General features: G+C 41.2%; 2 protein-coding genes across 3 annotated transcripts; both read right to left on the bottom strand.

The window, feature by feature from the left end:
- Nucleotides 1-627: 627 nt before the first annotated feature.
- Daw1 (dynein assembly factor with WD repeats 1) lies at nucleotides 628-66,874 on the bottom strand. Its single transcript, XM_047546275.1, has 13 exons — nucleotides 66,781-66,874; nucleotides 49,646-49,718; nucleotides 45,883-46,027; nucleotides 44,415-44,473; nucleotides 42,781-42,903; nucleotides 38,909-39,008; nucleotides 18,085-18,192; nucleotides 15,839-15,945; nucleotides 14,632-14,734; nucleotides 13,760-13,874; nucleotides 5,832-5,908; nucleotides 3,394-3,556; nucleotides 628-1,023 (listed from the first exon to the last, which is right to left on the bottom strand). Exons 1-13 carry the CDS (start codon nucleotides 66,860-66,862, stop codon nucleotides 989-991), a joined length of 1,290 nt encoding a protein of 429 aa, XP_047402231.1. The 5' UTR covers nucleotides 66,863-66,874; the 3' UTR covers nucleotides 628-988.
- Nucleotides 66,875-108,585: 41,711 nt separating this feature from the next.
- Ccl20 (C-C motif chemokine ligand 20) lies at nucleotides 108,586-111,840 on the bottom strand. Of its 2 annotated transcripts, none has more exons than XM_047546464.1 (4): nucleotides 111,713-111,840; nucleotides 110,477-110,591; nucleotides 109,690-109,767; nucleotides 108,586-109,027 (listed from the first exon to the last, which is right to left on the bottom strand). In XM_047546464.1, the coding sequence occupies exons 1-4, from the start codon at nucleotides 111,789-111,791 to the stop codon at nucleotides 109,006-109,008; spliced, it is 294 nt and encodes a 97-aa protein (XP_047402420.1). In that variant the 5' UTR covers nucleotides 111,792-111,840; the 3' UTR covers nucleotides 108,586-109,005. The 2 variants fall into 2 exon arrangements, with proteins under 2 accessions (XP_047402420.1, XP_047402422.1); XM_047546466.1 differs by having other exon boundaries at nucleotides 110,477-110,588; nucleotides 111,713-111,839.
- Between the last annotated feature and the right edge of the window lie 10,056 nt (nucleotides 111,841-121,896).

The following is a 121,896-nucleotide window of genomic DNA, read 5'->3' as shown; positions in this document are numbered from 1 at the left end:
CAGTCCCAAAATGTAAATGCCTCAAGAATTTGGAGAGAGACCACCAGGGATGAGCAATCCTGAGAGACAGTAACTAGATGGTGGCAACCCACGCTCCCAGGAGGAAGACCCCAGGTGCAGCCAAACCACAGGCACCCGGACATTAAACCTCCAGGTCCTGGCCAGTGTCCCCAGACAGGGGGGGATATGCCCCAAGATGGTGGTGGCAGCAAACCCACTGGCACCCCAATCCCCCCAGGCGCTGGCTGGCATCTCAAGATGGATGCTGCGGTGTGCAGCCAGGAGCTCCCTGGGAGCGTACCTCTGGGCAGTGGTGTGGGCAGTAGTGGCAAGGGTCAGAGGCAGCAGGCAGGGGATCAGCACTGATGACTGATGCTGTAGTCACCGGTGGCCTTGATAGCAGGTGGGGTCAGTGGCAGTTCAATTGTTGTCCTAGCGGGTTTTTTAATTCAATACTTCATCTATTCTGTTTAACATTCCTTAGAGAGAAACCCACCTACATTTTTCAGCCTTCATCAATTGAGAAAATCTCTGCTATTAAATAAGAACTATTTTGATTATCCTCAGATCACCCTTAAAACATATAATAGATATGCAATTCATAAGGAATTTTCTCCAAAAACTTTATTCAGCAGAAATTATAACAATGGCCTTCAAGGTGGAATCCAGGCAATACATTGCAAACCAGTCTGGTTTCATTTATCAGCATCATGATGCTATTGAAAAATAAATTGCAACTGAAATCACTTAGAAGCACCAAACCCTAAGCTGCTCCTGCCATTCCCACCAAATAACATCAAGAAATGACAAGATGCCATCAGTTTTAATGGTTATATATGCAAAGATGAGGACAGAGTGCATGAAGAGCGGACTTGCAGATGAAGGGAAAGTACTTGAAATATCAAAAGCGCTTGCTCTTCCTCGGGACGCCTCAGCCAGGTCTCGACCACAGCTGCTGGTAGGTCTGCTCACCTGCGAACCTCTCCATTCAACGCCATATCCGGCAGGTATTGTCCTTGCTACCTGAGAAAGCAAAATCCACAAAACAAAATTTTTTCTTTCTTATTCACTTCACTCTTTTTACCGACTTGACATTTTCTGGGTCACTGCTACTTAGCAATATGCTACCTGTGCTAGACGCTCAGCATCTAGCTGCAGAGACTCCGAGCAGCCCAGGCATGTTTGAAATAAAGGTTTTTCTTGTGTTTTGTTTTTCCCCGTGAGACCAATCACACATCCTGGTCCTGCCACAACCAGGTTCACACGCCACAGTCGACCCGAGTATCTCCAGGTGGGTGACAAGGTGGGGAAGCTGTCACAACGTCAGCAGGCTTCCTCACCAGCAGGAGTGCCAGGGTTCTCTCTTCCCCAGGGACCAGGCACAAGCCATCATGTGGGAAGGGTGAGGGCCGCGGGAACTGGGGAAGCCCGGGGAGACCACGCAGCCCACAGGAGACCCCAGGCGTTTGCAGCTGGAAGAACACACTGGCCGCTTTTCTGCCAACCTGTGCGTCTAAGCCAGCCTCAGGCAGCCCACTGAAAAGCACACGCAGTTAATCACAGGAGGGTCCACCCAGAAAATAGGGCAGACCAATTCAATCAGGAGGCTGTTCTGCTGGAGGAAACACAGGCGCCACCCCAATCTAACAAACCTGTCATCCAGGGGCCAGTGTTTAGCACTTGACGCTTGGGATACAATACAAAATACAATAATGATACCTTTACAGAGCTCAGGATTTCGGCGCCCGCACTTAAACAAGGCACAGACAACTAACATTCTTTTTCACCGTCTCCAGGGTCTTCTGCGGAACTGACTGAGCCAGCCTCTCTCATGAAACTCCGGACTCGGGGGCTGGGTCCCTGCGAGCCTGCCAGCCACCCTCCTCCTCAGGACTGGGGCTACTCGGGGCATCCTGCCACCTCCTGGGACCTTCCCTGTGGGAAGGGATCTGGCACTGGGTTCACAAGACAGCATGTGGCCAGCCGGGTAGTGTCATGGCTTCCACAGGCGAGCAGGAAGCTCTTGCCTGAGACAATCAAGAAGGCCTTGAGGTGGAATGAGTGGGTGAGAGCCTTGACCTAATAAGTGAATTCAGCCCAGACAGAGAAGAACTGAGTGCTGACGTAGGCAGGAAGGGTGTGGCTGGAGTGGGGCTCCCTAGGGCCATGGCTTTGCGGTGTACAGTTTGTCTTTGTTGAGCACAGTTCCCTCTCTCTCTCTCTCCCTCTCTCTCTCCCACTCTCTCTCTCCCTCTCTCTCTCTCTGCTTCCTGGTGCCACGTTCCAAGCTCTTTCCGCCACCGCACATTCCCACCATGCTCTGCTCACCTTGTGCCCCGAGGAATGGAGCTGGCTGTCTGGACTGAGACCTCTGAAACCGTGAGGCCCAAAATAAACTTTTCCTCCTCTAACTGTTCTTGTCAGGCCTTTGGTCACAACAGTGAAAAGGCTGACTAAAACAACTGGAAAATCATAAGCCCTCAGAAAGCAACCTGTGGTTTCAGAACTCATCCACAGTTAGGTGGAGATGGAATGTATCTTGAAGGACAAGGAGACGTCATTCTCAGCACCCCTGAAATCACATGACTAAAAGGTTGTCTAATATATCCACTCATGCGTAAAGCCAAGTTTGACTGTGGGCCATTTGACTTCTTAGATGAGTTTGGCCACTTAGACGTTTACCTGACAGAATGAAAATCACCGAGAACTGGGCAGATCAGGGCTGGGCCCCTTGGGGCATCCCCACCCAACTCCCTGCCAAGGCCTCGCTTACAGGCACCACACGAAGTGCCCCCCACCTTGACATCATCAGCTTGGCCTTGTCATGTGACTTTCCTTTCCAAAATCTGAATCAATCTATTCAAATCTAACTCTTATAAAATGCTCCCGATATGGCGAATTCACAATAAATGGCCAATGATTGGTTAGGGACACGCTCAGTGTATGCTCTTTTCCACAAATATCAGCATTTTAGCAGGGGAAACCTGCAGACAACACTACTTAGGTAAAAAAATTGATCTCTGGTGGGCTTTGAATCCACTGTGGACTCTGGGCTTGGCTTGTTTGGGTGACTAAGGCTCAATGACACCAATTGGGTATCAGCCACTGCACCCAGGGACAACCGGGAAATGTGGTCACAGACCACAGACTCCCAACCTGCTCCCTTGTCTAGAGGAATTCAGAAAGCCTTGGAGTTGGTGGCACAGCTCATGCCTGTGCATCCCGATACAACTAAGATTAAACAACGGAACAACGGGAACTGATGACGTGCCAAGGTGAGCTGGGACCTGGGAGAGGGTGGCAGTCAGAGGTGCGCTCCTTGCAGCGTTTAGCGGGAGAACGCTAACAGACCCTTCAGAAGGAGGACCAGGTCTGTGGCTGCTGCTCTCACACCTGTGATGACGATGTTGCCTTTATAGTTGAAAGCACATGAGAAGATTTCATCAGTGTGTCCCTCGAGGACCTGCAGGCACTGGCCGGTCTGCGCGTCCCAGATTCGAGCTGTTTTGTCAGAGCTGCCAGTCAGGAGACGGTTCCCTTGCGGGTTGAAAGAAATCTGCAAAGAGAAAGAAAAAAGGAAAAACGATCACAGGTCTGTGTAACAGTTCCCAAGAGGTCTTCGTCAGCAAAAGGGGGGCGTGCCTACACCCCTGTCACCTCACCAGCCCGGTATTTATCCTTAAACAAAACAGTGTCTTTGCGACAGGAGAAAACATGGAACATGAAACCTGAAGTTTAATTGCCTGCACCCTCACGATTCTAAGGCTAAGGACGAAAACACCCTAATAATTAGAGTACTGCCACCCAGATTCTTCCCAGAGCCTTGCGACCCCTCCCCACGCAAACAAAGAGGCAGGGCCCTGCTGGGGAAGGAAATGCACGCAAGCCCACGTCACCTCTGCAACACAATTTTCGGTCATCAAAAGCGTACCAATCCCCCGTCCAGTCTGTGCCCCAAGGGAAGTGGTGTCCAGGTCCTCAAGAAAGGGCTTCCTCCTCTATTGCTGCCCAGATTCCAGCACTTTCCCTAGTGTTTGAGTGCCTCCCACTGCCGGGCACTGTCAGAGGAGCTGCTGGTCCCTAGTTCTTTGGCTGCCACGCTCACACGCCTCTCTAACCAGGACTGCAGGCGTGAAGAGGGCAGGGCCCTGTCTCTGGTCACTGTCACCAGTGCCTGCACAATGCCCAGCACAGCAGAACCCCTCAGAAAGGGCTGATGACTGCACAGGTGGGTGAAGACCTTAGCTTTGGCTCCCACAGAAACGTCACTACCTGAGGGCCACTCCATAAGTGACCATTCACTTAACCTGCATGATATTCACAGTACTGAGTCTGAGAATCCTTTATATTTACACATCCATGAACACAGATGTGCCCTTGCTGTGGGGAAACGCCAGACACTCAGGAACAGGCCAGGGCTCCCTGCTCATCCTGCCTGCCATGCCCCACCGTCCCTGCCACCCCTACATCTCCCAGCCCAGGAAGAGGGTGTGGGCTGTGTTGCCAAGGAGACCAGCACTGACCAGTCAAAGGACAACAGCCACCAGCAGCAGGTGCAGAGGCAGGGGCAGGGGCAGCTCTGGGGTCTGGAACAGAACCTGCCGAAGCCTGAAACCATCTCGCTGATCCTTTCTGAGTAAGGAGCAGATATGGCCTCGGGCACAAGACCCAGGATTCAGGCTGAGCTGGGAGGTGAGAGCCACCAAGTCCCTGTCTGCTCTACAATGTTCCAGGACACAGGTAAGCCTGAGAGCACTAGCCGTGTGGCTCTGCCCCATGAGGAAGCTGCTGGAAGGGTTTATACAAGATCCCGAGATACAGCTCTGGAATGTCAGAGTGGATAATTTTGTACTTGAAGTGTTAACTATTTTCAGGAAATACTTCCTCAGTTGCATCTTATTCACACAACACTTGATACTTCATGCACAGCATGGTTTTTGCATGACATATGTTCACTAGAACCAGAAAATACTCTTCATAATCCCCTTAAAATGCTGTATTAAATATTTTCAGTTCACTGACTCTTTTGCTAATGGTTGAAGAGAATGTTATTTTGTATTTTTTTTAAATGTTTCATAAATAATTTACTTTGCTGAGTTTGAGGGAAGGATACTTAAAAATAACATCTTTTGGTAACTGATTATAAGAAAAAATGATATAATGAAACCAACTTTGGTGCCTCTGTCCCAACAGACTTAGTCTTTTTAAAGTTTTGGAGACACTGGGTTTTATGTGTCACTACTGGGTGGTTTCACCCTCAATAGAATAAAAAGTGGTTGCAAATATTTCAAAAGGAAAATTCATTCAAATCTTAAATTCCTACAAAGGCAGTCATGTATGGATAAAGTCTGTCTGGTCTAATTCATTTTTAACTCCTTGGTGTCCAGAGCTCAGAAGGGAAGCCCACTTCTCGTAATGAGCATATTCAGAAAAGATGGCAGGCAAATGGGATTTTATTTTTTGAGTGGTGCACATTTTGCAAGAGGTTTTATCAGTTGATTCAAATGGATGTGCATCTTAAATAATGGTCAAATGCAGGTAAATCGAGTGCCCTTTCTCTAATGGATTTCAATTAGCTCGAGCAGCCATACCTGACACCACGTTGAACTTCACGGAGACTCGGTAACATATGGTCCTGTTCATTTTAACTGTGTTCTCTCTGGATTGACCCACTGGATGTCAGGAACCTTTCTTCCCCATTTATTTCATACTAATACATGTATTAAGCATTTTAAGAGGTAAATAATTAGATATTAGAAATCAAAGGATTACCCTTATATTTATAAAACGTGCTGTTCACGTTTTGAAAGTAAACAAACGAAGTAACAAACCTTGGAAATTTCGCCCTCATGGCCTTCCAATTTGGTGATGCATTTTCTTGTGGCTGCGCTGTAAACTCTGGCGGTTCCTTTAGGAGAGGGGTGAGACATACATCAATTCACCTGAAATGCAAACTTTGGACCGAAGACTTTAAATTACCCAAGTATCCACCCTGTGACTTATAAGCTCCGTGCTGGGTTCTGGCCTGTAGCAGAGACAGCCACTTACCCTCTGGGTGCAAGCTGGTCACACACAGAACAGGGTGAAAGGAGTCCTTCCCTGTCCCTGACCTGACTGAAGAGATCACGGGTCCATGGCAGAAGCAGCAGTGAGGGACAGGAATGCAGAAGGAAAAATCTTTTAGGAAAAATCTTTTAAAGGCAAAAAAGGGAAATCGAAAGGTCCGAGTCTCACTTGGAGAGTGCACAGGCCTCCCTGCGCAGTGGGCCCTGTACTCAGTGAGCAGAGAAAAGGCTTCGGGGCCTTGGCACAGAAAGGGCTGGGGGACGTTTGGTCTCCGCTGTGCCCTCGGTTCTAGGAGGTGCCACCACATCACAGAGACTGAATAAAGGATGTGAGACGGATGGACGGATTGATCGAAGCGGCATGTAAATTTCCTCAGCATGAGGGAATGGGAGCGTTATCTAAGCATAGAAGGAGAAGACATGGATAGTGAAGTTGTTCTCAGGAGAAAAGTTAAACTGAACCTGGCCAGATGCTTCCAGCATTACATAAAGGTAAAATACAGAAGGGCAGGGAACTTAAGTCACTTACTGTGCATTCAGAGAAAACTAAGATGCCTCGATAAATATCTTTATTTACCTTTCCAACAATGCTAGCCTCAAAGGAAGCAGACAAAATGATAAAAATTGCTACTTTAGAATTTATATGATGGGAAACATAAAATTGCTACATGAATATTTTGAAATCTGAAAGAAAAAGGGCCAACTTGCTGACAACAGAAGGGAGTATCTGCATAGACCAATGCTTTATAAATTTTACAAAAGCATTTTCAAACTTCAAAGACACATGAATAATATGGCTCTAAACTTTCTAGCTAAAAAAGAGGAATAGAATAAGGATGATAAAATCAGACACAAGATTAAGAGGAGGAAGAAAAAGGGGATGTATATAAAGAAACAGAGGTAGCTATACAGGTAATTACCTCTGTTGAGTGAGAACCAGCTTTTAAGAGGGGAATTAGGAGAAAGGCCAGAGACAGATAAAAATGATTGGATAAACACTGAGACTTCTTAGGAAGCACAGGATAAGAAAAGGTTTACAAAAATCTCCAAAGCGGGAAGGGGGATATTTTTTGAAGTACTGAACAAGGAAAGAACAGGATGACTACTGGGGAAATAGATGTCAGAGAAAACAGCTGGAAGCAGGGAAGTCGTGCTTCACCCCAGCCATCTCTCAGCACGGAGAGCTGCCACTGCGCCTCCTCTCCACAATGCCCCAACACTCTGTGCAGGGAGATAAAGTACTTCATCTGATCATTCGATGAAATCAAGCAAAGTTGCAACAACATTGCAGGCAGTAGTTACAGAGATGAAGCCCACATAGGGTAGCATCAGACATAGGTATCAAGGAAAAGATGCAGCTATATAGCATCACAGGCAGTAATAAGAAGATGTCTGTCATCAAAGTGATAATTCTACATATAACATCATACGGTTATTAAGGCTATTGTTCAGATATTGTTGATATTCAGAGATTATGTAAAGAATATAACAAAACCATTTAGCATCACACAGGATTATCAAGGAAAAGACACAGCCATGATATTGCATCCCACATAGGGTTCAAGAGGATGGTTTAGACATCTTCAGCATCAAACACGATCATCAAGAATTGACCCATACTCTCTAAAAACTGGAACAAGGCAGGGATTATCTCTTTCACACTTCTATTCAACATTGTCCTTGAAATACTAGCCAGAGCAATTAGACAGACTAAAGAAAGTAAAGGGATACAAATAGGAAAAGAAGAACTCAAGCTATCACTATTTGCCAACAACATGATTCTATATTTAGAGGATCCAAAACACTCCACTAGAAAACTTCTAGAACTAATAAGTGAATTCAGCAAAGTAGCAGGATATAAAATCCACACACCTAAATCTAATGCAATTCTAATCATAAGTGATAAATCCTCTGAAAGAGAAATTAGGAAAACCACTCCATTCACAATAGCCTCAAAAAATAAATAAATAAATAAAATACTTGGGAATCAATCTAACAAAAGAGGTGAACAAGCACAAGGCCCTGAGTTCAATCCCTAGTACCGCAAAAAAAAAAAAAAAAAAAAAGGTGAAAGACCTCTACAATGAAAACTACAGAATGCTAAAGAAAGAAACTGAAGAAAACCTTAAAAGATGGAAAGATCTCCCATGTTCTTGGATAAGCAGAATTAATATTGTCAAAATGGCCATACTACCAAAGGCACTATACAGATTCAATGCAATTCCAATTAAAATTCCAATGACATTCCTCATAGAAATAGAGAAAGCAATCATAAAATTCACCTGGAAGAACAAGAGACCTTGAATAGCCAAAACAATCCTGGACAGAAAGAGTGAAGCAGGTGGTATCACAACTATACCACAGAGCAATAGTAACAAAAACTGCATGATATCGGCATCAAAATAAAGAGGCAAATCAATGGTACAAAATAGAAGACAAAGAGACAAACCCACATAAATACAGTTACCTCATACTACACAAAGGAGCCAAAAACATACAATGGAGAAAAAGTAGCATGCTCAAAAAATGGTGCTGGGAAAACTGGAAATCCATATGCAGTAAAATGAAATTAAACCTCTATCTCTCACCCTGCACAAAACTCAACTCAAAATAGATCAAGGACCTAGAAATTAGACCAGAGACCCTGCACCAAACAGAAGAAAAAGTAGGCCCAAATCTTTATCATATAGGCTTAGGACAAGACTTCCTTAACAAGACTCCCAAAGCTCAAGAAGTCAAAGTAAGAATCAATAAATGGGATGGATTGAAACTAAAGAGCTTTTTCTCAGCAAAAGATACAACCAATAATGTGAAAAGAAAGTCTACAGAGTGGGAGAAAATCTTTTCCACACACACTTCAGTAGAGCACTAATCTCCAAAATTTATAAAGAAATTATAAAACTTTACACCAAAAATACAAAGAACCCAATCAATAAATGGACCTAGGAACTGGACAGACAATTCACAGAAGAAAATATGCAGATTATTAAAAAATTATGAAAAAGCATTCAACATCTCTAGTAATTAGAGAATGCAAATTAAAACAACTCGACGATTTCATCTAACTCCAATTAGAATGGCTATTATCAAGAATACAAGCAATAATAAGTGTTGGCATGGATGTGGGGAAAAAGACACACTCATACATTGCTGGTGGAGTTGCAAATTGGTGTAACCACTCTGGAAAGCAGTATGGAGATTCCTCAGTAAACTTGGAATGGACCCACCTTCTGACCCAGTTATCCCACTCCTCAGTTTATACTCAAAGGGCTTAAAATAAGCATATTACAGTAACACAGCCACATCAATGTTTATAGAAGCTCAATTCACAATAGCTAGATTGTGGAACCAACTGAGATGCCCTTCAACAGATGAATAGATAAAGAAACTCTGGTATATATGCCCAACAGAATATTATTCAGTCATAAAGAAGAGTAAAATTATGGCATTTGCAGATAAATGGATGGAAATGGAGAATATCATGCTAAGTAAAATAAGCCAATCCCCAAAAAACAAAGGCCAAATGTTTTCCCTGATAAGTGGATGATGATACATAATGGGGGCGGAGAGGTAGGGGTTGAGAGAAGAATGGAGGAACTTTAGATTATGCAGAGGGAAATGAGGTGGGGACTGGGTGGGGTATGAAAGATAGTGGAATGAGACAGGCATCATTTCCCTATGTATATGTATGATTACATGAATGGTGTGAATCTACATTGTGCACAACCATAGAAAGGAAAGTTGTACCCCATTTGTGTACAATAAATCAAAATGCAGTCTATAAAAATTTTTAAAAATCATAAAAAAGACCCATCAATACCCATAGATTCGGTATTGGTGCTTTATCAAAGCTCTCCTGTGATTCCAGTGGACAGTCAGTACTAAGAAACACTGAACTTGAACCAAATGCCAACAGAACTAAGTGCATAATTTAAAACCAGAAACACTAACCAGTTTCATTTTATGTTCCAATGATTTTAAAAAACAACAAAAACTACTTGCCAGGCATTATGCTTGTCATGCCAAAGATGTAAAAATTGAGTAAGACAATTTCAACCCTCAAGCAACTCACAATCAATTAGATAAAATAGACAATGGCCAAAAAATTCAGAACAATTATTTGATGGCAACTCTTCAAAGCAAGGAAAGTTCCCAAAGCAAACAAATATTGAAATAACCATACAGGCTGAATGAGATTGTATTGGGTGAAGAAGAAAGAGAAAGATATGTTAGACAGAATAAAAAGCATAACTAAAATGTATGAACAGGAAAAACAACATGAAGTGTTTCAAGACTACAAAGAAGTAAAGGAGTTTAAACAGAAGATATATGCTAAGGATGAAGCCAGACGGATTGAAAGAGCCAAGAAATTGTGATGTTTTCTTATAGAATAGAGAGACCCGAGGGTCATTTTAAGAAAAAGAATAAAATAACTGTATCTGAAAAAAAAAAAGGAATTGACCCATAAAATAGCACCTGTTATGGTTACTAAAAATTTTGAAGAGCATGATAGCATCATACGTCATATTTGAGGTGATAACCAAACACAGGGTAGCATCACATGTCATCGTCAAAGAAGACAGCCTATAATAGAGCAGTACTTGAGAGTGTCATGACATCACAAAGCCACTGCTACCAAGCTTATGAGACAAACATACTGTGGCTTCGTGCCCAATGATCCTGGCGAGGGCCCAGAATGCTGGCTAATGCTCAGAACAGCACCAAGACGAGAAGCCAGATTCCAGGGTCCCACAAGATAGTCGAGATGGTGAGGACACAGTAGGGCACCACTCAAGGTTATCAGATAAGCGAGGCATGGGCTTTAGAGATGCCACCAAAACAATGTGACATCATAAAGACCTCCAAGGGGAAGATACAGACTGATTTCTAATTTTCTTTGAATATCAGGAAAATCATGTGGATGTTATATAGCATTGTTAGAGCTGCCAGAAGTGAAGCAAAGCAGACATTAGTGTAGTGTTTACATGTGTGTGTGTGTTACTCTATGAATACAGAGATATAGATACATAGAGGTGCCACATACAGTGATCACAAGGTAACCTACATGGTGGCATCAAGTGCAGCTATCAAGGGGTCGACACAGAGGTCGTATAGAGTCTCACAGGGCTAAAAGAGAGGCATGGCATAGCACAATACATGGGTCCAAAAAAGATGATGCACGCTCTTCAGATAAGTCCACAACACATCAGGGGAGAATCACAGACTGAGACGAGGCAGGCACACGGCATCAGCATGGTCGTCAGAAAGAGGGCGCACGCTTGGTGTGGTGGCACACAAGGAAGTGGCACAGACGTGATGGAGCTTCATCTGCAGTCACCATGGTGATGATACTGATGTTGTATGGCAAATGACAATCGAGAAACCACAGAGATGCAGTGCGGCTTCAACACCCCGCTGTGAAGACACCGTGCAGATGGCACAGCGTCACACGTGTGTTCGGACGGTGCACAACAGCGCAGCACTTTAACTGGCTGTCGAGGAGAGGATGCGCTGTGTAGTGTCATATGCAGCTGCTACGATGTGGCAGAGACCATGTAGTAGTAGTGTTACGCTGAACTCTGGTCAACTTGCCTGGGCTGGGGTTCCCAGCTAGTGGATAAAGCATTATTTTGAAGTGTGTTTGTGAGGGCATTACTGAGTAAAGACCCACCCTCACCACTGCGGGTGGGTGTCACCAACCTAGGGCCCCAGCAGAACAAAAAGGCAGAGGAAAGGTGAATTCATTCTCCCTTCTCAAACTGAGATCTCCATCTTCTCTGACTTGGTTATCAGAGCCCCTGGTTCCCAGGTCTCTGGACTCTGAAATATGTTTTCCAGATAGCCCTAATGTAAGCATCATACATGGTTGTCTGAGAAATGATGCAATACTCAATAGCATCATAAGTTGAGGCCAATGATAGAAATAATTTATCATCATGCAAGATTATCAAGTCCTCAACACTGTGACATCACACATGCTTGCAGTAGAGATGAAGTAGAAATATTGTAGCATCATACACAGGTTTCCAGGGATGGACTCACATGGTATAGAATCATACCTGGTTACAAAGAGCAGGATAAATATGTGGTATAGTACCACATGTGATTATAAGGGGAAGTGTAAATTAAAACAGTACAGTCAGGTATATAGACAGAGAATTATATGTGGTCATCAACGGGCTAACACAAACTTGGTGTTTAGATTCATACACGGTCATCGAGTGGATAATAGAGTCATGGTGCAGCACCATCTGTGGTCTTTGGAAAGATTATAAATTGCATGTGGCTCTCAGTGAGATAATGGAGACACAGGATAACATCATATGTGTTTTTTGAGGTGATGATGCATGTGTAGTGAGTTACCACAGGTGGCACAGCCACCAACAAGATGATGCAGGCAGTGTTGTGTCCGTGTGACCATCGGGCAAATGATACACACAGAAGGTAGTACCTGACTTGATGATCAGAAGATGGCATAGACACAGTAAAGTATGATGTATTGTCATCAAATAAATAGCATAGACATTGTAGTCATCGATGACGTGGACATGACCTAGCAGCACACACAGCTTTAAAAGAGATGAAGACATAGAGTTGTGATTTAGATGTGAAGTGTCCCCAAAGACTCATGTGTTGAAAGCTTGTTCCCCAATGAAGCAATGATCAGAAATGATTAGATACCAAGGGCTCTGACCTCAGCAGTGGTTTAAGCCATGGATGGATAACAATCTGGTGGCATTGTGGGAAAGTAGTGGAGACTTTAGGTGGGGCCTACACAGAGGAAGCAGATCATGGGGATCTCCCTGGAAGGGTACTGCTTGTCCCTGGTGTATTCCATGCTCACTCTCACTCTCTATCTCCTTCCTGGTTATCATGTTTTCATGTACAGAGCAGCTTCCCTCCATCACACTCTTCCACCATGATGTTCTGCCTCACCTCAGGCCCAGAGCAATGGAGCCAGCTGACCATGCACTGAAACTGTGAGCCAAAATAAAGCCTTCCTCCTTAAATTGTTTATGTCAAGCATTTTGGTCACAGTGATGAAAATCTGACTAATACACATAAGGTAGCATGACATGACTTTCAAGGGAATGATACAAACACAGTGTACAACAATATATGATCACACAATGTAATGTTACATGCGGTCAACAGGGAGATGATATAGTGTAATATCCCTTGTGGACTTCATGAAATTGAGGTACACCTCGTATAACAACATATCCATGGTTATCAGTAAGATGGTACATACATGGTACAGAATTAGTGAGTGGTAACCAAAAGACAAGTATGGAATAGCATCACATGTCTTTATCACAAAGACTTGTCCGACAGAGTGGAGGAGAACACGTAGTTATAAAGAAACAGAGAAGACTTGTTACAATACTATCCATGGTGGTCACATGGATGAGGCAACTCCATGCAGCATCATGTATGGTCACTAGGGAGGGGAATCCAGAATACAGCATCAAATGTACTTATTATGGAGATGACGCAGACTTACACATGTCTATGTGGTTATCCAGAATATGACATGGACACACTGGTGACACACATGGTCATTGTGGACATAAGGCATACATAGTTTTATCATAGCCAATCCTCAGGTGGATGATCCGTGGTGTACAATCATGCATGTATATCAAGCAAAGCGAAAATTCCTCCATAAATTAAACATATAACAGATTACGCACCATCAGCTGAGGCGGTTGCAATAAGCTTTCCAGTGTAATCAAAGCAGCTGTCTAGAATCTCATCATCATGGCCTGTTAAGGTTGCCACGCATTTTCCATTGGTGGCATCCCACAACTGCAATTAAAAAAATAATAATTTCTTATATAAAGTGTGATGATGGCAAGGATCTTCATGACATGCTACGGGTGGTTAAATAACTAAGCCAAATCAGTTATTTTTTGTATAATTCTCACTTGTTCAATTAATTTTACCTTACTTCATGACCAGACACCATGGCCAACCATCTGTCAAGACATACTTTGATCAGAGAGAGGACCAAAGTCAGGCATTTAGAATTTGCCACAAATTAGGAAAAGAGAAAAATTCTTCAAGTGTATACTTTAGAGACGGGAGTGGAAGGGTCCTTCTTTTACAGGAAGGACATCAGAAGCAAAGGGGCTTGATCCCAAACTACAATACCAGAAAATGAAAAGTACATGATAAGATTATAACACATTTGGTAATCAAATGGTAATTCCAGAGGATAAGCCATCAGCAACCATGTTTTTAAGTTGGCAGAAACTTAAGAGGCAGGGATATACTTAACTGAGGTTCCTAGAAGGCCAAGCTGATCAAAGTGTAATAAATGAACAGCAGGACATGAGAAAAAAATAATCTGTCTTCTGACAAATCTTTTAAAACATTAGAAGCAACCAAAAATGTCTTACCACCTCATAATTCCTTCTAGTTTGGGAAATCTGAAACTTGAAATAAATGCTTACCAATTACTATTCATGAAATAAATCTTGATTTTATGTCGCCTCTGAACTATGTTGCTATGATGAATGTCTAACTTGGCATACAGACAGAATACACAGCATCTCGAGCTCACCATGCAGGTCTTATCCATGGAGCCGGTCAGTACCAGTGAGCAATCCCAGCTGAATAGGGCACTGCTTATCTCAGCACAGTGGCCGATGAGGGTGAACACCTTCCTGCCAACAGGAAAACACCAAATCTGCTGAAAGATGTGCACACAGGTAATGAAGCCAAGCTCATCTGTGTGAAACCAGCTAAATTTCAGTTTTTCCACAATAACATCACTTAGGACAGAGCAAAATTGTTCTACTATAGTTCAAAAGGATGCTATTAATTACATATCAACAAAAATGTATTTAAAATTTAACCATCAAAGATAACATTACTGTGTCTGTTATTTCACTTAATATAAATGTCCTGCAGTTCATTTCACTTTACTGACTGAATCAGAATATACTGTGATCAGAATACGCTGTATATGTACACTGAAATGTCACACTGTACCCTATAAATCTGTACAGTTAAAATATATTTTTAAAAAATATAACATAAGACAACATTTCAGAAAGGAATGGGTAACAACTCGTGAAGGCAGGTGAAACTCTAGACGTGTCCTTACACCAGTGAGCAGACTCCTGCTTGTTCAGAAACTGCACATCAGAAAGCAGACAGGCTGCTCTCCTCTCATTTCTCCTTGAGCACCTCATGGGCAGTACCTCTGATAATGAGCCCCTCTATCAAAATGCAGGCCAGTCCAACCATGGAGTATTCCAACACAAGTATGCTGATTGAGTTAACTTCTTAGCAACTAGGAAGGAAGTTGAAGTTCTTGGACTAAATTAAATTTGGGAAATTGACTATAAGTTTTCTTTATTCATGATATTCATACCTACCATAAAAACAAGTCATTGAAATTTGATTATACAGTACATGGCATAAACAGTAGCTATGTACCAGGCTATTGCTAACATTCTCCTTTTCTGCAGCTGTTTGACATTATTTGCTCAGAACTCTGAGGAAGCACTTATTTTGTGGATAAGGAATATCATTAGATAATAAATTAATTTATGCTTTTAATGTGTAGAATCCAAAGCATGGTTATTCAGTACAAAGATAAAGTCAATAAAAAATATAAGGCTGCCTTAACCCCCTGACCCAGGTTAAAAAATTATTTTTTTCTTATTGGCATATATTATTTATGCAGAACAGTGGGTTTCATTATGGCCTATTCTTATATGCATAAAAACACAACTTGATCAAGTTTGCTCCCCAAGAAGTACCTCCCAGTAGAAGCATCCCACACTGCAACTGTGTGGTCAAAGGACCCAGTGATGATTCTGTTTCCAGACGTGTCGAATGCCAAGGAAATGATTTCTGCCAAGTGCCCCTAGAAAAACACCAGATATTGTCATGCATATCTGTGGCTAAGAAAAATACCACAAGTGCACAACATCATACGCTAAAGAGAAGTGCCAGAGAAGGCAGAGCCACCGAGAGAGGAAGGACGCCAGTGGTTGGCAGGGCTGACCAGCTGCAGTGGCTACCGTGGGTACAGGTCTCCTTCCGGGAAGATAGAAATGCCCTAAAAGCTGGTTTCCATGCAGTTAAAGAGTTCCGTGAGATTGTTAAAAATCACTGCCTTACGTGTTAATTCAACAAAAGTGTTGAAGGAAGGAAGGGAGGAAGAAAGGAAGGAAGGGAGGGAGGGAGAAAGGGAGAGGGAGGGAGGTGTGGGGTGGAATTAGAGAGCTCCTTTCACATTATCTTGGAAATGCCAAGAGGAACAGCGTCTGATCTAATCTAACAACAGATTATGGGCAAATGAAAACAGAGTATAAAATAAATTGAACCTTAAAGAAATAAAGTCTTAAGCATTTACAAGAAATAGACTAATAAACACCTGGCCTTTGGCCTGGTTTTACCCTGGTTACTGTGTCCTGCTAATGTGTTATGGTTTGGATCCCGAATGTTCCCCCAAAATGCTCATGTGTTGAAGGCACGGCCCCGTGTGGCCAGCTTCAGAGGTGGGGCTTTCAAGAAAACCACTGGTCCTGAGGGCGGTAACCTCGTCAGTGGATTAATCCATTTGAATGGATTGGTAGGTGGTAAGTGCAGGCCAGAGGGGTATGGCTGGAGTCAGTCAGTCACCCGGGGGGTGTGGTGTGGCCCCGGGGACTCTTTCTGTCCCTGTCCCCTTCTTCTCCCTCTGCTTCCCAGCTGCCGTGAGCTGAGCTGCCTCCTCTGCCATGCCCCAGACCTTGAAGTTTCTGGGGTGCAGCTGGCCGGACACGGACTGAGCCCTACACACCCAGCCAGAACGAACCTTTCCCCTCTAAGTCGTTCTTGTCAGGCATTGTGGTCACAGTGATAGAAAGGCTGCCTGGCCCACGGGGACTCCAGCACAGGAGGCAGTGGGAAGAAGCCCCTCCCTGGAACCGACCCTGCACCTCTGACGAGAGGCCCCTGCTGGAAGCACGCCCGGGCTGTCCTAATTATTTCAGTAAATTAACGCAATTACATTTTCAAATAACAAAGAATTGCAAAAGTTCCTTTTCAAACTGAGGAACTTCTGGTTGATTTCAAATGACAAAAGTGAAGTGTGGCTTCATGTCCGAATTCTGCGCACACGAGCGTGCCCTCTGGCAGCGGGCAGGCGTGAGTGCAGGACTGGTCCTGCCACACGCCCTGGGCGGCGACGGGAGAAGGGGTCACTTCCGTCGAGCTGCTGGTGTTCACAGGGCTGTTCCAGCCACCTTGTCCTGAAAGAAGAGGAAGCAGGGGCCCTCGAAACAGGGCGTCCCAGATCGGAAAGCACACAGGTCGGCGACCCTGGCGCTCAGGGCTGAGGGAGAAAAGCCCCTGGCTTTGCTCTTAAACGGTGACTTCTTTTCTCTTGTCTCAGTCCATCTATTAACTTTCTTAGGGAAAGACTAGTGCTTTTTAAATTAATTTATAGTTTTGAAAGGATAAGAAAGTTGGATTTTCCATCTAGCTGTTCCCACCGATCCCGGCATGAATCTGCCCATTTTATTGTGGCCTCCAGGGTCAGGGTGGGCCGCAGGGGAGGGCAGCAGGTCCGGGACGGTGCTGGTGGGTGGTGGTGACCGGGGAGGAGAGCAAGCCCGCCAGCACCACTCTGTGGGCGCTGCCTTGGCCCTTCTGCCCCTGGGTCCCCCACCTGGTCCCTGGACTCTAGCAGGGGAGTGTGAACGTGAGGAGCCCCGTAGGGGACTTCTGCACAGATCTCCAGGGCTGCCTCTTCCACACAGGGCCGGCCCCAGCCGGAGAGACTCCATGGGTTCGAAACTATGGATTGTGTTTTTCGGAATAAAGTTCATCAAAATACAAGCCCATCTGCCTTTCCCAGCACATCACCAGGTCTGCTGGAACAGTCGGCAAGCCAACTGCAACGCTCCCTCCCACAGTCTGAGAGCTAAACTCTGAGAGGATCTTCTAAGAGCGTCCATCGCAACACAGACACGTGAAAAATGAGGACAGAGCAGGCGCCCGGCCGTCAGCGCCATACCGTCAGCGTGCACACTTCCTCTCCGTTCTCGATGTTCCACAGCTTGGCCGTCGTGTCCATGCTTCCAGTAGCCACCAGCGTGCTTTGAGGGTTAAACGATAAGCACACCTATATCACACGGAGGAGAAGGACACAGGGTCACACTGACTTCTCTGCGGTCTTGCAATGACCTTGGCAGATTCAGCTTAAGGCTCTGCATGAGCCCATAGCAAAACGGCAGGCCCCACTGCGCCAGGCAGAACCAGCAGCAGCCCCCAGTCCCTCCGCTCAGGTTCAGAAAGGCACAGGCCCTTCTGCCACTCTCTGACCCCAGAAGGATAAGAACAAAAGCAAACCCACCTCCCTCGACTTCCAAGCTGTCTGTCAGTCGCTGTGATGACGCCCCTCACCAAAGGACTGTGACCCAGGCTCACACTGCCCAGGCCACGCCCTTGGTGGCCTTGGTGTGGGCAGTACACCCAGTACCCCGGCTCCTCTTCGGTTCCTGCTCCTGCGGCTGCACCCTGCACCTTGACCTCACCTTCTCTAGAGCATCCACCACCCACTCTCCAGTCAGTGACCTCCATTTCCCAGAACTTCCACGTTCCCTCTCACCTTCCCCTCCCTGCTCTCCACAGACTCCTCACCTTCCGTGAGACCCCTGCCTCTCCCCCATTCTGTCCTCCCTCTTCACCTGGCGCCCGGAAGCAGCGCTCCAACCAGCAGCCTCCCACTTCTCCCTTCCTACCTTCTTTCAAACGCACCCACCCTCCAACCGCCTCTGAACACTGACTTCTGTCAAGCCAGGGTTTCAGCTGGTCTCCACCCTTCCTGCCTCACCACTCACCCAGTCGCCTGAGAACGGCGTGGATCTCTGGTGTGGCTTGCTCAGACCTCTGCCCCAGGGCCTCAGCACAGCTGCCCGCTCTGTAAACTGGCCTCTGGCCCCACCTTCTGTCCCCACCCGTCCCCCAGTCCCACCCTGACTTTCCCTTTACAGTCCACCTGGGCCCTGGCTGCTTCCCTGAGCAATCTCTCCTATGGCGGGGGCTTCCTCACTCCACCCTGACTTTCCTTCCCTTCACCCAGTGTAGAACCCCCTGCCCTGAACTCCGAGGGGAGATCCCATCAGCTCTCCTTCCCTCGTGCCAAGGTCCTTCCCAGGCGCCTGTCAATGTGCTTTCCCACCTGACAGCCCATTCTCCCGTGATTCTAGGTGCCCAGTTAAGTCACCTTTCTCCCTTTACAACCGAGTTCCTTGGAGAAATAATTTACCACCACTTTGTGCTCATCTTGGACTCACTCTTCAACTGTCCTGAAACTGCTCTGCTGGTCCAATCTAAGGGCTTGGTTGGTCATCCCGCCTAACGTCCCTGATGCCTGTGGTGTTGACTCCTTTGTTTTAGATAATTTTACAGCTTTAAGAGCTCTCTGCTTTTCTCCTTTTTCTTCTCGTTTTGATTTGCTCTTTATTTGTTGTTGTTGGGACAGGGGTTGTATCAGTTAAAGGTTTGTCTTTTTTATGTTTCGGGATTCCGTCAGTCTTTTCTCTGTGTGACCCTTCCTCTGGGCATTTTCATTGGCACAGTGGTTTCTACTGCTGCCTGGACACCAGGGCTCTTCCCCAGACCTCATTGCCCAGTTTCAGTCCCAAAGAGCCAACGGCCAAGTGGATGCCTGTCTGGGTATCACAAAGGCGGCTTGGATCAATCGAAGATCCCAGATCCTGTGAATGCAAACCTCCTCCTCCTCATTACAGAGCTGGTGAACAGCACTACCAGTCACGCATGCTCCCAGTCAGGGAATCAGCCAGGATCCCCCTTTTCACTCGTGCAACACGGTGGTTCTCCCTCCCCTCCCTTCAGTCTCTCCCATCCTCCTCCTCTGCCTGAGGACAAGCCTTCATCGCCTATCATTTGGCAGCAGCAAGGTCCCCACTGGCCTGTAGTCGGAGCTCACCTACCTCCACCTTTCCTTACCACCACCACAAACACAGTCTTCCCGGAGAGCCACGCTGAGATACCTCCTCCCAGCTGCAGAGCCTCAGCAGTGCGGCATGACCGCCAAGATAAAGCCAAATGTCTCTGCAGGGCACGGGCCCTCCAAAAATCAAGATGGCCTCTGCCTGCCGCTCCCACTTCAACTGCCCCTGCCTTGTGGTCTGGCTTCGACTAGGCTACTGGTGTGCTAGGGCCCTGGTGTTCTTCATCCTGGCAAGGGGCATCCCTGGGGGTCCTTACCTGGCACCTCAGCTCCCGCAGGGGTGGCACGCCCACAGTGGCGTCCTGCCGCGTGCCCTCACGGGGAAGGCCAGCTGTACACCTCTGGGCACTGGCCAGCGTGGCTCCCTGCCTGCAATGCTCCTGCCATCTCTCCAAGTCTTCCCCGAGCTCCTGCCCCGGCTAAGGGTACGGATACCTGACAGTCCCCACCCCAGGCCACTCTGTCATCTTGACACATCTCTGCACCTACTCACTGATGCCTCTGCTCCTTCTACTCAACTGCAAAATCTCCAGGGACAATAACTGCATCCGTTTCTGGGAGGTGACACAAGTCGGAGGCCAGGGTTTCACACTTAGTTAATAGTGGAAAACTATGAGAAATTGTAACTGTCAGCCTAAGACCGATATGAAAGAAGATCTTCCCGAAATTCCAAGGAGGTGTGGAGACGTGGCGGCTCTCCATAAAAAGGATTATGTCGGCACTGAGTTGCTTCTGGACCTTGGTGCCCGTGCTGTGGCTCCCCAGCACGTTTGAAGGCTGGTGCTGACATTTTGAGTTGTCCCTGAGGGCGTGGCCACCATTTTTGGGTGGAGCAGCTCCCTTCCTGAGACACCTACAGGAGACTGGAGGCCCTTTGACAGGTACCACGCTCACATCCAGGTACTAAGGACTGGGAGGTTTGAGTGGTGGATGACTGTGAACCACAGATTTTTTTTAACTTTTTTTTTTTTTTTTATTTCTTCTTTTTTTTTCTCTCTCTGTTTTCCTTTTATTTACCTGTTCCCTTGGAGTCTCTTTCTCCCTTTCTCATGCTAAAGACCAGTTTCTTTTGACCCTACTCTCACTCTTCCCTTGATCAGCTACCTCTATTTACTCACTTCTTATCCCATTAACAGTTACATCCTACACCCCTCCCCATCCCCTTCATCCACCACTAGAAGTTGTAGAGCTCATGATAAGCCCATTGGCTATACTGTAGGTAGTAATCGAACTCATCCTATCTGTTGCAATACTGTTAAAGTCTTTATAGGGGTATCTGGGGTGGGGCTGCATATAGTTTGTATAGGGTGCTGCTGATACTGATCTTCCCCTCAGGAGGGGGAGAGGTTTTGGAAACCTGCAGGGTCACAATAAGCCTGCAGCGGGGAGGCTGCAGTACCTCAGATCTTCACTGCTAGAGGGCAAGATACAGAAACAATATGAAAAAACAGGGCAAGAAAGTGTCCCTTACAAACCAAGATACTATTTTGATAGAATCCAATGACAACAAGGCAGTAGAAATGACAGGAAATTATGTAGAATCTACATAATTAAAATGATTCATGAAGAAAAACATGAGATAAGAGAGTACATGAAGGCAATGCATGATCACTCCAATAAACAGTTAAAAGAGCAAATGTAGGAAGCAAAACAGCACTTCAATAGAGAGATAGAGATTCTGAAAAAAAAAAAACAAATACTTGAAATTAAAGAAACAATAAACCAAATTAAAAACTCAATAGAAAGCATCACCAACAGAATAGATCTCATGGAAGAAAGAATCTCAGACAATGAAGGCAAAATATTTAATCTTGAAAATAAAGTTGACCAAACCGAGAAGACGGTAAGAAATCATGAACAGAACCTCCAAGAATTATGGGATATTATGCAAAGACCAAATTTAAGAATTATTGGAATTGAGGAAAGCACAGAGATACAAACCAAAGGAATGAACAACCTGTTCAATGAAATAATATCAGAAAATTTCCCAAACCTGAAAAATGAAATGGAAAATCAAATACAAGAGGCTTACAGAAAACCAAACGCACAAAAACCAAGGCACATTGTAATGAAAATATCTTACATACAAAATAAAGATAGGATTTTAAAGGTTGTGAAAGAAAAGCATCAGTTTACATAAAGGGGAAATCAATATGGATATCAGCAGATTTTTTAAGCCCAGACCCTAAAAGCTAGAAGGGACTGGAACAATATATTTCAAGCTCTGAAAGAAGATGGATATTAACCAAGAATCGTATACCCAGCAAAACTAACTTTCAGATTTGATGATGAAATAAAATCTTTCCACAATAAACAAAAGTTAAAAGAAATTACAAATAAAAAGCCTACACTAAAGAACATTCTCAGAAGAATATTTCATGTGAAGGAAGCAAAAAACAATACAAGTCAGCAAAGGGAGGAACTACCCTAAAGGAAAAGTCAATCAAAGGAGGAACCAAGTTAAATTAAAAACCAAAACTAAGCCAAAATGACTCATATCACAATAATAACCCTGAATGTTAATGGCCTAAACTCATTAATCAAAAGACTAAATTGACAGATTGGATTAAAAAGAAAGACCCAACAATATGCTGCCTTCAAGAGACTCATCTCATGGAAAAATACATCCACACACTAAAGATGAAAAAATAGGGAAAAACATACCATGCAAATGGACTCAGTAAAAAAGTAGGGGTCTCCATCCTCATAAAAGATAAAGTGGACTTCAAACCTAAGTTAGTCAGAAGGGATAAAGAAGGATATTTCATACTGCTTCAGGGAACCATAAACCAGTCAGACATGACAATTTTAAATATTTATGCCCCAAACAATGGAGCATCTATGTACATCAAACAAACCCTTCTCAATTTTAAGAATCAAATAGACCAAAACACAATAATAGTGGGTGACTTTAACACACTGCTCTTACCACTGGATAGATCCTCCAAACAAAAAATGAACAAATAAATTATAGAATTAAATAATACAATCAATGATAAAGACTTAACAGCTATATATAGAGTATTTCATCCATCATTGGGGGAATACACTTTCTTCTCAGCAGCTCATGAATCCTTCTCCAAGATAGACCATATGCTATGCCACAAAGAAATCATTAGTAAATACAAAAAAGTAGAGATACTACCTTGTATTCTATTAGAACATAATGGAATGCAATTAGAAATCAATGATAAAATAAAATACAAAAACTACTCCTACACATGGAGACTACATAATATGCTATTGAATGATGCAATGATAACAGAAGACATCAGGGAGGAAATAAAAAAATTCTTAGAAGTAAACAAGAACAATGACACAACATATCAAAATCTCTGGGACACTCTGAAAGTAGTACTAAGAGGAAAGTTCATTGCATTGAGCTCATACATTAAAAAAATAAAAATTCAACAACTAAATGACCTAATATTACATCTCAAAGCCCTAGAAAAAGGACAGATCAACACCAAAAGTAGTAGAAGATAGGAAATAATTAAAATCAGAGCTGAAATCAAGGAAATTAAAAAGAGAAATAGGGTTTTCAAGATGGCGGACAAGAGGGCGGCTGCATTTCACGTTGCTCTAGGACGCAGGATTCAAAAGAAGACATAGTGAGGGACTTGGGACCAACTCAAAGCTGCCGGGTGAGTCTCTCCCATTGGGGAGGCGTCCCAGATGGGGCGGTAGCCCCGGAACGCAGGGAACTTTGTGAAGTAGAGTTGCTCGGCCAGACGCCCCTCCCCACCCTGGAGCGGTAAACACGGACAACTGGGATCATCGTAGAGGAGGCGGCTCAGCACAGCGCTTGAACTTGGAGCGACCACTGGGGCTCCGGGCAACTGCCTGAGGAGGAGATGCGTGGCGAGCTGTTTGGACTCAGAACGATTGCTTCTGAACACCGGGGTGCTGCCCGGAGAAAGAGGAGGAGCGCAGCGGGTCGCTTGGTCTAGGAGTGAGTGCATCAGAGCCACAGGCGGTTGCCAGAGGAGGAGCTGCGTGGGGAGCTGCTTGAACTCAAAACGACCGCTTCTGAACACCGGGGGGTTGCCCGGAGGAAGAGGAGAAGTGGGGTGGGTCACTTGGTCTAGGAGTGACTGCATCAGAGGTACAGGGGGTTGCCAGAGGAGGAGGCGAGTGGTGAGTTGATTGGACTCAAAGCGACCACACCTGAACACCAGTGGCCTGCCTGGAGGAGGAGCACGGTGGGTCACTTGGTCTCGGAGCCACCGCTCCTGAACACCCAGGGGGCTACCCCGAGGAGGAGGAGGAAAAGGGCAGGTCACTTGGACTCGGAGTGACTGCCTAGGGCTACGGGCAGTTGGCGGGAGGAGGAGACACGAAGTGAGTTGTTTGGACTCCTAGTGACTGCGTCGGAAACCGGGTGGCTGTCCGGAGGAGGAGGTGTGTGGCGGGTCTCTGGGTCTCAGAGCTATTGTACGGGGCTCCAGGTGGTGGCTCAGAGGAGGGGCCGCATAGCCAGGCGATTAGGTGCAGAGCAGGGTCCCAGGACCTAGGCGGCTTCTTGCTGGAAGAGCCACAGAGAGACACGCCTAGGGGCAGAGCGAAGGTTCCAGGCCTGCGGGCATATTCTCTGAGGAGGGGCAACCTAAGGAGACTCGCCTGCAAAGGGTGAGGCTCCCAGGCCCAGGAGGTAGGTCCGAACCCTGGGAACGTTGCAGAGGAAGACATCACAGCCCAGGCGGTAGTTGTAGATTGAGGGGAACCTCTAGGAGGGGAACTGGCCAGCGAGACCTCCCCACGGATGAGTCTTCCTTGCCGGGTGAGGTTTTCCCACAGGGACGGTAAAACCAGAGACACAGGCACAAACAGGCCTTGCCTCAGCCTGCAGCCTAGTTCCCCTTTGGATGACCACTAGTCAACAAGTGGAGGCATCTCTGCCCACTATCAGGAAATATACCCCACCTGAGGGTCACCACCCCTAGAGAGGCAGCTTCTTCGTGGAGCTCCGCATTATCAACTTCCTCCAAGACTTCAGGCTACTGAAGGATAAGAGGGGATATACTAGCAATCTTCAGGGACATTATAGGTCGATAGAGGAAATCTGCAATATCTTAATGACTCACTGATTCCTGAACAATATGAGAAAACAAGGGAAGAAAATGCCCCAAACAAATCTAGATGTTACATCAATAAAATCCAACGACAGCATGGCAGAAGAAATGACAGAAAGGGAGTTCAGAATGTACATAATTAAAATGATTAGGGAAGCAAATGATGAGATGACAGAGCAAATTCAGGCATTGAATGATCGCACCAATTGACAGTTAACAGAGCAAATACAGGAAGCAAAAGATCATTTCAATAAAGAGTTAGAGATATTGAAAAAAAAACCAAACAGAAATCCTTGAAATGAAGGAAACAATAAACCAAATTAAGAACTCCATAGAAAGCATAACCAATAGGATAGAACAGCTGGAAGACAGAACTTCAGATATTGAAGACAAAATATTTAACCTTGAAAACAAAGTTGAACAAACAGAGAAGATGGTAAGAAATCATGAACAGAATCTCCAAGAACTCTGGGATATCATGAAAAGGCCAAATTTGAGAATTATTGGGATTGAGGAAGGCTCAGAGAAACAAACCAAAGGAATGAACAATCTATTCAATGAAATAATATCAGAAAATTTCCCAAATCTGAAGAATGAAATGGAAAATCAAGTTCAAGAGGCTTATAGGACGCCAAATACACAAAATTACAACAGACCCACACCAAGGCACATTATAATGAAAATACCTAACATACAAATAAAGACAGAATTTTAAAGGCTGTGAGAGAAAAGAACCAAATTACATTCAGGGGGAAACCAATACGGATATCAGCAGATTTTTCAATCCAGACCCTAAAAGCTAGAAGGGCCTGGAACAACATTTTTCAAGCTCTGAAAGAAATTGGATGCCAACCAAGAATCTTACACCCAGCAAAACTTACCTTCAAATTTGATGATGAAATAAAATCATTCCATGATAAACAAAAGCTAAAAGAATTTACAAAAAGAAAGCCAGCAGTACAGAACATTCTCAGCAAAATATTCCATGAGGAAGAGATAAAAAACAAAGAAGCAAATCAGCAAAGGGAGGAATTATCCTAAAGGAACTGTCAAATAAAGGAGGAACCAAGTTGTGTCAAAAAATAAATAAATAAATAAATAAATAAAATTTTAAATATGAACCAAATGACCAGAAATACAAATCATATCTCAATAATAACCCTGAATGTTAATGGCCTGAATTCATCAATCAAAAGACATAGACTGGCAGATTGGATTAAAAAGAAAGATCCAACAATATGTTGCCTGCAAGAGACTCACCTCATAGAAAGAGATACCCATAAACTAAAGGTGAAAGGATGGGGAAAAACATACCATGCACATGGACTCAGCAAAAAAGCTGGAGTATCCATCCTCATTTCAGATAATGTGGACTTCAAGCCAATGTTAGTCAGAAGGGATAAAGAAGGACATTTCATACTGCTTAAGGGAAGCATAAAGCAGCAAGATATAACAATTATAAACATCTATGCCCCAAACAGTGGCTCATCCATGTATGTCAAACAAATCCTTCTCAATTTTAGAAACCAAATAGACCGTAACACAATAATACTAGGTGATTTTAACATGCCTCTCTCACCACTGGACAGATCTTCCAAACAAAAATTGAACAAAGAAACCATAGATCTCAATAACACAATCAATAATTTAGACTTAACAGACATTTATAGAATATACCATCCAACCAAGAGCAAATACACTTTCTTCTCAGCAGCACATGGATCCTTCTCTAAAATAGACCATATATTATGCCACAAAGTTAATGTCAGCAAATACAAGAAGATAGAGACACTACCTTGTATTCCATCAGATCATAATGGATTGAAGTTAGAAATAAATGAAAGAGTAAAAAACAGAAACTACTCCAACACCTGGAGATTAAACAATATGCTATTATATGAGGAATGGATAACAGAAGATATTAGGAAGGAAATTTAAAAATTCTTAGAGGTAAATGAGAACAATGAAACATCATATCAAAATCTCTCGGACACTATGAAAGCAGTACTCAGAGGAAAATTTATTTCATGGAGCGTATTTAATAAAAGAAGTAACACTCAACAAATAAACGACCTAACACTACAGCTCAAAGCCCTAGAAAAAGAAGAACAGACCAACACCAAAAGTAGTAGAAGACAGGAAATAGTTAAACTCAGAGTTGAAATCAACGAAATTGAAACAAAAGAAACAATACAAAAAATTGACAAAATAAATAGTTGGTTCTTCGAAAAAATAAACAAAATTGATAAACCTTTAGCCACACTAACAAAGAGAAGACGAGAGAAAACCCAAATCACTAAAATTCGGAATGAACAAGGAAATATCACAACAGACAGGACTGAAATACAAAACATAATTAGAAGCTATTTTGAAAATCTATACTCCAACAAAATAGAAAATTTCGAAGACATCAACAGGTTTCTAGAGACATATGAATTGCCTAAACTGAACGAGGAGGACATACACAATTTAAATAGACCAATTTCAAGTAATGAAATATGAGAAGTCATCAAAAGCCTACCAACAAAGAAAAGTCCAGGACCAGATGGGTTCTCAGCCGAGTTCTACAAAACCTTTAAAGAAGAGCTCATTCCAATACATCTCAAAGTATTGCATAAAATAGAAGAGGAGGGAACCCTCCCAAACTCATTCTATGAAGCCAATATTACCCTGATACCTAAACCAGACAGAGAAACATCGAGGAAAGAAAATTTCAGACCAATATCCTTAATGGACATCGATGCAAAAATTCTAAACAAAATTTTAGCAAATCGCATACAAAAACATATTAAAAAGATAGTGCACCATGATCAAGTGGGTTTCATCCCAGGGATGCAAGGTTGGTTCAACATCAGGAAATCAATAAATGTAATTCACCATATCAATACACTTAAAGTCAAGAATCACATGATTATTTCAATAGATGCAGAGAAAGCATTTGATAAAATACAGCACCCCTTCATGCTCAAAACACTAGAAAAAATTGGGGTAGTGGGAACATTCCTTAACATTGTAAAGGCCATCTATGGTAAGCCCATGGCTAATATCATTCTAAATGGTGAAAAACTGAAAGCCTTCCCCCTAAAAACTGGAACAAGGCAGGGATGCCCTCTTTCACCACTTCTTTTCAATATCGTCCTTGATACTCTAGCCAGAGCAATTAGACAGACCAAAGAAATTAAAGGGATACAAATAGGAAAAGAAGAACTCAAACTATCCCTATTTGCTGATGATATGATTGTGTACTTAGAGAAACCAGGAAATTCCACCAGAAAACTTTTAGATCTCATTAGTGAATTCAGTAAAGTAGTGGGATATAAGATCAATGCACATAAATCTAAGGCATTTTTATACGTAAGCGATGAATCTTCAGAAAGAGAAATTAGGAAAACTACCCCATTCACAATAGCTTCGAAAAAAATAAAATACTTGGACTCAATCTCACAAAAGAGGTGAAAGACCTGTACAGTGAGAACTACAGAACACTAAAGAAAGAAATTAAAGAAAGCCTCAGAAGATGGAAAGATCTCCCATGTTCTTGGATAGGCAGAATTAATATTGTCAAAATGGCCATACTACCAAAAGTGCTATACAGATTCAATGCAATTCCAATTAAAATCCCAATGATGTACCTTATAGAAATAGAGCAAGCAATTATGAAATTCATCTGGAAGAATAAAAAACCCAGAATAGCTAAAGCAATCCTTGGCAGAAAGAGTGAAGCAGGGGGTATCGCAATACCAGATCTTCAACTCTACTACAAAGGAATAGTAACAAAAACGGCATGGTATTGGTACTAAAATAGAAAGGTGGATCAATGGTACAGAATAGAGGAAATGGATACAAACCCAAATAAATACAATTTTCTCATACTAGACAAAGGGGCCAAAAATATGCAATGGAGAAAAGATAGCCTCTGCAACAAATGGTGCTGGGAGAATTGGAAATCCATATGCAACAGAATGAAACTAAACCCATATCTCTCACCATGCACAAAACTAAACTCAAAATGGATTAAGGATCTCGGAATCAGACCAGAGACCTTGCGTCTTATAGAAGAAAAAGTAGGTCCAGAGCTTCAACATGTTGGCTTAGGACCAGACTTCCTCAACAGGACTCCCATAGCACAAGAAATAAAAGCAAGAATTAATAACTGGGATAGATTCAAACTAAAAAGCTTTCTCTCAGCAAAGGAAACTATCAGCAATGCGAAGAAAGAGCCTACAGAGTGGGAGAAAATCTTTGCCACTCATACTTCAGATAGAGCACTAATCTCCAGAATCTATAAAGAACTCAAAAAACTCTACACCAAGAATGCAAATAATCCAATCGACAAATGGGCTAAGGAAATGAATAGACACTTCACAGAAGAAGATATACAAGCAATCAACAAACATATGGAAAAATGTTCAACATCTCTAGTAATAAGAGAAATGCAAATCAAAACCACCCTAAGATTCCATCTCATCCCAATTAGAATGGCGATTATCAAGAATATAAGCAACAACAGGTGTTGGCGAGGATGTGGGGAGAAAGGTACACTCACACATTGCTGGTGGGGCTGCAAATTAGTGCAGCCACACTGGAAAGCAGTGTGGAGACTCCTTAGAAAACTTGGAATGGAACCACCATTTGACCCAGCTATCCCACTCCTTGGCCTATACCCAAAGGACTTAAAATCAGCATATTACAGAGATACAGCCACATCAATGTTCATAGCTGCTCAGTTCACAATAGCCAGATTGTGGAACCAACCTAGATGTCCTTCAACTGATGAATGGATAAAGAAACTGTGGTATATATATACAATGGAATATTACTCAGCCATAAAGAAGGATAAAATTATGGCATTTGCAGGCAAATGGATGAAACTGGAGAATATCATGCTAAGTGAGATAAGCCAATCTCAAAAAACCAAAAGACGAATGATATCGCTAATAAGTGGATGATGACACATAATGGGGGGTGGGAGGGGTTAGGGTTAGGGTTAGGAATAGGGTTAGGGAGGGGAGCAAGAATGGAGGGGGGAAGGACTGAATGGAGGGAAGGGAGGGGTGGGAGGGGTGGGGGGAAGGGAAAAAATAACAGAATGAGTCAAACAACATTACCCTATGTAAATTTATGATTACACAAATGGTATGCCTTTACACCATGTACAAACAGAGAAACAACATGTATCCCATTTGTTTACAATAAAAAAAAAATTTAAAAAAAAGATAAATAATTCACAAAATTGACAGAACAAAAAGATGGTTCTTCGAAAAAGTAAACAAAATTGATAAACCCTTAGACACACTAATGAAGTAAAGGAGAGAGAAAACTCAAATTATTAGAATGAATAAGGAAAGATGAAAAAGGAAAGATCATGACAGACACCATTGAAATACATAACATAATTAGAAGTTACTTTGAAAATCTATACTCCAACAAAATAGAAAATATCGAAGACATCAACAAATTTCTAGAGACACATGATCCTCCCAAACTGAATCAGAAGGACATACACAATTTGAACAGATTAATTTCAAGCACCAAAATAGAAGAAGCCATCAAAAGTCTACCAACCAAGAAAAGCCCAGGACCAGACGGATTCTCAGCTGAGTTCTACAAGACCTTTGAAGAAGAACTGATACCAATATTCCTCAAAGTATTCCAGGAAATAGAAAATAAAGAAACCCTTCCAAATTCATTCTATGAAGCTAGTATCACTCTGATACAAAAACCAGACAAAGACACATCAAGGAAAGAAAACTTTAGACCAATATCCCTAATGAACACAGATGCAAAAATCCATGACAAAATTCTGGCAAACTGCATACAAAAACATATTAAAAAGATAGTGCACCATGATCAAGTGGGGTTTATCTCAGGGATGCAAGGTTGGTTCAACAACCGGTAATCAATAAACATAATTCATCACACCAACAGACTTAAAGTTAAGAATCATATTATTATTTCAATAAATGCTGAGAAAGCGACGGATAAAATACAGTACCTGTTCATGCTTAAAACACTAGAAAAAATAGGGATACTAGGAACATACCTCAAAATGGTAAAGGCTATCTATGCTAAGTCCACAACCAATATCATTCTAAATGGAGAAAAACTGAAAGCATTCCCTCTAAAAACTAAACGAGACAGAGATGCCCTCTTTTACCACTTCTATTCAACATCATCCTCTAAACACTAACCAGAGCAAGTAGACAGACTAAAGAAAGTAAAGGGATACGAATAGGAAAAGAAGAACTCAAGCTATCACTATTTGCCAATGACATGATTCTATATTTAGAGGATCCAAAAAATTCCACTAGAAAACTTACAGAACTAATAAATGAATTCAGCAAAGTACCAGGATATAAAATCACCACACATAAATCTAATGCATTTCTATTCATAAGTGATGAATCCTCTGAAAGAGAAATTAGAAAAACCACACCATTCACAATAGTCTCAAAAAAAAAAAAAAAAAACTTGGGAATCAATCTAATAAAAGAGGTGAAAGATCTCTACAATGAAAACTACAGAACACTAAAGAAAGAAATTAACAAAAAACATAGAAGAGGGGAGATCCAAGATGGCAGACTAGAGGGAGGCTGCGTTCCTTGTCGCTCTGTAACTCCGGTTTCGAGCAGAGGATATCTGTTTCTTAGTGAGGCAATTTTGCTGCTTATCGATCCCCTGCTGTTTACCCCATTTGTCTGCTGTGATCACCTGCAGTCTGCCAGCATATCGACGCCTTTTTTGAGTACAGATTCTCACTGTCAGGCGCCTATCACCCGCCATTTGCCTGCCTCTCACCTGTCCATTGCCTGCCTTACACCAATCCATCACCCAACGCACGAGGTTACCTACTGATGGTCCAACAACAGTCAGCAAACTGATCGCCGACCACCAGGCAAGCGCCAGCTGCTTGCTTTTGCCTGGAAGTTCACTGACAGTACATTCAGGTTTGATTACACATGGTTGCCGCCATTTTGAGACAATAGCCAGGCCCCGGATGACCCCTGGTCGGACTGACTGAGCCCCGTTTCCAGAATCCCTCAGCTCGACCGATCACTCCCTGCCTCTGGGGCCCTCAAATTGACTAACTGCTCCCTGCCACCAAAACCCCCAGAACAACTGACTGCACCCTAACACCAATCCCCTCAGACCAAATGATTGCACCCGATCTCCAGGATCCCACAACCACATCAAACACACCCGACCTCCAGGAACCCTGCCTGACCAACCACATCCCGCCTCCAGGACCTCCGGCTGACCACATCCACACCCTGAGATGCAGCTCCCCATTTGCCAACAAATTTTGAAGCCAGAGTGGCCACCTTGGATAATCCTGGAAGCCATTGCAACAATCTTTAGGTGAGGCAAATCCCATCCTGAGATGCCTGCTGGAGGCTTGAAGCTCATTGTCAGGTACCTCTCATTCATCAAGCTACTGAAAACAGGAAGGTTTCATTACTATATGACTGTTGTACTGTTGATTTTCTTTTTTCTCCTTATTGAAAAAATTTAAGTTTTTATTTCTTTACTTTTCTTGCTCTCTTTTCCTTTTGTTTACCTTGTTCCCTCAGAGTATCTTTCTCCCTGTTTTGCATGCTAACATCCAATTTCTTTGGATTACACTCTCACCCTTTCTATTATCTAGAACTTCTGTATATTCTTTTCTTATCCCATTAACAGCCACATTCTACATCCCTCTGCATCCTCTTTGTCCTCCATTTGAAACTACAGACCTTATTGCAAATCTGTTATACTGAAGATAATATTTGAACTCATTCTGTTCAAATTTTGTAATTGTCCTCATAGGGGCTATTAGGTCTAGGATTGCATAGTGTCTGAATTGGGCACTGCTAATATTGATCTCCCCTTAAAGAAAGGGTTTTGGAAATCTATAGGGCCACTATAAGCCTCTAGGGGGAAATCTACAATATTCCAGATCTGCACTGCTAGAGGGGAAGATACATGAACAACATGAAAAAACAAGGGAAGAAAATGATCCAAACAAATCGAGATTCTGCATTAATAGAATCCAATGACAGTATGTTAGAAGAAATGTCAGAAAAGGACTTCAGATTATACATGATTAAATGATTTGCGAAGCAAAGGATAAGAGAGCAAATGCAGGCAATGAATGATAATACCAATAAGCTGACAGAGAAACTGCAGGAAGCAAAAGATCATTTCAACAAAGAGATAGAGATTCTCAAAAAAAAAAAAAACCCAATGGAAATCCTTGAAATGAGGGAAACAATAAACCAAATAAAAAACCCAATGGAAAGCATCATCAAAAGACTAGACCACTTGGAAGACAGAACATCAGACAATAAAGACAAAATATTTAATCTTGAAAATAAAGTTGCCCAAACAGAGAAGATGGTAAGAAATCATGAACAGAATCTCCAAGAACTATGGGACATCATGAAAAGACCAAATTTAAGAATTATTGGGATTGAGGAAGGCACAGAGATACAAACCAAAGGAATGAACAACCTATACGATGAAATTATTTCAGAAAATTTCCCAAACTTGAAGAATGAAATGGAATATCAAATACAAGAGGCTTACAGAACACCAAATGTACAAAATCACAACAGATCCACACCAAGGTGCATTATAATGAAAATGCCTAACATTCAAAATAAAGATAGGATTTTGAAGGCCGTGAGAGAAAAGCATTAGATTACATATAGGGGGAGACCAATACAGATAGCAGTCGACTTCTCAACCCAGATTCTAAAAGCTAGAAGGACCTGGAACAACATATTTCAAGCTCTGAAAGAACGTGATTGCCAACCAAAAATCCTATACCCAGCAAAATTAACCTTCAGATTTGAAGATGAAATAAAATCCTTCCATGATAAACAAAAGTTAAAAGAATTTACAAATGGAAAGCCTGCGCTACGGAATGTTCTCAACAAAATATTCCATGAGGAGGAAATGAAAAAAAAAAAAAATGGAGGTCAGCAAAGGGAGGAACTACCTGAGAGAAAAACCACTCAAAGGAGAAAACAAGCCAACTTAAAAACCAAAAATAAGCCAAATGACTGGGAATACAAATCATATCTCAACAATAACCCTGAACATTAATGGCCTAAGCTCATCAATCAAGACATAGACTGGCAGAATGGATTAAAAAGAAAGACCCAAAGATATGCTGCCTGCAAGAGACTCATCTCATAGAAAAAGACATCCACAGACTAAAAGTGAAAGGATGGGAAAAAACCTACCACGCACATGGACTCAGTAAAAAAGCAGGGGTTTCCATCCTTATATCAGATAAAGTGGACTTTAAGCCAAAGTTAGTCAGAAGGGATAAAGAAGGACATTTTGTACTGCTTAAGGGAACCTAAATCAGGAAGACATAATGACAGTAAATATCTATGCCCCAAACAATGGTGCATCCCTGTACATCAAACAAATCCTTCTCAATTTCAGGAATCACATAGACCACAACACAAAAATTCTGGGGGACTTTAACACACCGCTGTCACCACTAGATAGATCTTCCAAACAAAAACCAAACAAAGAAACCACAGAACTCAGTAACACAATCAATAACCTAGACTTAATAGACATATATAGAATATTCCATCCATCAATGAGAAGATTCACTTTCTTCTCAGCAGCACATGGAACCTTCTTGAAATAGACCATATGTTATGCCACAAAGCAGCTCTTAGGAAATGCAAAAAAATAGAGATACAGCATTGTGTTCTATCAGATCATAATGGACTGAGAGTAGAAATCAAAGACAAAATAAAAAACAGAAATTACTCCAACACCTGGAGACTAAATAATATGCTATTGAATGAAACATGGATAACAGAAAACATCAGGGAGGAGATAAAAAAATTCTTAGAGGTAAATGAGAATGATGATACAACATATCAAAATTTCTGGGACACTATGAAAGCAGTACTAAGAGAAAAATTCATTGCATGGAGCGCATTCCAGAAAAGAATGAAAAGTCAACAACTAAATGACCTAACATTATAGCTCAAAGACCTAGAAAAAGAAGAACAGAATAACAGCAAAAGTAGTAGAAGACAGGAAATAATTAAAAACAGAGCTGAAATCAATGAAATTGAAACAAAAGAAACTATTCAAAAAATTGACAAAACACAAAGTTGGTTCTTTGAGAAAGTAAACAAAATAGACAAACCCTTAGCCACACTAACAAAGAGAAGGAGAGAGAAAACTCAAATTACTAAAATTCATGATGAAAAAGGAAATATCACAACAGACACCACTGAGATACATAATATAATGAGAAGAACTTTAAAAATCTGTATTCCAACAAAATAGAAACTACCTAAGACATTGACAAATTTCTAGAGACATATGCTCCTCCCAAACTGAAACAGGAGGACATAACAATTTAAACAGATCAATATCAAGCAATGAAATAGAAGAAGCCAAGAAAAGCCCAGGACCAGATGGATTCTCAGCCGAGTTCTATAAGAGCTTCAAAGAAGAACTCATTCCAATACTTCTCAAAGTATTCCAGGAAATAGAAAAGGACAGTACCCTACCAAACTCATTCTATGAAGCTAATATCACCCTCAAACCCAAACCAGGCAAAGACACATCAAGGAAAGAAAATTTTAGACCAATATCCTTGATGAATATACATGCAAAGATCCTTAACAAAATATTGGCAAACCGTATCCAAAAACATATTAAGAAAATCATGCACCACGATCAAGTAGGGATCATCCCTGGAATGCAAGGATGGTTTCACATCCATAAATCAATAAATGTAATCCATCATGTCAATAGACTTAAGGGTAAGAATCATATGGTTATATCGATTGATGCAGAAAAAACATTTGACAAAATACAACACCCCTTCATGCTCAAAACACTAGAAAAAATAGGGATAGTAGGAACATACCTGAACATTGTAAAGGGTATTTATGCTAAGCCCATGGCCAACATCATTCTTAATGGAGAAAAACTGAAACCATTCCCTTTAAAAATGGGAACAAGATAGGGATGTCCTCTTTCACCACTTCTATTCAACATTGCCCTCAAAACACTAGACAGAGCAATTAGGCAGACTAAAGAAATTAAAGGGATACGAATAGGAAAAGAGGATCTTAAGCTGTCACTAGTTGCTGATGACATGATTCTATATTTAAAGGATCCAAAAAAACTCCTCCAGAAAACTTCTAGACCTCATCAATGAATTCAGCAAAATAGCAGGCTATAAAATCAACACGCATAAATCTAAAGCATTTTTATATGCAAGCAACGAAACAGCTGAAAGGCAAATGAGGAAAACAACTCCATTTGCAATACCCTCAAAAAAAAAAAAATGCTTGGGAATCAATCTAACCAAAGAGGTAAAAGATCTCTACAATGAAAACTACAAAACATTGAAGAAAAAAATTGAGGAAGACCTTAGAAGATGGAAAGATCTCCCATGTTCTTGGATAGGCAGAATTAATATTGTCAAAATGGCCATAATACCAAAAGTGCTATACAGATTCATTGCAATTCCAATTAAAATCCCAATGATGTACCTTACAGAAATAGAGCAAGCAATCATGAAATTCATCTGGAAGAATAAGAAAACCAGAATAGCTAAAGCAATCATTAGCAGGAATAGCAAAGCAGGGTGTATTGCAATACCAGACCTTCAACTATACTGCAAAGCAATAGTAACAAAAACAGCATGGTATTGACACCAAAATAGACAGGTAAATCAATGGTACAGAATTGAGGACACGGACACAAACCCAAATAAATACAATTTTCTCATACTAGACAAAGGTGCCAAAAATATGCAATGGAGAAAAGATAGCCTCTTCAACAAATGGTGCTGGGAAAACTGGAAATCCATATGCAACAGAATGAAACTAAACCCCTATCTCTCACCCTGCACAAAAATCAACTCAAAATGGATCAAGGACCTTGAAATCAGACCACAGACCCTGCATCTTATAGAAGAAAAAGTAGGTCCAAATCTTCAACTTTTTGGCTTAGGATCAGACTTCCTTAACAGGACTCCCAAAGCTCAAGAAAAAAAAAAGCAAGAATCAATAACTGGGATAGATTCAAACTAAATAGCTTTTTCTCAGCAAAGGAAACTATCAGCAATGTGAAGAGAGAGCCTACAGAGTGGGGGAAATCTTTTCCACACGCACTTCAGATAGAGCACTTACTCCAAAATTTATAAAGAACTTACAAAACTTTACACCAAAAATAAAAAGAACCCAATCAATAAATGGGCCTAGGAACTGGACAGACACTTTACAGAAGAAGATATACAGGTGATTAATAAATATATGAAAAACTGTTCAACATCTCTAGTAATTAGAGAAACGCAAATTAAAGCAACTCGACGATTTCTTCTTACTCCAATTAGGATGGCTATTATCAAGAACACAAACAATAATAGGTGTTGGCATGGATGTGGGGAAAAAGGCACACTTGTACATTGCTGGTAGAGTTGCAAATTGGTGCAACCACTCTGGAAAGCAGTGTGGAGATTCCTTAGAAAACTTGGAAAGGACCCACCTTCTGACCCAGTTATCTCACTCCTCAGTTTATATCCAAAGGACTTAAAATCAGCATACAACAGTAATGCAGTCACATCAATGTTTAGAGGAGCTCAATTCACAGTAGCTGGATTGTGGAACCAACCGAGATGCCCTTCAACAGATGAATGGATATATACACACAATAGAATATTATTCAGCCATAAAGAAGAATAAAATTATGGCATTTGTAGGTAAATGGATGGAATTGGTGGGGGTGAGAGAAGAATGGAGGAACTTTAGATTACTTAGAGGGGAATGAGAGGGATGACGCGGGGGTATGAAAGATGGTGTGATGAGACAGACATCATTACCCTATGTACATGTATGATTACACGAATGGTGTGAATCTACATCATACACAATCATAGAAAGGAAAGTTGTACTCCATTTGTGTACAATGAATCAAAATGCAGTCTGTTGAACTTAAAAATAATTTTATAACAGGATTATGTCTTTCTTTGCCCTTAAGCAAGTCACTCGCTGTGCCTCAGTGTCCTCAACTCCACCTCAAGATGGGATCACCCTCCTCTTAGGGTTCCTACGAGGCCCAGTTGGACATGTAACAGTATTAGAACAGTAGCTCTGAAATGGTAAGCCCCCAAAGGGCAAGTTTACCAGGTTTCCCTGGAGTACCGTGTCTGTACTGCAACTTGTGAGATGAATGTACCATGAATTGGAAGGATGAATCTAAGTTCACTCCTAAAAGAAGCAGGCTGTTTATTTTTAAGTTATCCATAGGGTGCCAATTAGCTCAGTAATTGTTATAAGATTTTAACACAGAATTGGCCAAGGGCAAGGGCCTCCCAACTGTGAAATTTATTTAGAGTATTTAGAATACTTATTCAAATTATAGTTCTAAGATATTCAGAAAATAATAAGCCTAAATATGATGTTAAAAGTTGCTTTAAAGCTATTTTAATAACCGCATCAACCTTTATTAAGTCGGTTCTTTAAAGATAAGTTAATGAAAAAGTAAAGTTGGATATTATACTCACCTATTTATCCTATCACATGTCCACTTAGTCAATACAGGATAATGCTCTTTGACAGTATCTGCGGATTATTAAAACTTAAGGAGTTTTTGAATTATATCACCACCACCACCATATAAAATCCATGCAGACTAAAGAAATACAGGGTTAGAATCTGGAAAATTAATTGTAAAAGTAGAACTTCTACTTTCACAGTGAAATCCTAAGAGAAACAGCAACTTTACATATATTTCAAAATGTTGAATATACTCACTATTTCTGCTGTGTGGCCCCTAAAGGTATGGTAACATTTCCCTGTTTCTGCACTCCACAGTTTACAAGTCTTATCGAAGGACCCGGTGGCAATTTTGTCACTGCAATTTTTTAAAATAAGAATTTTAGAAACAAATTCAGTCACATTATTGATATTGATACCCAGATTAAGCCAAGAGGTATTAGTACATGGATACCTATCTACTTAGAAATGTGCTTCACTTTTAAAACTGTAAGCAATCCTGTGTCAGTGGATAACCAAATAAATGTCTAACTGAATGCATCAATTTATATGTTTAATGTTAAAGTTTTTACATTAAAGGGACAAATATATTTGGGATTATAGCAATTTTAAAAATTAACAGTGAATATGGCAGAAGGTTTGTTTGGAAAATGAGTAATGTGGATATTGATAATATGTAAAATCAGTTGTATGAGCATAGAAAAAATCTGCTAAAAGGTACACATGAAAGGTAACATTGAATGTAAAAGAAGAAAAGTAAAAAGATATAAAGACAATTAACCAAATGGCCTAGGAGGTTTTGAGAAGTTTGGCAACAAGGGACTTCTTGGGAAAATAATACCAATATTACTCCATTGTGACAACTGGAAGAGGAGACTGGTGCAGACTGGAGTCTCTTTTAAACTCCAGGCTCCCACCTGACCCCAGGACAGCTCTACCACCCCCACCCAAGGGCTAGTGATAGATTAGCTGGGCTAACCTTAGCCGTGACCCATATTTAGCCTTTACAGCAAGTCCTTAGATGTCCACTCAGTGGGGTGAGCATTTAGTGTGTAAGTTCGTTTTCAAAAGTGTAGGTCCGTAAGACCTGATGCATATCCTAAAGCAAGTTATACATGCCCAGCACGGTGGCAGAATCTGTTTGCCCAGGGTGACCCTGGAGTCTTGCTTTCTGCCTCTGTTCCCAGGACACCCACGTGGTGTTTCTGTGGTCTCTCAGACTAAAGGAAAGCAAGGTCCTTTCTGTCTCTGCACCAGGGCAGCTTGTCCTGGGGACCGCCACAAACCACCCACAGCCTGTGACACTGAAGGTTGGTGGCCCCTCAGTCTCAGAACTGACTTTCTCCTTGGCATCTTGCTGCTCTTTCCATTTCTGCTCATGCAAGTTCAAAGGCCTGCAAGCTACCTTGGTCCGTTTTCATCCTTCCGGACCCTCAGAAACAGTAGCCTCAGGTGGCCATTGTTTCTTGACTGATTTCTATTGTGCCACAAACTGTCCTTTATATTCATGACACCATGTTATTAATTTATTAATGTCAGCGTTTTTTAGAATTATTTTATGGAATCAAAACTCACTCCTGACCCAATGTATAAAAGAGATAAACACTAAATTGGTGGAAGTCTCTCTTTCTCTCTCTCTCTCTCTTTCTCTCTCTCTCTCTCTCCCTCACACACACACACAGACACACACACACACAGACATACCCACACCCACACATTCCCCAACTTATTCTTTGGTGGCTGGCCCTAACTCACTCTGCTGAAACCCACAGGCCATGAAGGGCAAAGACATCGCATTAACAAATAAATCATCAGACTGTGAAATTTGTTTATATAACTGGACAAAGGGATTTTCATCAGGGGCTCTTGGTAGAATTCAACAGAAAAGACAGAATGTATTCCTCACCACTTTGTTCTCAGAAAATTTTGTCCTCAGAAAAATGACAAAAAATATCACATCTGTTAAGTAGACTATTAAAGAATATCATATTACAGAGAATTGCACTGCAATGAAAGTAAGAATTATAGAGTGAACCAGTATTATTTATAATTTCAATAAAAATTTTTTCAGTTCCACAAGTTGGTATAATAAGGCATTATAAAAATTGTCATTCTCTATATGTAAAAATACATAAAGTTAAATTTTCTGTAATTTAATTGCAATGTTTAATCATTTTAATGTAGCAATTAAGGTTGATTATGCAATCACAATTCATGTGTCTTAAAAGTATTACGCTTTAAAAAGATACAAAGTCATTAGCGACCGAGAGATTAATTTTTTTAATTGCGGTATAAAGTTTCTACTCTAAGTGCATCAAATTTTTATAAAATCCCTCTCTTCTGCCACTCTGCCAGAGAAGCTTTCATTGTCCCCTGAACGGAGGAATGGCCCTGCCTCCTAACCATCTCTTTGCCTCTTGCCTGAGCAGAGGGAGCCCTCTAAAGAGCAGTCCTTGCCCCCCAGCCCTGTGTTCCGAAGCCTTCTAAAGCCGCTCAGGCCTGCAGAACAGCAGAGGAGGGCTCAGGCTGCCAGGATGCCCCGGGCTCACCCCCTCAGACTCTCCTCAGGGAATGCCCTCGCCACCTGGCGACCTGGCGGCTGAGCTGACCTGGCCTCCCGCCTTACAGCCCTGAGCTGCTGACCGCGCCTGGCCCAGGGTCCTCGCCGCTCCTCCACCTTCCAGCCTGGGGTTTGGGATTTAGTCTCACATCATCCTTTAAAGGCACTGAACCAGGAGACACCAGAGTGGTCCCCTTCTCCTCTTGGCTCTTAAGCCATTGATTGTTTCGTCCTAATTCATTGTAAATGAACCATACTTATTGCATCAGCTTTATTAATGGAAAAACTCTCTTTCAGTGAATAATCATGGAAAAAAAGATTTTTAAAGTCATTTTCAATCCTTAAAAATAAACAGTCTTCACTTTTTTTTACTCAAATAAGTACAAATATGCACTTATTTGCCAATCTTTGGAACAAGCAGGTCAATTAATTGGAATTCCTCATCTCTTAAGAAATCCTGTCAAAACTCAACAGTTAGTAATTTTCTTTTCTTTAAAATGGAATAAGAAACTTAAAGAATTTAAATATATTCACAGAACAATCTGAGTACACAAATTTTTTTTTTTTTTTTTTTTTTTTTTTTTTTTTTGGTACCAGGGATAGAACCCACTGAGTCACATCCCCAGTCCTTTATTAAAACTGTTGAATTTTGAGCCAGGGTGTTGCTCAGTTGCTTAGGGACTTGCTATGTTTCCAACTCTGGCTTTGAACTCATGATACTCCGGCCTCAGTCTCCCGAACTGCTGGGGTAACAGGTATGAGCCACAGCGCCCAGTCTGAGAGCAGAATTTTTTCATATTTTTAAGATGCGTTTTCAAATTTGATCTTTCCACAACTTCATTTAGCAACAATTTTTTCAAAAGTTTACCTGATCTATTTCTGTAGAAAACAACAGCTTTCTTTTCACACGCACTTTTCACTAGCTTACATAATATTTCAATAATTTCTGTAATTCAATTCCAGTACCTGGATCCATACAACCAGCCCTGGATACGCTCACACCCTCACTGGGGAAGAGACGAGTGAGGTGCCTCACAGTTACAAACACCTGGTGCCAGGCCATTAGTAGCTCACCATGCAGGACAGAAAACACAGCAGGTTTGAGCTACTGGCTCAGCCAACCAGAGGCAGGTGTTTAAATGCCTCTGTTGTTCTTGGCACAGTTATTTAGCATGTTACTACGTGCATCTTTTTCCTACCTGGCAAGAATAAAAATTAACTTCTGCTTGTTGTACAGTATATTCACATGCCATCTTCTTCAGAGGCCCCTGCCCAGCGTTCTGAACATCCACAGAAACTGCCTCTCAAGGACTTCCAAGGGCAGAAACAGTGTTCAGCAGAACATGAACTCCAGCTTTCCCCTTCACCATGGTGGGATGCTGGGAAGGGTACCAGAGCTGGGCCTTCATGAAAATAATACCTATCCCAAGGCCCTTTAAGCATGGAAAGGTTTCTAAAGCACTTATCAGGCACTCAGTACATGGTAATGTGCTATCTTCCCTTCAACCCCCAATAGACTGAGGAATGAGCACGTGAATTAGCAAAGGAGTAAGTGAATGAATGAACAAACCCATAAGGATTGTTGAACGCGATGGCATAAACTACGTTCCTGTGACCCTCCAGGGTGTGCAGCTCCTCTCCAGAGGCAGTGTCCCAGAGCTTGCAAGTCCGGTCATAGCTCCCCGTGATGAAGCTAACACAGAAAGACAAACACAAGGCAGGATGCTAGTACGTGAACAGAGGCTTCAGCTTTTACCTGCAGGAGGATTCCTTTGTTTTGCTTTTTTACAGTGGAAATCATTTATGCAGAACAAAGAAACTAAGAGCAATAGCTAAATCCTTTGACTTAGAAAATTATTTTTATCTCAAACAATAAAAGGAGTCCCTAAATAGTGATTCTTCTAACATTTCATAATATATATTCCTGTATTGTTAACATTTCATAATATATATCCCTGCATTGTTAAACAGGGTGTATGACATGCAGCAGTTTATGAAACTCCACATCTATCTCTGTGACAGACCACACAATTCCAGCATCTCCCTTGATCTACACACCTTCCACACTCCACACATGCTCTATCAGTAAATTCGACTAGTGCCATCTCAAAATGCACCCCTAATGTGGCCACTCCTCCCCAGGCCCATTACCTCCATCTCTTGCCTAAACAAACAACACCATCCTCTTCTGGGTATTTCCCTTCTGGCTTCTCTGGCCTCCCTCTACCTTTAGCTGGAAACACACCTCTCCTTGCACGTCTACATGTATGAACCATAAACAGGCATTGCTACGTGCTGAACTGTGTCCTCCCAAAATTTTTATGTTGAAGTCCTAACCAGCTGGTAGCTCAGAATGTGACTTTATTTGGAAACAGGACCATTGTATATGTAATTAGTTAAGAGGAGGTCATGCTGGGGAAGAGTAGGCCCCTAGTCTGGTAGGACTTGTGTTCTTATAAGCAGGGGAAATTTGGAACCAGGCACACAGGCAGCAAGTACATCATGTGAAGGTAATGACATAAATAAGGATGGTGTTTAACTGCCAGCAAATTGTCAGGACAGAGGCGTGGAGCAGATTCTTCCTCACAGCCCTCAGAAGGAACCACCTTGACCTGGGACCTCTAACCCTCAGAACTGTGAAATGATACATTTCTATTGTCAAAATTGCTTAGTTTGTGCTGATTTATTATGGCAGCCTTAGCAAACCAATCAGGTGACATTTTATTCATGTCTGTAGGTCCATACGCACCATCTACCCCCTCGTTCCTACCTACCACCTCAGATTCTAAGCACATCAAAGGCACATTCTGAGCATGAGCTCGATGATTCTATCCATCACACCCCCAAAAACAAAAGTGTCTGCTTTGAATTGTCAGTTCACAACCAGCCACAATGCTGTCCTGACTGCCCCAAATGCCAACGCCAACATGAGGTCACCCCAACTGACCTATTCCTGAGTCAAATTATTCACAGTTGTAATATTTTCTGAGACCCCAGTATGCTTCCCACCTAAGAAGGTAAAATATTATCGGAAACTTAGATTAGAAGAATGGGAGAAAGTGCTTACATTTCCCTTTTATATTCAGTAGGACACAGAAATCACACAAATGAACACATTAGCTACTTAACTGGAATGTTTGACAAACACTCAAAACATTTTTATCCCTTGATTATTAAATATTAGAAATAAAAAGTGAGCCTTACCATGAGCCTGATTTGTTAAGTGCAACATTAGTCAATGGTAGTATATGTGCTCGGAGAACCTTCACCAGAAAAAAAACACCATTTATTTTGGATTCAAACTAAATTAAGTTTAATGTTTTCATTTTAACTTCCAACTAGTGAAGACATCCAATGTTGCCTTAATTATATGTAATAAATGGACAACATTCAATATTCTAACAAATGAGGAAAAATTTGCATCTCCTATTCCTAAGACAAACCAAACATTTGGTAGTTACAGGTAATTACCCAACACAAGTGTGTTTTCCATCAGTACCAGATTACCTTTAAAATAAGTCACAGTTAGTAAATAAGATACCAAATAGCGCTAAGTTCTAATTCTTTTTAAATATTGCAATGGTTTTGTGTGTGTGTGTATTTATGTATTTATAAGAAATACAACAAATATGTTTCAAAGATGTTTCTACAATGCGTTATTGCTTTCTGAATTCTAAAACTCCTTTAGAGTCAGAAGATGCCTTATATATCTCTCAATCCCCCTATGGTGTCTAGCATACAGTAGTTGCTTAATGAATATTCATTGAATTAATATACAAAAATTGAATAATCTATTAATAGAGTGATTAGCTAGACCAGGACAGTTCTAGCTATGTCTGTTGCCAGGGTATAACTATCATTAGCACCCCCTAATTAGCTATCAAAAATGTTCCCTTTGGATGATAAATCACAGGATCACTGTAGCAACAGAGCTCATTGGTAGTTGGATAGTGCCACCTGCTGGAAGTACATATGCTATAAAAATAGCTTCATCCTTCCAGAAATTTGACGGGCTGATGATCAAAGAGCACCTGGAATCTTTATATCAGATAGAGAAGCACATAAATGCTAATTCTGTTTATCATCACAATTATATTCGAAGCACAAAAATCAGTAGGATATGAAGGAATTTTAGAATAAAGTTAAAATTTTTAATACAGGAAAAAACTGTTCTTAAGAATATTAAAATGACTATTTGTCATCATTTTAATTTAGTTATCCAAACTATAGAGAAAAATAAGCATATCCATATCATGAAATCATATCATTCATATTAATAAATAATATACTGAAGATCAGTACAGTTTTGTTGACATAAAAGCAGAAAATATGAAATGCTGAGATAACATGAAACACAACTTCTTAAATTTACTCTGAAAGATAATTTTAGTAATTTATTAACTTAAAACTACCTTACGTTAAAAACTCTTTAAATTTATCATCATAAAGAAGAGATAAGCTTCCTACAAATATTCATTTAATATCTTAAGAAATGGCATTCAATCATTCAACAAGCAGTTATCGGCACTTAGTCTGAGCAAATTCATGCGAGGCACTGAAGCAAACCACCGGAATCATTTTTCTTGGAAAAAAAAAAAGTATTTTTAAGGGAAGAGAAAACTATGTCCAGGGAAAGAGAAGTTCATAAAGCGTGGATTACTTCAGCAAATACCTTAAACAGGTAGAAGCTGTGGTCGCTGTGTTGCCTGAGCTTCTCCTGCAGTCTCTGCACCAAGAGGCTGACTTGCTGTGTCCGGGAGGCCGTGAGCAGAGGTTCTGCTCTCTGGATCTCTTCCACCAAAGCACTGACGTCAGTACTGAAATTCACCCAAAAAATGTTCATGTTTTCATGTCAAAAACTGCACATACATTCATTACAAGAAGAATTGCTTTTGCTTTATGAAGTATAACATATATAACGTGTTAGGAACACCATCTTCTTTCCAAGAGATTTCTGGAAGATATCACACACACCAGTCAGGAGTGCATGGTACAGAAGCAAGATGCTTGGACTTTCTAGAACGTGTTTCCGTAACTGGGACTTTTCTCGTGGAGGGAGTGCCCGAGATTCTGGGGAGTCCACCTAGTGCCCTGGTGTGAATGTGCGTTTCCCCTCCAGGGAGCATGTTGAAATTGCCAACGCAAGAGGGCCCTCAGACAGGGGAGAAGTCACGAGAGTGCAGCCTGACAAAGGGCTCAGGCAAAGGATTTTGTCCCGTGTGCCCTTATGCTTTTTGCTATGTGAGGACTTGGCACTCCTCTAACCCAGAACATGTAACACTAAGGCATAATCTTGGAAGCAGAGAAAAACCAAACCTGTCATCACCTCCATCTTGAACTTCCCAGCCTCCAGAACTGTGAGATAAAAATTTCTGTTCTTTATAAATTTTCCAGCCTCAGCATTTTTGTTACAGCAGCACAAAACAGACTGAGACACTTAGGAAAGGTTGAGGGCATGCTGACTCTGAGTGTCATGAACTCATTATCTTTTTCCTGCTTGTTTTCACTAAACTTAAATTGAGTATGACTGGTACTATATTCTTTGTTTTACATATGTTCTCTTAATACTGTAGCAACCTGCTAATGTAAAGTTTTTCTCATAACTGTTTTAGAAATACAGAAACTAAAGTTCAGAAAAGTTAGACTCCAAGATAAAATGCCTCACTATAAACATTAAAAGAATAATGATTCGTAATATTCCTTCTGGACTAAACTATTTTCCTGAGGAAGAGCTAGTCTTTAATAGATAGATAGATTCAAGATTTCCTCAGAATTCAAATAATCTGTAGAAACTTTGGTAAAATTTGCTAGTCCATAATAATATTAGTAAAAAGAAAGTATTAATGTCTATCTACATCCAAAATAGAGTTGTTTTCCAAATTATGTCATAAGCATGCTTGGAAGATGTACTGTGTGGGTTCCACTTCAAAAAATAACTCCAGGCCCAGCTACTGGGGAGGGGTCTAGCTGACTAGTGAGCTATGGCTATAGCCCCTCAGGGCCAATTTCAGCACTGGAGCCAGGGCAAGACCCTCCTAGCCTGGCATTTCTGTCCCATGAGTGACTCCTCTAACCGGCGTGCTTTGCTGCAGGCTCCCCTTCAGGCCTGCAGACTGTTGTCCAGAAAGCATCACCATGGACAGATGGCAGCTCCCGCTCAGCCCCGCTGCATGTGCTCATCTGTCACAGATGTCACTGTACAAAAACCTTTTATCCACTGACCTCTAACTCAGCATCCACTTCCCAGAACTGTGATCCCTGACAGGCATCCCCCTCTCCTCCTCGTAACTGAAGATTCCCTGAGCCCCGTTCTTAGGCCCGGCAAACCTGTTTGTTCAGTCGCTTGTTGAGTACCTCCTCTAGCTTAGGCCCTGTGGATGGAAGCCACGTGGTCCCTGCTCTCAAAAATACTGCGCATTGGGAAAGTAAGGAATATTTTGAACAGAAATGAATCAGAGACCATTTATAACCATTATACGGATATACTCTGAGATACTCAGCCAAAGAATTATACTTCCATAAAAATTAAAACAATAATGCCTCTTGGCAAGATTTTCAACAAGCAGTATGAATTCAGATTTGCTATTAAGATCTGAATTAACCAAATACTCAATCTGGACACCCAACCCTGCAATATTCCAATTGTTAAATTTTTATACAATGACTTCAGTTGGTCATGTATAATGCAAGTATTTTCATCAGCATAAATACTTCCAGATTCTTGGGAAGAACTAGAAATAAGATCTACACTTTATAATTTGAGATATTTACTTTCCCACACTATCACACCTGGATTTCTAAGTGTGGACGGTCATGGTTATGGTGGCTACCTCACACACCTCCTCAGGAGAACAGGGCACTGTCAAGTGACTGTGGCAGCCTAAGCACAATATCAAGAGCTCCTGGATTCACAGTCCTTTTGGAAATCACCCAAGGATCTCTACTTTTTATACATAAACTCCGTTTTTCTTGAATCTCTAGCTGGAAGTTAGTCTCCCATATACAAGTTAGTCTGTACCATTCAAATGATGCTCTGTTTTCTACAATTTATTTCTCAAAACAAACAATATGGCCACTGAGGACAGAGATTATGATGAGTGACTTTACAGCTTCTTACTGAACCCAAAGGAACTGGGCCTGTGGGAGAAGCAAATACTGCTGCAGACTAAATAAAGAACAAACTTCCTGCAAGCTAGCAGAGGCACACAGACTAGTAACCTTCCATTTACAAAAGCAAGGAGTGTTAAACAGAGATTGCTGCAGATGGAATTAAATGGCATTATCCGTGTCACCATTTATTCTTTATTTTTGAAAAATACCTGTTGAGTAACTGCTCTGCCCAGGCACCTCGACTAACGTTGGGCCCTACTTAAACGGGCATCCCCCGAGCCACGCTCGGTCCTCCCCAGGGCAAGTGTCCCCTCCAACACCACAACTCCCACGTGGCAGCAGCGCCAGGACTCAGGGAGCCCTCTCTCCCCAGCTGCTGTGCCAGGGGCTCATTGAAAACAGCAGCATAGCCCTGACCTCTGTGTGACAGTCCCTCTGCTGACCGTCTCAGGCTGCAGCTCTAAGGCAGAGTATTTCTGTTCTTTTTTTTTCCCACCCACTGAGAATATCTTCACCCTATCTGAATTTGGACTCCCGCAGGTAAAATCACGACTCTTATCTCTTACAATGGAGATTTGCACAGAGATCTCCTGAAGGAATGAATTCCAGGCATCGTGACCACAGATCTCCTCTGGGCTCACACCAGGCTTCAGAGGTAGAGATCAGGGCTCCTGCCTCTGTCCCGTGACAAATGATGAACAGGAACAGATGCAATCGGCCTCGGGAAACCTCCTGAGGAAACAACCGGCTCGGTGAAATTTTAAAAACTCAACAACCAGTAGTCCTTAGGTATGTTAGAGCCGCCAAAAATAAGGAAAGCCTAAGAAGTTGTCACAGCCAAAAGCAGTCAACGAGATGTAATCCTGGATAGGATTTTGGAAATAAAATGGAATTAGGGAGGAATGAAGGAAAACTGCATATTGTGCACTTGAGCTGATAACGGTGCACCATTTTTGGTACAAAAACTGCAACAAATCTCTCAGATTGAGAGGTTAACAACTGGGGAAATGGGGGGGAGGCAAGGGGAACTGTCTTCCCAGATTTTCAAAACTATTCTAGAGTGAAAGGTTAAAAAAAACAAAAGAAAAAGAAAAAGTCCTATTTAGAGGAAAAAGGGACAGACTGATGACCCTTCTCCCAGTACCCGCTCTTCGTTCAGCCAGACCCTAAAGTACAAACCTCTGAGACAAACAGGAAGTAAGGAGCCACAGAAGGCTCTTTAAATGGCACACTGCAGCTCATGCACATCCACATCCTCCTCCAGCTGGGTTTTCTAAGAAAATGGGTTTAGGTGAAATCCAGGCTGCATTATAAAGGTGACTTACCTAGGGCCGAGCTCAAGCAAATCTATGGATTTGGTCTTTAATTCTCCACTTTTTTCATATTCCAGCATAATTCCTATAAAAATAAGCAAACATGTTACAAATCACTAAGGACGAGAGCCTATGGTAAAAGTCGATCAACTTGTACAAAATCTCTTCCATTTTCATTTTTCAAATTTTTAAGTTTTCAACATAAAAAAAAAATGCAGTGATGGTTGGTTCTAAAACAAGGTTGTACAGACCAGCTTTTTCCTGGCCTTCCCCTCCAAATACCCTTAAAACTGTTCAACTGACAATAATAAAAAATAACTGACAGCTGTGTAGAAAAGGTGGAATGGCTAGGGGCCTGAACCCAGGCACGACAACATGGTGAGCTTTGTATCTCCCATATTCCCCGCAAACTGGGGCCTGGAACCACCAAACGGCCTAGAGACAAAAAATAAATAAATAATTGGAAATATCTTGCACCCTGGGACCAAAAGACCAGGAAAAGGCATATGATTCCCAGCGGAAACTCCGGGCTGCCCAATCTCTATCCCACACAACTGGGCCCCAGCCTGCAGCAGCAGAAACAGCAAAGCTCCAGAACTTTCCAGTCACTGCCCCACAACGAGAGCCCTCGGGAGGGCCCTTCTGCCCACAGCAGAGCCAGTGAAGGCCCAGGACTTCCTAGACCCTACTCCGTAATGGGCATTGGTGAGTGGGTCCATCTACCTGGATGCTGCTGGCCCTGCTCCACAAGCAGACACGGAAGCCGCGTCAATAAAGGCCTGTCTCCCTGCCTCTGAATAAGCAGCATAACCAGACTCAGGGGTGGCCCAGAAAGTTATCCAGGAACACAGGTAAGCCAGAAAAACACCTCTGTCCTCCCCTGGCCCCCACTGATTGCACCAGCAGGGATTAACAGGAGGTCAGCAGAACTAAAAAGACAGAGCAGAGCAGGAAACATTGCAAGAGCTCTGGAAAGTAAACAGGGACTAAGGTTTACTAAAGTGGACCGGAACTTACATGCTAGGTCTCAATGGGATGATAGCCTGCTAAGATAGAAGATTTATATGGGATCAAGAGTCTCCTAACATGATAACCAAAATATCCAGGAATCAGCAGCAACAAATCTCCCAACATAACAAAACCAGGAAAAGAAAAGCAACAAACACCAATATCCGGGGTGTAACAAAATCACCCATCACACCAACTATAAAAAGACAACCAACCAACACCAATGCCGAGATGAATCAGATGCTGGAATTATCTGAGAGGATTTTATGGGGGGGGGGGTCATAAAAATACTTCAACTATTACTTATCCATTAAAACAAATAGAAAAATCTCAGAAAATAAATAGAAGTTATTAAAATGAATCAAGTGGAAATTATAGAACTGAAATACACATTAATGTAAGCAAAACTCTTGCAGAAGGGGCTCAGTAGTAAAGATGACAGAACAGAAATAGTGAACTTGAATACAGATCCATAGAATACACTCAATCTGAACAACAGAGAGACCAGACTATAACATACTGAGTAGAGCTACTAAGCCACCTTTCTCTATGGATATGTTCCACCACTTCTAAACTCTAAAATACTGGCTTTCAGACTACTTTACACCTTTAAATATTACTGAGCATAAGAAAACATTCTTATTTTGTAATATTTTAGTATTAAAATTAATAATTTTTAAAAATATAGGGCTGGAACTGTGGTTCAGTGATAGAGCACTTGCCTTGCACATGTGAGTCACTGGGTTCGATCCTCAGCACCACAAAAAGCGAATAAATAAAAAAATAAAGGTATTGTGTCCATCTACAACTAAAAAATCTTTTTTAATATGTTAAGTATTTTAACACAGCAGCATAGTTTTATAAAAATAACCATATCTCCCTCCAAAAAAAACATATAGTAAGAAGAGTAGCACTATATTATACTCTTGCAAAGATCTTTACTCTCTGAATTAGTTAAGGAGAGCTGAATTCTCATCTCTGCTGCTGCATTTGAGCTGTTGCTCTATGTTGCTTTAGATGATGTATAAGAAAAAAAATCTGGTTAAACACAGATATGTAGCCAGAAAAATGGAGGAGTGTATCAATATCCTTTTCAAAGGATGATGGTCATTATTCTTTGATACTACATTTAATTTAACAAGTGGTACTTTCTTAAAAATTGGCCACAGGGTAGAAACTGAAACCGTGTCTGTGAGCTCTTCCATGCTGGCTTCCATTAAAACCCATGGGCCCATCTCCCGTGGTGCAGAGATCTTTATCAAACATGATTGACAATATAACCTTGCTGAGGTATGTGCATTTTCTAAACATTGACATACTTCATCAAACAATATCAAAAATGCACACTTGTAATATCGCTTCCAATCCCCATCATCAGAAAACTTTCACTGTTGGCAAGAGGTCAGGCTCAGGGTAGTAGATACGACTTTTCCGAAATTCTAGTTTTTGTCTGAAAGCGCAAATTCTACTTCTGGCAGAACTGCCGACAGTTTTCAGCTGAAACTTTCACGCTTGCTTTGTTCATTTTCAAGAAATGTATGCCAAGTGCCCAGATAAATCTGGGGAGAAACGACAACAACAAACCTTGCTCATCTGTCCCTGTTTCAAGTAAAAATGGTCTTCCATTAAAAAATAAATAACAAATAAGTAGAGCAGTTCATTCCACAACTCCAACAACCACACGAGTGAGCATTTGCCTCGACGACCTTTGCCCTCACCGTCGCAGGTCTCTCCCATTTCCTCTCCCAGAGTATTCAAAGGGCATCGCACAGCATTTCACTGCCCTGATAAGTGTGGCCTCATCAAGGCCATCCTCCCTCGTGAGGTGACGCTTCCCTGACCTGCGGTGAGGCCCAAGCACTTTCTCCCTTCATTGCTTTTGCACCGTCAGTGCAAATGTCAGTAAGTGGAAAATCGAATTGCACCTTATTAGTGTTATGACAACAGACTTGACCTGGAGTCACCACTGAAACGGTCCAAGGGCCTCAGGGTCCCTCTACGTGTGAGAATCATCGCTGTGAACTAAATCCGATGCAACACGCAAGACTCCAGCGGCATTTCAGATCAAGGGGAAATGGCAAATGCTATCAAATCCCTGCATCCACTTTTCAAAGCACTGAATCGTTGAGATGAAATGTGGCTGAGAAAGCGTGCTCTTGGCACCAGGAAGATCCAAGTCTGCATTTCAGTTCAACCCCTTACTTTTGTCATGATACCAACAAAGTCATCTCATTATAACTCAGTTCTTTCCTCCATAGATAATTCCTAACGTTCAAAGGTTGGGACTAAGTAAGATAGATATAAAACACTTAGCATATAGAATATCTAAATAGCCAGTGCTTATTACTTAGTTATTGATCAAATACTACCCGTGACGTCCTACACAATTACTTTGCATCACTTAAACTGCGTTCATGCCATTTCTTCCCAGTGAGGCTGCAACCTCCTTGAAGGAACATAACGTATCATGGTTTCCTTTTTTTCCAGGTGGACTCTCCTCAGAACCAGTCCTGAAGATGGAGGTCAGCAGGTACATGATTTGGCAAGGATCAAGTACAAGCAATACTTTCAAACACGTGAAATTTACACCTCTCCCTCTCTGGCTTCCATTTCTCCTGAAATGGAATCTCCCCATTATTTTCTCAATCTTTCAAAATACTCAAAGAGTGTTTGCTACATACCTGAAGTACCAGTACATTGACTGGATGTGAGTCCCAGATTGCTTAATCCAACTGACATTCCCTGTCTTTAAACCACATGGCCTTTCAGAAATAATTGCCTCCTCAACCACCTGCCTTCTTCCTCAACGACAGCCTCCCTAGGCTTTTATGAAATCTCTCTCTCTCTTTCTTTTTCTCCAATTACTTTCTGACTTTTCATTCTCCTTTGGTGTTAAAACCTGGTGGTCTTTAGGCTTCAGGTCCAAGAATTCTTTTCTCCTTGCTGTACATTCTTTCCCTATTTAAATTCATCCATGCCCTAGGCTTTAATTACCACCAATACGCCAACTGCTAGTTAAGACTCTCCCGTCGAGGACTTCACTGAGTTGCATACATGTGGTGACTTGCCCTCACCTTACATCAGTGCAGCGTCCTCCCCTTGGGTCCTGCATCCCCTCCAGAGTTCCTCCCAGCATCACACCTCACACTCCCTCAGCTGCACAGTGACCATCTTGGCAGGAGCTCATCTCGACAGTCTCTCTGCACAGATTTGGCACAACCCACACAGGTGCCCAAGCAGCTGTTGTGTGATGAAGTTCAATATTTTAGGACAGAAAAATCTTTTGAAATGCTTCTAGTGACTCAAGAACTTCCCAGAACACCAAAGCACAGGAAGCCAACAACCAGAATTAAGGGGCCAGTTTGACAGTTTGAGTTTGGGTGTCCCGCTCCCGCAAGAACTACTGAGGACCTGAATCCAAGTGCTAGCTCTCCAGGCTAAGAAACAAAAAGAAAACAGGGACCTTTCTACAGAGAGTCAACCACTAAAAGCTCCCGTTCTTATTTCCTTAGAGTGAAAAAAGATATCTCGTGCCACATTGAACTTTTCAGCAAAATGTGGACATCACAACACTTTAAGATCTTAAACCCTATTTGCATGGCACATGAAACAATGGTATGAGCTTGCAAAATAAATAGAATACCAAAAGCTAAGATTAGAATTAGACAAGAAATAGATGGACTGACAAGGGAAGGTGACCTTGATGGAAAGATGATATTGGCAACTGCTAAAGACACCACTGAACATTTAAATATAAAATTGGTGGGGAATGTTCATGACCTAGCTGAACTACTGCATATAACAGAAAATGACGATAAATGGGCAGACATGTTGCTGAAAGAGAAAAGTCAATGTTGTACAGATATTACATTCATCTGTGGAACTGAAAAAGTCAGGGTTTTAGTTTTTCAAACTTGAAAATTTACTCTACCATATGAACTATAAAAGAAAGTATGGCTCTGATGCAAAACTAGGTCGATATAACAGAATTAGCTGTACATGGAAGTTCAAAATAAGGTGAAAGTGATATTTCAAACCAACGGAGGAAGAATGGGTTGTGGAATAATAATGCTGTAATAATCAGTTGGACTTTTGAAAAAAAAATACATTTCTACCACACACAATGTACAAACACAGATCCCAGGTTGATTAGAGATTTGAATATTAAAAATAAAACAAAAATAGTTTGAATGATAGAACATATTCATATTTTAGTGTCTGCAATCAGCTTTTTAAGCAACAGCTACTAATGAAAACAATGACGGATTTGTCTGAAACGAATCTTAAACTTCTGCACAGGAAGACACCACAAAGTTAAAGACAAATGATGATAAGCAAAATTGTTTCAACAAAGCTAAGGGAACTTCAGATGAAGAACTCCAAAACACATTTTTTAAAAAGAACAATGAACAAAAGGCATGAATGGCCAATTTGCAAACAAAACAAAAACACACAATGGCCAGTAAATATGCCAAAGTAAGACTTTCATCTTCATTAATAAGAAAGAATACTAAACAAAATAACAGGTATCATTTTTATCCATCAGATTAGCAAAGATGAGAGGGACTGATAGTGCTCAGCATTAGCAAACCTAAAAAATACAAGTGCTCTCAGAACTATTGGTAGACAGGTTGTGACTTTATTCAAAGAGTCATCACACCTTCAGGAGGATGGGGATGACCTTAGCTATTCCTTTCTGCCTTTGTAATGTTTGGTCATAGGTAAATATTACCTTTATAATAGAAAGGCACACAAAAATAAGAAGAAAAGAGAAAATTAGGGAGATCCAAGATGGCGGACTAGAGGGAGGTTGTGTTCTTTGTCACTCTGTGACTCCAGTTTCAAGCAGAGGATATCTGTTTCTTGGTGAGGCAGTTTTTGCTGATTATCGATCCCCTGCTGTTTACCCCATTTGTCTGCTGTGATCACCTACAGTCTGCCAGCATATTGACGCCTTTTTTGAGTGCAGATTGCTCACTGTCAGGCGCCTATCATCCGCCATTTGCCTGCCTCTCACTTGTCCATCGCCTGCCTTACACCTATCCATCACCCAACACACGAGGTTCATCTCCCGATCGTCCGACAACAGTCTGCAAACTGATCGCCAACCGTCAGTGGAGCACCAGCTGCCTGCTGTTGCCTGGAAGTTCAATGTGATAGTACCTGCAGGTTTGATTACACGTGGCTGCTGCCATTTTTAGACAACAGCCAGGCCCCAAAGGACCTCTGGCCGGACTGACTGAGCCCCATTTCCAGAATCCCTCAGCCCGACCGATCACTCCCTGCCTCTGGGGCCCTCACATCGACTGACTGCTTCCTGCCGCCAAAATTCCCAGACCAACTGACTGCGCCCTATCACCAGGACCCCAGACCGACTGAGCACCTGGCCTCCAGGATCCCACAACCACACCAAACACATCCGACCTACAGGACCCCCTGCCTGACCAACCGCACCCTGCCTCCAGGACCTCCGGCTGACCACATCCCCACCCTGAGCTGCAGCTCCCCATTTGCCAACACATTTAGAAGCCAGAGTGGCCATCTTGGATAATGCTGGAAGCCAGAGCTCCGATCCTTAGGTAGGGCAAATCCCATCTTGAGATGCCTGCTGGAGGCTTGAAGCTCATTGTCAGGTACCTCTCAAGCATCAGGCTACTGAACACTGGGAGGTTTCATTACTATATGACTGTTAATACTGTAGATTTTCTTTATTCTCCTTATTGAAAAAATTTAAGTTTTTATTTCTTTACTTTTCTTGCTCTCTTTTCCTTTTGTTTACCTATTCCCTCAGAGTCTCTTTCTCCCTTTTTTGCATGCTAATATCCAATTTCTTTTGATTACACTCTCACATTTTCTATTATCTAGAACTTCTGTATATTCTTTTCTTATCCCATTAAGAGCCACATTCTACATCCCTCTGCATCCTCTTTGTCCTCCATTAGAAACTGCAGACCTTATTGCAAATCTGTTTGTTTTACTGAAGATAATATTTGAACTCATTCTGTTTATTATGACAATTTTGTTATTATCCTCATAGAGGCTATTTGGTCTAGGATTGCATAGTGTCTGAATTGGGCACTGCTAATATTGATCTCCCCTTAAAGAAAGGGTTTTGGAAACCTATAGGGCCACTATAAGCCTATAGGGGGAAATCTGCAATACTCCAGATCTGCACTGCTAGAGGGGAAGATACATGAGCAACATGAAAAAACAAGGGAAGAAAATGATCCAAACAAATCTAGATTCTATATTAATAGAATCCAATGACAGTATGTTAGAAGAAATGTCAAAAAAGGACTTTAGATTATACATGATTAAGATGATTCGTGAAGCAAAGGATGAGTTAAGAGAGCAAATGCAGGCAATGAATGATAATACCAATAAGCTGAAAGAGCAACTGCAGGAACAAAAGATCATTTCAACAAAGAGATAGAGATTCACACACACAAGAAAATCAAACGGAAATCCTTGAAATGAATGAGGGAAACAATAAACCAAATAAAAAATTCAATGGAAAGCATCACCAAAAGACTAGACCACTTGGAAGACAGAACCTCAGACAATGAAGACAAAATATTTAATCTTGAAAATAAAGTTGCCCAAACAGAGAAGATGATAAGAAATCATGAACAGAATCTCCAAGAACTATGGGACATCATGAAAAGACCAAATTTAAGAATTATTGGGATTCAGGAAGGCACAGAGATACAAACCAAAGGAATGAACAACCTATTCAATGAAATTATATCAGAAAATTTCCAAGACTTGAAGAATGAAATGGAAAATCAATACAAGAGCTTACAGAACACCAAATGCACAAAATCACAACAGGTCCACGCCAAGGCACATTATAATGAAAATGCCTAACATTCAAAATAAAGATAGAATTTTGAAGGCCGAGAGAAAAGCATCAGATTACTTATAGGGGAAGACCAATATGGATAGCAGCCAACTTCTCAACCCAGACTCTAAAAGCTACAAGGACCTGGAACAACATATTTCAGACTCTGAAAGAACATGGTTGCCAACCAAGAATACTATACCCAGCAAAACTAACCTTCAGATTTGAAGATGAAATAAAATCCTTCCATGATACACAAAAGTTAAAAGAATTTACAAATAGAAAGCCTGCACTACAGAGTGTTCTCAACAAAATATTCCATGAGGAGGAAATGAAAAACAATAATGGAGGTCAGCAAAGGGAGGAACTACCTTAGAGAAAAACCACTCAAAGGAGAAACCAAGCCAACTTAAAAACCAAAAATAAGCCAAATGACTGGGAATACAAATCATATCTCAATAATAACCCTGAACATTAATGGCCTAAACTTATCAATCAAAAGACATAGACTGGTAGAATGGATTAAAAAGAAAGACCCAACAATATGCTGCCTGCAAGAGACTCATCTCATAGAAAAAGACATCCACAGACTAAAGGTGAAAGGATGGTAAAAAACCTACCATGCACAGGGACTCAGTAAAAAAGTGGGGGTTTCCATCCTTATATCAGACAAAGTGGACTTTGAGTCAAAGTTAGTCAGAAGGTATAAAGAAGGACATTTCGTACTGCTTAAGGGAGCCATAAATCAGGAAGACATAACGACAGTAAATATTTATGCCCCAAACAATGGTGCATCCCTGTACATCAAACAAATCCTTCTCAATTTCAAGAATCACATAGACCACAACACAATAATTCTGGGTGACTTTAATGCACCACTGTCATCACTAGATAGATCTTCCAAACAAAATCCAACCAAAGAAACCATAGAAACTCAGTAACACAATCAATAACCTAGACTTAACAGACATATATAGAATATTCCATCCATCAACGAGTGGATTCACTTTCTTCTCAGCAGCACATGGAACCTTCTCGAAAATAGACCATATGTTATGCCACAAAGCAGCCCTTGTGTTCTATCAGATCATAATGGACTGAGAGTAGAAATCAATGACAAAATAAAAAACAGAAATTACTCCAACACCTGGAGACTAAATAATATGCTATTGAATGAAACATGGATAACAGAAAACATCAGGGAGGAGATAAAAAAATTCTTAGAGGTCAATGAGAATGATGATTCAACATATCAAAATCTCTGGGACACTATGAAAGTGGTACTAAGAGGAAAATTCATTGCATGGAGTGCATTCTAGAAAAGAATGAAAAGTCAACAACTAAATGACCTAACATTACAGCTCAAAGCCCTAGAAAAAAAAGAACAGAATAACAGCAAAAGTAGTAGAAGACAGAAAATAATGAAAATCAGAGCTGAAATCAATGAAATTAAAACAAAAGAAACAATTCAAAAAATTGACAAAGCAAAAAGTTGGTTCTTTGAGAAAGTAAACAAAATAGACAAACCCTTAGCCACACTAACAAAGAGAAGGAAAGAGAAAACTCAAATTACTAAAATTCATGATGAAAAGGGAAATACCACTGAGATACATACCATAATGAGAAGTACTTTGAAAATCTGCATTCCAACAAATAGAAACTACCGAAGATATTTCTAGAGACATATGCTCCTCCCAAACAGAACCAGGAGGACATACACAATTTAAACAGATCAATATCAAGCAATGAAATAGAAGAAGCCATTAAAAACCTACCATCCAAGAAAAGCCCAGGACCAGATGGTTTCTCAGCCGAGTTCTACAAGACCTTCAAAGAAGAACTCAATCCAATACTTCTCAAAGTATTCCAGGAAATAGAAAAGGATGGTACCCTACCAAATTCATTCTATGAAGCTAATATCACCCTCAAACCCAAACCCAGAAAAGACACATCAAGGAAAGAAAATTTTAGACCAATATCCTTGATGAATATAGATGCAAAGATCCCTAACAAAATATGGGCAAATCGTATCCAAAACATATTAAGAAAATCATGCACCACAATCAAGTGGGGTTCATCCCTGGAATGCAAGGATGGTTTAACATCCGTAAATCAATAAACATAATCGATCATGTCAATAGACTTAAGGATAAGAATCATGTGTTATTTCAATTGACGCAGAAAAAACATCTGACAAAATACAACACCCCTTCATGCTCAAAACACTAGAAAAAATAGGGATAGTAAGAACATACCTGAACATTGTAAAGGCTATTTATACTAAGCCCATGGCCAACATCATTCTTAATGGAGAAAAACTGAAAGCATTCCCTTTAAAAACGGGAACAAAATAGGGATGTCCTCTTTCACCACTTCTATTCAACATTGTCCTCAAAACTCTAGCCAGAGCAATTAGGCAGACTAAAGAAATTAAAGGGATATGAATAGGAAAAGAGGAACTTAAGCTGTCACTATTTGCTGATGACATGGTTCTATATTTAGAGGTTCCAAAAAACTCCTCCAGAAAACTTCTAGACCTGATCAATGAATTCAGCAAAATAGCAGGCTATAAAATCAACACGCATAAATCTAAAGCATTTTTATATGCAAGCAACGAAACAGCTGAAAGGCAAATGAGGAAAACAACTCCATTTGCAATACCCTCAAAAACAAAATAAAATACTTGGGCATCAATCTAACCAAAGAGGTAAAAGATCTCTACAATGAAAACTTCAAAACATTGAAGAAAGAAATTGAGGAAGACCTTAGAAGATGGAAAGATCTCCCATGTTCTTGGATAGGCAGAATTAATATTGTCAAAATGGCCATACTACCAAAAGTGCTATACAGATTCAATGCAATTCCAATTAAAATCCCAATGATGTACCTTACAGAAATAGAGCAAGCAATCATGAAATTCATCTGGAAGAATAAGAAACCCAGAATAGCTAAAGCAATCCTTAGCAGGAAGAAGGAAACAGGGAGTATTGCAATACCAGAACTTCAACTATACTACAAAGCAATAGTAACAAAAACGGCATGGTATTGGCACCAAAATAGACAGGTAGATCAATGGTACAGAATTGAGGACACGGACACAAACCCAAATAAATACAATTTTCTCATACTAGACAAATGTGCCAAAAATATGCAATGGAGAAAAGATAGCCTCTTCAACAAATGGTGCCGGGAAAACTGGAAAACCATATGCAACAGAATGAAACTAAACTCTCCTATCTATCTCTCACCCTGCACAAAAATCAACTCACAATGGATCAAGGACCTTGAAATCAGACCAGAGACCCTGCATCTTATAGAAGAAAAAGTAGGTCCAAATCTCCAACTTGTTGGCTTAGGATCAGACTTCCTTAATAGGACTCCCATAGCACAAGAAATAAAAGCAAGAATCAATAATTGAGATAGATTCAAACTAAATAGCTTTTTCTCAGCAAAGGAAACTATCAGCAATGCGAAGAGAGAGCCTACAGAGTGGGAGAATATCTTTGCCACTCATACTTCAGATAGAGCACTAATTTCCAGAATATATAAAGAACTCAAAAAACTCTACACCAAGAATACAAATAATCCAATCAACAAATGGACTAAGGAAATGAATAGACACTTCACAGAAGAAGATCTACAAGCAACCAACAAACATATGAAAAAATGTTCACCATCTTTAGTAATAAGGGAAATGCAAATCAAAACTACACTAAGATTCCACCTCACTCCAATTAGAATGGCGATTATCAAGAATACAAGCAACAACAGGTGTTGGCGAGGATGTGGGGAAAAAGGTACACTCATACATTGCTGGTGGGGCTGCAAATTAGTGCAGCCACTCTGGAAAGCAGTGTGGAGACTCCTTAGAAAACTTGGAATGGACCCACCATTTGACCCAGCTATCCCACTCCTCGGCCTATACCCAAAGGACTTAAAATCAGCATATTACAGAGAAACAGCCACATCAATGTTCATTGCTGCTCAATTCACCGTAGCCAGATTGTGGAAGCAACCTAGATGTCCTTCAATTGATGAATATAAAAATAAACTGTGGTATATATATATATACACAATGGAATATTACTCAGCTATAAAGAATAATAAAATTATGGCATTTGCAGGCAAATGGATGCAGTTGGAGAATATCATGCTAAGTGAGATAAGCCAATCTCAAAAAACCAAAGGACGAATGATCTCGCTGATAAGCGGATGATGACACATAATGGGGGGTGGGTGGGGGGCAAGAATGGAGGAAGGAGGGACTGTATAGAGGGAAAGAGGGGTGGGAGGGGTGGCGGGGAACGAAACAATAACAGAATGAATCAAACATCATTAGCCTATGTAAATCTATGATTACGCAAATGGTATGCCTTTACACCATGTACAAACAGAAACAACATGTATCCCATTTGTTTACAATAAAAATAAATTAAAATTAAAAAAAGAGAAAATTACAGGGTTCAACATGATTAGAACATGAACTATTGAGGAACAAGGTCTCTGCATGATCACTTGGCTCAAGTGAGCTACAATAATTTGAAAAGTATGAAGTCAACATAAATCAAGGCACTGTCATCAACAAGAATGGTGTCTTTCCTTTCCTTGTCTGTCACTTTAAGTTTAAAGTGTTACATATAAAAGTACTCAACATTCATTATTTATTATTGAAGTAAGTAAGCACTCAATAAATATTTGAGTAAATAAATCGTATAAACAATGAATGAGCAATATAATCATCTGTAACTCAAAGGAAAAGATTAGGAAACTTGAGCACTTGACGACCCACACAGTTTAATCTAAAGTCCTAAGGAGACACATTTAAAACATCTAGCAAACAGATTAACAAAAGTCAGCTTTCTACATGCCCTGTGATTTTGTTTCTAGCAAAAGAAACAACGCTTAAAGTCCTCAGGCTGACTACTGGAGATCAGTTGAGCGGCTGAACACATGGATCTAGAAAAGAACAGGCAATAAGCATAATTCTCAAAACGCTTAGGTATGAAGCCTCTGCCCTCCACATTTTGCAATGTATTAAAAAGCTATGCTTCCGCCGAGTAAAGGGACACAGGCCTGCAATCCCAGTAACTGGGAAGTCTGAGGCAGGAGGATCAGGAGTCCAAAGCCAGCCTTGGCAGATTAGTGAGGCACTTAGTAACTCAGTGAGACCCTGTCTCTAAATAAAATTTTAAAAAAGGGCTGGGGATGCAGCTCGGGGGCACTCCTGGGTTCCATCCTAGTTACCAAAAAAAATTAAAAAGGCTGTGCTTCAATACTTATTAGTATCCTTTACCCAGTTCAACAGAAACCTTTAAAGCGCTCAGAGTAACTGATGTCTATTTAGTTCCTTCTCCTGGCCAAAGAACTGGGACTGCATACAAAGAAAATAAAAGACAAAGTTTGACAAAACTGAGTCCGTGGAAAGGCATGTAGTCAGTGCCTACACCAATTCACAAACCCAAGACTCTGCAAGTTAAACAATGTGCCCAAGATAAAAGGGGAATGTCCCACATCTGCTCAGCCAAATGTCACTGCTATTTACCTTTCGTCACCTGGAATTCAGGTAGGGAGAGGGCTAATTCATTGGATGCTAACAAAGGAATGTTCCAGACCTATGTCATCCCAATGTCAGTGGGAGGACTGGAGCCAGAGAATTTTCTAATTGCTCTCTGTGCAGAAGTAATGAAGCCTGAGAATGATGCAAGGGTGACTGATTTTCTTTTCTATTTGATAACGTTATTGAAACACCCACTTGCTATTCATTAGTGTGTTGAAAACTTGCAGATAATATGACCCAGTGAAGATTGAATATCTAAGAACATAAGTAATAGCACCTCATTATAAGATAATCATTAAAGCAATCATTAAAGCAAGTCTGAGTCTAAATCCTTACTTGAGTCTGAGATCCTCACTTGAGTCAGAACCACTGACTTGTAGGGCTGGAGCAGACATGGAGATCACTGATCTGACCTGGTCACATTTTGGGACACATCCTGGCACCTCATATCATTAAACTCACTTATTCAAAATACGCATGCGTGCCAGTTTTACAGAGGCCCAGAGTAGGGACACACCTGACCATCCAAGACCCACCTAGAAGAGTCATACTTCTGGAGGAGTCCTGGGGAAATGGGGGGTGGGTGTCGGAGGTAAAGGCAGCAGGTCCTGTAAGGCCCTGGAGAATGTGGCCCTACTTTCCGTGAGATAAAAAGCCCTCGGCGGGCAGTGGAGTGTGGCCAGATTCATGCTCTCACAGTCATCCGGCTGCTGTGGTGAGACAAACTGAAATTTGGTGAGGGTAGAAGTCACAGCAGTAGAGAGAACAAAAGTAGTCAGAGTGGGGAGAAGTTCCTGGATTCCCTGTGGGTTTCCCAAGGTGTACTGACAGACAGAATTTGCCCCTGGAGCCGATGTTATGAAAGGAGAGACAAGGATGAGACCAAAATGTTGGCAAAAGCAAGTGACATGGAGACCATAGAGGACCCCAGTCCATGCGGGATGCACATTGGATACTCAAATGAAGGTGTCGAGCTGACAGTTACTCGCAAAGAGCTACTCAGGATGACTTTACAGCAGTGAGCATAAGTGAGACCATAATGAGTGCAGATGGACAAGAGAAGTCCAAGAGCAGAGATCTGGGGCATTCCATCAGACATTAAGAGATCAGAACAAGATGGACCTAGGAGGGACGGCGAGGCAGAAGGGAAAACAGTATGCTCCCCGAAACCAAAGGAGGGCAAACAGGTGGAATGCTGCTGTCAGGCCAAGAAAGGTGAAGGTCGTGACGTGGTTAGTGGATGCAGCAATGGGGAGGTCACCGGGGATCTTCAACAGGGAAGTTTCAGGAGAGCAATAAGCGAAAGCATGATAGGAGTAAACTCAAGACAGAAAGAGGAGAGAAGTTGGAGGGAGCATTCTTTCTGGAAGGTTTACTCTGGCAACTGGAAGGGGCCAGCAGGTCCACGTGGTGAGTGACAGTGGCACTGTCACCATCTGACTGATGGCTCACAGATCAAAACAAATTGCCCAAGGGGAAAATTGCATATGGCGAGACTCAGTTACTCAGTCTTCAGAGACCACATTTCTACCCACACACCACAACAAAGGCAAGGCATTCACTTATCAGATGATTTGTGGGAAACAGCGCTGGCCCACGTGTGAGCACTGGCGAAAGAAAACTGGGCTTGCCTGAAGAAAACAGGCTATTATTCTTAAGTTAAAATGGCCCATGTACTATCCCTCCTCCATAGGGCCTTCTCATGTTATTTTTCAGTTAGAACTCTAAGAGAGAAAATGAGTGTCTTTTCTACAAATATGAACTCTACTTTGGAGAAAGTGGCCCCTTCAGGCCTCCACTTGTGTCCCTTGAGATTTTAAATACTTATTCACACCAGTTCCATGCCTGGATTGACCTCTTTCATAATCCACATTTGTGCATGCACTCAGCAAACAGTGAATGCTTCCTACATCCCAGGATCTTTTCAGGAGCTATAGATACAGAAGTGAACAAAAGACACCAGGTCTAATTCTCATGGAGTTTATATTCTATGGGAAAGAGGTGGACATTTAAAATATCAATTATACAGAGAGTGTCAGATGATGATGAATACAATAAAAGCAACAAATAGCACGGAATAAAATCAGAGAGGGGTTCTCTGAATGGATAGTAAAGGAAGATCTCTCTCTGGGATGGCGACAGGACTGAAACCAAACAAAGAAGACAGCCATTCCAAGGCCTAGGGAACACTAGGTCCAGGAGGACAACAGTCAGTGAAAGACCCTCCTTAGGTCTTACACGAACAGTGAAAGAAGTCTGAAGTATACAAAGAGTGTAGAAGACTGAGGTTCTAGAAGTCAACAGCACAGGCTGGGCCAAACCCTGCAGAGTGCATATTTTATTCTTAGCATAACAAAAGACTATGGGAGATGTTAAAATTCAGCTTTCACTGGCTGCTGGTGACAGACAGATTGCAGAGGATGAGCATGAAAACCAGGGCCATAAGCAGCCCTTCAAGAGGTGGTGACTGCCAGAATGGAGGGCTGGACCAGGTGGGTAGCTGGAAGGGATGTTACATCAAGAAAACTGTGCCAAGGAAAGGGGGACAATCGGATGGATTCACAGAATATTTGGGAGTAGAACTGACAGAATCTGTTGGTGGAATGGGAAGGAGAGTGCAGAGTGGTGGTGAGGGATGACCAGGAAGAAATAAGAGAGGACCAACAAAGTTCCTGCCAGAAAAACTAGATGGATGGTGAGGGTGCCATCAACTGACACAGTGCAGTCTGAGAAAGCCACACAACCAGGACAGGATCGGAGAAAAGGAACCATGAGCTCTCTCTCTACCAGACATTCTGGTTGAGGTGTTCACCAGAGTCGGCTGCACTGCTGGGAAGAGTAAGGCACTCACCCTTCAGCTCTTCAGGTCCCATCTCTCATAAAGCTGTCTTAAATCAAACTGGTCCAAAGAGACCCTACCCTCCTTTGAAATCTTTATGCCACTTCTTATCCAAACTTCACGCTGGGCGAGTGCACTTTGGTCATCTCTTGCTCTGTGGCAAGTCTTGCAGGTTTTACTTCATTTCTTATTTTTAATGAGTTGTGAACTAAAAGTCAAGAGTTCAAGTCCTATTTTTGCCCCTAACAAACTGGTTGATCAGTGCCTCCCCATATTCTCTAAAGGCAACCAGGCCCTCACCACCAAAACAAGGGGACTAGAAGAGAATATCTAACCCTAAAACTATAGCATTTGATGGGGTTATTTCACAATTATTTCACTCATTGGGATCAAGGACTAGGCCCTTCTTTAAAGTCTCAGCAAGGAGCACACAGCATTGACACTGTGGGCTCTCAATAAATGTGTTCATAGATAAGCTCAGACCCAACACAGCCCCCAAACTGAATATGCTTCTCCGGGTTTGCATTTTTCTTTTCATACTCCGTACACCTTGACTTGATCGTTCTGGAGCATTTAGAATAAAAAGTAACGTGGTCCCTCTGTTGTCTTCCCTTCCAGAAACCAATACCCCAGATCACCTGTCAGCACCTCTCAGGCCCCTGCCCAACTCGTTGCTGGGAACCCAGAAAATGTGGCATTTAAAAGTTTAAAGACTTTCTAAAAATCTCTTTAAAAGTTTTGAGGACCAGCGCCCGGCATGTGGGAGAGTGAGGGGTTCAAACTGGGAATCGCCAGACTTCCCCACCCGCCCGGGTCACTTGGGCGCGACCCGCGGTCCCCTCCTCCGCCCCAGCCCTGCGCAGCTGGGAGTTCCGGGCCCCACGGGAGGGCGGAGCCCGTACCTGGAGGGTAATACCGGAGTAGGAGGCTCTTGAGCTTCATTTTCTCGCTCTCAGATCCCATGCTGAGGGGCTTCGTAGCCATGGCAATGCCAAACAGCCGCAGGTCGCGGGCGCGCATGCGCGGCGCCTTCGCGGTGATGGGGCGCGGAGCTGCGAGCGCCGGCAGGTGCGCGTCCCGGGGCACCCGACCTAGGGCACGGGACCCAGGGCACCGGACCCAGGGCACCGCCGGAGGGCTGGAGCGGGGCCGGCTCAACTCCTTGGATAAGAGCTTTCTTTACATTCGTGAAGTTTCCCCAAATTGGCTCACTTATTTAACTTGGCTTTTCAAAGTGTAATTTAAAAGTCTTGTAATGGAAATTTCGTATGTTTGAAGAAAGAGCAGGTAAAAATAAATGCCATTCTTCTGCAAAGCTCTTGAATTACTATATTGTTGCCTACAGAGACTCTGAGCCAAGACCTTCCCTTTCTTTGTTTAAAGGAAAAAGAAAAGAAAAAAGAATAGCAACTATTTGAGATTTTCAAGATAGGCTTGCACCCAACTGAGCCTTTCTTCTGAATGTGCTCAAAAGATCAGAAAGAAGGAGGAAATAGGGATCCAATTAAACCTAATAGAAATGTGCAGCACATAAAAATCATCTTAACCCACCAGCCGTGAGCATCCCACCGTTGGGAAACAAGGAGCCCTATGAAATCTAAGCTCCCTTCAGCTCCACCTTTCTCCTAATCATTAAGACGCGGTAGAAGGATTTAAGTAAGAGGTGACGGATTCCTTGTATAGAAACGAAGCACTTTTATTGTTTGTGCTCATGCCATTTAAAAATGTGGCCTTTGCAAACTATGGAACCAGACTAGGTGTCCATCAGTGGATGAATGTATAAAGAAAACGTGATTACATATATATATAGAGAGATAGATAGACAGATAGATGTATATATATATATACATTATATATATAATGTATTATAATGTATTATATATATACATTATATATATATAATGTTTATTCAGACATAAATAAGAATGAAATTATGTTATTTGCAGGAAAATGGTTGGAACTTGAGAACATTATGTTAAGTGAAATAAGCCAAAATCAGAAGGTCAAGGGCTGTTTGTTTTCTTTCATATGGAAGCTAGAGAGGAAAAGAAAAAGAACTGTGGGGATCAGTAGAGAAGAAAGGGACCACCGGGAATGGGGGGAGAAGGGAAGAGAAAGGGAAAATACTGGGGAATGATACTGACCAAATTATATTGTTATATCATGTGCATGAACAAATGAATCCTACCATTATGCATAGTTATAATGCATCAATAAAAAATATTGGAAAATGTGGCCTTTGGAAAAATGACTTCACAATGGAGAAATATGTTGGACACCATATGAACCATGCAATCAAAGTTAACTTGACCCATTTGGGGACAAACTGACATCCTGTAACTGTTTTACAATGCAGGGACAGGACAGAGCAAATCTCAACAGTCCTGCTCAAAATGCATTACTTGTCTTTAATCATGAGGAAGGGTCAGAGAACATCAAATTGAGGAAATTGTACAAAATAGCTCTCAAAATCAAGAAAGAAAAAGACTGAGGAACCACTCCAGGTTAAAGAGACAAAAAAGATGTATCAACCTAATGTACTAGGTGATCCTCTATCCTGGACCAGGGAAATAGTTACAAAGGGCGTTATTGGGACAAGGGATGGAATCAGAATTGGGATCATGGTTCAGATGACAGTATTGAATCAATGTTAAGTTTCTTGATTTTGATCTCTGTATTGTGATCATGTATTCCTTATTAGGAAAAGCATACTGATTAATTTTAGAAGCACACAGATATAAAAGGGCAAGATATCTGTAATCGACTCTCAAATGATTTGAAAAAAAAATCCCTATAAGTGTAGGTGTATATGTGTTTGGATCAATAGATTAATAAAAAATGATAAAACCAATGAACAAAATGTTTCATTTAGTTAAGTAGTTCCTTTGGGGTTTCCCTGCATGGTTTTTGTAACTTCTCCAATAAGTTTTAAAATGGTTACAAAACAAAAAGTGTCTCTTGTTTCCTGTGGGCCAATCCAGGCTTCAGAATGCTCCAGGATATAGGTGGAATTGCAGAAGTATTTGGCTCTTCTTTTATTTTGTTAAGAGAACCCCAATTTTGGTCCCTGCCTTGTTCCTGGTCTCATCCCCACCTTCCTCTCACTATGAGGCCCAAAGCACCCATCACTGCAACCTACCCTACACTTCACCTCCATTTCCAGGGGTTCCTGTCCTGCCTCATTTGATCTTTGCTTCCTACTACAGATGGAGGATTTCCCCTCGTTCCTTGAACAGACAGACGGAGTTTATGCCAAGCTCTCCCATGTGAATGACTAGCGAGCTCTTTGAGTGGTGGACACCTTCTCAACATATCCAGAGCCCTCTTCCAACTCTGGAGCACCAACCCTTGGATACGAGGTCCAAATTCCCAGGGCCAGTGCCCATCTGGGGTCAGTAGATCTCACCTTGGTCTTTGCTTGAGAGCAATTTTATCAGGGCTGTCCAAACACACAGACCTCTATTCATGGTTTCCGTAGTCCTAACAGTCTCTTCCAAGGAGACTTTTATGCAAATAGAGTTCCAATTGTCCTAATTCGATAGCCCAGAATCTTTTGTCAAGCATCCCATCTAAGGTCTCCTATCTCCTTTTCCTGGAATATAACAGAGCTGTATGCAAATAGAGTGATGATCCAAAGAGCAACAGGAACACGTCTAGAGTGCCCCCAAATCGCTCTTGGCATTGTCATAAATCAAGGTTAGAACTGTGATCGACTCATCACTACTAATTGACAGAAGCTGCTGTATGGTTCTCTCAGCCTGAGAAAGGGATCCTTCCACTCTAATCACCCCCAGTGCAGAGCCATTAGTTAAGAATGATGAATAGAAATCCACAAAAACCAAACTCTACACTGCACAGGAATCAGCTGCTTGTCCCAGAGTGTGACTGTCCTCGGTATAGCTTCCATCCATGGCTGGACTTGCTGGATCCCATTTGGCCCAGCCTCTCCTGGAGAAAGCCATAGCATCAAAGAGAGGGCAGTACCACTAGTGTCCAGGGCCCTCACTAAGAGCAGTAGATTAAAAAGAGGGACTCTCTTCCCTCCTGGAGAGAAAGGTAGGAGGAGTAGACATGGGTGTTCCAAGCCAGACAGAAGAGACCAGTTGTGCACAGGGATTAGACAGAGGTGGCCTGGTTGCAGCAGGCTCTGGGCCAGAGGGACTGCACCCTGCAGGAGCCCTCCCACCGCAGGTCTCAAAAGCAGTAACTCTTACCTGGGACTCAGAAACTGACAGGGCCAGGGGATGCTAATGAATCATTTGTAAATATGTATTGAGCTTTGCCTCTTGTAGGTCCATAACTCCTCTGAACTCCAGTTTCCTCACAAGAAAACTAGAATCGCCCTGGTATCCAATTCAGAGAGTTGCCGTTGCCATGAGTCTGGCTTATTTAGAGACACTATGTAAGTATTAGGGAGAGTGATGATAGAGGAGGTGTCTGTATCCTAAGTGTGTTTGAAACTGGGGAGAGTGTATGTGCATATCGTTTCTATTCGAGTTGAAAATACAGCTCAGCAATGTTCCAGGAACCACTCCATGCAATTTGGAATCCTCTGTGATGCTTGACAGCTAGGGGTCCTTAGTAAGTATGTCAATTATCAGTAGGACCATTGGTATGAATATTATATCTAGTGTACATTCCTTAGGACACAACTAGTTTCTTTGTGGACCCAAGTAGATTTGTCTTCTTAAACAAGAGGTGGTGAGGATTTAGAAGAAGGAGGGGGATCTCAATGTTAAAAAGCTAGAGATAATCCAGGGAAGGACCATAAAGATGTAGAAGGACCAAGAATGTTCAGAACATGAATGGGAGGACCTGGGCTGGGCATGTGGGCACAGAATAGGGCCTAGGTTAGTGAGTGATGCTTGAGAACTTGGAAGATCCATTTAGAAGAGCAAGTAACTGATTCATGCAATACTAGAGGTCATGGCTAAAAGAGCAGGATGCAGAGAGGCAGGAATCAGCTCAACAGAAAGAATTTTGTGCCAGTCTGTACAGCAGTGGATCAGGCTGTGCTATGGTTTGGGTCACTCCGTGACCCTAGTGATTCCCTCAAAGGTCCATGCCCTAAAGGCTTGGCCTGGGTTTAGTGCTATTAGAAGGTGGTAGACCCTTTAAGAAGTGGGGACCAGTGGGAGACCTTACTTAGGACATTGAATTGGAGGTGTGCTGTCTAAGAGGTTAGTGAAAAATCCAACCACTGCCTATCTTTCTTTTACTTCTCAGTCATGAAGTGAGCGGCTCTGTTTTAGAGAAAACTCCTACCACAGACCCAAAGCAACAGGGTCAAGTGTTCTCCAACTGAAAACACCAAAACGTGAGCCAATATAAAGCTTTCCTCTTTTTAAGTTGATTTATCTCAGGTATTTATTACAGTAATGGAAAACTGACTAACACAAGCTGTGCCCAAAAATCCAGAGAATGTCCTGGCTCTGAAAGTGTTCTAACTGAGGCAGTTGGACCAGATGCCAGGAGTGTTACAGTCATAATACTAACATGGCTGAGACAGAACCAGACAAAATTTCCCTGGTGCTTCTATGATTGCATCTGTGCTCTCTGCAGTTTCACATGAGAATAAGTGTGGAAAGGTGGAAAACAGTGGGTGACTAGTTGGAAGACTGAAATTCCAGCCCCCGCCCTCTCATCCATGACCTTTGAGCAAATCATTTATCATTCTGATCCTTATCAACTGCAGCTGATTTTCTCTCGTTCCATTCGGCTCTCGCATACCACACATGCTCATCACTCCTCCACAGGTCTTGTCCTCCTCATTCCTACCACCTGATAAGCCTCCCACCTCAGCTGTCTTCAGGCCTCACCAGGCTGGGATCATCTTGCTCAATGAGATTTCACACAATGGCCGGTGGTGTGTGTGGATTTCACATCACAGACTCCAGAATGGTCCTACTGTGCATCCTGCCTTGAGCTCCTGTGAAGACTCCCACATCTGGCCACTTTCAGGCACTCACATGATCCCAGTGATTCCTCAGCACTTCACGTGGAAAAACCCACTCCAGCCAGCATTGTTTATTAGTCCTGAATCCCGCTATCTTCCTGCTGATTAGACTAGTTCCTGATCCTGTCGTCTTGTTAATCTATTTCGCTCTTATCAAATCTTTAATCACACTACCTTTCCTTTCTTTTCTGAAATTACCTCTGACTTAAGTTTTCCAGGCACTAGTGGTTTCAAAAGCTCTATAAGAACATCTAAATACCAACTTAGGCACAGGGTCCCAGTCCTAAAAGAAGATGGAGACCTTCCTTTCTCAGTAGGATCCCAGGAAACCCTAAAACAAGAGGCTAAAAGATTTACTTCCAAGAAAATCTAAGACTTGACTCTCAGAAGGCCAGGCATGGGCAATGTTTGCCTGAAGTTTCTGCTGCCATCGGCCACTCAAGGGGTTTGCCTATACTTCCACAGTTTGCACCATCTGCTCTGGAAACAGTCGGCAGTGTGAACCATCTTACCAAATCTGCCAGCTCCACAGTCAGAGAGCTGTAGGAACTCCTGCAAGTCACCCTTCAAATTGTCCAGCACTGGACATGACTCTGGCCTTGTGAGGGGGTCACGTATGCAAGGTTAGAAACCATTCCTGCATCTATATCCTTTGAAACCTTTCTTTTATCTATGCCATCATCAAAGACATTCTGATCACAAACTGGGAACTTCCCAACAGGGTTTATTCTAAACTCAAAGGATCTTATCCAATCACCACTTACTGCAGATGGATGAAGAAAAGGCCTTAAATCCTCAGCCTTTCTGTCCTGGGTCCTATGCTCCCTCCCACCTTGATGGCAGCTATTTGCTGAGGTGTCCCTGCATTGTGTGTTTGTTCCCAGCTAGACACTCTACTGCATATCATGTCTACGGTCTCCTCTTGGCCACAGGACCCTTAAAGCACTTCTGACTTCTGCACTCCACTTTAAGGTACAAAAACTTTCAAATACCTAGAGCTGACAGTGTGACAGGATGTAGGGACCTCTCTCCAGCCTGCACCAGGACACCTGATTTACTCGATTTCCACTCATTTCTGTAACACGTGAAAGCTCCTGTGTGGGATTTTTTGAATTCCAGAATCATCTCAGGGAAGTTGGATATCATTCTTCTTTCTCCTTTAGTTCAAAATTTCCAAATATTTTTTTCTCTTGGCCTCCTACATTTTCCTATGACCATCTGTCACCCTTCTCTGTCCCACTAGCGTTAAGGGGTCATTTTCTAAATATGCCTGTGGGGGCAGCACTGGTAGTGGGAATTAGAATCAGTTCTCTGGTGCCCTCTACCTTGCTGGGAATAAAAGGCCATTGCTGGACTTGTTCATCACACGCATGCGGGCAAACCCACCCAGGCGCCTCTAGCACAGGCAGATCATGTAAGGGTGTCACCTGTGGTTTAGAGGGTGTCCCTTCATACTCTCAGGGTCTCCAAAGCTGGGCCTAATAGGGACACCTCCACAGATGGGATGCTGAAGCTGAGCAAGGCCAGACTTCACCCCACTCATCCTCCCTGGCAGGGTTTTGGGAGATGACTTACAATTTTTTCTAGTTTTTTGACTTTGCAATGTTGCAAAAGCAATCTATACCCAGTAAAAATCATACTTTGAATTTTGATCTTTTCTCAGGCTCGCCGTATATTATAGCACTCTGGAGCTGCTGGGCTAAGAATACAGAAGAAACACACAATGAAAGTCATAGCTCCCAGTGAGCCCCACGACAAGGGGTGAACAGCCAACGCTGCAGCATACTGGCGCCAAGCTGCAGCATTTGTTGGATGTGAGTTGTTGGAAACTTACAATGGGTTTGTTGGGATGTAACCCCACTCTGAGTCAAGGAGCATCTTCATGTGCTTGCAAATTGCTTTTTAGTGTAAAAGAAGTGGAGACAAAGATGATGTGGCAGAAGATTAGGTTAGAATTGCCAAGAGTCAGACTTCTGATGTTGTCAGAGAACATCCACCTCCCCCCACCCCACCAACCAGTACCAGAGATTGAACCCGGGGGCACTTAAGGATTGAGCCACAGTCCTGGCCCTTTTTAAATTTTTTATTTAGAGATAAGATCTCACTGAGTTGCTTAGGGCCTTGCTACTTTTCTGAGGCTGGCCTTGAACTTGCAAGCTTCCTGCCTCAACCTTCTGAGTCACTGGGATTACAGGTGTCCTCTTTAGGAAGACGCGGTGGTCTCCCTAGGACACAAACGGGTGAGAGGAGTTTGACCTTCAAACATCAGTTCTGCCTCTTATTGGCAGAGTCAGTTGTAGAAGCTCAGTTTCCCCAACTTAAAATGAAGATAATAATACTCTCTGCCTCGTGAGACTATCTTAGAGTAAATGATGTAAAAACAGCACACATTATACCCAATTTCTAGGCATTCAGATTATTCATTTATTTAAACATTATCATGCTGAAATTATCCACCTCTACAACTGAATTTAACTCTGGAATACATATTGACATACGTAGCACATCTGACCATCTCTATTCCACGTAAAATATCATTTTGAGAGATTCTTGCAGTCTATGGAGGGTTAATCTATCTGCTAAATGGCTCATTGGCAGTAGGGGGCAGCAGTGTACACAGATTATACACGAGGAACAATATTTTCCTTTGGAAGACCATAGCCTGGGTGAGAGCAAAAGTATAAAGTATTGAGCCAAGTAAACTGCTTCCTTTGGGCTTCCTGAAACCTATCTTCAAAGATTCTTCAGATTATAACACAGAATAAAGACAGAATTTTATTCATTTTTTTAATAACGTTGCATTTATTTGTTAAAATAATTATCTGAAGGTATCTCTCTCTACTTTGAATTTTCTGCCTTGGTGAGCTACATTGTATTCATGTATTGGAATTTCACATGGTGTCCATGAATATATGTACAATTACTATGTATCAATTAAAAATAAAAATATATTAAAAATTTTTAAATGGTGAACTAGATTTGTCATTTCCTATTGCATTTAACTTTCATTATATGTTACTTATGTATTCTTAACCATAATTTAATATACTGGATGGAGACATAAAAAATCCAGTTTCTGAATGCATAATTAAGTAGTAAGAATTGTGGCTGACATAGCTATGGAAAAGTTAAAATTTATGGTCAGAATAGTCCTGCTAATGACACACAATTATGTTAATGATGGTAACAATAATCAACCTTTTTTCATTTTTTTATTAATCAAACAATACAAAACAACCATCATTCTATAAATGCCCAAGCACCCAGCTGGTCCTCTTGCCCCAAAGTCACACCCTCCTCAGCCTCTTCCTCAACCCCGCTCTACCTCCTCCCCTGCCCTAGCCCTGAACAGAGTCTTAGGAGGAGGGTGGGGCAGAGCTGGAAGCAGGAAGGGATAACATGGGACAGGGATAGCTGCAGTTTGGTTTGGAAAAGAGATTGAGAGGGGTAGGTTCTCAGAGAGTCTCTTTGGTACAATATCCAGTCATATTCCCAGCTCCATTCTTCAAATCATTTCCCATAGCCCAAGTTCTCTCTGCCCTTCCCCACTGTCAAATCACTTGACCCTTACACCATTGTTACCACTCCAGCATACCTCCATAACCTCCCTGGTCCCAACCCACTCAAGGAAGTATGCAGAGACCCTGGGGAAGGTTATTATGAACCTGCACCTTGCAGAGATGAGGAAAGGTGCAGGCTGGGGAATAGGGTGGTGGTGGTGGAGTGTTATTTCCAGGCCAGTCTTTAAGGTCCCCTCTCCCCCATTTCCCTCCTAAGAAATTCCAGGTAGAAGTCTTCAACTCCTTGGGGCAGGACTCTCCAGCTTCACATTCTTGGCTGCTTCTCCAATGAGCTCCCAGAAGCTCCCGAACTCCAGTTTAGAGTCGTTACAGTTGCCCAGATTGGCAATTTCTCTTCCAGCCCACAATTGCTCAGCATGAGGTGTGGCAACTGCTGGGTGACCAGTCCGGTAGCTCAGAGGAGGTCAGTGTCTCCTTCCCGCCCTCCACTGAGTACTGGTGGAAGTTCTTGATGAACTCTCCCCATCACTGAATTCCTGGGCATCCTCCCCATTGGCTGACCAACACTGTCCCACGGTGCCTGGTGCACTTGGTCCCTTGGTGAGTTTTGTCGTCCAATAACCTGACCCAGAGGAACTGATGGATCGTGATCTGCCTGCTGGCAGCCGCTGAGACAGGACGGGAGCATAATTAACCTTTTTTGAGGGCCTGAGTTGTTCCTGGCACTGGGTTGTTTCTTACACAATTATTATATGATTTAATCTTCATGAATCTCTATGAAGTAAGATCCATTGTCCCCAATTAACTGATGAGAAACTGAGGCTCTAAAAGGATTAAAAATCTTAAGCTTCCTCCTTCCTCTGTTTATGGCTTCATCTTTTATATAGTTCTTTTATTTGGCTGACAATTTCTGCTTGTCTTTTAAGCCAAGGATATGTTATTTTTAGAAAATTGAAATTCTATTTTCTTCTGTCTTTCCAGCATGTTACCTTTTCACCATGAATGAAGAGCTGCTTATGACACTACTCTAGATGTGTGTGCGCCAGCTCCCCACGGGGCTCACCAGAGTGCATAACCAACACAAGGTAACCCTTTGGACAGACCTCAGCTGGATTTTGACCATGTGTATCAATTGAGTTGAATGTGTGGCTGCCAAAAAGTAAAATTTTAAAACTAACAGGGAAAAATCACCCTGCCCTGATTTCCTTTTGTTTTCCATGTGAATATATTTTTTTCAAATTTACAAAAATAAAAGTTTTTTAGGACCTACATTGCTGTGACTGTCATTCTTTTCCCAGGACTTAAATCCCACGAACTGTTGGGTATCTCAAAATAGCAATATTGTAAATTAGGGGAAGATGCAGTTGAGTGTATCTTGGCACTTCTACCAAAAGTAGGATTCTTGATCATTTCCCCTCCCCCTCTTTTTCTGATTTTCTTCCTTCCTGAAGAATTTTTGGCTTTTTCCTGCCTTTCGAATATCTCTCCCCACCCCTCTCTCACTCTCCCCATCCGCATTTTAGTCCCACATGTCCAACTCCTCCTATGCAGTTGCTCCTTTTCCCAAGTCAGCTTCTTTTCAATTGCTTCTGGACTTCCTTTTCTCTTTCCTAGTATTAACCAGATGGCAGGTCCTTTTATTTCCAAAATGCTTACAGAACCCCTTTGACCAACCCGGCAGGTTGACTCAGGCAGCTGTTTCCTCCCCTTCTGGACCTTCTGCCTGCAGACATCTTCACAGTCCAGGTTCCATGTGTGGCCATCAGACAAGTGACATCCAGGTGACACCAGTGTCCTTTGGAAGCAGAAGCAATAAGGAGAGTCACATCTGTGCTCCATTTGATGAGCTTGGTTGCTCCGTCATGGAAGCAGTGTGGTTTGTTTTGTTTTTGCTTTTGTTTTCTACAGCAATTTTACAGAGTTCTCTGCATCTACTCTCTGACTTCATGGATATGAAAAGCAGAATCCAGGCCATCAAAATGCAAGTAATATTGTGGTCCCCCTAGCCATCAGCTCTGGGCTGGCATCTTGGCCCACAACTGCCTTTTCACCATAGAACTGGCCATAAACTTGGTTGACTAGCTCTGTGGTGTCGTGTTGGTAGACCCACCTGGAAGTTCTGCTCAGAACCTGTTCTAGCCCTCCAATGATTTGGAAAACTTCCAATTCCCTATTTTAATCACTTTAGTTCAAACCGTGATTGAACTCTTCCCAATCACTCATTGGTAAGAGTAGTGATTAGAGGCAACCACATCTCAAAGATGGGAGTCTGGGAAGGGCCAGCTGACATGCTTGGGTCAATGACCATTGCAGGATGAGATATGCAGCATCTATAGCATGCTGGAACTTGGGTCATCTCTGTCCACAGGAGACCTTTTGATTCTGTAGGTGGCAACGCCATGCTGATAAGACAGCTTGAACAAGAAATAGAAGAATGTCCTCGCATGACCCTTGGGTGCCAGTGGTTTCAAAGATAAACTTCACTAAATGCAACAGCCTGCCACCTCACAGGTTTTCCTAAGAGAACAATGTTCTTGGGGCTGCTGGCATGCACCCTATGAAGAGAAAAAGAAGCTGCCGCATCTGTCCCCCATTCCCTTAAGAGGCAAAGGACTTGGTGAAAATGTGAGGACCCTTTGAGTTGGGCCAGCCTCAACTCATTTGCTGAGTAAATATCTAAGGCAACTAACTTGAGTGGGGCTGAGATTAAGGAAGATTCTCAACTGTTCTGGGCTGCAATGTGAAAGGTCTGTCATTCGGCCCTTGTGAGTCAAAGGGTCTTTGGCTGTTGAGGGTCCTGTGCGGAGCTTCTGGCAAGTCTTGATAGAATAACCACAACTCAGACTCCTGGATTTCAAGCAAACCATCCCCTCTTCTTTAACACTTCTTTTGTAAAATAGTTCTTGACTTGCTCTAGGGCCCTAGTAGAGACTAAGCACCAGAAGATCTTGTAAACAGAGAGGCCTATCTCAAACTGGGTATTGTCTGCTTATTAAGCCATAAGTCAGGTAGAACCAACGGCAAGCTAAGTGGGAAAGCATTTAAGGGGTCTGGTTAGAGAATTTTCTGAAGCACCAGTCAGTAAACCCCCATGTGCCTACCTGAACACAGACATCTCTTCCTCTGCGCACACCTATGGCTCCATGGGGCACTCCCACCAATTGATTACAGTAGAAAAAATCAGATATAATTTTACCATGTCTTCACAAGTAGGAATTAAAGGGCTGCAAAATTACAGCCCCATTCAGAGGTAGTCCTGAAGAACAGTGGAAAACAAGAACCTTGCTCGAGACTGAACCAGAAACAGCCCTTCTTGAAGTCCACTTTGCTTGAGGTTGGGAGATGGTCTGGCATATGGGCAGTTGCTGTAATTCAGACAAAAGCTCAAGGACTTAGAAGAAACAATGGGAGTTTGGTGACAAGGATGTCTGGAGAAGAGGAACGTGAAAGAACATCTCAAAAGGGGGTCAGATTGCGAGAATAATTTTGTCCCATGTGAATGTTCATCAAAGGCCTCAACTAGAGTGGAGATCATCAATAATCAGTAGAAAAAGAAGCCAGTGCTGGAGTTCTTGGTCAGCCTTTCGCCCACAGTCCCACATTTTGCTCAATGGGCTCTTGAATAAAATGACTTTTGAGACAGGAATGAAGGTAAGATGTGGTTCAGAGAGGACTTTCTCCCAGCAAGGCTAACCTACCTTCTGCCACTGGGCTGACCTGCTACTGCACTGTTGAATTCCAAACTGCCTTCGGTAGCAACCAACCCATTCCTGTACCATCTTCTGGAGGCCCAGGCTGACACCCATCAGAAGAAAGTGCTCCACCACTGAGAGGGCAGGTGGAGGTTGTCCCCATGGAAGAGGTAGGCCTGATAAGAATTTCCTTCTCTCCCTACCATGCTCCTTCCTGAACACAATCTGCTTCAGCCATCAGCATGTATCCAAGCAATATTGCTTCTCAACCAGGAACTCATCCAGGCACAAGAAGAGAGGCAGTCACAGGGCACCTGCTCTTACCATGCCCCTCATGACCCGGAAGCAACTGGCTGACAGAGCATTCAGCTCCAGGCCCAGGTGGAAAGCAACCTGCTGTCAGGTTGAGGCATGTTGTTCTGATGTGTTGTCTGCTGTGCATCAGCGGTCAGAATGGGTACTCATCTTCCCACAGTTGGAACACATTTTTTCTGGGATCCAAAGGATGAAAACGGTTTGGCATCTCTCAACATTTCACTTAAAAACTCACACAAAAGTGTTGTCATCTTTTCAACTGTGGCTCTGCTGACTCCAGAGTCTGAGACCCCAGGGACAGAGTTATTCCACCATTAAACACAACCAAGTTTCCATAGTGAAGAATTTCCTTTGGCCCTTTCAGTTTCCTTGTGTTCCTAGAACAACAGGCCAAAAAGAGGGGTAACCGTGTTGACTGGGGAGATTAGATTGATTATCAAGGAGAAAGTTTTTGTTAAATTATTCAGTCAAAGGAAGAATATTCCAGAAATCCTATGGTGTGGCCCATTATTGTACCATGTCAAGTGGTAAGTTCAAGGGAAGATGATGGTTACCAATACAACAAGGGCCTCCTCACTAGAGGAGGTTTGGATTGCTTCCTGAATAGAGACCCTAACTGCTGCAGAACTAGCAGCAGGCCAGGGGAACTTAGAGTTGGAATTCAAATAAGGAAGATATAAAGAATAAATATCAAGTAAACCCTATGATCAGTTGCAGAAATGAGCATTGTTCATTGTTACAGTTAATATTTCTTCTCCACTTGCTGTGTCATATGTTTCTCTTCCCCTTTTTCCTTCTGTTTTTCATAGAACTTATTGGTGGTTGTTAACTTCATGATTTTTCCTACAGATCAAAGTGTAACAAAACAGGACTGTGATTAAAGCAAAGGAGGAAGGACCAACACCAGAGATAAATGCTGCAGCTGGTCACATTCGGGGGTCTGTGCCTGTGATGAGAAGTTATAGCATTCTCATTTGCTTAGGGGGTGGTTTTATTATCACTATGAGAGCACTTTTTGTTGCCACTGCTGTGGTTTGAAATTTTAAGTGCAGAAAGAAGGTGAGCATGGCTGTCTACTTACCAAAGTTCTGGACTGTGGCAAAAAGTGAACCCTGAGTCCATCAACTCTGCTCCAACCCTTTGTGCCTGGTCTTACTGTGAACTGGAAGCTACAGTTCCCGGACATCCTTCTACCTCAGTTGTCCCATGTGACCTTGCTTCCCAAGCCCCCTTGTGAGCTATGCAATAGACTGAAGAAGACTCTTCAAAATAGATTTGGACTATCTTCTTAGCTGAGATGAAAAGTTACCAAATCCTGTGAGAATGTGGAGACTTAATTGACTTTCTCAGAGCGCTGAACCTCAGTCTTCTATGTGAAAAAATATTAACTCATACCTGGAAGAGGGTATGAGAAATTAGCGTAAACCACCTGGCACAAATCATGAAATATCAGTTCTATCCCTTAACAATCGATAGATCAGTTTGGCAGTGAGACAACTTTGTCATGCCTTTTCCAGGGATGATGAGCAAAAAATGTGCAATATTACAGGAATGATAAGAAAAGAATTTATGATTTTATCTAACTGGCCATGAGCCAGGGGAAATCTTACCCTAACTGGGGTCTGATCTCTTTTGGGAGATGAAAAGTTATCTTTGCACAGGCCTCCTCTAGAGAGCAGAGCCAAGAACCCATCGAAGCTTCTGGAATATACCACCACCTGATCAGAAATATCATTAAGTATCTGTCTGCAGCTTGCAGGGGCCAGGGGATAGAACTGTGCGCACATGCAGCCCCTGCTTCCTCTTCCATCCTGGTTTATTTATCTCCTGAAGCAGGAGAGAAACACCATACAGTCATTGGCTCCAGTGAACTCTTTTTTTAGTACTTTCCCAGTTGAACTTCCTTCAACGTGTTGTGACATGAGCTGCCCTTTCGGGTTGAAGCAGAACGATTTGAAATGCTTGTTCTCAGAATTCACCTATGATTTTAACCTCCATACCTGAAAAGAATAAAAAATTTGAACGGTTTCTTCACAGTGGAAACCACCACTTTTCAAACAATGAAGTGAAGTGAACCGTCAGGTTGGGCTGTGGTGCTGAAGTTGTTATTCTAGAAAGGTATGACACCTGATAGCTCTGGGCAAAACAAGAAAGCTATTCATCATCCAGTAGCAAAGTACACAATACATGATGTATTTTATAGGTATAAACTACTCAGTACTTTCCAAGTTCAAGGTGGAAGGAGGAAGTTCCCCTTTTGAGAATCGGTATAGGGGAGAAAAGTAACTTAATTTTTCTCTCTCTGAAGTATATCACGGGCCTGATGAAAGTTATATGTGATATTTAAATATTTGCACCCTTCTTTAATTTGATTCTTCTTTTTTTAACCAAGAATATAAAAACAATGAGCAGATACGTAGGTGTATACATATACAGGTATATACACACATTAGTACTTAGATTTTATTCAATAAGTGTATTAGTTCCTCCCATATATTAATGAGTAATAGGAAGGAGATAAAGGAAAGAATAGGGGGTTAAATACAAAAAAACTAAGAGAGTTAAAAGTGGAGAAAAGGAGTCATGAGAAGTGAAGAAAGAGAAACAGAAAATGAGACAGAGACTAACTCTAAAACATAAATAAAGGCAGTGCTAACTAATCCAACCTCAGAGTCTAGGTCTTGAGGGGAGCGTTGGAGTAGTGCTGAGTATGTGTCTGCCCTACCGCCCAAGTCTGTGTGTCCACCACTGTGTGGCTCATGCTTAGCACAGGCCAATGAACTTATGTTTAATAGCTGAGCGTGGTGGGGGAAGCATCTCAGAGCCACAGAATGTCAGTTAGAAGACCTGAGAGGGATGCCCTCTCCATAGTTGATGTCCAGCTACTTCAGGTCTTTCCAGCAATAACGAACACACTTTGCAAGGCCTTAGGGGCTAGTTTGTCCTAGCAGGTTGGGTCCTCCTGTGGATATCTACCACAGGTTAGCCCTTGAGATCATACCCAGCAAGTCAAATTGCTCTTCTGCAGGACACGGCAGCAGAAGCCAGATAGAATTATCTTTCAGGATCATCATGAGACCCTGCTGCTTCCTCACATCAGTTTCCAGGGTCCTCATCATGGTGACCCTGTCCTCTACAAGCATTTTCCTCCTCCTGTCTTCTCCTTTGCAAAGATGGCTTGTTCTCTTGGTATGATCTAAGCAACACAAAGGAAAGGGGCCGCTCCAGAGACGGAAAGTCTGGACTCATGCCCAGTGTTGCTCCCCTGAGTTCCAGCCCTTGGGAAAAGAAAGTGCAAGCCCAATACTGTACCTTCCATTCATTCAAATGACATTGGGAGTGAGGGGATGGGTAGCCACGTGAGAATAAGAGCTCGCCCCTGAAGAGCACTTAGAAGACAGTTTCTGTCCCCTCCCCTGAGACATTATTGAGTTAGGGCAGGGAAATTTGTCTTTGCTCAAATTAACTGCATGCACCAACTCTCCTTTCCAACAACATTTTTCCTTCAGCTTCTGCATTTAGCAAGGCTCTCCCTGGACTGGCCTTATCTGCCATCATAACTACCTGTGACATAACTGACCTCTTTAACCATCCCTTCCAAACCTTTCCCAGCCAGACCCATTGATGGCTAAGAGACAAGAACTGAGCCTGCATCACACTCAGCTGCATGCATGCACACAGCAGACTTAACCTCCATTCCCTCTCTTGGAAAGTGAGGATAAGGGCAGTGCTGACCTCCTTGAGTCCTTGGGAGATGTAGAAATGCGTGTCCTCCCCTAGTGCTGGAGAGGCGACTCATAAGTGCTCAGGAAGCACTCGTTCCTATTGCAGTGCTCACCCTGCCTCCTCAGGAGCCCCTGACCTATGTACTCCCACTAAGGAGTGAACGACAAGGACTCCACAGTGTCGTCCTCTAACATTGGGCTCCTGGAATGCTTACACAAAAACATGTGGACACAGGCATTTTTGCCCTAAGAGTCTTTAACCTAGTACACAATAGAATCACCTGGGAAACTTTAAACACACCTGATGCCCAGGCTCCCCCACCAGCCCTTCCCACGTAAACAGTCCTGGGTAGGCACGGGCTCTGCTCCCGAGCCCACTGAGAGGGGCAGCCGGAGAAAGAACCCCTGACGCACATGGGTCTGTTCTGTGCTGTGTATAACGATGGGATTGGTTGTCGTGTATTCGCACATGTACACAATATAACAATGTAATTTGGTCAATAACACTCCCAGCACTTCCTCCCCCCAACACACACCTGCCATTCCTTGGTTCCTTTTCTCTATTCCTCTCCTTTTTATTTTCATGAGATTTCCCCCACATTTCTTTTCTTTTCTCCCCTCTAACTTCCGCCTATGAGAGAAAACATACAACCTTGAGCTTCTGAGTCTGATTTACTACACTTAGCAGAATGATTTCTAGTTCCATCCATTTTCTGCAAATGGCATCATTTCATTCTTCTTTATGGCTAAATAAAGCTCCATTGTGCATATACACCACATTTTCTTTATCCATTCCTCTATTGATGGACACCTCGACTGGTTCCAGAGCTTGGCTGTTGTGAATTGTGCTGCTACAAACATGGGTATGCATGTACCACTGTCGCATGGTGACTTAATTCTTTAGGGTAAATACTGAGGAGTGGTATAACTGGGTCACATGGTGGTTCCATGCCTAGTTTTTGGAGGAGCCTCCATACTGATTTCCATAGTGGTTGTACTAATTGACAATACCACCAACAGTGTAAAAAAATGTTCCTTTTTTTCCACATTCAGCATTTATCATTATTTGTAATCTCCATGACTGCCATTCTGATAGGAGTGTGATGAAATCGCATTGCAGTTTTTTTAATAAAAATAATTATTTTTTAAAAGTAGATAAATCTTTAAATGAACATTTTAAATACTTTATGTTCTATCTCTTTGATGTCTAAATGTAAAGGCAAAACCGTTTCTTTGCCAAATGCAGAACTCCTACTATAGGCAAACATTTTATTTTATTTTTTAAATTATTTATTTATTTTTTGATTTTTTACAGACTGCCTTTTGATTCATTGTACACAAATGGAGTACATCTTTTTGTTTCTATGGTTGGGCACGATGTAGATTCATACCATCCCTGTAATCATACATGTACATAGGGTGATGATATCTGTCTCATTCCATCATATTTTTAAACAAGACAAAAAACATTTGACTCCTAAACAGAAGTCAGTGAAATTATAGCTGTTCAGAATGAGGATTCCCTGGACCAGCCCTCCTTCACATGGATCCGGTGCTTAGCCATAAGCTCCCCAAGGACCAGTCCAGGGTGGGAGTGGCTCTTGGGAAAAGGGGACTCCTTGGACCCCTGGCTCTCTTCCTTTCTAATGGGGAAAATCACCAACCAGAGTAGTTTCTTTTTCACTGGAAATGAAAATAGGTAGGAGAAATGCCTGAAGCCATGAAGTCCCTTCTTTATCTTCGTCAAGTATATTTTAGATCCAGTGAAATAATCTTAAGAACGTTGTTTCTATTTCTGTTCACATATGCATGTGAGAACAGATTTTCAACAATAAACTGATTTAAATGAAAGCCAGGAAGAAGTAGGATATTGTCACTTCATTTCACACCCCACCAAATATAGATGTACAAATTGACAAGCTCATCTACAGAAAATAATACACTCAAGTAAAGTCAAACACATGTTGTGCTCTTATTTATTTTTATCTGTCTGAATGCTTTAATATACTCTTTTAAAAAGACATTTATGTATCAACCTACATTTACCTCCAAAGCTTTCTTTGTTTTCCATCATTCTGAAACTGTTCTTTCCATGTTTATGGTGTTAAAATATCCTTTCCAAAAATGCTGAAAAAAATCTAGGAACGGTGGTCATGAGTGAGAAGATCTGTGTGAACTAGTGAGGGGAATATTCACTCACCTTTCCAACTGTGCCAATGGACAATCCCTTATGACAGGTCCTCCAGTCCATATGTCTACGGTGAAGTCCTTTGTACAGTGGTCAGGGTGTCCTACTCACGCTTCAGCACAGTTTTTAATTGATGGTTAAGAACCCTGGGCCTTTAGCTGTGGTCTAGCAGGAGTGGTCCAGCATTTGCTGCCAATTGATGGGGCAAATCGTCTCATTTTTTCAACCAGCCCTGCTGGCTCCTACCTCAGAATTTATACTATCAGACCATGTTTTCCTAAAGACGAGATTTCTGTCTACGAATGTGCAGAATAATGTGTTTGATGATGGAGTGCATTTACCTTTTCTCAAAGTCAGCCTGACCTTATTGGAGGCAAGTTAAGAGGAGGGCTGCTTTCCCTCAGCCTGGATTACTGCTTTGTCCTAGAAGATGAAGATGGTATATGTGGTTATACCTTGGGCGCTGGAGATAGGACCCCCTTCATTAAGAGTAAAATTTCCTGGATTCCCTTCATGCAAGAGAAGTACACAAAACCAAATGGTGGCAAGGAATTGTTGGAGGCTTAGAAAATAATGCTGAGTTTCCATGAAGAACGGGAAGTTTTGCCAGAAACTTCCCTCACCAACTTCCTTTTCTGATAAAGATGGACATCCACAAAAAAGTAACTGACCCAAGTGTAGCCAAAAAGCATGATGGCTTGCCTCCTGTCTTCACCCAAGGCTAATGGCTCCGGGGTAGGGGTGCTTTCCGTGACGTGAGACCAGATGGTAAAAGAATTCTGGAATTTTATAGTAAGTTAGAATGTCTTGAAATCACTAAAACACAAGCGCTTCCAAAGGACGTGGTTTACTTGGTAGGAGCCTGGGACGTTGGCACCGTGAACTGTCCAGAAGTCTCTTAGTTTCACCTCGTGGTTGGTGGTGGGGTCTTCAGACAGTTCTGCATCTGGAATGGCAGCAAATTGATCAACTGAATTGGAAACAATGACAATAAATGTAAAATTCACCCATCACATAGTCAGACCACTCACTGGTTAAGAAGATAGTATTGCTGCAAATTCTGTATGCCAAAGAGATGCAGATCCCCTACTCTGGGTCTTGCACCTTGTGTTAAGGTGCCAAGACCTCTCAGGTGTAGATATAGATATGGATATAGATATAGATATAGATATAATATAGATAGAGATAGAGATAGAGATATACATACAGTGCTGATTGCATTTATTAAGATCCTCTCAATATATAAGCATATATATATATATATAGTTAGCACTTTATATAGACAGCAATATATATATATTATTATATATATTATGTAATATATATATATATGCGCGCGCACACACACACACACACACATATATCCTTTCCTTTATAGAAATGATGTTCATTTGTTTTTAATGACTTTGCTTTGAAATACTTAGGAACTCTGTTAGTCAAGTCCCTTCTGCTGTTCATTTCCACAATTAAAAAAAAAAAATATCTGTGAAATCCCAGAGTCTTCAAAACAGGTGGTTACTGCAAAGTGTATTTCGAAGTGCTTTAATCAGTATACAAATACCTGAGCCCCACCCAAATCTCCTGAATGAGTATCTTTAAAATACTGGCATTTAACAAGTGTCCCAGATACATACTAAAATCTGACAACCAAACTAGAGGAGTTGCATTTTTAAAAGGGAACTTTTTTCATTCAAACGGAACAGATATCTTATCATGTGACCCTACCATAATGAAAGAAAAGATAAAATGCATCAAGTATTTTTTGGAAGTAGGAACAAGTGAGTTTGAAATGTGCTGTTTTGAAATAACTAAAACAAAGCAATGAAAAGGATGCTGAATGGATGGATGGTTAGAGGATGGATGAATGGAGGATGGATAAATGAATGGATGGGTGGATGGGTGGGTGGATAGGGGGATGGATGGGTGGGTGTATGTAGGATGGTTGAGTGGTTGGTTGGAAGATGGTTGGGTAAGTGGATGGAGAATGGTTTGGTAGTTTCTAAAGAAAAGGATGGGTGATAGAAACAGGAAGATGAGATAGAATTGGGAAGAAGGAGATGATGACATGAAAAAGAGGAGGAGGAAGAAGAAAATATACAAGTGTGAGAACAGCACAAGGAAAGAAGGGTGAGAGTAGAATACAAGTGTATTAAATGGGGATCATGCCCTCAGTTTCCTCTTCTGAAGCTGAGTAAATAACTGATTATCTCCAATACCCTTTCCAGTTGTAGCAATCTCTGTGTCTCTGGGTTGGACAAAGAAAAAAGAAAAAGAAGGAAATGAAATGTCAGATATTGTCACTGCATCAAACGACCACGACCTCTGTGGTCTAGCACCATTCATCCTCCTGTAATTCCGGGAAGCCAGAAGTCCTAAAACCTACTTCCTGTGCAATTGCCAGGAGCTCTGATGCAGAAGCCCAGTCTCTTGGCCTCTTTGGTCCCTACTTTTTTCTACTCCTGGCCCTCGGATTGACTTGAGGATATGTTACCAGATTCAGCAAATAAAAATACAGGGCATTGGGGGCTGGGGACATAGCTCAGTCGGTAGAGTGCTTGCCTTGTAAGCACAAGGCCCTGGGTTCGATCCCCAGCACAAAAAAAAAAAAAAAAAAAAATACAGGGCATCATGTTAACTTTGAATTTCAGATGAGCAGTGCATGCTTTTTTTAAGTATAAGTGGGTTCCAAATATTGCATGGGACATAATTGTGTTTAAAAATTCATACCGTTTATCTGAAATTCAAAGGTTACTGGGCATCACCTTTTCATTTTATGCAGAAACTTTCCTTGGGGAGCTTATTATTCCAACCAGCCAGATGGGAACAGGGCATTAGGGAATCATTGCTCGAAGGGGCACTTAGGGCCCAGGCCCCAGTGAGTTTCTTAATCAAGCAGCAGCTTCCCATGCTGGCTCCGCACTCTGGCCAGTTTCTCCCGCATCACTCTCCAAGCCACACTTGTCCCCCTCGGATCCACTTCAAACTTTGAGTGTGGTTCTCTTGCCCACCTCTTGCATCCCCCCAGACTCGGTGTGCCCTGGGGGTCCCCACCTCTAGTCTTCCTCTGCAGCCTCATTTACTGCTTGCTCCTCCTCGGTTCCCCAGCTTCCACTACACTGTCTTCCTTCTGTCCCTCATAGAAATCTTGGAGCCAAAATGGAATCCATCTGCATTACGGTAATTGCTCAGACAGGGAGAAATTTCACAAAGGAAATGAGCCAAGTAAATGTCACTTAAGTTAACACCCAGGGCCAGGCAAGGAGGGGGTCTTCACAGAAGTCCTCTGACTTTCCTGCAAAATCCCCAAATCCTTTTCTGTTTCTTACAAAGTCCAGGGTCCTCTACTGACTTCAGCAGCTTGTCTTCACGTCTCCAAAAAGGTAGAACAGAAACTGAGTATAGAAAATAATGCAAACGGTGAATGTGTTTAAGGAACAGTGGCTTTTAGGCTTCCGTTTATAAAAAACAAAAATGGTCTGACCTAATTTTCAACTAGGTCAAGATGTGGTAGCCTGAGTGAAATCATGAAAGGCACAAATTACCCGAGAGCAGAGGAAGGCTTTGGTGAAGTCACTTCCTAGGGCTCCTGACTGCCAGAGTGGAACTTGCCTTTCCAGTGGAGCAAGCTGCCGGAGGGGAGGGGCGAGGAAGGGCAGAGCTGAGCAACCTTCTGCTTCCGCTTCCCACCACCCTCCCAAATTTTACCAGCTTGAACATTCCTTTCTGCAATGACTGGGTTTTCCCTGTTTTAATGACTTGGATTGACCCAAAGGAGTGGCCTTGTGGCAGTTTCCAGCTTTCCTGTTCCCTTTTACTTTTATTTTTAGCCAAATAAGATAAAAGGAGATTTAAAATTAAGAAAATCTAACGATCTTTATATGTTTTTTTTTTCTTCAGTATTTTCTCCAGTCTCACCCTGGTCCTTTCCCTTGGTTATTTACCTTAGCATCTGTCACTAGTCAAATCATTCAAACTTTTATGACATTCTTGTTTCCTCTTCTCAAGGTTTTTCCATGGTTTGGTTTTGTTGATCTTTGAAATTTGAGCCTTTCTGATTTCCTATAACTGTTTGTTCTTTTAAAAACAAGAAATGAAAATAGCTTCAATTTATTCTTGCTCTGTGAACTTTTAATTTTCATGTTTCTTTTCAATATTTCTGAGCCATCTCTCTCTTTCTGCTAAAACATTGTTTTTCCCCTTTTCACTGGTCTTTCCTCTTTTTTTCCCAGCCCTGGAATCTGCTTGGCCTAAAGTTCCCTTTTTCTCACTGTGATTCTTCCCTATAGTTTTTCCTTTTATGTCTTTAATCTTTGCTCTTAGTCTCCCTAAGACCCATTCCCAACTCTCTCTTCCATCTATGTTCTAGGCCTCAATTTTCCCTTCTAAGTTTTCCTTAGTTTCTTCTTTTCTTTGGATCTTCCTGGTTTTGTTTGCTAGATTAGATTTTTTTTTTTTTTTTAGTTTTAAAAGAGGAGGGATATTTTAGAAATTCTTCTTCATGTTTCATAACAAAAATATCCCTGTTCCAAGAAAGTAGCTAGGAAACCACCTGAACACCATCAGGGCTTGGTCTGGTCTCTGAGCTGCCCTGCCAAGCCTGGTCTGTACCCTCCTGCACAGACCTGCAGTGCAAGCCACCAAAACGACTCTCATACTCTTCTGCAGTGAGCCTCATTCCTTCCTGGAGTGCTGTTCCCTTTATCTGCTCCTCTACTTTCTTTCCTCCAAGACTGAACCAAGGTGCCACCTACCTACTGACCTTCCTGGCCTCGTGAGTCAAATCTCATCTATGCATCTGTCACCCCATGGACTCAACCTCTTTATCAATCCAAATTCAAAATGGGATTAAAAATTTAAACTTTTTAAAATTTTTCCAGATATAACAACATAAAAAAGAACATGTAAAACAAATATACAGTCTATTGACTAATAATTCTTTAGCTCACGGGATCTCCATATAAATCAACACTCCCCAAAGCCTCACCTATTCACTTCAGTCATACACTGCTCACCAGCTCCTGAAAATACGCTCCTCACCTTGGTTGTAATCACATCCTCACTTGTCAGAATCATTGCACTACTTCTGTATGCGTGCTGAAACAATTTAATTTAATTTTGTCTGCTTTTGAATTGTATAGAAATGAATCTCCCTGTAGGTGTCTTCTTTTGTTGTCTTCTTTCACTCAATACCGTATTTAAGATTCCAGGCGGCTGTCACATTTAGTTTTAGTTTATTAATTTTCTTTTCCATCCAGACTTCCTCTGAAGGTGATAGACTAGAATGAAGCTACTGTTAAAAATGCTGCTAAAACCTTCTTGTACAAGAATCCTGGCACATAGTACGCACACAATCCTCAAGGGCATGTTTGAGAAGAAACTGCTGAGTCACAGAGACAACACATATTTAGCATTAGTAGAAAATATCAAACTGATTTTTTCCAAAGATGTGGTAACAGTCTGCATTCCCAGCAATCGTGCATGGGAATTCCTTTGACCTTGCCAAAACCCTTGCTCATCTAATGTCTGGGATAGCATTTTCATCTCTACATGCCCAGAGCTACCAAACTTGACTGCCAGGTAGACGTTTCCATCCACTCGTTAATTCATAAAACTCTGTCATGCTTTGTGAATCACTATTGACTTATTTTATGTCTAAAATTTTCTGAGGACATATTTTAAGAGGACTTGTGGTCAAGTGTGTATGGACAACACCTAATCTGAAAATCTGTTTTTCATTAGCTTATATATTTGTTCTACTAGTACTGCTAGTACATAGGGAAATGTGTATATTAACCCTTGTGTGGAACAAGATGGGGGAGGCTACAGAACGGCACACAGCAATGTCCTGAGCCCTAAGTCAAATGTTGGAGAGCATCCAAGGTCTCCATATTCTTAAGCTCAGAAGAAGTTTTTCTACCTCCACGTCACAGCACAGTTATGGATTCAAGAGACTTGAGATTCCCAGGGATTCCTGAAGCATTCTGCTAACTCTGGGGGCAGGAAACAAGCAGATAGTACATTTCCAGTCTCTCTTTAAACCCTTGCCCCCAGGAAATTAATAGATGCCCAGCAGTAAATTTTCTAGAATTACAAGTCTTCATGCACTGATTTTTTTTTTTTTAACTTGAAAGATGTACAGGAGGTACTTTGGGATAGACCTCACTCTGTACCTTTACTCTTCTCTAGATACCATTTACTAGGGCAGCAGGAGAAATGAGATGGACTGAAGTTACAAAGCATACATGAACTGAAACTTGTAAATACATGTCTGTTTTTAATGGCAATGAACTATTGCTAACAAAAATTTCCCCACCTACAAACAAATGTTCTTCTTAATTCTGATATTAATTGAATGTACAAGCTATTACTCTATGATTTTTTAAATGTTATTTGGTGAGGGCCTCTGTGATAAGTTGGTTAAAATTTCTCATCCTCAAATTTTTCCCACTTTTACTATTTCTTCCTTTAGGCAATGTACACTTGAAAGGGTTATTCAAATTAAATGTTAGACAAAAACATGCCTTTCAGAGAAATTATTTCCCTTTCAAAGGAATTTTCTTACAAGTTGGTAGAAAAAGAAAATATTTGCCAATAGAACATTGTCGTTGATTGTTCTAACACTCCCAAAAAAAAAAACAGTATTCGAGAGACATACAATGAAAGAGACTCTAGGCTTTATTCCACCAGTTAACAGTTCTGTAAACTTCATCAATTGATGGATGAATTCTTATTAGTGAATTCCAGGTACAAGAACAAAAAAGAGATTAAACTTTGTTCAAAATGATCATATTTGCCCTCCTGGCCAGCTAAGCCACTGTTTTAAAGTCAAGAATGAGAGAGCTTTTTGCAAGAAGAGAATGTCATCAGTAAGAGGGAAAAGCACACAGTCAACTGCAAGGGCTTTGTAGAGTGAAACAGGCCCTAATCCAGGGCTCCAGTGGTCCACATTCTAGAGCCTTGAACGAACCCTGGTCCTCAACTTATTGACCTTTAAAATGAGTGTAATTAGATAATATCCAAAAATTACATATAAGCTTTAAGTTATATGTTCAATTAATAGTTAGGCCCAGAAGAAAAGAGAAAGTAAAAGTTTTTTGTTTTTTTTTTTTTAAATCAGGAAGTTTTACATAGTCCAAAGATAAAACTAAGCAAAAAGTCCTTTGCACATTTGCCAAATGGTTAAGAAAAAATTAACAACAATTCTAAATATTGGCAAGTATGTGGAGCAACAAAACTTCCATGCATGGTAGATGGAACCATTTCCCATTTAGGAAAAGGATTCATTATTTTTTTAATAAATCTAAATATACATTTATACTGACCCCATAATTCAACCCACATTTATTTCCCCAAGAAATATGAAAAAGGATGTCTGAAAAAAGACTAAAACAAGAATGTTTATGGGAGATTTAGTCATAATAATCCAAATCTGGATATAGCTTTGAAGTGCAGTAACAGGTAAATTCATGAAAGAAACATGCTATTATGCTATGTCTATACAATGGAATACTATACAACAATAAAATAAACAGCTAACACATGCTAGACATTGGTAAATTTTTGAAACATGCTGAGGGAATTAAATCAAACACAAAAGAGAGCATGTATCATTTCTACTTATACAAGATTTTAAACAGATAAAACTAATCTATGGTGGAAAAATAATAACAAAGTCTGCCTCTGGGAGTGGTAGTAAGTGTTGATAAGAGAGAAATGAGAAAACATCTAGAGCAAGGTGATATTCTATCTCCTTGGGGTTTGGATTACACGGGTGTATTCATCTGTCAAAATTCACCGAACGGTACTTTTAAGAATTGCACTTTACATCATATAAAACTTATTTTTAAAAAGAACATAAACATTTCAAAAACATATTGAACCACAGTTTGTGACATGTAGATTGAAGTGGAAGTAGAGTACACTAATATTTGCAACTTACTTGAAATTCATCAAAAAATATGTTAGATGGAAGGATGGATGGATGAATAGACGTAGGAGATGAAGCAAATAGATTTTTCTACATTGAACAGAGTATGCAGTTGGTGCCTCTATGAGTGTTCTGCACATTATTTCAATGTTTCTATATGTTTGAATTTTTTAAAATAAAATGCTAAAAAAAAAGAAAAAAGGAAAAAGGAAAAAAGAAAGAAATGACTCTAATTATTTGTCAAATTGATACTATACCACAGAGAAAGCATTATTTCCAGAAGTTTTGGGGGTCAGGATGTAGCTCATGGGTGCAGCATTCAGCATGTGCAAGGTCTCAGATTCAATCTCCAGTTCAGAAAAGGATGGGAGAGAGACCGGAAGAAAGGAAGGATAAAATAAGGAAGAAAGGAGGGAGGAAGGAAAGAAGAGATAGAAGAAGAGAAAGAGGGGAAGGAGGAGGGGAAAGGAAGGAAGGAAGGAAGGAAGGAAGGAGTTTTCACAGAGCACTTTGTAGGAACTTAGTAGGATACATTCCAATGACAGACAAATCTAAAAAGAAACTCTCCAAAGGCTTTATTTATTTTTTATGTCCAAGACTCATTTATTTGAATATTCTTTTTTAAATTAATACACATGGGCTTGGGTTGTGGCTCAGTGGTAAAACACTTAACTAGCATGCGTGAGGCACTGGGTTCCATTCTCAGTACCACACATAAATAAATGAATAAAATAAAGATCCATCAACATCTTTAAAAATATTTTAAAATTTAATTAATTAATACAAAGTAGTTGTACAAGTTTTGGGGGTACCAGGTAATATTTCAAATAATTGTATATATTGTATAGTGATCAAATCAAATTAGCAATATCCATCACCTCAAACATTTAACATTTATTTTTATTGTAACATTCAATATCCTTTCGCCTACCAATTTTGAAATATGCAAATTCAGTGGTCTTATTTTTAGTAGTAATACTGCTGCTTTGATTTCACAACTGTTTTATTTACACCAAAGGAGAGGTAGGATAAAGCAAGTAAGCAAGCAAATATTTTTGTTGTTATTATGAACCAAGAGGGTCGATGCAAAAGAAAGAGATCAAAACTAAAGTCAAAGAAGAAGTAAAAATTAAGTAATTAGCTGAGCATGCCTGTAATTCCAGTTGCTGAGGAGGCTGAGGCAGGAGGATTCCAAGTTCAACACCAGTCTCAGCAATTCAGGGAGGCCCTAAGCAACTTAGTGAGACACTGTCTCAAAATAAAAATAAAAAGGGCTGAGTCTGTGGCTCAGTGTTTAAACACCCCTGGGTTTAATTCCTGGTACCAAATACAAGTTATGTAATTAAATTTTAGTTGGAAATATCAATACAAATTTATGCCCTTTTTCAGATGTATTTCCCAGGTCTTCCCCTCGGGAAGGAATTAGAAGCGGTGACAGCTTTTGCGGTAAGCACCTTAGAACCCAGATCTTGGTTTCCACATACCATGCTCTCTCCTGCAAGATGACTCTGGCTTCTTGGAGAAATAACTGATTTCAGGTCTGAGGCAGAGAAAGTTCAAGACAAGCCTGGACATCTCATTGCAGACCGGAAGGAAGCCCCAACAGCTAATGGGCACAGGTCAAAAGAACACAGGAGCCAAATTCAGGACAACGTGGGCTCCACCAGAGTAAGCGATTGTGACACCTTGAGTAAATAAAAACCCATAGGAGCATTCAGAGGGCGAGGAAAGGAAGCACACAGTTGCTGTGATTGGCAGTTGTCTGTCATGCCAAATCCTTACTCTGAAAAATGAGAACTTCTTGAGAGCTATAGATCATCCCCAGGGGCTGAGGGAAAGCTCTTCTTAGAATTCCAGCAAATAAATTTAGAAGGAATAAGAACTTTTCTAAACATCGAACACCTAACTGCTCCAGGCAAGAGTAATCTGTGAATACAAAACTACCAGGGAAAAATCATAAGGATGTTGGCATGATGTCACCCCATGAAATATTTACTATTTGCAAAGGGGAAAACCTCCTTTACAATGGAGAGACCTGTCACAGTCTTACCCAAGGGATCACATTAGCATTACTAATTGCAGGACAAGCTGGCATTATTATGTGCTTTGCATATAATGCAAATCTCACCTCTGAAATCACATCTGAAAATTTTACCTGAAACAACTCAACTCTCGGATTTAACTTCCAGTTTGAAGGAAATACAGAGGTGATTTCTTTAAAAATAGTGTTGGGGAAATCCAGTGCAGTTTTTAAGTTAAATGAGTTGTCACCAGCAAGAGTAATGTTGAAATCTAATTTGGAAGAGAAAAAAAGGAACACTGTTTGGAGAAGTGTAATATGATTGACACCAGATATATTAGAGAATGATCAGTAATTTTATGAGGTGTGATATGGACATTAATTATGAAATAGAATTTAATTATCTCCAAAAAACTCATGCCAAATTCTTGGAGGTGAGTACCATCATGTCTATAAATTATCTGAATAATTGATCTAAATAAATTGGGGGAGCACAAGAGCAATATTATGATATGGCAAAATGTTTCCAAGTGTTGAAATTAGATGTTGGATACGTGCTGTTCATTCTAGTCTTTTGATTTTTTCAATATGTTTAACACTTTTATAATATAAAATGTGTTGGTGCATGCCTGTAATCTCAGCAGCTTGGGAAACCGAGGCAGGAGGACTAAATTTATACAGCTTGGGATGCTGAGTTCAAAACCAACCTCAGCCACTTAGCAAGGCCATTAGCAACTCAGCCTCAAAATAAAAATTTTTTTTAAAAATTAAAAGGGCCAGGAAGGTGGTTAAGCACCTCTTGTTTTTAATCTTCCTGGTACTAAAAAAAATGTTTTAACAAAATAATGGATAGTAGTGAATAAACTATTTTATAAATTCATAATACAGAGTATGATTTAAAAAATAAGACAGTACCAAACCAAAATGCATTTAAAATAAAATTATTTGAATATACTAAACAAACTTAACTTTAGTTCCATTCATGGTAAGTAATACAAGTATACCTGGCCTCTGGTCTAATCCATCCAGTGTGTCTTGCAGTCAGAATGACTTTTCAAAACAAGATCCAATCATGATATTCATTCTTCAGTGGTTTAGGATCCATTCCAACTTCCTCTGGATGCCTCCTGACATACTCCTATTCATAGTCTGCACCAGAGCCAAACAAGTCTCTTTGCTCTACATAAAAAATGACCTCTCAACCAAAGATTCACATCATACTTTGTCTTAGTGTGATGAATACTTACTCAACACTTTTTTGAGTCATCAAGAGGTGACACCATTCTGTCTTTTTTCTCTCCCCTCTGAGGGGCCGGGGATTCAAACCCGGGTCTTTGTGCACACTAGGCGAGTGCTCTCCAACACAAGCTATTTCTTCCTCTCCTCCATTCTGTCTTCCTCCTTCCTTTCCTAGGTTGGAAAGCTAAAAGCAACGTTTTGCAAAGTGCCTTCCAGCTAGAGAGCTGGTTGGTTCAAGGTCTGCAATGTAGATGTGAGGCAGGGTCATCTGCACATCCCTTTGCTCTGGACTTTTTATGTTCCACATCCATCTCTAGCTTTGAGGGTGTAGAGCCGCAGGGGTTCCTGAGGAGACTCTGAGTCCCTGGAGGGTAGTCTGGGTGTCCACTTTCCAGTGTCCTGGTCATCAAGAGGTGACACCAGTGGCAGGAGCAGAGCCACTCCGGCTGTCGGAGATTCCAGTCGACGTCCTTATCCCAGTCTAGCTCCATGGTGGCTCCATTCTTGTGTTCCTGGAATTAATCCCAGAGGCCCAACTTTGAACACATTCCTTCAGCTTTTCCAATAATTTCCTAAGAATTAATTTTCTGTATTAAATCTTTTTTTTTTTTATTAAAATGCCCAAAGTAGTTTTCATTGTCCACAGGAAAATCTGACTGACAAAATTTGTGAAACTAAGAAATAAGTATCTAAAATATTTTTAAATAATAGGAATGTAATATAAGTGTAGAGATTCCAATATCTGGAACATCAAACCTTAAAATTTTAAGGAAGAAAATAGATTTTGTGATCCCTGCCCAGGCCCACAGGACCAGAACATCTCGAGGTGGAGCCTAGAATACATTTAAATGTTCAGATATTTATGTTGCAATCTGCCCAGCACAGAAGCCAAGGACTGGTATGTAAGGTTCTACGACATAAGGGCATATAGATGTCATGGAACCCAACCTTAGGCAAGAATCTCCGTGCTGACAATCTGTTATTTCCCAAGCTTCCTCTTCTACAGATTACAAACTTTGTCTGCAATAATTTATCAGCCTAGCAGGAACTGTCTGCTAAGGGAAGTCACCTTTCAAGAAAGAATAAAATCACTTCTTTCAAAACTATGCAATAACGTGAATGCCCAAGTTAAATTCTGACTTAAAAGACTACATTTTACTTCACAAAACGTATGTTAAACTTGTAAGAGTACATGATACACAATGAAGCTTTTTGAAGGCATAATTATTAGCTCAAAACACATTCCAGATAACACTATGGTAAAACAGGATCTCAGGGCAGTAGATCATGGAAATATGGAATTGCAAGATTGGAAGCCACTTTAAGAATAATTTTGTATAAGAGGGGATCTGTAGTAGAAGGCATATTTCACAATAAATACATTGGGGGGTTAATTCAGAAACGTTTACCTTTGTCTTTTACTAAGTTTTTGGTTGAACAAAGAGCAATGTATTTAATGGGGTATTCAGGGATCTTTTCAAATAAATTCCATTATACGTTCACTTCCCTGCTATAATCATTCTTTAATTTTCACTAAAATCATATCCTGGGATGTCAATTAACCAAACCCTTTCCATGGATACCACTTTTGCATGAACAGTTGGAGAGCTGATCAAAAATGAATTATAAAATGAAGAAAAACAAAAATAATTTAAAAAGTAACAGCAACCTGTAATTTTTAAGCAAATAAGTGAATGTGGAAATGTGTACAGATCTTCAATCAGAAAATGGTAAAAAGGCAAAATTCTGTCCAACTGTTCCCTTGAAAGTCTGAGAAGGAATTGAGACTGGAAGCCCATCCATTCCCAATATTCAGATCTTGGCAGTAAGACTTTGGTGTTGCTTTCTGTTGATTACAGAAGTGGACCGTAGCTGTGCCCAAGTTCCTTTTAATTTTTCATCCCTCTTCCGAGTATCAGCTATATGGAGTTCCTTGAAAATTGTAAGACTGAAAGGCTGCATGTTCGTTAAATATCACAGGAATAGTCTGAACTGACCTTCAGGGTAGGAAATTTACATTAGTAAATAAATAAACATGAGACACGTTTAAAAGTCCTTCCAGGGTTCTGTTCAAAAGCAAGTTCGTGATTAACAGTTTCACATAGATTCTGCTTCTGATAAATACAGTGTCAGGAATTCCAGTTTTTGTGGTAGTAATTAGCCCTTGCTTCCTAAAACAGTGATTATCAAGGACAGGTGAGTTCATGTAAAACAAGCAAACAAAACGTAGTGTAACCGTTCAGAACTCATAAAGAGAATCACACATTGTGTTGCAGTTGTTCAGATGAACTTCATTCTGCTGAACATGCAGCTCCGGATGCTAGTCTCACTTGGCACTCTTTGCCTCCTGGTCCCCGGGTGAACATGTCCACCAGCTTGGCACCACCTTGGAAATGGAAATGGCCTCATCCCACAATGTAAGGAGAAAAAGTTCACTATGTTCTTGAGATGAGGAAGACTAGTGCTCTAGGGAAGAAAAAAAGTTTCCTTGCAAAAATCAACTTTCCATCTTAGGAGACACATCCAGGTAGGACCTCTGTCGACTGGACTCTGATGGACAGCCTGTTCACTCACCCATGAGCTTTGCTCAGAAACCAAACTCATCTAATGATGAGAATCAGCTGGTATAGATTCTTGGAGTCCACTCCAGACCTAGCACATGAGAATTTTCAGGGATTTCTATTTTTAAAAAGCAGTGTAGAGAAACACTATTTCAGGATCACACAGCCTTGGACAACATCTAATTAAGAGCTGAAACCAGATGGCTTGCCAACCACAGGGAAAGTTTTACTCCCAAGGTGCTAATAGATAAAGTAGTCCTCTTTGCATGCCACCAGGATTAGCCTAAAAATGGGTTGTTGTTGTTGTTGTTTTCTTTATCAAATAGGGGATACAAAGAAAGAGAGTTAGCATATGTTACTTTGTTAAAGCTGTTTTCATGCCTAGGTTTTCTCTGAAATTAACATGTTTCCGTCCTCTTAGATTCACAGATATTTCTCTAGGCATTCTATAATTTTACTAAGTCTAAATGTTAGATTATATCCTTTTTTTGAGGACTTCTTTTCTGATTATGAAATTAATATATGCACATGGTACAGAATTTTGCAAAAAGAAAACAAGTTAAGAAGAGAACAAAACTGGCCTGTTGCCCTAAAGTCTAGGACTTTTTTTGAAAAACTTATTTAAGATAAAGAATCCTGCTGCTTGAAGCAGTTTTCCCTTTAGTTTCCAGATTGTAGAGAATTCTGGTTATTCTGGGGGAAGCACTGGGATGGAGATTGGCAGTCGCAGGGATATAACTTTATGGATCAGTAGATAAACATTCGAATAATTGAAACAACCATAGGTGATACCAGCAACAAAATCCATGGATATACTAAATATATGTAAATATATAGCCGTAAGGTGTTACAATTATCCCAGTTTGCTTGAATATTTTGATTATTTTTTTAAAACTGTTATGAACAAGTGACACTGTTATCATCATTATTATACTTACATTTTTGTGCTTCTCATGCAGTTGTTTCCTTGAATAAATTCTGGGGAAATGCAGATACTGTGAAATGCATGCACATCTTTAAGACTTGTAATGCACTCTGAAACCTTGTCTTTAGAATATTTCTACTTAGTTACACTTCCAACAATTATATAACAGAGTGCTGTTTTTTTCTGGGAATTATCAAGTAGTTTTTATAGCTTTTCAAAATTATCCAAAGAGCACCTTCTAGGTGCAAGGTCTTAGACTGGGCACTACCAGAAATGCAAAGAAGTAAAGATAATGCAACATTCTGCACCTGTGGGTACAGAATTGTGCAAAGGTGAGGTACACAGGGTAAGCACATGGGAGTGCATGGGGAACAGGCATGTGCTTCATCAGTGGAACAGACACAGGCGCTGTGGATTCTGAGAGGCATGTGGTGGGAACTTTGACCAAACAAATAGTCTAGAAATAGTCCATGTAGATGCTCAGCCCTCCAGTCGGGTCCTGTTCTATATAGTGACTGGGACGCATTCCAGGCACAGTTGTGTAGGTATGGGGAAGAATAGAAAGAAAATGGCAAAGCACGCCCACAACATGGGAAGAAATCCAATCCGCCTGGTTATGTGGGACTCAAGCAGCTCTAGGAGGCAGTGGGACCATGTCCAGAAAGATCCTGAAGCCCAAGCAGAGAACTCGACAGGTAAAGGGTACCCAGCAGAAATTTAGACTCTTGACAGTGGCAAGATCAAATTAGATCATAAATATGGCAGTGGTAGTCACCTCTTAGGAGGTGAGAACCACCAAAAGAAGAGGAGGACATTGAGAATGGAAACAAAGAGCAGAGGCGGTCACTGCTGCAAGCCATAATCAAGAGGAGCGATGCCAGGTTAGCACTGAGGGCAAGGAATGACTTTCGGAAGTTTGAGCCTGAGTGATCAGGAACAGAGACACATCAATGGACAGGCAGATAGAGAGGAGTCTCGGCCACAGGGTGAGGTTTGGGAAGGTATGAGACAACTTTCTATCACTGGAACAAACACGTATGATAAATCAGTTTATAAAGAAAAAAGGTTTATTTTGACTCATAGTTTTGGAAATTTCAGTCCATAACTGACTGGCCCTGTTACTTTGTGCCTGTGGTAGCACAGCATGGTGCGAATTGCATAGCAGAGCAAAACTACTCATCTCATAGCCAGGAAGTGAAAGAAAGGAAGAGGAAGACACTGGAGTCCCACAGACTCCCTCCAGGGCACATCCCCAGTGACCTAAAGAGCTCCCACAGGCCCTTCCCCTTGAAGTTCCCCCACGTCCCAGGAGCACCAATCTAGGGGCTAAGTCTTTAACTTATGTGCCTCGGGTCAGTGCAGGTCAAAACGACAGCAGTTTGTCAGGAAAAGAGAGAGAGGAAAAGGAAGAGGAAGAAAGAAGGCAAGAGAGGGAAATACATTGGAGAAACAGGACAAAGAAAAGGTAACTTTTAGAGCAAGGTGGTGAGAAGGATCAAGAGGGGACAAAGATGAGCTCCCGAGGACCAGTGGGCCCTGGGCTAAGGTGGGTCCCTCCTGGAGTCAACACTGAGGAGGAGCTGCTATGTTCACCTGAAAGCTGCCCAAGGTCACTGCATGACCTTGACCAAGAATACCTTGCAGTTCCCCTCAGTTTGCCCCATCTTCAGCGTCTCCTCCTGCCTCCAGGCTTCTGACCTTCCCTCTGAGCTCCTACAGTGGAAACTTGTTATTGTGAATTCTCCCTCTGCTCCTTTGAGATATAATTTTTTGAAAAGCCTCTTGCCAGCTTTACAACACAGGAATGGTATTCTCAAGGTCCCAAGAGCCTTTCCTTTGAAATGTAATCATCAAAGAAGATGTGCTTTATCTCCCTGCTCTGGAGTTGGGAGGGAGCCAGACTTCAGCAAACAGGTGTCTTGCTCCAAGTTGTAAAACTGCCTCCATCATTAAGATATAGAAAGTTTATTTTTCCTTTGGCAAAACCAACTAGCAAACCTTGTTGGTCTACAATACCCTACCACAGCTCTTAAAATTTCCTCTGTAGTCTCCTTCAGCAAAGTTGAGTCCTCTCTCCTCTATTGTCATAATATCACCAACTCAACCTCATCCAGAATAGCTTTCTCTTTGATCACCATATCGAAAGCCTAGCCATTTTGAAAATCATGCACCAACTCACAAATCGTGGAACACTGACATGGTGCTCAGCCACCTGCAAATCAAGAGGATGAAAGGCAGCCTAAGCCACCAGTGGAGCTTTGTAGCTTGGATGTGGCACAAGGGAGCAAAGGGACCAGGATGTGAACAGAAAAATTGATTAGGTGTCACATTCTGGGATTTGGGCTGGCTGGGGAAAGATCCGAAACTTTTTGATACAGGAGAAATCAGGAAATTAGAGGATTGCATGAGATGAAAAATGAAACAAAGCAGATGTAAGGAAGTGGAATGTTAGGAGGAAAAAGAACAGCAGCTATTCTCACCTGACAGCTTGAAAGGCATCCATGACACACTTAGCGTCTCTGTTTCTTAGAAGCCTTCTGCAAGGTCCAGGTAGGCCTCATAGCCTGTCCCTGAACCTCTTAGCATTTCTATGAAGGAGAGTGCTTTCATGGGCTAAAAAAAAAAAAAAAAGAAGAAAAGAAAATCCCTCCTCCTCCTCAATTGTGGGTTAGAATGTGGGAGTTGGGGGTTTTGTTGGGGGGGACCATATATACCCTCCTTGGTTATAAAATGGAAAACATACTTTCCCTCCAACAGACTTTTCCACCCAGCCTGACTCATTTGCAGCCAGACTTCACCACCTAGAGAAAGTGGAACTGATTTTTACAGTAGGGCAGGGAGGAAAGGCAAGCCAGGTCAGGCCCAGGCCAGGTCAGAGCTGACAGATCAGGGCGGGGGCAGCAGGAGGAGGTAAGTGGGAAGGACAAGCCTTGCCCCTGGGGCCCAGAGGGTGGAAACTGAGGAAATGACATTCTTTCAACAAGCAAAACCCAACATCTGGCCAGATGAAACTGCACACGACATGCCAAATCCAGGGAGCATGCAGGAGCAGGGCAGGGGAAGAGGGTGGGGCAGTAGCTGGAGTGCCAAAGACCTGGCTCTGTTAGAGGAGACGGCACCACCTGATCCTCTCATTTGGAACACTCACCCTGTTACGTGTTTGACACAATGCCAAGGGTAGGACACGGCGGGACAGCAAAACAGAAAACACAGAAAAGCGCTTACTGCCTCTCCCGCCCAGAGCGGCAGGGAGGAGGGGACACAATGGTACCCTTCATGCTTTTGGAGGAGAGCCAGCGTGCCAACTCTGACTCAAGATGTGAATAAATCACTGCCAAATAATTCAGGTAGTATGGAACATTCTACTCACTAATGAAAAAGTTTTGCTATAACTGGTCTAAGGTAGGCCTAGTGAAGCTTCTATAGCTAAAGTTCATTTAAGGAATTGAAGGTCTTTCATAAAACCACTGTCTTGGTAAATAACAATGAGAAATAAGTTTACAAATGATTGTGATAAACTTCAAAGGGTGAGCGGCCCTTTGCTCTCTTTGGCCTCTTAGTCATTGGGTCCTGTTCTACCCAGATCCACCGCTGGATTTCATCACTCCAGGATGAGCCGTTCTTTTCTTTCCTGAATTTGGGCCCCTGAAAGATGAAGCTCATTATGGCCTGAGTCTGAATAAACGTAAATCAAATATGTTCCCTACCACCTGGTGACATTTAATTTCATATAGATCTGTTAAGATAATTGCTGTCCACATAGAGGAGGAAGGAAGCTGGAACAAGAAAATGGAAAGAAAAAGTCTCCATTCACCAGTCAGGCCTGGGCCTATTCCCTGCTAAAGATGCCTCAATGCTAATCATTAAAGGACTGGAGAGCACACTGTGACATCCAGGACTCTGGGCAGTGTCTTCTCCAGCCACATTATTAAGCCAGGCTTATTCATCAGCATTGTGTGTTTGTTTTGAGTCAGAGACGTGGAAAAAATATTGCAAAATCACGAACCTCTGTGGATGTCAATGCTGCTTTGTACTAATTAACTCACCAAATCACAGTTTGAACACTGCTTCTGCTGTGGCCTTCTCAAGAGGAGAGGGAGACAGATTTCCTCTCCCTCTCCCCTCCTAGCACAGGGCCAGCAGTGGGTGGAGACTAACACTGTGCTTCTAGGGTGGCTCTTCTCCATCCCTAGATACCTTCACCCTCACCTTCTTTGAAGCATGTGAATATGCTCAGATCATCTGACTGTCAAAGGTCTTGACCCTCTTTCCTGTTGCTGACACCAACTGGGGCAGCTTCATACCCACATAGCATACGGTGGCCTTGCTTCTTCCCCCGACCAGGCTGTCATCAGATCCAACCCATTTCTAAGTAGAGTTCAGAGAACATGTTAAATAACATGGCAGCTTGCAATCTGCAAAACCCAGAATGTGGGCCACTATGGAACAAGAGTTCTGGTTCCTCCAAGACAAACTGCAAAAGAAAAAAGAAAAGGAGCTGGTGGTGAAGAACTTGCAGGTTAAGAGTAAAAAGAAGCAAACCAAACAAATGCAGTGTAGGCCTCTCACTTGTATCTTCAAGCAACCCAACTTTCAAAAAGAAATACCTATTTTAAAGACAAGCAAGGAAATCTGAACATTGAATATTTGGTGACATTAGGACATTCATGTTGACTTTTAAATTTATGATAATAAAATCACATTATCAAAAAGTCTATATTTTAGGGCTAGGGATGTGGCTCAGTGGTAGAGCACTTGGTTAGCATGCACAAGACTCTGGGTTCAATCTCTAGCAAGGCCAAAAAAAAAAAAAAGCCTCTATTTTATATATAATGAAATGTTTACAGACAAACCAATTTGATGTTAAGGAATTGCTATGAAGGAATCCAGAAGTTATAGGTAGGGAGAAGTAAATTGAATGCTGTCAATGAAACAAGATTGGCCATTATTTGAGTGACACTGGAAGAGGGGTGCATAAGAGCTCCTTGCAAGTCTTTCTGTTCTTGAATTTTCCCTGGTGAAACATAGAGGAAAGATCAATGGTGATGACTAAACGGACCTGGGAACCTTCCCGGCCCCACTCGAGCTACACGCCCAGGCACGCCCTGGACCTTGGCTCCTGGAGCAGCTCCAGGCCCTCTGGCCTACCCCTCTCCTGCCCTCTGACCACATCAGGTTCTGTTATCTGAGGACCTCTTCATTCTCTCCCTCGTCTAGCTAACCACTCTTCTCTGCTCCTGCTCCTGATCCTTACCAACTGTAGCCACAGCAACTTCGCTGTCTCCAACCTCAGCAGAGCCCCAACACCATGGAACCATCTTCCAGTGCACCCCTGTCTCCTCCACTGTCTCCTCAAGGCTCCAATCCAGCCCTTCACTCGTTACTCTCAAAGATGAGCCCTTCACCAAGGAAAACTCTCCACTGATGCAAACTGCACCAACCTCCTCCAACCCAAACTTCCCCCACATATTCCCACTCTCCTTCCATGTTTCCTGCCTCTTAAAAGAAGTTGAATCACCATTGGTTCCAGTCTCAGAAACTTCAACTCTTTATAGTACTGAAGTGTTTGCAACAACCCTCCTCTCTCAGTCTCTCTCCGGGCTCTGCCATTACTTATCTATATTAAAGTATTCCAGCTTCTAGATTTTTCTCCTCTTACCTTCATTTTTGAACTCTTGGTCACCATCCATTCAACTCATTGTCACCATTCATTCTTCAACTCATTGTCATTAGGATTCTCCCCCACCTCACCCCTTAAACCTTGAATCACAAAAAGTCTATCACTAATATTCACTTTTTCACTATTGTTTGAATCAAAGAATGGAAATGAAAGCATGAATTACATGTGAAATTAAAAATGAGTTAAGAAGATGAGAGACTCTAGTGAAAGAAGTCAAACACTAAAAAGTACCTGCTGTGTGGTTCCATACATATGAAATCAAGAAGGAGCCAACTGCTCTATTGTGAATAAGTCGAACAGCTGCCTCTTTGGCCGTACACACAGTGTGCGGGAGTCTTCTGAACTACTAAAAACATTTCATATCTTTAGCAGGGCTGCTCCACAGGCAGGTCCACATGTAAAAGTTCATCAAGCTGCATACATGAGATGTGTATACTTTACTACATGTAAATTATACATGAGTTCAAAGCACGTCTGTAATCCCAGCGGCTCCGGAGGCTGAGGGCAGGAGGATGATGAGTTCAAAGCCAGTCTCAGCAAAAGTGAGGCATTAATCAATTCAGCGAGACCCTGTCTCTAAATAAAATACAAAATAGGCCTGGGGATGTGACTCAGTGGCCGAGTGCCCTTGAGTTCAATCCCCAGTACCCCAAAAAAAAAAAAAAAAAAATTAATAAATAAAAAATAAAAGTTAAATAGAAAGATATACAATTACCAAAATGGAAAAGAAATTACTCTGAATTGCAAGCAACATCCCTAATCCAAGAACATGGTTAATGCCATGAGATTAATCCATTAAATATTCAAATTACAAAGTACAGCCCTACACTCTGATCCCAAGCTTAACAAACCAGCTTTGGGATCCAGTCTGACGTCTCTTGTGGTTTGCTCAGTTAATCTTTCCATGCACTTGACACCACGCTTTTATCATTAACTAATACATTGACGATATGGCCTGGAGATTTCAGTCTCCAGAAACTTAACTCACAGTGACTAAGTAGCACTGGTCCCATGTGATTCAGAGACCTCCAAAGTGCTAACAAAGTCTTCTCCTTTTCTCACTCCACAGGCTTACCTGGTGAGGCTTCTGAGCAGTCAGAACAAATCTGCTGTCCCCTGACAATGCCCACCTTTGGCTGTGCTATTCCAAGAAGGGAAACTGAGAGGTGGGTAGGAGGGGTGTCTAGGATGGGCTCAGGATTCACAAACCCATCTCTTCAGGACCTTTCCTTTCTCCGTGGCTTTAACGAGTTTTCACCATTTCCCTCCTTACTCCTATAGCTGTTTCTGGTACCTCTGCTTTCTGTTTGCCCCACCTACTGTTCCTCTGCCATGAGGAAACCACACCTGCCTTGATTTGGTCAATGCTTCCCCAGTAATTCCATGTTCGAGTTCAAATAACTACACTTGATCGAGGTAACAATTTCACTTAATCCTCAGCTACTCTGCCCCAACACACACTATTTTCAAACATTCTGCTTCATTCACTCTTGTTCAATGGTGCCGCGATGGCCATTTGGGGTGGAACAATGCTTCATCGTGCAGTTCTAGCCTATGCATTCCAGTAGGTTTAGCATCCCTGGCTCCTGCCCACTGAGTGTCTATAGTACCCTACCCTCGGATATTGGGATAACTAAAGCATGTCCCCAGATATTTCAAAGTACTCACTCTGCTACCCCTTTCCAACTGGTTACCTCCTACTGGTCCTTCACACTTCAACTCAAATGCTGGTCTGAACCCCAGGCAGCTGCCTTCTTCATAGGTCAAGAACGTGGAACATCGGTGAGTCACTATGGTAAAACTGAATATTCATTCCTTCTGGGAGCCCTCACTAACGATGTCCAGTGGCACCCAGTGGCACTTTACCAAAGTGCTCATCACTGTGTGCTGCAATAGCTGGATACTTGTCCCTTCCCCTTACCACATTGCTCAACCCTAATTACCCCTGAGCAAGTTAGCAAGTCTTATGTCACTTAATATCTCCAACACTTGGCACAGTGTCTGGCACATAAGAAGCACTAAGCCAATGCTTGCTGAATAAACAGGATGTTGAGCATACTTTCCCTGATGACTCAAGGTTGTTGCTATTCTTGGGCACAGAGATATCTCCGAGGTATATTGAGTCACTTATTCTTCTGGCTCTTCTTCAAATGACCCACTCTGCCCTGCTTTATGGATGTGCACATCTGGAGTTTGCGTCATATCATCAGCATGACTGCCTTTAGTGATCCTCCGTGTCCCTCCCAAACCAAGGTTGACCCTCCCAAGTGCTGTGTTGAGGCAAACCGTGAGCTTCAGTGGCTGAACATTGAGAGCAGCCCCTTGGTTCGGGGTCCCTGCATCTTACTGCTGTGTTCCCACTAGGCTTTACCTGTTTGAAGTCCCTCTGACTAGTGAGGTGGTCAGTTTCTAAGAACCGTCTGGGTAGTTATTTTGCATTTGGAAACTGCTTCCTCAGGAGGGCTTTGGAGAAAAGTTCCTACGCTGAGGTGACTCTTCCAAGCATCCTGGCTGGTGATGGACAAATGGACCAAGAAATTTCTCCAGGTATTTTCTAAATGATTTTTGTTTTCCTCCTGTATTCACTAAGTATATAGGCATACTTTTTGATATTAAAAACTTGTATCAGGGCTGGGGATATAGCTCAGTTGGCCCTGGGTTCAATCCCCAGTACCGCAAAAAAAAAAAAAAAAGTTATGTCAATAAATACTGGGCTATGGATCACAAACATAAGATCTTTCTGATTTTTGGATTGAATGACTTTGAATTTAAAAATAGAAACAAACTTTACATTACAATTCTTATGTTATTGAGCCCAGGACCATGAGGGATAGATATAAGGGGAATATTCAAGCAGAAATAAATGAGGAATATAATTTTTCATAAAATGTTCATAACTGCTGTGTCTTCAATACATGTCTTAATAAATGATAATCAACAAGCGAATTTTTGGTTTTTTGTTTTATTTCCATCTTATAATCATTTTTATCTTTTCTAATAACATTACAACAATTTAGAAGACAAAATTATGTACACAAAAGAATATTAAATTTTTTTTGGAATAGCTTATTGTTTGCAAGAAGGCCATATAATTTTATTCCCATACCTTGCACTAAGCCACATAGCTTATGGGAAATTGGTATTAAATAGCTAAACCTACAGCTATAAATAACTTAACATAAAATAGAGCATAACTAATGTGATGCTTAAACAAAGCAAACTATGATGCAATATGAATCAACTTCTTCCATTGGACAAGTCCAATAATGTACAGGTCAGGCAAGTGCTGAAAATGTGTCTCCAGTGAGACTTCCAACCCCTGCTGGGATCCTTTTGTTCTGGGCTGTGTCTAATTCCATTCCACAAGAGAATCTGGTTTTACATCTTTTTGACTCTTTGGCTGTAAAGAGAAAAAGAAGGCAAGTGTAAACAAAGACAGGGTGGCTGGAGGTGGGAATGGCTTTGAGACCTGAAGGTCACTTTACATGCCCTCAATCTCATCTCGGAATGTAAAGCAGCTCAGAGTCTGCATAAGGAAACTCAGGTTCAGAGAGATGGGCCTTTCTGAATAGCTAAGCCAGTTCATGGCAGAGACAGAACGTGAACACTAAATCTTGTGTTTCCAAGTTTAGTGTCTATGGCACAACAGTGTTAGGGGCTATCTATTGATAAAATGTTATTCTCTGTTATCATCATATAAATCAGACCCTTGGACCTTTTTAATTAACGCTTACTTTTCAGTTTTTAACAATCAGACATCAAGTAGTGTGTAAATTTTGTAAATAAGAAGAATCCTTGCAATAAGAATCAAGCAGCTAGTGACTGACTAGTGCAGAGAGGTATCTAATACTTCATGTGCATAATCTCTAAGTTAAAATGATGAGGATAATGATCTATAAGTGGGAAAACATCCTTTTATTTTCATGATTCAACCCCAATTTTCCCTTTAAAAAATCCCACCACTTAGGCTGAAGAATCCCAGCAAGCCTGCGATAGACCCCTCTGCACATGCCCTTCCTCCTCCTCTTGGTGAGAGGCTCAAGGATTGTCCGTCATCCATACCTGAGGACACGCACAGCTTTTTTCACCCAGGTCTTCTTTGGATCTGCACACACAGCTAATTTCCTCTTTGTGTAAAAGCTGAAAAGTTGGAAAATTTGATTTGTGTTTAATAAGTTTTTAATTTTTTTTTCACAAAACATGCAATGAACATTTCCTATTTCAGTCTATACACTAAACATTTCAGCTAAAGAGGTGAAATGAAATCCAAAAAAATGCTTATGATAAAACTTGAGGCAAGATATGAAATGAAAATGATTATCCTTGACTTTTTCTGCAATATCACAAATGATTATACAACGGCAGGAAGACATAGTTCCAGAATTTGTATTCAATTTTACTGCTACTGGTTACATAGAGTATGTATGCATCTGATCAGTAACATATATTATCCCAAAATATAATAATCTATAGGAATCCAGAATGTTTACATGACAGAATAATCAGTCTGAGGTTTTACTTATAGTCCCAAACATTTTCTAGTAGAAAATATTTATTTGAAAATACCTATCTCCCATTTATTCCTGAGGTAGCATTTTAATTGTCTACAAGTTGATATTGGAAAGTGATTTCTGCCTTATATCTCTTTTTTCAAAAGAATAAGCTTTGGCCTTACTTCAATCTTATTTAAACTTTAAAGTGGATGTGTACTATTAACATCAAGCTGCCTATACCACATTAGTTATTTCTGAATGAAATTTTAAAAAGACAAAAAAAAATTATATCTGAAATTCCCATGTATTCTTGGTATAAAATTAAAATCAATTAATTAAATCAATGAATGACTTACATGATAGCATCGATATCACAGGCTTCGTTGGCCAGCTGCTGTGTGAAGCCCACAAGGAATCTGTGATGGAAGACATGCTCTGTATATTGCAGACAGCAGTCAAAGTTGCTCGCTGCTAAAGAGAAATGAAAGGTATTGAGTCCATGTGATGAACTTCTGCAACCCATATTATGGAACTACCTGAAATTGTGAAAAATCTAGTGAATCTGATTTGTGTGCCAAACAATCTATTTTATGGAAGAGTTTTAATTTCTCTGAAATCTGTTTTGAGTCTCTGAATTCAGGTTAACATTGTTTCCACTTTTTTTTTTTTTTTTTTTTTTAATGGTATGCTGGGAAGTTTGGGTTCAATAATAGTTTAGAAAAACATGACTTCTCATGAATAAAATATCTTTAAGAAGAAATGAAAATTGACAATATTTTATTTCAGTCTACCATGATCACTCAAAAATATAGGTACCTCCATATCCCCATTTAGGGAAAAAAAAAAACACTTTATAGATAAACCTTTCAAATTCAGAAAATTAATAAATTGGCAATGTTGAGAAATGATATTAGAAAATAAAAGGTGATTTTTTTTAGAAGCTATAGCTAAAGCAACAATTGCAACATTGATGGGAATTTAAAATTTTGTTCATAAAATTTTAACATGTGCATTTTCAAGCATGCACCTGTTGCTAAAAGAGATGTACTCGTCAGTAATAAGACAGTACTTGGACACTACTCTGAGTTAAATTATAACCTGCTGTAAGGCAAGGAATAAACGTTATCTCGAAGTTGGCAAGTGACGTGCCCAGGCCTCCTGGGGCTGTTGACAAAGTCAAGTGCCATAGTCTACTCCTAAAGGACAAGTTTTGAACTTTACAAACATTATTTCTTTAGGAGAGAAATGGTTGGGGAAGTGGGAGAGTTCTCTACATTTCAGAAGGACCTTGCATCCTGGCAATGCTACACTGTTTACATCACTCCCCAAAATGGCACATTGTCTTGTCCTGAAGTTCTGCAGCCTCTGAAAGTCCACCACTCCCCAAATCTGCTGGGATTCACAGCAGAGAGGAACCTTATTGGCTGTAATATCCCTGGCCCTCTCTACTTGCCAATGAACTAACAATGGTCATCAGTCCCTGTTGTACACTTCCTAACAGTCTCCCCTCCCTTGGGGACCCATGAGCTTTAGGCTTTCAGGAAAAGGAGAGCAGTTCCCCCATCCATCCTAGGAGAAAAGAGAACACTTACCTTCTGACTCACTGCAGAGATGGAGGAGCAGCACTGACCCCAAGGTAGCCAGGAGCAAACTCTTGCCACTGTACATCATTTTCAGCCAAAGGAATAGATCTGCTCAGTGCTGGGTACCCAGTGTCCTGAGATTGCTGCTGTGTTCTAATAACAGCCCTACTTATAGCAGAATATTGGGAATGTACACAGAAGGCGTGTTCTCACTTGGGGTTTTCCCCATTGATCAATCTGCCCCACCAGTGTTGTCACAAAGCAAACCCACAGGGAAAACTTCCTGTCTTTCCCTAATGTTAGGAAGGTGTAAAGGGCAGGGAGCGGGGCAGGGAGGAGAAGGGAAGAATTCTGAATTCTGTTAAGCCTTTGCATTTCCAAAGAGGAAAAGCAGTTCAGTTCCATGGCTTCTTTCCAAAATTAACTTAAGCTCTTTGGAAAGAGAGGAGCAGGGATACAAAGGTCAACCCCTAAGAGGAACATTCCAGCACTTCAATTGTTACAACTGTTTCCTTTCCAGCCTTCAAGGAGGGGGAGGATGAGATGGGATACCAGACATACTGGGGCACACCTTCACGTCTGCAGTACTGAGGCTCAGCCGACCCTGTGATTCTAGATCAGCATTCAGAACAGGAAATATAACAATGTAGTAGTAGTGTCCCCAACGGTGGTGGAAAATGCCAGCTCTGAAGTAAAACTCAGACCTCAGCTTCTTCTTAATTTGATGTCATCCCTTATAAGAATCTTTTACATTTATATGGCTCTAATCCAGATGGTAGCCCAGAAAGTAACAATCCCCACCTGCCTTTCATACTTCAAGATGGTGTTCTTACAGCTCAATGCAGAGCCTCAGCAGAGCTGGAAGAGACATCATCGGTGGCTAATCAAGAAAAAAATCAAGTTCAATAATAGTGATGATGATAATAATGTATTATGAATCCCTGATCTAGGGCACCATAATAAGAACTGTCCACTAGAAACAAATAGGTTAAAAGCAAAAGAATAAAAACAAAATGCACCATGCAAATGATCAGGAGAAATAAAGTTGTTATATCTCTGTCAGACAAAATAGATTTTAAAACAAAAAAGTTACTAGAGTTAAAGAGGGACTTTGATAATGATAGAGGATAAATCCATCAGGAAAAATTAAAAACTATGACTATCTATACACCTAAAAACAGGACCCCAAAATGCACGAATAAAAACTGATAGAATGGAAGGGAAGAAAAGACTATTTAGTAATACAAGTTGAAGACTTCCACACCACCCTTTCAACAACTAATAAAAAAACCAGAGAGGAGATGCACAAGAGAACAGGAATCCCGCTAGACCTAACAGACACATGTAGAACATTCGACCCAGGGACAGAATGAGCATTCTTCTCAGGTGCACATGAAACTTTCTCTAAGATGAGTTAGAACAAGTCTCAATATATGTGGAAGGATTGAAATAATAGGAAATATGTTTTCAAATCACAATGGAGTTAAGTCAGAAATCAATAACAGAAAGAAATTTGGGAATTCACATATATGTTGGAATTAATCAGCATATTCCTAGTAACCAAGGTGTCACAAGAGAAATCATTGGAGAAAATAGAAAGTACTTTGAGATGAGTGAAAACAAAAATAAAACACACTAAAATGCTTGAGATTCAGTGAAAGCAGAGCTCAGAGAGAAACTTACAGCTGCAGGTACCTAAATTAGAAAAATAAGAAAGATCCCAAATCAACAACTTACTATTCTATTTTAAGAAACCAGAAAAAGTAGAGCAAGCTAAACCCAAAATACACAAAAGGGAGGAAATAAAAATTATTAGAGCAGGAAATGAATAAAATAGAGACTATCAAAACTTATAGGAAATAAATGGAAAAAATGAATCTTTTAAATGATTAATAAAATTAACAAGTTTTATCCTAAAAAATGAAGAAAGAAAAGAAAAAATTCCTTCAAGAATGAAGGCAAATATAGAGCATATAACTAGGACCTTAAAGAACTAAAAGGGGGCTGGGGATATAGCTCAGTTGGTAGAGTGCTTGCCTTGCAAGCACAAGGCTCTGGGTTCAAATCCCCAGCAACACAAAAGAAAAAAGAAAAAAAAAAAAGGATTATAAGGGAATACTACAGTAGATTCATACCAACAACTTAGATATAATAGATAAAAACAGATTATTAAAACTTATTCAAATATAAAATGGAAAGTATGAATACTTCTATAACAAATAAATAAAAGATATCAAATCAATAACTAAATTTTTTTCCATGAAGAAAATCCCAGGACCATCTTATTTTACTTGGAAAGTAAATGAAGTCAATGAAGTCAATGAAGAATTATCAATCCTTCACAAATTTTTCCAAAAGCAGAAACAGAGAGAACAGTTTCCAACCCATTCTATGTGTATGGTAATAAAATAAAAATGCCAGGCTAAGGGAAAAAAATGTCACAAGGAAAGAAAACCACAGGTCAATATCCCTGACATGTCAATAAATGCAGACATGAAAATCCTCAACAAAATACTAGAAAACTGAATCCAACAGCATAAAAAGTATTATACATCATAAGCCAAAATAATGTAACACAACATATTACTAGAAGGAAAAACAAAAACCATGTGAAAACTATTTGACAAAATCCACACGCCTCCTCATGACAAAAATACCCAAGAAACTGAGGATAGCAGAGAACTCTTTTATCAGTACCTTTATCGGATTGTATCAAATTTAATACTGAAAGACTTAATGCTTTCCCCTTGAGATCAAGAACAAGAGAAGGATGTTTGCTTTAAACACTTCTATTTAATATTTTACTGGAGCTTCCAACAGAGGCAATCCTCCAAGAAACAGGAGGAAAAGAGAATCCAGATTATAAAGGAAGTAGAAACTATGTTAACAAGCACATGATGTGATCTTCTGCACAAAAATCCTAAAGACTCCATAAAAAATTTTTTTTTTAAAAACGTTAGAACTAATAAAGTTCAGCAGGGTTCCAAGATTCAACATCAGTATACAAAAAGCAATTGTATTTCTATACACTATCAATGAAAATAAAATTAAGAAAATAATTACCTTTACAATAGCATCAAAAATAAAAAATCTTGGTATAAATTTAACAAAAAAGTAAAAATATAACAAAAAAGACTATAAAACATTCTTTAAAAAACTAAAAGAGATATAAATAAATGAAAACATCCCATGTTCATGGACCAGAGAACTTAATATAATAAAGATGGCAAAATTCCCTGACCTAACACAGTACCTATTAAAATCCCAACTGTCTTCTTTGTTGAAATAGAAAAACCAATAATTACTTTCATATGAAATTTTAAGGAATATTGAAGAACCAAAACAATCTTGAAAAGAAAAAATAAAGTTGAAGGACTCACAGTTCCTGATTCCAAAACTGACTACAAAACTATGCTAATCAAGACACATATACAGACTGAAGTATGGACAGGTAGACCAATGGCATGGAATGGAAAAACCAGAAGCTAGTCCCATTTGAAAACTGATTTTGGCTAGGATGACAGAGCATTGAAAGGAAGAAAGAATGGCCCTGGAACTGCTGGATACATGAAAAAGAATGAAGTCAGACCCTTACCTCACACCATACATAAAAATTAACTCAAAATTGATCAGACATACTTATGATCTAAAATAACGAAACTTATGGGAAAACATAGAAATCAATCTTCATGACACTTGTTGGACAAAATTTTTCTTAGCTACAACATCAAAAGGTCAAGAAACAAAATAAAATAATAAACTGGACTATGTCAAAACTAAAATCTTTTGTGCTTCAAGTTTTACTCTAAAGAATGTGAAAAGGCAACCCACAGGAAGGAAGTATTTACAAATTATGTATCTGTTAGGGGACGTTCACCTATATGTAGAATATATAAAGAACTCTTAGAATTCAGTAAGAAGATAAACAACTCAACTTAAAAATGAATCAAATAGTTGAGTCAACATTTCTCAAAAAAAAACAGATTTATAAATGTCCAACAAGCTTGTGACGCTGGATGCTACTAGTCATTAGGGAATTGCACAAAACTGCCAAGACAAACCACTTCACACCACTAAGATGGCGATAGGCAAAAAGACAAAAGGTGTCACCAGTGTAGCAGAGAAAACTGGAGCCTTCTGCAGTGTTGCCAAGAATGAGAAAGAGAGTGGGCTGGAAAACAGTTTGACAGACCCTCAAATGTTCAATCGTAGCATTACCACCGGACCCAGCCAGTCCATGCCTAGATATGCACCCCAAGAGAACGGAGAAACAAAAACTTACCATACTTAGGACAACTTTACTCTTAGTAGCCACAAAGTAGAAACAACTCAAATGCCATCGACGGATGAATATATAAACAGAACATGAGAAATTGGTACAACAAAATATTTTTCAGTGGTTGGGGTTGTGGCTCAGTGGCAGAGTGCTTGTCTCACATGTGTGAGGCACTGTGTTCGATCCTCAGCACCACATATAAATAAACATAAAATAAAGGCACGCTGTCCAGCTACAACTACAAAATAATTTTTTTAATGAAATAAAATAAAATATTATTCAGCAGTAAAAATGAAGTACCAAAACTACAAAATGGATGAGGTTTGAAAACACTGTGCTAAGTGAAAAGAGCCAAGCACAAAAGGCCACATAGGGCAGGATCACGTTTATATGAACTGGCAGTTAGGAAATGGAACAGTGATGGCCTAGGTCAGGCTGGCCTAGGGTAGTGGGGGAGAAAAAGGGGAGAATGACTCCTGATAGCGTGTTTTCTTTTTTCTATATTATCTAAAAGTAGATATTGCTGACGGTTGCACAACCTGGGATATACACTAAAACACATTGATGTGTACATTTCAAAAGGGTGAATTTTATGGTATGTCAATCATATCTTAACAAAACAGATAAAAACAACAACAAAGGAACTGTCCTTTTACTGGGTCTAACACTCGCCCCACCTGACTCCTTTCTATTTTTATTACCACTCTTGGCTGCTTGTAACCTGTTTTCATTTCTCCTTCTTCCTGCATCCCTATTATCTCTCCTCTTCTCCTCCCTTTGCCTTTCCATATCTTAATCACATCTTGCTTTTTTTCTTCCTTTAATAACCATAAAATTTTTTTAGTGTTCCATATTGAAAGTTTACTTCCCTATGCATAGTGCAATAGATACGTCACTTCACTTTTAAGTTTGCCACTTAAAAACTTTCTAAAATGTGGCCCTCAGCTGTTTGTTGGGATGGATGGTTAGATGGCTTTTCTCTGTGGGGAGGTGAGAGTCAGTTAGGGAATGTGCAAATGGAAAGGTTAACATTGGAAAATTGTTTCAAATCAAATTTATTAAAAGTTATTTGTTACACCAGAATTTATCATCCAGCCATTTCTTTTCAATACTTCAGGCACATTCCTAGGAAGTCCTAATCCCTGCATACAGTAGTGTCTCCATGTTTTATTCTCCACACTCCAAAAATGATTTGATGAGTGTCTTTTATGGAAAGGGCTTAGTGGTATATAGAGACAGATAGAACATGATGTCTGGACTCAAGGAGACTTAAAATAACAGAATTAACACACCCACAAATATCTGCAGAATAAAGCAATATTGGGTATGTGCCATATTCATATTCTATGAAATAGTATCACACAAATTGTCAGCAAAAGGTGATCATCTAAAAGTTGCTTAAGTTCCTTTCTGTTTCTGTGACAGACAGACATTTAGACCTGTCATGCTTACTAAAACTGAGTGTCCATCAAAAAGCATTCTTTCTGGTAGAGTTCCACGCAAGTTCTTTGGAAGATGGCAGGTGTTCTGTTTAAAGCAGCATTTATCATACACCTATTAGGTGCAAGTTGTTGTGCCAGGGAGTGTGCTAGGGAACCAAGGAGGCAGGATATTTGATTCCTACCAGGAGAAGCTCATTCCAGGAAGAAAACCATTGAAAAATAAAGTATACCACGCTAGAACCTGGAAAGTGCTGTGTCAGAGATAAATCAAGAGCTCAGGAAGCACAGAGGATGAGGGTCTTTTGGGGACAGTATGGGAGAAGCATTTGAACTTTGACTTGAAGGCTAATTAGGAAGTTCCCTTCGTAATGTCACATTCACACTTTCTCAACTTCATCCTCCTGATCACCAGTTAACTACCAACTTTACATATCTTATCTCTTACTATTAAAAATATCAGCATGCATATTGGGGGAAAAATTACAGATTTATATGGATCCAAATCTTAGTTCTACTCCTATGTAACTTTCAAAGCATGTACTTTAAACCGAATCTCAGTCCTTTTATCATAAATGAGGATAATAAAGAATTTCACAGCACGTAGCAGGTTTTCAACACACAGTATCCTCTTTCCCCCTTCCTCCTTTCCAATCTGAGATTCAACTCATTCATTGTGTTTACTTTTAACTACATAAAACAATAGAGTCAAGTGCCACATGGCATAGTTTACATGATACTTGTCCCATAAGATTTCAATAACGCTGAAAAATTCTTATCACCTAGTGATGTCACAGCTGTTGTAACAGCACAATTCATGACCGGGATGTTTGTGGTGATGCTGGCATGAACAAACATGCCAGTGTACCAAGTATAAAACACAAAATTATATGCGATACAGGATATTTGATAATGAGCAAATGACTTACTGGTGTATGTTCTTGCTGTACCACACTTCCATTATTATTTTAGAGTATACACCGTCTACTTGTAAAAGCCACCTGTCAAGCTGCCTCAGGCAGGTGGTTCATGAAGTATTTCAGAAGGCATAGTTAGTTACATAAAGGGTGACATCTTCACGCACACTATAGCTCCTGACAACCTCCCAGTGGGACAGGATGTGGAGGTAGACAACAATATTGACAATTCTGGTTCTGCTGAGGGGTTCCAGATAAACCTGGTCCCAGCATCCAAGAAACAGCCCAAGGTACCATAAGACTGAAGAAAAAGGCAGACAGGTCCAGGATTGCACAGAGTATAACCTACTGGGGATTTACTGGCAGAAGCCTGGTACCTCCCAGGTAGATCCAATGAAGGCAGGGGCGTATGAAATGGTGAGAGCAGAGTGATCTCATGCCAGCCAGAATACCCAGTTTACCTCAAGCTAAAATCAAAGACTCAGGCATCTTCCTGGCATTAGGATGCAGTTTTAATATTCCATAAACCTTTCTAATGGTTTTGTCTATCTGGAGCATGCTGTGAAGCTATGTGGGAAAAACCAACCAGGGGAGATTTATGGGGATAACAGTTCAAAATGGCTGCAGTCATGTCAAAAGGAATCCCCACAGTAGGCCCGGGCTAATGTGTGTGCCTGTGTCTTCTTTTCAATAAGGGAATGTAAAAAAGTAAGATAAAACAAAAATTAGTTTTAAAATAGAAAAGTGCTTATCAAATAAGGTTAAATGGTAAGAAAATATTTTTGTACAATGGCACTAAGTCTTACTACAAAAGAGTCAAAAGGTTTTTAAAAAATAAGTTTGTGAAATAACAATGTTACAGTAAGCTAAGGTTAATTTATTATTGAAGAAGGATTTTTTACATACATAAATCGAGTGTAGCCTAAGAATCCAGGACTTATAAAGTCTATAGCAGTCAGCTCACAGTGATGACCGGGGCCTTCACCTTTGCTCCCCACCCACTCATGGCCTCAGACCAGTCTCCAGTTCTGCAGCTCCACCCATGGTAAGTGTCAGACACAGGTGTACCCTTTATTATCTTTTATACCATAAGTTTACTGTACCTGTACAATTTAGATACGCAAATACTTATCCTTATATTAAAATTGCCTACAGTACTATAATACCAGCTATTCAGGAGTATGAGGCTGGAGGATCGCAAGTTGGAGTCTAGCCTGGGCTACTTAGCAAGACTCTGTCTCAAAAAATAAAAAAGGATGGGGATGTGGCTCAGAGGTTGAGTACCCCTGAGTTTAATACCCAGTACCAATAACAAAAATAAATAATAATAATAAACATTAAAAGAAAGAAAATCCCGTGGTATTCAATAGAGTTACCTGCTGTGCAGGTTTGTAGTGTACAAGCGGAAGGCTACACCATACAACCTAGATGTTTATGGGCTGTATCATCCAGGTTTATCCAAGTATAATCTCTGCTGTTCACACATTAACAGAATTGTCTAACCACACATTTCTCAGACAGTATCTCCTTTGTTAAGCGATGCATAACTGTATGTCCTTCCATTGATCTTAAAAAACTAACTTTAGCTTCAAAGAGGTATCCCACAAAAGTAGTACTCGGTATCTTTTAGAGACTCTCCCTATCTGCTTAGAAACACATGTTGCTGGAATAGTATAGACTATCATATTTACTTATGGGTTATAAACTTAACCCTCACACTGGAACGCACCTTCCCTCAGAAAATGGTAACTATAATTTATTTATCTCCAAAATAATGATATCATTGGCCAATATTTGCTTGTTTTCTGTCTGAAAATGCAGCCTTTTTACCAGTGTTATTGTCTTATGATCTCTTCCTCCTTTATCGCATTAGTCTTCCCAGGTTTATGCTTCCTTGAAAAGTTAACACAGTTCATATGCACAGTTATTTCTTACCTAAGTATATTTTCATATTATTATAAAGATACACACATTCTGTACACAAACCAACGAAACAAAGAAAGAGAAGAAACAACACACACCAAACTCACCCTCTCCAAGGCTTCTCTGCCTGGGCACTTAACATCTGTGCAGGGCGACCCTTGGCGGGCAGAGCAGTCCAGACCCTTGGCAGGCAGAGCAGTCCAGTGCATCTGAGAATGCTGAGCTGCGGCCCTGCTACTCTAGACTCTGTGGCAACCACTGCCTCCCACTCCTGTTGTGACAAACTAAAATGTCTCCAGCTTTTTTGTTTTGTTTTGTTTTGTTTTGTGTGTGTGTGTGTGTGTGTGTGTGTGTTTTCTTTTTTTGGTGCCAGGGATTGAACCCAGAGGCACTTAACCACTGAGCCACATCCCCAGCCCTTTTTTTATATTTTATTTAGAGATGGGGTCTCACTGAGTTGCTTAGGGACTTCTAAGTTGCTGAAGCTGGCTTTGAACTCTCAATCCTCCTGCCTCAGCCTCCTGAGCCTCTGGGATTACAGATGTGCCCCACCACGCCTGGTTCCAGTTCTTTTTAAATGTGCCCCAGAGGATATTACCCACTTCAGAGAGCCACCAGCCCAAGCAAATCACAATTAACACTTGTTGCATTTCGAGCTAATCATTTCCAAAAAAATAGAAGACTGTATATCCTGCTTTTTTATAAACAATGTTTCATGAGCATTTTGTCACGTACTTAATATTCTGTAAATCAGGCATCTACGAACTATGTCCAAACCAGAAGCCAAATCCAGACCACTGCCTTCTTTGTGAATAAACTTTTATTGGAACACAACTGCACTCTCTTGTTCACACCTTCTCTGTGACTGCTTTAGCAAAACAGTGGTAAGTTGAGGAGAGCAGACTTTGTGACCTGGAAGCCCCAAATATTTACTATCTAGCCTTATACCACAAACGTTTCCCAACTCTTTACTCTAGCATGTGAATTCTGATGGGTGCGCAGCATTCCATTATTTTGGAAAACTAGTTTATGCAATACATTTCTGATAGTTGTTTACAGCTTGTGCTTTAACACAACTAATTTTCCATGAGTATCTGCCTTTGTGTGCGTCCCTTCTTATTCACACTCCGGGACAGGTGAGTGTTCTTTCTCACTCTTGTAAAACACATGCTTTTCTGAAAATACTCAAGGGTTTCTCTTGTTCACAATCTCAATCACAATTTCTTTAACATGCACCATTACTTATTTATACACAAATACCTAATACCTAATCCGATTAGCAACAACCAGACCATGTGCGTGTGCATGCGTGTGTGTGTGTGTGTGTGTGTGTGTCTGTGCACAAGATGGTTAAGGATTACACCATGATAGGAAACAGGGTGAGTTTCATATACAACTTTTATTTTTTGTTTATCTAAGTTTTGTGGTGCTGGGGATCAAACCCAGGGCCTTGCACATTGCTAGGTGAGCGCTCTACCACTGAGCTACACCCTTAGCCTGCTGGGGTTTGTTTTGGAGGAAAAACACAGGGACTTCAAGCAGTCCTAGAAATAAAAGTTCTCGTGGCCAGAATAACTTTCTAAACCCCCACCAGGGATCAATACCTAAAGTATTTGAAAGCTACTTTCTTTCCTGATT

This window comes from Sciurus carolinensis, chromosome 3, assembly GCF_902686445.1.
Source record: "Sciurus carolinensis chromosome 3, mSciCar1.2, whole genome shotgun sequence".
NCBI classification, from domain to species: Eukaryota; Metazoa; Chordata; class Mammalia; order Rodentia; family Sciuridae; genus Sciurus; species Sciurus carolinensis.
This window is presented reverse-complemented; position numbering and strand designations above follow the sequence as displayed.

Bases quoted from the DNA above. Each gene is read 5' to 3' on its own strand.
- Ccl20 (XM_047546464.1), bottom strand. From the start codon at position 111,791: ATGATGTACAGTGGCAAGAGTTTGCTCCTGGCTACCTTGGGGTCAGTG. The intron at 110,592-111,712 runs GTAAGTGTTCTC...ATTTCTCTTTAG, and splicing joins TCTCTGCAGTGAGTCAGAAG to CAGCGAGCAACTTTGACTGC. The intron at 109,028-109,689 runs GTATGGATGACG...TTCTCTTTACAG, and splicing joins AAAGCTGTGCGTGTCCTCAG to CCAAAGAGTCAAAAAGATGT.
- Daw1 (XM_047546275.1), bottom strand. From the start codon at position 66,862: ATGGCTACGAAGCCCCTCAGCATGGGATCTGAGAGCGAGAAAATGAAG. The intron at 39,009-42,780 runs GTTTGTTCATTC...AAAAAATTGCAG, and splicing joins GCGTTCAACAATCCTTATGG to TGACAAAATTGCCACCGGGT. The intron at 18,193-38,908 runs GTGAGTATATTC...CGTGTGATATAG, and splicing joins GGGGCCACACAGCAGAAATA to GTGTGCTTATCGTTTAACCC.